This window comes from Lutjanus erythropterus, chromosome 20, assembly GCF_056507025.1.
Source record: "Lutjanus erythropterus isolate fLutEry1 chromosome 20, fLutEry1.hap2, whole genome shotgun sequence".
NCBI classification, from domain to species: Eukaryota; Metazoa; Chordata; class Actinopteri; order Lutjaniformes; family Lutjanidae; genus Lutjanus; species Lutjanus erythropterus.
This window is the reverse complement of record NC_139336.1, coordinates 24196174-24337500: the sequence shown is the minus strand read 5'-3', so window position 1 is coordinate 24337500 and position 141327 is coordinate 24196174. Positions and strand designations below refer to the sequence as shown.

Genomic DNA, 141327 nt, shown 5'->3' with positions numbered 1-141327 from the left:
CTGAAATCATACATACATACATACATACATACATACAGTCAAGCCTGAAATCATACATACATACATACATACAGTCAAGCCTGAAATCATACATACATACATACATACATATAGTCAAGACTGAAATCATACATACATACATACATACATACATACAGACATACATACATACAGTCAAGCCTGAAATCATACATTCATACATACATACATACGTACATACAGTCAAGCCTGAAATCATGCATACATACATACATACATACATACATACATACATACAGTCAAGCCTGAAATCATACATACATACATACATACAGTCAAGCCTGAAATCATACATACATACATACATACATACATATAGTCAAGCCTGAAATCATACATACATACATACATACATACATACATACATACAGTCAAGGCTGAAATCATACATTCATACATACATACAGTCAAACCTGAAATCATGCATACATACATACATACAGTCAAGCCTGAAATCAATCATACATACATACATACAGTCAAGCCTGAAATCATACATACATACATACATACATACAGTCAAGCCTGAAATCAAACATACATACATACATACATACATACATACATACATACATATAGTGAAGCCTGAAATCATACATACATACATACATACATACATACATACATACATACAGTCAAGCCTGAAATCATACATTCATACATACATACAGTCAAGCCTGAAATCATACATACATACATACATACATACATACATACATACATACATACATACAGTCAAGCCTGAAATCATACATTCATACATACATACATACATACAGTCAAGCCTGAAATCAATCATACATACATACATACAGTCAAGCCTGAAATCATACATACATACATACATACATACCTACATACATACATACATACATACATACATACAGTCAAGCCTGAAATCATACATACATACATACATACATACATACATACATACATACATATAGTCAAGCCTGAAATCATACATACATACATACATACAGTCAAGCCTGAAATCATACATTCATACATACATACATACATAGTCAAGCCTGAAATCATGCATACATACATACATACATACATACATATAGTCAAGACTGAAATCATACATACATACATACATACATACATACATATAGTCAAGCCTGAAATCATACATACATACATACATACATACATACATACATACATACATATAGTCAAGCCTGAAATCATACATACATACATACATACATACATACATACATACAGTCAAGCCTGAAATCATACATTCATACATACATACATACATACATACATACATACATACAGTCAAGCCTGAAATCATGCATACATACATAAATACAGTCAAGCCTGAAATCATACATACATACATACATACATACATACAGTCAAGCTTGAAATCAAACATACATACATACATACATACATACAGTCAAGCCTGAAATCATACATACATACATACATACAGTCAAGCCTGAAATCATACATACATACATACAAACAGTCAAGCCTGAAATCATACATACATACATACATACAGTCAAGCCTGAAATCATACATACATACATACATACATACATACATACATACAGTCAAGCCTGAAATCATACATACATACATACAGTCAAGCCTGAAATCAAACATACATACATACACACATACATACATACATACATACAGTCAGGCCTGAAATCATACATACATACATACAAACATACATATAGTCAAGCCTGAAATCATACATACGTACAGTCATTCTGTTGTTTCAAATCCAGTGTAGGCTATATAACAGTCTTGGATTCTCAAAACACAAAATGTAGAACTGTATATTACATTATCTGTCAAGTTTTACATTATTTTTTTTTAAAAAATGACCCACCTGAAAATGTAATAAATCTCCAATAATGTAATAAGGTATTACATTATCGGTAAAAATTTTATTACAATATCAGTCAGAATATTTAATTACATTATTAGTCAAGTTATTGCATTATTGAGTTTTATTACATTTTCGATTGAGTTAAGTGCAAATTTTATTACATTTTCAGGCATTATTACATTTTCAGTAAATTATTACATTATTGGGTGCTACAATCCCTCCCTTTTCACCCCCGCTTTGTCCTTATCCATCCTAAACTTCATTTCTTCCTTTCCTTTTCTCTGTGTTTTTGCCAGTTTAACCTCTCAACAGGCTACTGGTTTCAGAGCCAAAACCCCAGAGGCCTGACTGAGGAAAACAGCTGAATTTGACACCATTTTTTATTTTGTTTTTGCAAGGACAGCTCTGCTAAGCTTCTCCATGTTTGATTGGAAAGACAAATGACAGTTTGTTGAAAATGCAAAAAGATTTGTGAGGACAGTTTTACAGGGCAGCTACACAGGTGTAGTATGAAAGTGCAGTAATGAAAATGGTTTGTAAATGAAGCGCGTGATTCCCAGAGAGAGGCTGTCTCTCTTTTTCCAGACAGAAATTATACTCAGGAACAACAGGACATAATCTGAGGCCTGATTGAGTGATTTCTTTCTTGTTTGTGTCATTTATGAAAATGAATAAGGGGATCCTGCTGATAGGGTGGATGATGACGACGACGACGATGATTATCATGGTGATAATGAGAACAGTGATGACGAGAGCAGTCTCTTCATCTCTTTCTGCTTCTTTGTTCAGTACCAGCAGGAGATCGCAGTGCTGCAGGAGAAGCTGCGGGCATCAGTGCAGAAGCTTGAGGAGTATGAGGCCCGTCTGAAGGGTCAGGACGAACAGGCCCAGAAAGTGCTGATGGAGTACCAGGCCCGGCTGGAGGAGTCGGAGGAGCGCCTGCGCAGACAGCAGGACGACAAGGACCTCCAGATGAAGGGCATCATCAGCAGGTAGGGAGGACAAGAAGAAAAGGCACCAGAGTGAAGCTTTGTGCATGTGTTATGTTTGTAAAGGGATGACATCAAGGCTAACTGTCACATCTGTGAATGCACCATTAATGCTGAAAGACACGTACAGGTTTTACAGCAACATATGCTGCCATCCATACGTCTTTTTAAGGGGTGTCCCTACTTATTTCAGCAAAATGATACAAAGACATTCTGCAAGTTACAACAGTGTGGCTTCACAGTAAAAGAGTTCATGTACTAGACTAGGGGTGTGCGATATGACGATATTAGATCGTGAAGGATTAGAACGTGTAGACACACTGATCACTGACCTGCTGTGATGAAAAAAATACTCAGATTCTTTACTTAAGAATTTTTACATTGTGGTATTAGTGTTTTTACTTAATTACAATTTAAAAACCTTGCATGTTATTTTTTCCTTTTTTGAAAAATCAACATTTTTATTGCTGTTGTTGTACTTTAATGGTGTTCTTGTTGGTATTTTTTGATTACTAAATACAGACCTGCAAACTCATAAGAGGAGAAAAAGGTGGCATGTTGGTAAACCTGTCCCCTGGGGGACAGGGGACTGGTTTACCAGAAGAAAAATGTTGTGATTTTAACATGTTAACAAAACATTCTGGTGACTGTTTCAGTTAAAAGAGTTAGTTCACTCTTCTGTTTGTGGTTTTTGCAGACATTACTACCTTTACTTTTACATTTGTGCTTGAAAAAAAGTAGAAAGTAAAGTAAAAACAGTAAATGTAAATCTAAATACATAGCATAATACATAATATAAATACATGTAAGATTGTGATAAAATCAAAATCGGGATTTTCTAATAAAAAAAATCGTGATATGATATTTTTGCCATATCGCCCACCCCTATACTAGACTGACCTGCCTGCACTCCAGACCTGTATGAAAATGTGTGATGCTTTATGAAGCACAAAATACAACAGAAACCCCAGAAGCTGAATATCAAGCAAGAATGACAAAGAATTTCAAAACTTTAACAAATGATGTAACAGTGGTAAATATGCTCCTGTTCAAAAGGTTTGGAACATGCTGCAAGCTTCAAATTTAGACTGATTGTAAAAACAATTAAGTTGATTAGTCTGAACATTGAATATCATGTCTTTATACTGTATTGATTGATTATAGGTCGAAAAGGATTTGCAAATCATTGTATTATGTTCTTTACACAACATCCCAACTTTTTTTTGGAGATTTGTGCACCAACTGTGGATAAGTACCTTATACAACACCATTTCAAATAACAAGAACCATGCCTTTAAAGCTATTATCCAATCCAACTTTATTTGTAAAGCACTTTAAAATAACCACAATGGACCAAAGTGCTGTACAGAAATAAAAATACAAGAATAGATTAAAAGACATAAAACAGCTATACAATTTAAAACAATAACATTGCCACATTAAACTGTCTGTGTATATTTTGTTGAGTTGTATCAGGCTTCTTGTTTTGTTATTGTTTTTATGTGAGAGAGACCCCTAGAGGCAGAACTTACACATTTTGTCTTTAAGAGTCACATTTGTCCTTTTTCCAGGTTAATGTCGGTGGAAGAGGAGCTGAAGAAGGATCACTCAGACATGCAGGCGGTGGTCGACTCCAAACAGAAGATCATCGACGCACAGGTCAGTTTACAACACGATGACTGACAGAAAATATCCACCGCCCACTCTGCAGGTTGCATATGGTTTCCTGTCGGTGTGTTTTCAAATTTGTATGTGCCGTCACTTGTGTCCTCAGCCCGAGGAAACAAAGGGTCACTGAAATACAAAGAGATGTTTAATTCATGGCCGTCTCAGCTCTGGCATTGACAAGCTTGAATGGCTGAGCAGAATTTCCCAGCTCCCTCCCACTCCCTGTCTTATAAAACATACATTTACAAACGTCTTATCTAGTTTTCTGTCAACATGGAGCTTCTCTATAATCCATGTGGTTCTTATTCATATAAAACTGTGGTTAAAATCCGTCTTAGAAAACAAAAAAGTGTTGCTTTTGAGCGTTTGCCTGCAAGGAATTCTGAATGTTGATTGGAACATAATTATAAAGAATGATTGTGTGGGCAGAACTGTTGCCAGAAAGGATTAAAGACCGCTGGATGTTTGTTAGTCATTTGAGGATACTATTTCTTTCTATATTCTGGATAAACGTGGACATTACATGCATAGAGACACACACAATACAAACTTTCATATTGGAAGATTAATGTCAAACTGATTTTTATAACAGGATGTAAGTGGAAAAAAACAACTACAGTGTGACATGACATTTACACAGACCCAGATGCAGACATGCACTGGTGATTAATCACACCTTCACGCCTGAAGTAATGAGACTTTCCATCCGCAAACAAACATGCCACAGTGCAGCAACAAGTCGCCTCCTTCAGTAAACAGGCAGACAGAGAAGGAAGTTTGATTCTGTGGCTCAAACCAGCCCACATTAGACAACTAACACAGTGAGCCTCGCGCATACCAAGATATTTCTAAAAGGTGTATAATTTGTGGCTTCAATTTTCTCTCAGGTGCAAACAAAATTATATGAGTGGCTGAGACAATAGTTACGATACCAGAATTTTAAACTTAACAATACAAGTGTAATAGAATTAAAATCGATACCTCGGCAAGGCAGAAAAAATTCCTTGGCACAAAAAATAAGCTTTTTTTTCTTAACAACTTGTACACAGAAAAAGTCAGTGAACACTGGTTTTGCTGCAGGACAAATAAAAGCTGAACTGAGGTCTTGAATGAGCACTTGATCTGATCTTTTGTAAGAACTTCTGAACTTTTTGTTACTATTATTAACATATATCGTATTGTTTTAAACGCGGTATTGAAAAAGTATTGACAATCTTAGCTAAAACCTGCTGTGGGAGTCATGTACAGATCTCTCCTGTAAAACACATTTGGCTTAAGAATTATAAGGTCTTAATGCAAGTCACTGTCCACAGAAACATCCTTTATTATAACACCTGACTAACGTCAATCCCGCTGACCACCTCCCACCTACTGTAAGTCATGCACTGCTTTGCTTTAGGTTACGGCTGCACCTAATGGTTATTTTCATTAATGATTAATCTTCACATTATTTTCAGTTTGAGCAATTTAAGAAAAAAAAAAGTTAAGATTTCAGTTTCTTAAATGTGAACATATTCTGGTTTCTTTACTCCTCTCTGACAGTAAACTGAGTATCTTTGGGTTGCGAGCAAAACAAGATATCTGAGGACGTCACCTTAGGCTTTGGTAAACACTGATTGACATCTTTCACCGTTTTCTGATATTTTATAGACCAAACACCTATTCACTGATTAATCAAGAAAATCAACCGATTAATTGACTATGAAAACAATCATTAGTTGCAGCTCTATTTTAGATGCTTCTTCGGCATTTAACTTAATGTCAAATTTTTCTCTCTTGGTTTCTGTCATGGCACAGCTATGATACAGAACTGACATCTATAATGTTTTTGTTAATTGTTTTCATGTCCCTTAATTCAAAACTGACACTGCTATGTTTGTTGCATTTTCGTCTGCTAATTTCTGACCACAATGTCCATATATCTGTGTACGACTGTAGGCAAGGGACAAGATTTGGTATTGGTAGTATTGACTGATCACATTTGAGTGGGCTTTAGCTGCATGTGGGTAACGAGTCTGTGGAGAGCAAAAGAAGCAGACTGCATCTGCCAAAATGCAATTTATTCTCATCAGATAGATTCTAACAATTTTTTTTAATTAGTATTTATCTGCATTCATATACAGATATCTGTTTGTAGAGATCTCAACTCTATTCTTGTCTCAATTTTATTAGTTGGACAATAAAACAATGACCGACGTGAAATCTGCCCTCAAATGGAGCTTAAATATCAAATTGGGGACATTGATGATGCTGTAATTTAGACTCAAGTATACACGCCTTTACCAGAACAGGGGAAGAGTTCAGGTTGAAACAAGCAACTTAAAACAAGTTTTTGTCTGTGAACATAGAGGAACATACCTGCATCTAACTGTTTTTCCCTGTGTGTGCAGGAGAAGCGCATAGCATCGCTGGATGCAGCCAACGCCCGTCTGATGAGCGCTCTGACCCAGCTGAAGGAGCGCTACAGCATGCAGACCCGCAACGGCATCTCCCCCACCAACCCCACCAAACTGCAGATTACTGAGAACGGGGAGTTCAGGAACAGCAGCAACTGTTAGACAGACAGACAGACTGGCTTCAGCCCAGAGCGAGTGTTTGAGTGCCTGCGTGTGTACAGATATTCAGTGAGAGGACGTCTACGTGCATGCACGGATGCATGCCTGTTTGAAAGACTGCAAGAGCGTGCGCGTTTTTAAAACTTCTGGAAGACAATTCCACTATTTTGGACGCCAGTGTCGTAGTAAGGTCATCGCTCAGCTGGAAGAGGCGGGACTTCGACCTGACGGAAAGAACACAAAGAGAACAGGATCACCAGACGGCCTTCGTTATGAGGGTGACGGCCAGAGGAGGCGGAGCTTGTACATATGAACCTCAAAGCTGTCCGTCAGTCAAACACTTTGCCAGTGGATGTACGCAGTCACTGGGACATTTCAAGACCCTGCCTACGCCTGGGATGAACCACTATCTAACCACACACAGTGACGACCGCCAGATACGGTCACCCTAGCAACCCTCCTCTCCTCCTCTCCCTCTTTTATCCTTCTCCCTCTTGACGACCAAGTGGACCCACTTAAAAACAATAACACGCATTGAGGATTATCACTTTAGTTGTCGAGAGGATTACTTTCTAGTGCTTTATTTTAAAGTCATTTATAAAGAACCAAATAGGAGCTTAAACTAAATTGCTATTTTTAGTCTAAAACAATCTTTATGTCCCCGGGTGTGTTCCTGAGCATCCCGCGGACCCCCGCCTCCCCCCTCCATCCCTGTGTAGTGCACTTTGTGAGAAGCTATTGGTACATGAAACGCCTTAAGTAAGGAACACACCTCGACTTTATCCCACAGCTCCCCCCTATTTCTGCAAAAAAAAAGGCACAACTTATACTGTGGATTTGTAAAGGATACAAAAATAAATTGTACACACTTAAATGTATTATGAACATTAAAGTAAAGGAATTCTATGTGATACTATATTAATGAAATTTAATATAGATGTATGCATTTCTTTTGTTTTTCTTCTATAGAGTATACACACATATCTATATCTATATTTGATAATCTCAAATATAAAAGCAGCCCTTTATTTAGGAGTGAGATCTAGTTTTATTTTTCTTCTCTAACGATGAAAGACTTTAGTGTGTAGCTTGCTTTTAGAGCCCTGGGGAAGGAGACCACATGGAGCAGTGATCAGCACCACAACGCTCCACCCTTTACATACCGTACACTAGGGCCAGGGTTGGGTCGGTTTCCGGTTTGAGCCGGTGTACAATCTTCAACCAGTCTGATTTTAACCTAAACAACCAAACTGACTTTCCTCACTCTTAAACTTTCAGTTCAGTAATGTAAATATAGTATTAAAGACTGTCTATGAAAAGTACAGCTGGGATGATTAAACGCAACAATTACTTCACTCATGGTTACAACTATACAGCAGCACAACAATAACAACAATTATCAACAAAAACCACAGACGTATTACAAACACTAAGGCTGAGTTGCACCGACAAGGATTCATTTTTAACCCTGAGTAATCATGGTTTAATTTTAAATTGTTTTGCACAAAAGTCTTAAATTGTAATCCAGTATTTACTTTAAACTGACACACGAGGAGGTTTAATTTTTAAAATAGCTGCCTGTTTGAGATGGATTGAGAAAAATGATTTTCTGCTCAGTCATTAGCTAACTAGTAAATAATGTAATGCTTTTACTTTTTAGCTAGTTAGCAAACAGTGACATTTTTTTTTCTTTTAATGAGCTAGCAAAAAAAAATATTAACAGTAACAGTGCTGCTGCAGAGTAGTGTTAAGGGGAAACTTGTTTTGGTGGAACATTTGCATGTCAGGAGGCGAGCCATGGCATTACAATGACTACATCACTGCTAATGGAAAAGTTAACAGCTGTTAGCTTGTTTACATTCATACTATCAGGCGCCAATTTGCTCAACAGCGCGATACTACAGTCAATGGCAGGACTTGTACCTGCAGTGTCGGACTACTAGCGAGGGAGCTAACATAACAATATTTAGTTTGTAAGTGCAGTCAGTAATCAAGCAGATGGAAATGGAAGTGCGAACCCTTGTTTTGGTTTCTTCCCGTTTGCCCTGTTTAAGTTACTGAGTGGCTGAATCATGTGCGAAGTCTAGTGATGACAGCCGGTATAACTAGTCTGGTATTTGGCTTAATATCAAACTGGTGGGAAAATCTTTCATCGACTCAACCCTACTATATGCACCACATTTGACAAAGAAATGTCTGTACAGTAGTTCTAACAGCTGCAGCGTAGCTTGCACAACCCTCAAAGTTACTAGTTCTTCTATTGGTGCTCATCATTGCTCTTAAAGACGCAGATCAGTTTAACCCAGATTTACGACTCTGGTTTGATCTCGAGTCACACGTGTGGTCTTTTCACTCTAGTAGCACAAGAGCTATTGAGAGACGTGTTTAGACGCACTCGCTCATACTATACACTGGACTGGTGAGCCATTGTGATAATGGCCTCCTTAGTTACAACATTTTCTCTCTTAACTGCTTTGTTTGTCAGTGGTAATGAAGTATGCTGCATCCAAACTGTGACTCTATTAATCCTAGTGGCATCATCTCTCTCCTCTTTTCTTACTCGCCTCCACCTGCCTTCATCCCCTGTTCTTCTGAATGTGAAGATGCTAACTGGCAGTCGGTCTTAACATGGGGTTTATTGGTCCTTCTACTCTCTCCTGGCATCACTCTCATCACTCCATACCACCTCCTCTGCATCTGTATTTTGTATATTTTTGTATTCATTTTGTAACAGACTGTAAACATCCAAGTGTGAGGCTCTGCATGTTTCATCCTTGCTCTAGAGCCAACGGTAGCGTCAGTATCACCATTTGTTTTCTTTTTGTTGCCAATTGGACGGTAATGATGATGATGATGATGATGACGATGAATGGCTTGCTACAGACATATACAGTGAATATATGATAACTGAGTGTATCAAGAGGCTGGACAGCCTGGGAAAGTGTAAATAAAATGCTCACAACTATTTTTACCTAATGTTAACAGAGCTTTTTGTAAATGTATCTTGTGCTCAAACTCTGCTGTATCATTATGGATATTGTAAATACAAAAATAGCTCAGTCGGTCATCTGTCCTCATTGGGTAGAACTATACGATTAAATTAACCTGTCAGTGTTCTCCCTGTTAAAAGCTATTGTTTTTTTTTGTATTTAGAGTGTAATATCACTAGCCAAAAAAACTGATTAAGTAGGAGTTTGACTCTTGGGAAGTCGCGGAGGATGCCTCCTTGGTTTCAGGCCAAGCTGAGTCCAGTCTCGATGAGATTCACAAGCACAATCCTGTATTTCTCATCAGTCTAGCTCTATGCACTTTTACGTTCAGTGGTTGGTGTTTATAATTAGCTTTCATTTAGCACAGCGCCTGTTTCAGGTGTTTAAAAACGTGGCAAACTTCAAAACCGAAGGAAGGGATTTTTGGTGTAACTCATCCACAAACCATGAATATCAGAGAAACAGAACTGTTAAGCTTTTTCTATTTGAATAAAAAGGACTGGAGAATCCTCTGGTAGCTAAAAAAAATTAAAAAATCTGTGACGTAGGACTTTCCTCTTCATAATCTTACCAGACATTCAATCCTAAAACAATATTCCACAACTGCAGATATTAAAGCGAGACTATGTTACTATAGACATTAAAATGCTACATTATTCCACTAACAAATGAATAGAATTCATAAGCAATAAAACGCACTGTTGCTCAAACTGTACATTTTACTGCTAACTTGCAGCTTTAATGCCACTTGGTCAGTTCTGACCTGAAGCTTTTGGTGGCTAATGTTAGCTGAAATTACAAACATTATCGGTACATTACTGACTGCCTTCACTGACTTTGACTCTTTTCCACTGGTGCTATTGTTAGCGTAGCATTTCAGTTAAATGGCAGGCTACAGTTTAGCATTCATACTAGCTAAAACAGACATTTGATGCTAAGTCTTTAATGGCAAATAACTTTTGGTGGCTAAGCAAAGCTAATGTTAGCCTATGTTTGATACACTTTAATGTGTATAGTTCATACTGATACTGTTCACTCTCCTCTATTACAAGAGCATAGCATTTTAGCTAAATGCTAAGCTACACTAGCTGAAAGAGTCAAAAATTGTGATGCTAATGTTACAGCCTAACTTGTTCTGTCATAAGTAGTTTTCGGTGGTTAAGGATAGCTAATTAGCCAATTAATATGATTTAGCCAATAGCTATCCTATTTTAGATATGTTTTAGCGTACAAGGCTCATATTAATTTGGTTCACTGAGTTAATGACTCTACTCCAATTGTGCCGTTACAATAGTTAAGCTAAATCGTAAACTAATGTTTAGTTTTTACACAAGCTAAAGGAATTGTGATGCTAATGTTACGACCATATTTGGTCTGTTGTGCCAAGTAGCTTCTGGTGGACAACGTTAGCAAATGTGAGATACATTTTGTCATCTAAGACTTCAAGCTACAGTTACAATAGCTTAGCATTTTAGCTATATGCTTACCTAAATGCTAAACTATTTCTTAGCTAAATTGTAAATTACAGTTTAGCATGTAGCTATAACAGTCATTTGGTATAACAATAGTTTAGCATTTAGCAGTCACAGTTGTTCAGAAAAGTTACATAGTCTCGCTTTAAACTTTAGTGCACAAAAATAAAAGTTAAGTGATTAAAAGCTATGCCGGATCACAATTTCTAAAAAAAAAAGTAAAGTAGAAGACGCACTCTAATGTTTGGTTTCTAATCTGACTTCTGAGCTATCGATTAATTTATCCTCATCCATGTTCCCACTTCAGTTCTGATTTTATGAGTCAGAAAAACCATGAGTTCACTCTTCACACAGTTCAGCCAGTCTGGCAAAAGATCAATCAAAATATAAAGCTATAAATAAAGTAAAAGATGTTGTATGTTTTCTATTATCTTGTAGAAAATACTTTTGTAAGTATGTTGAAAGTATAAAGTATTTGCTGGATTCTGCTTCCTTTGACGACAGTGACAAAACAATAATGTACAGAGGAATTTGTGTTGACAAAATGTGGCTGTGCAATTTATGTACATTTGCAACTAGACCTATTAAAGTTTTATTTAGCTATTTTAAAAATCTCATCCTGTGGTGTCTGTTTCTCACAGCCTTGCCTGCATTGTTCTCTGTGACGCTTTGTTATTATGAAATGTAAATGAAGCTTAATTTGAGCGCCTGCGAGATGAATCACATGTTCGTTAAGTACTCAAGCAGGCCTAGATAGATGACAAGCAGCTAGAGAGAACATATGCTCCGACTCGAGGTCCAAAGGCAGAGCGGAGGGTATGATGGAGGGATGTGACAGACTGGTTTGAGCAGTGCCTACTCCGCAGCGAGTCTGACCTACATACTGCCTGATTGTTATTCCCCACAGTGGGTAGAAGAAACCTGAAATGGCCTTAACAGCAAAAATGGAGGGGGGGGCTTTGTTGCAAAAATATCTCCCTAAAAAAGCTGTAGCTGTAAACTGAGCTGATCGTTTTATAAAAATAAAGTATAGCTCAAAGGCAGGAGAGAAGCAGCATGAAGTCTTCAATATTATTACTACTGGATTATTATTATACAATATGGGATCGAATGGAGCGAGTGGACCTCGTTATCGCGCATTTTAAAGGAAAGCTCCTGAGTTGTTAATTGCTCCCTGTGAGGCACGCTTATTTCTTTGGCCAAGTGGAGCGGGCTCCCCGGGGCAAAGGCACGCATTTAGGACATCAGACTAATAAAAAACAAGCCACCGGTCTCAACACTCTCTCCAGCGCTCCCACTCTTGATTTAAAAGTATCAAAGGCTAGCATATTAAGGCCCTTGTTGACAGCCAGATGGAGTGCATACTTAAATTCCACTCCAAACATTTCCAAATGGAAAGGCCAAAGGAATGTGCGTTCGCTTTAGATATGTATTTTATACGTAACGGTAGGCGAGTTCATGCACATGGACAAATGATAAACACATACTTTTACAGTTGTGTAATGTAGCTAAACACTAATACTGTACACGAAGAGACTTCACTGAGTACTTTTATTTGATGTTACTTTAAACTGTGCAACAAATATTGTACTTTTCACGACCTTTATTTAATAGTAGGGCTGCAACTTATGGTTATTATCATTGTCGATTCATCTGTTAATCATTTTTTTGACTGATAAGGCCTGGGCGGTATCAAGGTATTAACAGTGTACCAGAATATTTAGAAATCACAAGGATATAATTTTCTATACTGTCATCGTAAACAAAGTTATTTGAAATACTGCTTATATAATTTATTAATAATGAAAATATTGAATGCAATAAATTTATTACAATATAGATCTTTGCAAATACAAGCATTACTTGAAGGTAGAAAATAAATAATTGGCTGCTCCTTTCTGCTGTATATCCTACGTCTCCTTGCTAATTAATTATGACTTGATATAAAATCACAAAAATATTAAGAATGCCTTTTTTTTTCAACTATAAATGAGGTTTATCAGCCACATGATGCATCTAAAAATTATCTCTGTTCAGACAAATGATGAGTTGGTATCTGCAGCAACAATTAATATACTGAATCTATGAGGTATAAGTATTTAAACCCAGCAAGACTTGCCTAAGAAAGCTAATTATACATTAGACACAAAGCACTGTAAGCTAGACAATATCATATATTCTACAATGACTTTTATCACCAGCTTTTAAAGATTTGTTTTTTGCACAAATACAGTCATATACTGTACACTCCAGTGAAATGTCAGGAAGGTATGAAAAAATAGAAACCGCCCAAGTCTGGTTGTTTGGTCCATTAAAAGACAGAAAATGGTGAAAACTTCATGGATTCGAAAGACCAATGTAACGTCATTGAAGGTTCATGCTTTTTCCAGGTCACTGACTTCATGACTCTCCACCACTTGTGCTGTTACAGTAACAGTTTTGCTAAATGCTAAACTACTGTTTTGCATTTGCACTCGCTAAATCTGTTTGATACTAATGACACTGCCTTACTTGGTGTTTTATGATGCGTAGCTTTTGGTAAAGATGGCTAACGTTAAAGTAGCTGTCTTTCAAGCTTCAGAAATAACATTGGTGTCTATGAGCAGCCGGCTGTGAGACGAGTAGATAGGGACCGTCTGCAAATGGTAAAACCGCTACAGCAGCGAAAAGAAACACTACACAGATATTCAATAACTTCACTCTCAATGTAGTGTCACCAAAATCACTGCAGCCATCAACTGGATGCTGCTGATCATACTACAACACTTGGTTTGATATTATTATTTTTTTCATAATTTTAAGGAATTTTTATTAGAAATAAAATGTAATAACTTCTCTTTTATGCACTGTAGTGTCACCAAAATCACTACAGCCATCAACTGGATGCTGCTGATCATACTACAACACTTGGTTTGATATTATTATTTTTTTCATAATTTTAAGGAATTTTTATTAGAAATAAAATGTAATAACTTCTCTTTTATGTACTGTAGTGTCACCAAAATCACTGTTGCCATCAACTGGATCCTGCTGATCATACTACAACACTTGGTTTGATATTTTTTTTAAAAAATCATAATTTTATGGAATTTTTATTAATAATAAAATGTAATAACTTCTCTTTTATGCACTGTAGTGTCACCAAAAATTATGAAAAAAATGTTTTTAATATCAAACCAAGAGTTGTAGTATGATCAGCAGCATCCAGTTGATGGCTGCAGTAAATTTGGTGACACTACAGTGCATAAAAGTGAAGTTATTACATTTTATTATTAATAAAAATTCCATAAAATTATGATTTAAAAAAAAAAAATCAAACCAAGTGTTGTAGTATGATCAGCAGGATTCAGTTGATGGCAACAGTGATTTTGGTGACACTACAGTACATAAAAGTGAAGTTATTACATTTTATTACAAATAAAAATTCCTTAAAATTATGAAAAAAAAAAAAAAAATCAATCCAAGTGTTGTAGTATGATCAGCAGGAACCAGATGATGGTTGGACAGAGTTTAATTCTTCTACAGTGCATAAAAGTGAAGTTATTGCATTTTATTATAAAGTTTCTTAAAATTATATATATATATATATATATATATACATACACACACATACATATATACATATACATATACATATATATATATATATATATTATAAAACAAGTGTTGTAGTATGATCAGCAGGAACCAGATGATGGTTGGACAGAGTTTAATTCTTCTACAGTGCATAAAAGTGAAGTTATTGCATTTTATTATAAAGTTTCTTAAAATTGTGTATGTTTATATATACATACACACACACATACATATATACATATACATATATTATAAAACAAGTGTTGTAGTATGATCAACAGGAGCCAGTTGAAGGCTGCAGTGATTTTGGTGACACTACATTGTCTAAGAGTGAAGTTATTGAATATCTGTGTAGTGTTTCTCTTCGCTGCTGTAGCGGTTTTGCAATTTACAGACGGTCCCTATCTACTCGTCTCACAGCCTCATAGACACCAATGTTATTTCTGCAGCTTGAAAGACAGCTACTTTTGATAAAACTGGGCTTGTAGCACATTGTCTACCTTACAACGATGGGAAAGAGGCCTCGTTTATGTTTTGACAACGTACCACTAATGAGTTATTGATGCCGGAAGTCCGAATCTTTGAATATCTCTCCAACTTTACCGAACTAGGGTTTCTACTGATTTAGTTCACTGACATGACATGCTTCTCCTCCATTTGTGCTCTTAAAAATAGCCTGGCATTTTAGCTAAATGCTACCATTTACTATTTACACTAGCTAAAGGAGTTCGCAATTTTAACGCTAATGTTACAATTTTACTCGATGTTTTATGATGATTAACTTTTGGTGGCTAAGATAAGCTACTGTTAGACAATTTTATTTTACTGCACAAGGCTCATATTGATTGTTTGCTGACTTGACGCTGTTGACTTTAAATATTCACTTTTAAGAAGCTGAAATCGGAGAATTTATTTCTTAGAAAAAGACTTAAACTGAATAATCAATTATCAAAATAGTTGGTAAATAATTTAATAGTTGACAACTAATCAACTAGTTAGGTAATTGGTGCAGCTCTAACTGACAAGCAAAGATACAAGTTATTTTCGTCATGGCAACACAACCCTGAGAAAACTTGACCCACTCCAATGGCTACCTGTGACTTTGGCAAGAAACTGTAAGGAATGAATAACGGTTCTTTAACCCTTTAGTTAGTAGTAAGTAAGTCAGTCTTACCTCCAGCTGTAGTCCAGACACCCACACAGCTCAGCGCCTTTCCCTCTGAATTTCGATGGCGGCTACCGACTCCATGAGCTAGCTAGCTCATAGTAGCTAGCAAGCTAGCAGCTAGCTAGCTACTACGAGCTAGCTAGCTACTGGTGCCAAAACAAAAAAAGTCCCTAGGGAAAAGACAGAAATCAGTGACATCGCTCTCGAAAGATTTTTATTTTTCTTTTTTTTTGGCAGACACCTGTTCTAGAGCTCACAGGTCGCCAGAGCGTCCAAACTGCCAGCCTGTTTTCTGCTCACCGTTTCCGTTTCTACTCCGAGTCCGAGTCCGACGCTCGTCAGTCGGCCTCCTGACTCTCGTCGGTCCGTCGGTTCTCCACTCACAGGTCATTTTGAAGACATTAAAAAGGCGGACAATAACTCGAAAACTAAACTTAGATGGAGCGGGAGACACTTGACCGTCCTCTTGGGGCAGCAAACAAACAAACATTTCTCTTCACTTCCGGTACTCTGTCACGTGCTCGTTCTCCGCCTCACCTGCTCACATGTACACGCCCCTTCTCAAACCAACACGCCCTGACCTGACAGCCAATAGGAAGACAGTGTGCGTCACACTTTACAGATTAAGATTTTACAAACAAAGAACAAGATTATTTTATAAATATGATATGTATTTGTATTCAGGGTTGTGAGAGTTACTTCAAAAATATATTCTGTTACCGATTACCTATTAAAAACTGTAACAAGTAAAAGTTACCTTTATAATTGTTGTATAAAATTGTTTTGGGTGCGTGTGTGGAGAGAGGAGGAGCTGCAGTTCAGTATGCGTCACTCACAGTTTTAGCCTTTATCACCTGTTGTCTGTACCTGACGATTGTTGCCTTGTTCTTCCTGTGTAATCCAGCGCCTTATGTTTCCAGTATTGAGTTAATGACCAAAAGTAAATGCCCGCTAATGCATGATAATTAGTCTGTTATAATGAGCGATAACCCCGATGTAGTCACTTTGCTCATGCTCTAGCTTACTGGCGAGAGTTCAAGCTAACGGCGGTGCTAAGTGTTAGCCTTCATGCACTCGAGTAGAAACGGCACCGTCTATGTTGTTATAAAGTGAAGAGCTGGCAGCGCCTCCATGTGGAGGAAATGTCGGGCATGTGGACACTATTATTGTATTAATGCATCTAGCCACAGTGTGGCGCCATTGTCATCTGTAACTTGGGTGATATGTGAAGTTGAGTCATTTTGGTTTAGTATAGTGAGGGTTTCATTAATATGTAACTTTAAGCAACTGTTTAGTCAGAAACAACTATTCCAACGTATATTTGTTTATGTTGGAATTGCATTTGGTGGGTGTAATAAGATAATGTTCATAAAGGCATTTATATTCATGTTAAAGAAGTTATTTGCTGTACTTTCAGTATCTCACAGTGATTTATTTGTTATTCTAGACTGATGACAATACTATATGGAATAAATCTGGCTGGACTACACTTCAGTTCTAAGAAGGCATTACATCTCTTCATCATCATTCCTGTGTCCTGGCCGATACACCATCCTGTTTACTGTTAGACCCCATACGAGCTAGCCCTGCTTAATCACCTCTATAACAATTGTAATGATTGCTTGGCCTAAAAATAGCTTTGTGTCCATTGCTGGGTTTATTAATTGTCTGTGCAGTTATTCCTTCCTCTGTTTTGAATGAATCTGCATTTAGATTAATAGCTGTAAATATGGACATTTAAATGTTCTAAGTATGATATTCAAAGTAAACTGTATATAACTGTTATAACTGTACATCTCATATTTATAGCCTGCACTTTCATCAGCACCGCAGACCAAAATCAAGAACAAAACAAGGTGTTCTGACTTGTATCATTATATTATATGTTATTTTTGTATCTAGTACAAAATGTCAGTGGCTGACAGGTAAAGATAAATCTTTTTGACTGGTGACTGACACCTCAGCTGTTGAACAACTGGGCAGCAACACACACAGAGGAAGAACTACGAAGACTGAAGACAAAAAAGCTGCAGCATGAAGTGGCATCGCCAGCCTCTGCGACAGAAGGTCGAGGAAACATTGGCAGATGGTTGTACTGTGAAACATATCTAAGGTCATAAAACATACACAAAAAAAAGAGCTATTTCAGGCTCATCTGTCAGCCTCGTTCAAGACAGAGATGTAAATAGCACAAACTGCCAACAGTGCTGCTATTTTGTGACATATCATCCTCTAATGATGTGACATAATGGTGCCCCTTAAATGAGGCCATAGGGGAAATCGCTCCGAGGTAGGACAAGAGGTAGGTACAGAGTATTTGTAGCAACGTGCAATTTAACCTTTGCACAATTTGCTCAAACATATCTGCATATTTGGTGATGAAGAACACAAAAGAAGACATAATTTGTTTTAAATATCTGGTCAGTATCACAGCAGCGGTAGTGGCCACATCATCACACACACATCTTCAGTTCAAAGAGAAAAATTGACTTTATTTTTTTTGCAGTGCTATCAGTTCATTTCATTCATATGATCAATCACTTAATAATCTCGTTAATCTACTTCATTTTATCAGATACATACTGCAGTTAAAATGTTAGTCTTACAGTCGCAGAAATCTTTAACATGTTTACTTCACTGTAGTGTTAAACAGCTGCCCACATTACAGGTGTTTAAGTAGTAAGTTTCAGTGTTCTTTTGTGCAACACAAAACACATTTAGTTCTTGATCTGCATGTCACAAGTCAACGTAAAGCAACTTCAAGGAGCTCCAAGTTTCTGTTGATTTTGGTGGCCCCTGTGGACAAAAGGGGTAGTGTTTCCCAGAATAAAGACTGCATTTTCCCATAAGCAGCACCATCATCGTGTTGTAAAGATCTTAATGCGGCTGGCATGTCATGGCTTAAAGAAAAAAACCCTGCTGTAAATGGTTTGATTTTGTGAGGAATCGGACAGAGACCACAACCCTATTTTTTCCATGTTTTTGTATCTAAGGGATTAATGTTGGTCTAGTACTGAGCGAGCGGCCGTCAGCCGTGAAACAGACTGCAATATAATCCTTATGGAACTACAAACTGTCCACTAGTAGGTCTGGTTTTGCCACTGAAAGACTCAGATTGTTATTCTAAGAATCGCCACAGAGATAGACCTTTTTGTTTAAGTGGAAGAACCAGAAACTTGCTTAACACTAATTTGTACGATACACTGAATTCAAACTCGACAGAAATGAAATAAAACTCACCAAAACTATCTGGGTTCATCCTTCCACTGCTCCAACAATCACCAACTCTGTCTGGTTAGGTTGAAATAACCTGTTTAAGGTCCAGTGTGTAAGCTTTACAGGGATCTATCGGCAGAATGTGAAAGAAATAGAATATAATATACATCAGCATGTTTTCATTGGTGTATAATCACCTGAAGATAAGAATTGTTGTGCTTTTGTTACGTTCGCATTGATGTTTACATCTACAGAGGGTTCTGTAGATGTTGAACCGCCCTGTTTCTGCAGCAGTTCAGAATGGACAGACCAAACACTGACTCAAAAAAAAAAAAAAAAGGCCTTTCATGTTTTTCACGACCTCAGTAGCTTCTCCTACACGTTAGGAAGTCGAGGGTGAGATGATGCGTTTGCAATCTGCAAGCTCACCGCTGGACAGTGCTGTGCAAGTTTACACCTAGCTCAAAGTTCAGTTCAGTTTAAAAATGAACTAGTTCATCATTTCTTCCTTTTTAAAAAAAAAAAAAAAGAAACAGAACCACCTCCTACCATGGACTCTGGAGTCTAAATAGTGATGAAAATCATACTAAATGTTTTTGGTATTCATTTGAATGGCAAGAGTAACTTGGCGAGGATACAACAATTTGAGAACTTTTTACACTACAGCCAACAACAACCTTAAACACCAACATACTGCGGAAATTTCTAACTGGAAGCTCGGAAATTCTGACTTTCCTGTTCAAACTGAATGCAACATAATTTATGAGAACTGCAAGGAGATAAAGAGGGAGAAGAGCAGATCTATCAGTCTGTTTGTCACTGAGACTCCAGTCCAGAAAGTAGCGCAGGTCATTAACTGAACACTGCATGTTTGATGAAAGTCACATATTCTTAAACACATTTATATTTGATCGCATGTCTCTCTGCTGTGAGCCCTTTCCTTTCCTTAGTCAGTTTACAATGTGAGCGCTGTTATGTCACTCAGGACTGTACAATGCTCACATTTACGTTTATTAGCTGCAAACTGATCTGCTCAGGTCACTGTTGACTAAAACATGAGCATGTTCAATGATTAACGCTCTTGTAATGTGTTCATGAGCAAAACTGCCACTAGATGGCACTAAATCCTACACACTGGTCCTTGAATTCACAGCTGATAGCTGCAGCTGCAACTTTTTTCCCTCTCTTAGACACAAAAACATGGCAAACTGGTTCAAGGCTGAAAAAAAAAAGTCAAAGTTACCCTTTAAGAATAACTCTATAGAAATATCCGATGTCCTCACACAGTCTTGTTTTCTTATGTAAATCATATAGAAACATCAGTATTAAAGTGAAACTGTTTCATAACCAGTTAAAACCTCCTTGTAGCTGCTTTAGTAATCTCAGTGTAATAGAAAAAACATACAATTCAAACATTAATGTTTAGTGAGTAACTAATGTAAATAATCTCACCTCTGGTTGGCGTTCACCAGCGGCAGTCGTGTGTGATCACACACTGGATAAGGTTTGATTACAAAATCCATCTGAATCACACATCTAAACTGTGAATTTTTGTGCCATGCAATTATATCTGAAATGATTAATTCCCAGTGGCAGTTGTGTGGCTACAAAGTAATCATCCTAAAAACATGTTCACTGGAGGTCTGAGGCTGCCTGACTGGAAATAGCTGCTGAACTGAAAGAGGATAAGTGGCGGCGTGGCCTTTTCCCTTTGAATACTTATTCACTTAACTCGTCACTAATGGGCTCGTGGGTCTGGGACGCCACTGGCTGTAAATAGGCTTTCACAATCAAGCTAAACACAAATAAATACAGTACAGTACACACACACATACTCAGACATACACAATAGGCCCACACGATTGCTCAGTCGCCCTCACATCCATTTCTGTGCAAATGTTATGGTTCAAAGAGTTATTGTGCAAATTTGAGAATATAATACACATACTAAGGACACTCCCTCACACCCATTTATTTATGGATAACGTGTGTAAAAGTGTTGAACGTAAAGCCGGAGCATCTAATTTCATCCCTGAAAAGAGAGTTTGTTTCAGTGTTGTCAGATAAAGGTGAAGGGGAGCAAATAGCTGCCCTGTAGAATCAGTAAGTATATTTAAAAGGGACAGGTCACCCCAAAATAAAAAATACATTTTTTCCTCAAACATATAGTGCTGATTATCCATCTAGATTCGTTTAGTTTTGGAGATATCAGCCATAGAGATGTCTGCCATCTCTCCAGTATAATGGGACTGAACAGCACTATTTTATTACCTAACTCAATTTTTATTTAAATCTCTTCATTGTAATCTTATTTTATCTTTACTTAGTGCTCTTACTGCTGTTCTTATCCCACACATCATCATACCGAGTGTTCACCTGCATATGACCAATAAACTGTAAAGTAAACCATTTGAACTAGAACTTGCTTAATTTGTAATTTTTCTTCTCAGACTCTGGTTAAGACTTTCTTTCTATGGTAGAATCTACTGGTACTACTTTCTTCTTTCGACTAGAAAGAAATGAGTTCCCACATGAAACAGCTCATAACAAAGTCTGTGGATTACTCTGAGTAACAGGGTCATGATTTTTGGAGACACTGGTTTAGAATTTCTTAAATTTATTTTTGTGGCACTTTGAGCACCACATGCAGAGGCAAAACATCGCTACAGCGGATATCTTCAAAAGTCTGCAACTCACACTAAAATTATCCAGATGTATAAACAGGACTTCAGGCCAGAGACAAAATATGTATTTTTGATTTGGGGGTGAATGGTCCCTTTAAAAGCAGCCTGATCCTCCTCCTGACTGGACCACAGTGTTCCTATATGATCACATCAGGAGGGGATGAAGAAATGCACCAACCTCTTTGTATCGCTCATTTTATTTCCACTCTTGCCCCCCCCCGTGGACATCCTCCTCTTCTGAAAAAGAAAAGCAATCAGGCTGAGAACAGTCCTCCTGCAAGTCAGCCAGCAGGGGTCAAGCTAGTCCTTCTCTCAGCTCCCATCACCCCCCCTTGCGGCAGCTGCAGAAGAAAGGTGGATACCTAATTTTCCCGCTCCTGTGGAGAAGGCCAAAGGCAGTGTTTGGGAGTTGGATGACTAGCTGAAGCCCCCCTCTCGTCAGTTCTCCACGTTGGCCCTGAGTGTGCGGGGTTTGAGTCTTTGATGCAGCCGGTAGTCCTGGCTGGCCGCCCGTCGCAGGGGGGCCGGGGAGTTGAGCTGAGGGTTGGTGAGGCCCGGCATCTGAGTCTTGTTGGCTCGTGGCAGCGCCCTGCTGCAGCTAACGGAGCGCCTGTCCTCACTGCCCGACTGGGTCTCCAGCTGAGCTTCACACAGCTCCAGCAGCGACGCTACCTGCTGCCTCAGCGCCAGGGATTTGAACCTGCGACCCGCCAGGAAGAAAAAGGCTTCCACAAAGGCTTGTAATCCCATACCTGAAAAACAGAAAGAGTGGTTATATAAATAGTATAATATAGGGGATATAAAAATGAAATCAAAAGTTTTTTTCAAAGGAGGAAATTATTCTTGCCAAAAATGAGGAATTAAACAAACTCACAGTGATACCACTACCTGCTTCCTGGATTTTCATGCTGCTGCTAGTTTAACATTCACCATCAATCCAAACAGTGTTCATCCCAGATAAAAAGGAATAAATGGACATTTTGGGACAATTTGAGAGTTTGATTGATACCACTCGTACGTCTGTACATTAAAAATGAAGCTACCATAAGCAGACCGTATCCTGGCTAGACTCTAACCCTCTCTGAGGAAATGGAAAGCAAAACGGTTTGTTGTGTGTGTTCCCTTGACAGATAGATTTTCCCGTAGCTGCGCCTCCCATTTGCAGGGTAGACTGTGGTTATACGTAGCAGAGTAAGGTAAGGGGGAACACACATAAACAGGGAAACCGTTTTTGACACAACACCTGTTGTTTTTACCAGAGCGGCACAAAAATAATATCACTTGGAAATGCTAGAGGGCTGGAAAGTTGTGAACAGACAGTAACAATACAAAGACATTTTAGATACTGTCCTAATTGTTTTCTAAAATAACTTTGCATGAATGCGCATATACAGAGTGAGAGTCTCAGTCTCCTGAAATGTAAATTTAACATCATATTCCCTTGAAAGCATATTTGTGATGCTATATGGACCAATATTTAAATTTGAAGTTCAGCAAAATAACAATTCAGATATTAATATGCTGCTAATCTTTTGCCTCCAGGAGAGAAAAAGTTGCCTTCAGAAAAGCTGCTTGTACTCACGTCTTGGCTCATTAAACCACAGAACTCCTGCTGCTTTTAAAGGGTAAAGACGATGAGAAGAGCCAGTGTAATCATTTTATTATTTTACTTTTACAATTTTCAGACCTTACCAAGGTCAGAGCAACTGGAAGTCAAAGAATGATTGATAAAGCAATGAACTGTACAGAAAACAAGAGCAGGAGCTGAACTTTTACCCAGTCGTCTCCCCTAACATTTTCTACTGCAGCCTCCATTATTCCCCAGAATAATCTTGTCTTCCTCCTCCTAGCAGACGAAGACAAATGAGCAGAAAACCATGGACTCGATGGCGAGACAAAAATGAATGAGGTGCCAATTCACACTGGACTAACATAGTGAGAGCTGGTAGGTCATTTGCTGTGGAATTATTAAAATTGTTAGAGATCACAAGAAGAGTCTGGTGCAAGACTGAATTTACATGAATTCCTTCATGTGTCCTTTGAAAACTTTGCCACCTATCCCAAACAAACTTCGTAAATACAAGTGTTATGCCTCTTCTTGGTTCCCCGCAAATCCTCCAGTGCACACACAGAGAAATAACAGACTCTGACTTCAGTCTCCCTGAATGCGTATGAGCTCATTCTAAATTCAGCCCACAATCTCCTCTGTACAGGCCCTTCCATCCTGGTCCATGTGATCTCCATCCATCCGCTTCGCCTCGCAAACATTCCTCGCAAGGTGCAATGTCTGAATAATTCATGTTGGATGCTCTCCTCGCTGTCACATTGTGATCTCAGCTCATTTCAATTATGGCAGCACAGTGTCAGAGGGAATCTGACAAAGAATGACACGCAATTATCTCTGAGCACATTATTTGCTCTGAGCTTCAAGGATACCCGTCTCTCTGTCCTCTACATGTTGTTTCTTTGTGGGGATTTTGTTTTTGCGTGTGTGTGTGTCTGTGTATGTGTGCATTACCTGCTTCTCTAGAGTCGGGCATTGCTCCTGACCAACGGCGTGTGATGTCTATGTAGAGGATGTCCACTGAAGCCATAGTGAAATTACTGTTGCTCAGTTTACAGGTCCTAAAAACAATCAGAAAATCTTAGGTCAGTCCACATGTTAAAAGTCCAACTGAACATTTAGTCAATCCTTTTTACAGTCAACACTTTTTTTAAGGCATTGTGAATCGTTTTTTATTACTCAAAGGAAGGAAAGGGTCTTTTGGGGAAATGTCTGAAATGTTCCTTTTTGTCTCAGCTGGCTGGAGGGGCATGTGTGTGTTTGATTGACAGTAGTTGGCATGCTGAGCCTCGGCAGGGGAACATCAGACAAAATAAACAAAGTTGTGCTGCAGTTCAAAAGTCGATGGCAAACATTGTGTTATTTGTGAAGAATAAGGACAACAGCAGAATCTAAATGGAACATTTGCAGACAAGCTTATATACTGTTTAACAGATGTGTGGATTCGAGTCACATGACTTGGACTCATGTGACTTGAAAATACTTGATACCTTGCCCCAAGTCCAAAGACTAAGCTAAGTTACTTAAAAAGTGTGAATCCATGAATCAATTCATTTCCCTTCATTCCTCCACCATTTGTATTAATGTTCTATTCGGACTGCTAACTGCTATGACATAAGCTAAAAGGGATTCCATAAAATAAATTAAATTAATGAAATTAGTTTGTACCTGATGAAGGTTCGGAAGGCAGTGGGGCCCAGACGCATGTTGCCCTTGACCCCGAGGAAGCGTATGAACAGAGTGGTGATTCGCTCCACCAGCCGCAGGAAGTTGAACTGTTTGGTGTACTTGGGGTAGACCTGCTTCAGACACAGCGAGGGCAGAGCTCCTTCATCTGAGCTCCTCTCATGGGCCTCCGTGGGAATCTCCTCCCCGTGTTCAAACCCACCAGCCCTTGGTTGTGAACTATGACCATAAAACAACAGGACACAAACAAAAATAACAGATTAATATAAATGTAACTGCATTATAATTTCAATTATATAATTTTGATATGATTTTAATTTATTAGGAAGCAACTCTGGAGATTTAAAGACTAGTAATAAAGGTTCATTTGCAAAGCACTTATCAAAACCAGCATTGGAAAGTCCTTATGTTTACTGCTTTTTGTACTGTCCAGCATGAAGCCCGTGTAATGTCCTTCAAACCCTACATGAGGCCAAACCAGAGAGCTTTAGTCAGCTGAGAAACAGATACCCAGCCACCTGAAGGAGATAACTGCACCAAGCCTTTCATTCAAGTCTGCACTTACAATTTGGCTTGACAGGGGAAATAAAAAGAGTAATATTGGAAAACCTTCTGTTTATGTTTTTGCATCTCTGCCTGTTGGCACTTTTGGTCTAGAAAAGCGCTTAACAAATATAAATAAATAATGTTGCATGAAGGATAAATAACTCTTTTCAGGCGCTCATCTCACAGCCCCTGTATAGCCTTTTTACTATCTGCGCTTACATCAACAAAATTTAACTGCATCAGTAGCAAGATGCGTCCATGTGCTACAGGTTTTTCATTTACACTTTGAAAATCAGCTTTGAATTCTTATGAAGAGAAAGCTGATACTAAGTTTGGATACTTAAGTGAAGCAAAGTCCAGAGAGGAAGGAGACTTTTGATGGGAGCAGCACAGTGACTCATAAACACTGTATGCCCACGTGATGCCGCTTGAAAAGGCAAAGAACAAAGACCCATATTGCAAGGTTCATAGCAACTACTAATGGAGGACAAATTGTGCTTTTAGAGGTAAATTACTAACATCCTGTTTGATGCTTTGAATGCTGATGAGGCAGACATATAACAGCACTTATGTCAGTTACTTAAGTTGGCCAAAAGAAGTCCATCGACCAGTGATACAGCCTGTCACTCTCTTGTAGCACAAAGGTGCTCAAGAAACATTGAGAGATGGGGCTTTCGTGCGAGTAAGGAAGTATAACTCAAAAGTCAAAATACTGAAAGAAAGGCTTTGCAAAGGAAGTAGGGTATATTTAACATGTCTGGTAAGCTACGCACAACAAGTTTTGCTGATAAAGTTGACAGCAAGTAAAAGTGAGTATTTTTGTTTGTTACAGTAAATTTTCAACATGGTACCTTCAGGGGCCACTTACTGTACGTACGCCCGCTGCCCCAAAATTACTTTTTTCCCTATTCATAATCATTACAAATTTGAATAGATGTAAAAAAAAGATGGATACATTTTTCTGAGTGTCACAAATACTCTGAAGGGAGCTTTAGTAATATCAGAATTTGATCTATTGGATCCAATAAAAATCTAAAGTACCCTGAGGAGTTTCCCTCTGAACAGAGTCCTGCTTCGATTCAGTGATTCTAACCAAAAAATACTGAGTGTATCATCAAGGTCTTATAAATGTGTTGAATATGTGCTTCCTTGTAAATATTTGCAAAGCCATTAAAAAATTCACATTGTTTATGTCCATGTTTGTTCGCTGGCAGTCTTTTTCTTGCCTGCAATTTTCTGGCATATTGCTACATTTCTTGGCGCATTACCACTACCTGTTGATGAGAACCGTAGCGTAAAAGCACTGGAACAAATGTGTATCGCTTCACCAGGATGATCATGAGCACATGTCCGTGTACAAAAGATACAAACAAAACAGTAATCCACTCATCAAAAAATTCCTTCAGTGCATTACTAGTGTTTCCTACCATTTCTACTGTTGTAGCCATTTTGACTCACAATGACATGGATGTGTGCAACGCTCATGATTTAAGTGTTATTTTAGGAATAATATAATAATGTGCAAATTACATTTATTTACAATTAGGGTTGGGCCCCATCGCAGATGACTGACAGTCATCGACTACTGAGCCCTATATCAATAGCAATATTGTGATTTCAATTGTGTGATTGTTTTTTTTTTCTTTATTTGAGGTAGTGTGTCCACTCAGGGATGATTTTTGACACATGGGAGAGAAAATAAAAAGCTGTTGTGTCTGGCTATTGCATGATGTAACGTTACGTCACATCTCCACGTCACATTTATCATTTTCCTTTTTAAACCTGCCCAGGTTGGCAAACCCAAGATGTTTGGTTGCATTGGTGGCAGCAATGTTTCTTTTCTATGGGCCTCTGTTAGTGTGTTTCTTTCAACTGTGTCTTTATTTGCACTAGCTGGCTAACTTTGTTTCAGCCTTCAAAGGCTGAACACAACACTGCACAGACTTGGTGTGAAGACGAGAACCCTTTGAAAACCTGCCAGAGGGTGAAAGAGTGCTGCAGAGATGACATACTTTTGCAGGCCAACCCAGAATTTAGCATTGTTCTGGTTCCCTCCACAAAAATCCAATGGGATTTTTTCATTGGAGTTTTGGCTTATTGCAGAAAATAAAATTCTATTTACACAATTTGTTCAGCATGATAATATTCACAAATTTTACTTTTGAAGCATAAACACAATCAGCATCATAACAAGCTAACATTATACAAACTATATCACTATCACGATACTCCTCATCACCTCCACTAAATGATGAGTAATTTAACCATTTGTTAGCAAGTGCCTATTTTTAAGATGCATAAAAGCTTCAAAATTTGAGTGGAGAATTAACTGACATATTTTGTCGTAGAAGAAAACATTACAATCCCTTAAGCTTATGTTAACCACAGACCTTCTTTGAGGCATCAAATTTCATCTAACCTTTTATTATATTGTTATTCTGCTACTTTTCTCTTATGTAACTTTACATATGGACAAATATTTATTTATTTCCTCTTTACATTTGATATTTGCACAGTTATCACAGTTGTTGCGATCTCATTTCAGATGAGGGAGCTGAAGGTGCTAATATGCTAACTCGTTTTCTTGTTTTTGTTTCATTCCCGCAGCGCACGTCAGGGATGCATGTTGGACGCTTGCCTGGCGGGAACATGAGAGACGATCTGTCTGCTCCCTTAACTGGTGACAGTGTACACACAGTACACGCCCAAGGTATTGATGTATCCTTCCCTCCTCTGTTAGCTATGCTGCACCTGTTGTTGTAACACTGAACCAATTCTACCTTTATTATATTTATTAGTTCATGGTGTCCTCAAATAACTCCCATCATCACAACCTGAGCAGAGGACTCATCAAATCCAGGGACTGTAGATGGAAAATTAGCTAGTAAGCTAAATTTGGTACAAAGCACATTTTCTCTTCTTTAAGACTAATGTATTTTGTAAACAATCCCTGATATAAATAAATTTCATAATGCAGGGATGGTGCAGGGCTTTTAAGGACAACTCCTATGGTCAACACGTGTCAATGCAAACACACACAACAGCAGATTCCCATCTGGGGACTGTATCTGGGATACAGTACTGCTGACTTTTATGAGGCAGTTTCTTTCTCCATGAATTAGTAAGCAGTGTGAATGGCACTGAGAGAGCGCTGCTGAATGTTTAATAGAATCAATCATCCCTCAGCAGCCAGAGGGACACCACCCACATCTATTTAGACAGGACAGGCTCTGCTAAAAACGGACACGTCTTGGACGGAAGCTGACAGGCCAGACAGACAGTGAAGGGAGCGTCTCCAAACATTCCCAGCAGAGGGAGAGAAGAAAATGATGGAGGCGAAGCGAGAGGGTAAAAGGTGAAGAATGGCAGGTTATTAAAAAGACATACAGAGGCCCAGTGCCAAATGTTAGTTGAGTGTGTGCGAGGAGGGCTAGGCGTGATTCAACTGTCATTACCCAGCATAAATGCTAATTCTGGCCTCCTGGGGAATAAATCTACAAAGCTTTTTTTCTCACCGTCAAAAGTCTTAAAAGGTGCCAGATGTGTCAATGAAAAAAAAAAAATCAAAAGTGTCCAAGCACATATCTCCATTTCAGAAATCTGAATTCCTTGCCTGAGCTTATCTCAGAACATGACTCATACCAAAACACACACTGAAGAAATGGTCTCCCACAGGTAACAATAAACCTTTTGTGTGTGTAAAATGATTTAACACCCACCCACTTCCTTCTTACTTGTTTCTAACCACACAACCGCAAGAATCAGACAACTTAAAGCTGTTATAATCAATATTTTTTATAAACCACAGCATATCATATGGCAATGTGAAAACGGTCACTCGTAATGATGAAAATACAGAGACTTATCACCTGAATCTAGCGGGGTTTTATAGCCAATTTCAGCTCATTACTGCAACTTGACTGTTTTGGTTTACTCTTGTTGCAGCAGTTTTCAGCAAAAATGATACATGCCTGTTAAAGTAAACAGGAAATATAAAACAGCTGATTAACAACATTTTGATGAGTAATGTTATGTTGGCAGCAGTGGTGCAGAAATTTCAATTAACATGGGGGCAATGAAAAAACATTTAGGAAATCAATCTTCCTAATTGTGACTACTTCTAACAGAAACATGTTTCACCTGTTGATGATATCAATATATCATGCTTAGAGTAGTAAACTGTGTGCTGTCTCGCTGCTGCTTGACACAGTGCTCTGGTGCTTTCACTTCATGTGCTCGTGCAGAGCAGTTGTACTGCTATAATAAGCCATTTCCAGTTTGTGGAGCTTACAGCAAAACATGTTATTGCACCTCTGTCTAAAATACTCCCACACTCCAGATGATCAAGTTGCAGTTTGTTCGCTACAGCTTGTTCTATGGGTGAATCCATGTTTTGACCAGACACAGCTGTTCATTGTGATGTGTCGACGCACGTTATGCAAATAGATGGATTTACGTTGATGAATCACCCCAGCATTGATGTCAGTGTCGCATTCACAACTTGTTTTTGCTGCCCTTGAGTGGTCAAAATAAAACATTTATTGCAGGTAAAAAATGGGGGCTATGAACATTTTATTCAAAGCTTCCACAGTGACAGAGTGAGAGACTGCATTTTGGACACATGATTTAACCTGAAGTTCCTTTGGACTGCTGTCAAATCCTCCTCTGCACATATTATTTCTATTTATGTAGACAACACATCTGAAACCATGTCCCTTGCACCCTATTTTAAGGTATGCGTGCCATAAATTTAGGATTTTTGTTCTCACCCACACTCACACACACCTCTCACAATGGCTCATAAATCACCCTCTGAGACATCATACACAGGACTAATGAGCTGGGTGCGAGAAGAACATGTCTGAGAGTCACTGATACGATCATATTCTCCTCCTCATAATTCCCCATTTATCTCTTCCCCTTTTTCTCCAAAATGTCATTTCCTCCGTTTGTCTGCCATTTTTAATATTTACTCCTCTCTCTTATATAAGCTTTCACTCAGTCTTCTTTAAATAGCGACACCAGTTTGTTTTACTCAGCTGTACCTTTGTTTTGTGCGCCTGGTCAGTTCTCACCTCTCTTTCACTTAATCTTGACGAGTCAAATTCATACAGGGGTGACTTCAGTCTAAACTCTCTGAATGACTGAATCCCATCAATCCCACTGCTGAACAGCTGTCAGCAACCACAACACAAGTATATTTACTTGCTGGTACACCATCTGTGCAGTAAACAAATTACTTAACCTCCTGTAACGATGTTGGGAACATTTTGTTCTCGCTGCCAAAGACTGCTTGTTAATGATTTTGAAAGTTTGCAGAAGAAGAAGACATCAAATCAATCTCTCCCCATTAAAATACAATTTCACTGGATCTAAATCTTTGCATGTGAATGTCAGTTTCAATCATATCTTCTTATTAAAAGCTTCAGTGTGCTGAGATTTATTTCATCTTGTGATAATGTAGCATCAATACTGCAACACTGCCAATCAAAAGACTGTCTGGTTCTAATACAAAATGTTTATTTTCCATAATCACCTAGCGGAGTTAGTTTCTCTCATTAATAAAACATCAAACTTATAGAAAAACTTGCAATAATTATTATCTCCTTCAGGTTTTAGCCTAGCAGGGATTGTGAATGTGACATCTGAAGAAAATGCCTTGAGGGAATTGGTTCAAACTTGATACAAATGTTCACATGACTAAAGTATCATTAAGTGCATTACATAAAATAATTAAAATTAGCTCCAGCTCAACCAGCTACTACAGTATAATGTTTTGTACACAGAGATGCATCAGTATTAACTATCTAATATTTCTATGTACTATAATAAGTGAGATCAATTTAATCAATCATTCTGTTTGTTGATGATACTTAGTATCTACTTTTACTTCTGTAGGATTTTGAATGCAGTACTTTACTTATAATAAAGTATTTTTAAGAGATGCACCGACTGCAATTTTCTTGCCCAATTATGATTTCCAATGACTGTCTGACCTGCCAATCTGAATTTGGCCAACTCTGATATTTTTTAAAACAATGACTATTTTCTCCAGTAGTGCTACAGGTTACTGCCAGGTCATGTCCTCATTTCATCTTTTCTCTCTTTCTCTCTACCTTTTCCTTTTTTTCAACCTTTATTTATCCTTCTTCTCTCCTCCTATGTCTTCTCTCATATTTTTCTGCCCTCTCTACTCATGTCCTCTCCTCCATTTCTTTCTCTCTTCATTCCCAATGCGCAAGATTTGAAAACAATGACACATCACTCACTTATAAGATATTATTAAGATTATAGTGCCAAAGGAAGTGGGAACATTATCTTATGTGATCTCATGGGAAAGCAGATGTAAACAAAATGTCGTGGTTGACTGACACGGTACAAAAACTTACTGTAGTAATGCTCTGCAGTAAAATAAACAAAATAATTTAAAAATGTTTGTGGAGCCGCAGTCAACACAGGTTGTTTGTTTTTGGGGTTTTTTTGCTTTTGACTGAAAACTGCCAACTTCTGGCCACAAGCCAGGTGATCGCTGCATTCCTAGTATTTTAACAACGTTGGTCCCATACTTTTTCCACTGTTGGTTATTGCTATGTCTTCACACACAATGCACAATGCATTTGCCTTTGTGCTCGTGTAAACACACAAAGAACACACCGTGGAACTGAATGATTAATGAATTCCTATTTTGCACCCACATCTTTGGCTGCAGTGATGATTACATTTTTCGGAGCATATCCAATCTAATGGCTAATTTAATAAATATTAACACTAGCTAGTTGTGACATAATTAGCATATCTTCCGCCTGAACCACAAAACTCAGTCACTATCTGCAAAGCTGACACACTTCCCTGCAATCCCCACCTGACACGAATACTAAATCTTGTTTGGAATACACACATTTTCAATTGTGATGCACCACAACAGAATTATTACCGCAGTTTGATTTTATCATGATATTGTTGCCATCTAGAGATGTTTTGGCCTCGGGTTTTTCAATAAAACGGTCCTAATTTTTGATAAGATATGTGCTCCAGGAGGTTCAGCTAAAAGCCATCGATTTAGTTTCACCTTTAGTATGGCTCCACTCTCTATCTGCAATGATTAGCAGTAACATTATAACCAATGATTTTTATTATTCAATAGTTGAGTACTGACTATGTAATTATCAGAATCCCAAATCTTTATAATCACACACCTCATACACCCACACCCGGTCACCTGACAGACTGCTGTTAAGTACTGTTTTACATCATTATTGCTCTTTAGCTAGTTACCAGTGCACTCAAAAATTATAACTGCTCAGGAATGGTATGTTCCTCTCTCTCTCCATAAAGGTAATACTTTTATTAACACTTTCACCCTGTTTATTGCCATGGTATATTCCTGCAAATGTAAATATAGATAAGACTTAAACTTCAGACTTCACTGTTTCACTGCTCACTATAAGCAGTGCTGCATTTTTTGTAGACACACTGAATTACACCATATTTATGATCAGTAAAGTCATTTCCTTCCTGATGGACTTTGCTCCAGTCTGGACTCAAACATCTTTTCCCCACATTACTGCATTTTCACACTGAGGTGTTTTATGAAGATATTCTTAAACTACTTAATTATCTTAAAATATAGAGATCAAGTGTCTGTGTATGTCCAGAACAATCAAATAAATTGAGGTTATCTCCACACAGTGAAGTGAGCCACATGTTAGAACACAGTCAGTTGTGATCTTATGAATCACAGAAAGAGTGTTGTGCAGAGCCACACAGACAGTACAGACATCATAGCCATATTGAACGGCTGGTCACAGCCACACACACGCTAGTATGTTGTTGATGTTAAGAGGAGTGATAGACTCCAAGAACAGGATAAAGAAAAGACAGACAAGTCTACAAGGATATGGAGCAGTGGAGCAGCTGACATTGCTGCCAAACTTTCTATCCCTTCAGGCTAACATTAGCTAGCAGCATACTACTGTTCAAACTGGCAGTTAAAATCTCACCTCCTGTTCTGGCTGAAGAACAGACAACCTGTGTGCACTGCATCTCCCCAAACATTTTCTCATCCAGACTCGTTTAGCCTTCTGCTTTTGTTTTTTCCTCACTGCAAAGCATTACTACGACAAACTTTTGCACAACGTGAGCCTCTGTTTTGTTATGAACATACAATTTAATTTTAATTTAACCAAGTTTTATACTGAAAACCTCTCAACAATTTGACATGGCATCATGTCTTCTGGGATGTCAATATTTTCATTGATAAACCCATGTAGCTGCCGCACCTGTGGCTGGAAGACTGTTGCTAAATTTGGTTGATGACTTTTTCAAACCGTGGTAATCACACACATTTCAATGACAATTAAAATTTGATATGGTACTACCGTGAAAATTGTTTCATAGCTACAATCAGCTTATTGAGTAATCAAGTAATTGTTCAATCTCAGTGACTGTGCAATGTAAAGGTATAAAGATATAAAGGTTTTGAGTAACCCCTACTAACTTGGGGCCTGAGGTCTAAGCCAACATAAAAGGTAAAAGGAAACATTAAAGGAGGGGCAAGAGATTAAAGGATTAGGTGCCTCTAAAACTACATAGACTGGAAGGATGTGAAAGGAGTAAAATTCTAAATGTGTGTTCTGCATTGAGCTGTAGTGTGGTTCTGCTGATTTTAGCTGGACAAAAATACAACAACGCAGGAGGAAAAAGGATTAAACATATTATAGGCGCATTATATCAGCGTGTTACTGGTCATGATTATAATAGCTAAGTGGGTATTATCCCTGAGAAGATATCCCTTTCACTAGCAGAACAAAGCAGATCAAATATCTGATACAGAAGATAATCTGTGGAGAAGGAAAGAAAGAAGTGAGGGAAGGAAAGAAAAAAGCAAGAAATAGAGATGGTGGTGGAATAGAAACAGTAAATCTTCTTGTCATAGAAGAAAAACAGATTGAGAGGGGGGAAAACAGAAACCCTAATGGTAGAGGAGATTTATTGCCAGGCACCACACAGGACCAGTCAGCCAGAGAGACTGAGCCACCAGACTCGTACAGTAATGTGTGAATTTCCACCACAGCTCAGCTGAATTTAATTTTTCCACTTAACAGGCTTATGGGGAGCTGTTGAGTGGTGCAGAGCTCTGAGGAGGGACGGGCGGAGTACGATATCATGCCCTTAAAAGTGGACTCAGCAGACAAAGAAAGGAGGATGTAAGGACACCAACTTCAAACTGTGTCTTCACTTACATCGACGGTTTCTTGTGGCCAGGATCCATAAGGCGCAGTGTGTCCCTGATCACGCCCACTTTGACCTCTTCATCGACTGGGCTGGGCACATATTCAAAAACCCCTGGTGCCACCTGAAACACACATAAATATTTATTACAGCAAAGTGAATAATAAGATAATTGGAGATGGAATGTTACCAAAAGCTGACGTATGATATTCACTGCAATGTAAAAAAAAACAAAGACAAATTACAATTTGAAAACCTTTCTGCTATTAATTAATAGCAAATATCATGTGTACAGCATTTTTGTCCGTATAAAATTAGTTTTTCCTGTTAACTAGGGATGTTAATAATTAATCATTAATGGACTGAACTGTATTAAGAATTTCACTGAATAAAAATGTACTAATCGACAGTATAGACATGGTAGTAATTGTGCCTCATTTGAAATTGTTTTGTCTGGCAGGGCAATTTGTTGAATAAGGAAACTTAAACTTAAATTTTAAAGGAAAAAAATGAGGAAGAAATAACAATAAAAATGAAAATGGAAAAAAACAAAAACAAAAAACTTTTTAATTATGAATGAGTAATTCATTAATCGATTGTTTTGCAAGAAGGAAAGGGAAAGGCACAAAATTCATCACCCTACTTTTAACTTAAAGCACTTCTACTTTCTGTCTTTAATAAATAATAATAAAAAAAAACAAACAAAAGTAGTCAATGAATACTTAAATTATGTATGTACAAACTGCAAAACAAAACCAATACAGTAGTCACCAGCTTTCCTTTTATAAAATAAAAATAATAAAATAAAATAATTAACCATGTAATATCACAGTTTGTATTGTCACAGTCCAGTACAGTATTACTTTATTGTGATATCAAGATATTCAATACACTGTTACATTCCTAATGATAATAACACAATGATGATAGTGAACGACATTCACTCCTACCTCTTGTTCATGTTCTATTCTCATACTGGGGTTGGAGTTGACCTCCAGTAACACTGGCTTCAGGTTCTTCATCAGGAGGATGTCAAAACCTAAAATCTGAGACACAAACACATCCTTCATAACATACTTTGTATTTCTATTTCAGAATAAATTTTATAAAAGGAGTGGAACAAAAGGCTCCTATCTATATCTAATGTCACAAAATGATATGTACTCATGATGATTCACACCAGAAGTTATTGGTTTAGCTGCCAACAAAATAACCTAGACCTATTTAAAGGATGTCAGTGTTTCCCACAGGATCATGTGAGACTGTGATGGGTGAATCACAGACCCTCTGAGAACATGCAGGAGCGTGCTCCAGCCGGAAGAAAATTTTGTACAGTTTAAAGTTAAATACATCAATCTAGTGCACTTTGTGAGAAAATTTAAAAGGCTTAATCTAAGAGGAAAAGCGCTTGTGTAAACAGTTTTGTGCTCTTGTAAACAACAACAAATCATTTACACATCGTTTCCATAGCTTTGAATGGTGATGACATGGTAAATGATAAAATTGTTTGGACTAGGGGATAATTGCAGTGGATGCTGTGATAGTTAGGCCCATCCTACTTAACCTCAAACAATGTGGTGTCCTCAAATGCCTTGGTGTCTCAGATACAGCCAAGATGTTCTCTTTTTATGTTTTAATGAGAAATGTAAAAATATTTGTGGTTCGTTATAAAGGTCTCAATAATTAATGGGAGACACTGCATGTACAGAAACTGAATTGATCAAATAATAAAACACAATTTGTATTTAAACTAGGTCTTGGCAAATGGGTGAAAATTTGATAGCTTCTCGATATCATATACTCGATAGATACTTATTGGTTTTAGTGATAACATAATTAATAATTAGCTCTGGAAACAGGAGTTTCTTTCCTATCTGTCATTAAACTGCCTTACCACTGTTTCCACTTTTCTTTCTTTGATATTTTGCTTGGATACTTTCTTTAACATGACTAGATAGATAGATAGAAGATAGATAGAAAGATAGAAACTCCTGCTTCCAGAGCAATTTACAAATTATTATTAATTATTAAGTTTTTACTAAAACCAATAATAATCAAAATGCAGAGGAAATAATGTAACATGATAACAAATAGATACGTGTAAATGGTCTGACATTTACAACCATAATGCTGTTGTGGCTTAGGATGGAATTGAGTTTGACGCCCTTCTTGACAGTCTTCACATTAAGGTAATACATTTTAACATCAGTAGATGGTGCTCTGGTGCTGCTGTGAATCCATCAAGGAGCCTGTAACTATAAGCTCAGCTCCTATGCAGCTCAGAAATAAACAAGCTCTGGCCTGAGCGGGACAGTAACTTCAATCCTCTCTCTGTCTATAACAAATAAACTGTTTATATGTTGGTAACACAGTCCTTCCTAGCCTGTGTAATCCAGTCCAGATTTCTCCTGGATCTGAGGGGTGCACTACAAAGACAGATTTATGCGGAAAATATTTAATCAGTAACTTTCACTTTACTTTTATTTGGCTGAAAACTTAATGGATTTCCATGTCTCCTTTATAATAAGACAGCGTGGGATTAACAGCATCATGTTTAAATCTGCTCTATGAAGTTAAATTCCCTTATGTGCAGTTGTCACATTAAGTCAACCAATACATTTCTGCCTGCATTCATCGTCTTTTTCATCGTTTGTCAAGTCATTTCATGCAAAGAAAGCCTGGTTGTGTTAAGCTTCCATCATAGTACAGCCCTTTGGTGCTAGTACCACACTCATTTTCTCACTCCACAATGTTTCTATTGTTGTGTCGTGTCGATGGTGCAATAGAACAACACACCTGTTAAATGATTGGCTGTTTGTGTGTCACTTGTAGCATGCTCCATTATCAAGGGATATGATTTACTGTTTATGAGTCAGGATGTACTTGTTACGTGCTTTCATGGCAGCTTGCATTTAATGCAGTTAAGTTAAACTACCGAACATTTTATTGAACAATTTTCTTACTGCTATTGATGAAGTGTCTGTTGCCGGTACATTATTTCTATTGTTCTATTACCCTGGCCTACTTTGAACTTTCAAAAACTGTCAAGGAAAGAAAAAAGTGAGTCTAAAACGACTCTAAATAAAAGCTGCTGGGTAGAAATCAATCTTGAAAATAGAACAAAAGGCGAGTGGAGGAGGAGAAAGTCTAGATAAAAATAAATTTAGTCAGAAGTGTCTACGTTATAGAAAAAAAAGAAGAAGGAACTTTTGAAACTGTTCCCAACTTCTTGTAAGTTTCCAGTCTACTGTCAAGTCACGTACTGTGCCAGACTTCAATATAACAATATAATACAGAGAAGTTCAGGATGGATCTCTCAAAATGTCTGAATACTGAAGTTTAAAATCACCTCCATCACCTATATTACTGTTGTAGAAGGGGCTTCCAGTATGGCGCAGCAGCAAGCAGCAACATACATCAAAGGCTCCCAAACGGTCTTACTTCCCCTCTTCAAAAATACCAGCTATCTAGGGAAAAAGTTGTTTTGTGACATGAAAGGGGGGGAAATAAGAAGGATGAGAGGAAAGCCGCAACAAAACCCAATGATAAACAACAAATCACCGAGTGAAAGCGAAGACACTAGCGACAGCGCTAGCAACCAAGCTGAGCACGAGGCTGTTCAAGCTAATATCATTGCCGAGATACAAGCGGCTCGCCCGGACATGAAAAAAGAATTTGCCGACACAATGGCGCTACTGAAGGGGGAACTGGTGGATTTCAGAGGAGAAACTAATCAAAAGCTAAGTGCTATCTCTGCTGATTTAAAAGACCTAACAGATAGAGTCGAAGAAATGGAGCAGAGAGTGGCGGACGTAGAGGAGTGGAGCGCGGAATCCAGGGAAATACTCTCCCACACACTGGAGCTTCAGGAGAGCATCCGAGGCCAGCTAAACCCGAGGTCCATTATTATCTGTTTCCTGGAGTATAAAACCAAGGAGCTCGTCCTTTGCTCCGCTTGGAAAAGTAAAGAGATCCACCATGAGGTAAAATCTTTTGAATGATCCTCAATGTCAGAAATACATAAAGGGAGAATTTCAAGAATACGACCCATAATCACAATGGCACAGTCTCCCACTACACTGTGGGATGCTGCAAAAGCTTTTATCAGAGGTAAACTTAGCATGTGGTGAGCTCAGAAGAAGAAGGAAAAAAAGAAACAAATCAAGGATTTGACTGAAAACTGGAGAGTAAACATGGAATATAATGACATTGATGTTCTAAATAAAATAGACTTTAAACAAACTATACGAAAATCAAATAGAGAAGAGAGCTAAATTAATTAAACAAAATTTTTATGAGAATGGCTCTAAATAAAAAAAACTACTTGCTTGGAGAATACGTAAACAGCAGGCCGAGAGATTTATACATAAACTAAGAGACCCACAAACCAATAAGATGTATCATACATTGGATGACATACAAACTTCCTTTGGAAAATACTACAAAATTATACGCTCAGCCTCAGGTAGCTGAGTCAGCAGCCATATCAAATTTTCTAATGTCTAGATTTATATTACTTTTGTAGTATAAAATGTCTGAATATGATGATTGAGACAAAATCTTAAGTTATAAGGAGCACCCTTTGATATGATGATGCAAACAGATTTATGAACGTTTATTTGGAGATTGGAGATCCTGACAAACTGTGAGGAGATGAATTCCGCTGATTGTTTACAGGTCCTGATGTCTCTGTGTTTAGGTCTAACTGAGTTATGACTCTGAGAAGAATAATGTTCCACACTACCCACCTGGAAGCAAGTAGGTCCTGGCTTGCCAGGCGGTATTTCAGCTTGATAGTACACTCTAAGTTCAGGCACCACGGCAATGACAGTCTTGATAACGAGAGCGATGATGTCCGACCACACCTTCTTGATGTCTACGCCTTTAGCTGCCAGCCTGTACAGCACGCTGGAGAGAGTGCGCTTGCTGCCTGTGCTCTGGCTGTCTGAGTGGACAAAGTTGCCGCTGTGGACGTTGAGGGAGTAGTTTGTCAGGTGCATGAAGACATGGCTCAGATTTTTCTGGCTTGGTTCCTGCACAATCACAACAAGAGTGACCTTAAGTATTTAAGTATATATTTCATGGCATCAAAGCAAATTAACAGCATCATCATGGCTACCTGGTAGGGCTCGGTGCAAAAACGCGTCAGGCCTTCCTTGGCAATGTAGATCTCCAGTGGCTCCAGAGACTTAATCAGCACATAAAGGCGGATATCAAACTTCAGCTTGTCAATGAGTAATGGTTTATTGATGTACTCCTGCACTACAGCCTGTTTGGCCTGTGAACCCGTCATGTGTTTTAGGTCACTGGGGTCCCGGATGAGGTAGATGCCGTCCCCCTGAGAGCCCCCATCTGGCTTGACGATGAAGGTGGGATTCAGTGTGGCATCGTTCTCCTTCACCATGCGAATCTACAGCAGAGGTGGGAGTGAGAAAGGATGGATTAAGAAATTCTGATTAGGATTTTAAAAAAATTCTGGTTATTCTGTAAGGATCACGCTAGCAAGCTCAGTAAACCCAGACTTCAGTAGCCTGGACATACCAGTAGCTAGCTGGCAACGAGTACCATTTACTGTTTTCAAGGAATGTTGAACTTAAAATCACAAATCTAAAGGTGGGATATTTGTGGAACTGTAACATGTTGGTAATCTGTGGGCCCCTTACTGAGGCTGAAAGTCCTCTGCAGCAGCCACGGGTTCAATTCCAGCCTGTGGCCACTTGCTGCTGTCATCCCCTGTCTCTCCACACCCCTGTCCTGTCATATCTTCAGCTGTCCTATCGATTAAAGGCACAAAAAACCTCAAAAAATATTTAAAAGAACTGTACTTTCGATGGGTTCGCTTCTGTGCAACAGGATAAAAAATATAATTATTTAACTTCTAGCTGTACTATATCCATTTAAACCAGACACAATCAAAGCTTTACCTAATTTTGCACAAGTCTCATAATACATTTCATACTTTAACTCTGCTTCATCTCTACTACAAGCTGAAACAACATCCACCTTTCAACTTTCCTTGAAGTAATTTTTTTGTCTTCAGAGTTCTTTACAAAAGTTACCTAATCAACACACCAAAATCATATACAATACATGCAAAGTCAAAGCCAGGGATGAAACGAAAAATTGTGATCAAACTCCTGACAATCAGTAATACCATTTCAAATTTCAATAATTATTAAAACCACGTTTGATTGCCACACTTTGAAAAATACTGTCCAGCATCAAATAAAGTTATTGTGATATGAAATTTGCATAACGTTTCATCTCTAGTCAAAGACAAGCCTTATACAGTCAACACATACAGACACTGACATACAGAAAATTGTGGGGTTAAAAAAACTGTATTTTTTTATTCTACTATTTTCATATGCTTTATTTAGCCACAGTGGTCCCAGTGAGATACCAGATCTCTTCAAGGGAGTCCTGGTCAAGACAGTAGCACAAATTCACATAAAACACAATTTCATGTGTTAGAATATTTACAAGACATAAGAATAACACAAGACAAGAAGAGTAAAAGAAGAGAAGCATACAGGCCACATCTATATCACATTCCACCTTAAATTAAAATTATATAACAGTGTTTCCATGAGGGTTTGTAAAAAACCTTTAAAGCTATTTTAAGACAGTGCATCTAAGGTAATGGGTATTTTGCAGCTCATTCCATGTCTAGGTTGCATATAAAGAAAAACTAATTTTCTAAGCTCTGAGTACACCCTGGAGACATTTAAAAAAATCTGGATAGAAGTTCTAGTGTTATAGTTGCTGGTATGATAGGATAAAAGGCTGGGAATATAAGGCGGTTTGTTTAAAACTCTTTCTAGAGAGAAGCAGTTTTGTCAGCTATAAACTAATGTAGAATCAAAATAGTGATATTACGTTGCCCCCTGCTGGACAAAAAGTACTGTTGCCACATATGATTTTCTTAGATCACAACTTCTGATCAAGCAATTACATCACCAATTCGGATCAAAACTTAAACCCCCTCATTGATATTACTCCTGATAACAGGAAGAGAGATTTAATTAGTATGAAAACTGTTTGCTGTTGTGGAGACTTTGAATGTCTGGATTATATTATTCGATTACAAATCTTAATGTTGCAAGACAAGTTCATGCCATTGACTGCTAGACATCTCTATCTACCTGCCAAAATGTCACAAAGAACGAGAACAACAAAATATGTTGTTGTTAACGGTCATTTCCTTGTCTCATTAACTTACCTCCCTAAACTGATGAATATAAGAGCACAAATCTGAATAAAAGCTTTCAGTTAATTTAAGGCTGGTTGGTGAATGGCACACTTGATAACTTGTTAACTGGTCATGACATATTTGAACACTGCAGCCACACAGAAAAGACAGTTCATTTGCTTTTCTCTTAACTACATCCCTGTTAACTACTCATAAATGTTCAGACAAGCTTAATATTTGGTCATTTGTGATGCTATGTATATATGCAATTCAAAGATATTGCTGTACTTTCTGTCAAACTGATTTGTTGCAGTTTTAAGGCACTTGGGACAGAGCTGTTTTGCAGGTTATGACATACAGGTGTAGATGCATCCAGTTGCAAACTATACCTCTGGCCTTTTTTTTCAATAACATCGAGCTCACTCTTGCCTGTGCTGCTTATATAATGAATTTATTTTTAGAAATTCAGATTTTATATATTTTGAAAACAGAATAGATCCAATAGTCTGGAAATATAAATAGTTTTCAAATCTCTTTTCTTTTTCCATACATATCAAGACCTGTAAATTACTAAAACCAAGTACCATAGTTTTCCAAACTGCATAGGAACCCTGTTCACAGGTCTTTCTCTTTCTGTCATATGTGTCTAAACTCTCTCAGTACTGTACGTCCTTTACAAGATGGATTCAGCCATGTGTTAAGGAGTGCCAGATGACCATAAAGGGTAATATTCACGAATGTATTACAGTCTGTCTTCTCCCCTCAAGGAAATTGAGCAATGAAGCGAGCACATGACAAGAATGAAACAGGTCATATTATTTAAAGCACTACTGTTGCAATGTAGCATGGTGAGCAGTTATAATGGTGGACAGACACTAGTATTGTAAAGCCAACAGTGAACTCCATAACCTCAGCATCTGAGTTTGAAATACATCTCAAAGCAGCATGATAAAGTCTGTCAAGTGAGGCCAAAGTAGAGGGACAGGCAAATTTGTAAAGCCTAGCTGAGACAGGAAGGCCTGTGGCGAGACATTGAGTCACTGGTATATTTTTATTTATAAAGCCATTGAGGGAATTCAAAGGAATCTTTGTCTTAGATCACAAGACATAATCTGCTGTCAGTCCCAACAATCAGAGGAGAGAGAGGAAAGGAGGACTTTATGTTTTCAGCTCCAGCTATTTAGGCTTTGCTCAGACTACAAATTGGATCCAAACTACATTTGGAGGTCAAACAATGTCTGGGCAAGAGCACTTCCTGGACTGAAAACTAGTTTGTTTGACAAGGGTATACAAAAATCACAAAAACTCTCAAGGCATTTTCTTTTACAACATTTAAAATACCGTTATTGTCACTGCTTGGTCGTGTGTGCTAAAAGAGATCCAAATAAAATCAATCAATTTTGCACCACTCATAATGCGACACACAGCTGCAATGTCAAAACCTGGTGGGAGTTTATCAGCACAGCCTGAGCAGGAATCATGGCACTACTGGCAGAGCAGTAAGGACAACAGAGAACAGCAGTCAGACGTTGAAGTAAATTGTCTGCTGGCACTTTGGGAGGAGGCTTCTGTAGAGGCTCTCCCCATTTCTCATGTTTCCAAGTTGGAAAGCACAGAAAATCCATGCAAATAGGTTGGTGATATCTGCACACACAAATCCGATCTGCTCACTTGCAAATAACAGTGTGGCAGTCTGTCTTACAGATCTGATCTGACAAACAAATCTGATCTGCCTGCAGTCTGAACAAAGCCTTTGAATGATTTGCAAAGGGAAAATACCTCTTTTGACTTGTGATTGCAGAAAAAGCACAGGTGTAATTTATGACATGAAAAATGGTTACATTACATTTAAGTGTTCCATGTACAGGGTCATGTGGTTATGCATGTTGATTTGCTGGCATGGCCTAGTGGGGCATTTAAATGGAATGTAGCCATTGTTATTACTATTATTAGTAACACCTGTGTTATGTTGTTGACCAAGTCAAAATGTCTGCTGTGAAAAAGGTCCAGTTAAATTAAGGAATTTAATATTTAAATAGCTCTTTAATTATTAGTTAATTGTGTCCGTTTTAGTTTATTTAAGGCTTCTGAATATTGCTATTTATTTTGTAGTATCATTGTATCCGTTGCATGACTTTTGCATTTGTATTTTGTATGTTTTAAGCTGCCCTCTTGTCCCCCCTATTTCTGTCCTTCTTTGACCTGTTTTAATATAGGGTAATTTTAAAAAAACAGAACACTTGATGATATTTTTCAGTGTCCTTTTTACACATACACTCACCTCTTATCTTTTGTCAACTTATGCTTGTGATCTACAGTCAATACAACATTTTCTGAAACAGCTTGAATTCTACTCCGACAACAGGTATCCATGTTTCACTGCACAAAAATACAGAAGCGCAATAATTTACTTCACTTCACCAAAGAAAACCTCCATGCATCATGTCCAGTATCAGAGCACTTTTGTTATGAAGTTAAGCAACTATACCTGTGTGGAAAACTGCTGGTGCTCCTCAGGCAGGATCCAGGAACGGGGATAGAAGTCGTACTCTTCTGGGAACAGCTCCTGCATAGTCCGCATTGCCCGACTCAGGTTAATCTTCCTTAGCATTTCAATCATTCCTGCAATGCACAAAGCACTGTTTCAGAGATACAAGAGACTGACAGGTAATATATCAATAAAAAACAGTCTTTGAAGGATATTTTATTGCTTTGGGAAAAATCTATCTAGTATCTATCAAAGGTTCTCAATATCAAGAAGTTTCCACATGATTACATTCACCACTGAAGTATCATATGGTGTCAGATAAATGCAGGTAAGGAGACTCCAGTGATGTAAATGTGGATGTAAATTTCTTAGCAATACAATAAACTTTAGAATCGCTGAAGTAATAAAGATTATTGCCACGACATGAAAACATTAATCTGTAAAAACATTAAAATTTAATAAAGTGACATATTAATCACTGGCTCATTCGATCATTCATCATCATTCACTGTCACTCACGTGGGTGGAATGTTTTGACGTGTGCCAGGAAACCTGTCCAGCTAAACATATGACTCAACTCTGAATATTCACCCACCAAAGCGCCTGTGTAACATATAAATTAACATCATATGATATAGAAATATAATGTGAGTTACTCATTAATGCTGCATATGTATATGTTTACATTTGTAGTGACTTTCTGAAAAAGACATTGTGTTACGTTCCATTGCATGTTTGTGCTGTTTTTAGCTCAGAGAACATGTATCCATCAAAAAACAGCATGTTTGCAGTAGCATCAACTACTGCAATACATTTGTACTTTTACATTTCATCTAATATGTCTACGTAATAATTCTACTGTTAGATTTATGTAACTGTGTCCAACCTATTGTCTTAGGGAGTCGTTTAATGAGTAGCATTAAGAACAAAAAACAACCTCAGTTTGAGATAGTGGTTGTAGAGTCTGGAACAAAAGTAGAATTTGGGACAGTTGTGGGACACTGAGGAGAAAATTTAATTTCAAACACTGATTATAGGAAAGGAACAAGGCTGAATGGGTGAAGTACCTGGGAACTTGTTGACCTGCCCTGAGACGATATTTTCATTGTCATGGAAGGAAACGCCGTGCCAGTAGATATCACAGGCTGCTCGTCTTCCCAAGGGAAACTACAGGAAGGGAGAGAAAACAGCAAGCAAACACAAATAATGATAAGAACGTTAAAAAAAACATCTGTAAATTTGAGTTAAGGCTTAATCTGTTAGTATGACTCAGGACACTGGTAAGGTGTGTGTCCTTGGTAATCCAAGCGCACGGATAATCTTGCCTTAAGTTGGTAGGTAGTGCGTGTTGTGATGTGATGAGCTGGGAAACGAGTGGGGTGATACTATAAAAGGATTTAGAGAGCGAGGCAATCCTACTGGCACCAAGCACAGCTTTTGTCCTCTACACCTCTACTCAACAGTGTGTGTGCTATGACATACTGGAGGTGTACGTGTGTGTGTGTGTGTGTGTGTAGTGCAAGAACTGGAAGGAAAAGCAAGGAAAGCAGATTAAAATAGTTTGTGAGTTAACACTAAAATAATGTGAAGAATTAAACTTGTAAAATAAGAAATGGTCTACTAGAAATAATGTAATGTATTCCTTCCAATATCTTAAGAATGTTGCATTCAAACAACAAACATATTCCCAGATTTGTTTGAGTAAATCACTAATCAGAGAACAAAACCCCTTTACAAATTTATTTTGTATGATCAATATTAATTTAATATAAACACGTCTGTTAAAGTGATGAACTGCTCGACTTGTGGTTTATAGAGATGGTAACATATGTTTTATGCTCCTGCTATAGTTTTTATGGCTTGTGCTACAATTTTTTTTCACATTTTCAATCTCTGTAGCACCAGTGCTATGAGCAAAAAAGTTCATGTAGAGCCCTGATGTAACCTTGAAACAGGACATTGCTACTTCCCAGCAGCGTCCCGTACGCCAATATTTTTCCTGGAATGATTAAGTCATGTTCTATAGCATCCATGCTCTGTATGTACTTGTTCATGTTTTAAAAATGGTTTAACTTGAGCCAGGTTATACAGCAATGATAACAATATCACATCCATACAGTGTGAGTAGTATAATGCTGTTAAAAATAAGTTTGGACACACTTCTCATTACATGTTTTTTCTTTATTTTTAGAGGAAATGGTTAAGATTATACCAACAGCGTGCAAAGCCGTCACCGAAGCAAAAGGTGGCTGCTTTGAAGAATCTAAAATATAAAAGACCAAAAAACTCTTGCACACTTGTAGGTCAATAGGTGCGTAGCAGAAGGCCATGGGTTGACAAAAAAAGCAAAATGAGTCTAAACACTTGATTGCAAATGCAGAGGGCAGTTTGCAAGTCTTTTGATTTTTAAGAATCTAAAATATAAAACATATTTTGCCTTGTTTTCACATTTTTGCTTGCTACATAATTCCATATAGTTCCATATTTCACAGTTTTGATGGCTTCAGTATTAATCTACAATGTAGACAAATAAAGAAAAAACACTGAATGAGAAGATATGTCCAATACATCCATACAGCATTTTTTCCTCTGATTATATGTGCTTAAGAAAAACAACCATTAACACAACATAACACATTTGTGTTCATCCCAAAAATCATCTATGTACACTATGGTCTGTGCAGGTACTCTGCATCCTCATAACCTGCTGAAACTGACCTGAATAATTTAAAGATGCACTTGCTGATTTCCACCCAGCTCATGGTTAATATATAATGACATGACACAGCTCATATCTGAGTTTCAAAACATAAACATTGAGTTGAAAAGAATGTTGACATGGTGTCTATCTTTAAATTTATTATACCAAGACTCCACATTGAGCTGTACTGGAAGGTTAGCAGTATGTCGTCACCACTCCTAAATTCTACTCTCATATGACCCCACCCTGCTGCCAAGCTACAGGACAGATCTCTGACAGAGCTGCATCTCATTAATGAGTTAGCATGAGAGCGTGTGAAACAGGGAAACCCTGTTGGACAGCCAAGACCTGCTATAAATACTGCCACAGAGATGCCAGTGTATAACTGTCTAATCGCATGAGGGAAGGGTGTTAAATTAATTTAAGCAGTTTCTCAGGATCAGGCCCCAACATAGCCTTCTTGTGTATGTTTAGAGGGGTAAAGATAGGACCACATACAACCTTTTTTTTTCTCCTTTCTTCTTTTTTGTTACTTTGGCATCTGAGAAATTGTGATGAGTATTTTGTATAATTACAGTAGAGATTGACTGACCATGAAAATAATCGTCAGGTTAATCGATAATGAAAATAATTGTTAGTTGCACCCCTACATTCAACCCATTGTTCCGGACTTCAGCACGTTTTTTGAGCCACTTTGTGAATGAAAATGCTTTGCTCACTGACGCCAGGCAAGAGACACTGTAATCAATTTTAGCTACAAAATGTAGCCACATACACAATATTTCAACTTGCTGGTTATCTGTCAGGCATTCAGTAAATAGCATTTATACTGTATTTCCAGCTATAAAGTCCAAGGCTCAACAAGAAGGATAGCCCATTAAAGTAATTTTTCATCCAAAAATGGCAGAAAATGCTATTTTAAGTTGCATAAATGTGGCTATTTCTCTTCTTTTTAAAAGACTAAAGAAACCAGAAAATATTCATATTTGAGTAAAAACTAATTTGGGCAAGTAGATTTCTGATTGAAAAAACATTGAGGTTGAATCCTGCCCAGGTTATCATTTTTTTTGATGCTGTAAGTCTGCCTCTGGGTGGCAGAGCTTTCAGAAAATAATGTGCTTTAATTCAAACTGTCAGCTTAGTCTATAGGATCCAAATCAAAATACCAAACCCATGATTAAATGCACGGTTATTAGTCTCATTTTCTGCAGCTGTCAGTCAGACCCCCAGGCTTCAGCCGTTCTCTCTCTGCCTCAAAGAGGACTAGCAGTTTATTGGATTAGAGGAGCTTAAGGCTAATCATTTCACACTGTTTAGTAGAATGCCATATGCTGAAAGTCAGTTGACAAATGCCTCTCAGGCCCAAAAATACTGCAGATGTAGAGACATACTCGATAAAGGGATTTTCACCAATCAATTTTAATTTCATGATTGACAAACAAATACAGTAAAGGCTAGTGGAGTTTCAACTTCTTCGATGATGCTGACAGGTACTATCAGAATGGCACATGGTCTATAGCACCCTTGACTTTGTTGGGGGTGGACAAAGAGAGGACAAAGCGTGGTAATGTATAGGCCTCCAAACGGTCTGCCGTTTCCGATGGCAGGCCTGGAAGGGTTTAAGTGTCACTGCGTGGTCACTGGTGATAAGTAGTCTTTACTTCACCTGACTCCTCTCATTGCCCTTCTTTACTGTTCATGCATAATGGAGGCCACGTTAATAATGGCTGATTGCAGGTATTAATTGCATCCAATTCAAACTGACCAGATGGTGTTTGTGGCTCACAGTAAGAAGGACTAGATCAATTAGCTCTCTCATAAATCTTTTAAAGTTTGCTGCCTTGCATTTAGAACAACTTTCAATCCACATCAATCTTCTGCAATTTTATACACTGAGTTAAAGGTGATATTGTCATATATGGAATAATGAGCCAAGTTTTCAATCAATTAATTCTTCGAACTATGACAGGGGTATGTTGTAAATCAAGTAAGTCAAATCATCATATTCTAAATTAAAACTGCAACTAATAATTATTTTCATTATCAATTAATCTGCAAATTATTTTCTCAATTAGCCTAATTGATTAATGGTTTGCTTTATAAAACATCTGAAAACAGTGACAATACTACAACGGCAGTCCCTAAAATCCTCAATTTAATATTATGTACGAAAAGGAAAGGTGGCCAACTCTCCTGTATGTGAAGCTGTAACCATCAAACTTTTATATCAACATTTTTACTTGCTTGAAACAATGATTAACTGATTAACAAAATAGTTGGGAATTGATTATCTGTAGGGATGAGAATTGAGAGACGATTTCAAATAATCTGAGCGCTGGGAATTGTATGCCTCCAAGTTTATAAATTCCTTTTATCGATGGTGGGATGTCTGATAGTTGCACATTTCAAAACAATGACGTCAAACTTATTGGTGTCTATGCTGTTGGAAACTTTCAACAAGAACAACTAATGTCAGATAGGAAGAAACAGTAGAAAGAGTGGCTTCATTTTATGAAAAAAGATGACAAAAGTGTTAGTTGTAATATCTGTAAAATAAATATTTCAGTAAAGATGGAAACACCAGCAATATACTGAAACACCTCTCTATACAACATGGACTTAAATTAGATTTCAGATGGCTACAGCCAGCTCAGGAATCAATAAAGGAATCAATAAAGAATCAGATCAATGAGCAGAATTGATAATGGCATTGGTGTCAATAAAGTCTTATCAAAACCCATACCTAATTATTTGTCCATTAATTAATCGACTTATTGTTGCAGATCTACTCTAAATATCTAGTCATGGAAAACACTGAAGACAGTACTTGAAGTAAGATGGTTGACTCCATTCACAACTCATCTTATACCACATGTTATGAAATACAAAGTTTTGCATATTATGCAGGTTATATAGCTTGCATGATGGACTCACAAGACTATTATAGCATGGAAGCCTTACGGTGCTTGACTTTTAGCTTACCACATGCCACATTTAATGGATGGTAATATTTAACAATTGATGCTTAGACAAGTAGAAACAATCCCACGTCTTTGTGAATTCACAACCACCACTTCCCACTATCAAATCTTCTGTCCCCTTTCTGAATGATCAATTTGGCCACCTTCAGTACTGCATTATACATAAATCAATTTAAATGGCTGTCTAACTGCTAGAAAGGTGCTGCAGCCCTTAATATAAAAAGCTTGTGTTTTTATAACAGTTTCCATAGATTATATTAATATAAATATTAGCTCAACCACATCTTCACAAGATCATTTAAATTCAAAAGGCGCACAACACATAAGACTGCTAACCATCTAAAAATATAGCTTTGTGACTGACACTGTGCCAGAGATACTGCCTCTCATAAAATTCCAGCTCTTGGATAATAAATAAAAGAAACACACAGGCAAACTATTACATAATCTACTTTAAAGCCCTATTCAGAGAAAATAGATTGTCAAGGGAGAGGCTGACTGATGTCATCATTGCCAAATCGATTTTAACCCTGTCTTAATTGTCCATTACAGTAATCTTTATAGGATGTTGCAGTTAAGGTTCTATTATATGTTACTGGCTGTTAAATGCTTAGTAAAAGTTATCTCAGATTGTAGTAATGCAATACAGATTAATATCCTTGAAAACTGTAGAAAATGTGCAGCCTTGGCCTTTTCTTCGAGTCTCTTTTTATGCACAGAGACACTTGAGGCAGTCTTTGCTTATCTTTGACCTCTCCAACCCAAATGCAGCTCATCACACCCACAGGCCTGTCTCAAGATGATATAGTAAGAGAAAAACAGAAAATTTAAATCAATCAAAAAAAAGACACTGAGTGAAGAGCAATCATTTCTATAGACGCAACAATTAACCAATTAGTTGTCAACTATTAACTTAATTGCCATCTATAGTGAAAACTGATTAGCTGCTTTGAGTAATTTTTAAGTCAAAATACTCTGATTCCAACTTCTTAAATGTAAGTATTTCTTGGTTTCTTTACTCCTCTATGAAAATAAACTGACACTCTTTGTGTTGTGGACAAAACAAGACATTTGAGGACGTCAGGTTGGAGTGGCTCGGCAGCGGCATTCGATCACCCAGGAATGAGATTTAACAATCAACTATGTTTTTCCAGAATTGCTTACCCTATCATTAAAGGGACAGTTTGGATTTGTTGACATGGGGTTGTATGAGGTACTTATCTGTAGTCAGTGTATTACCTACAGTAGTACTTTGGTGGGCAGGGTTGGCAGAAAAACATAGTTTAGCCTCATTAAAAAAGGGCCACCTAAAAAGTGTAATCAGTGTTAGTGTTTGCTATGTTTAGATTATTTTCAGCGTTTTAACTTGCTATCAGACAATCTTTTCTGACGAGAAAGTGCAATTATATAAGCCAAATATCACTGTCTACAAAGCAACCAAACTCCCTAAAGAAAACCAGCAGAAAATGGAAATTGATGGTCTCCCACTACCTTGATTTATTAGTTTGTTTGGGCTATTGTATGACTTCTGTTAATCTAAACTAACCTTTTAAAACACCAAAGTCATAATAACAAAAATGAAGTGATCAATCAAGGCAGCAGTAGAATATTGCATACAAAATGTGATGGTGATTTTTTTTTTTTGGATGGGCTCTTTTTTGACCTTGTCCACAGCAGGGGGGCTAGGCTAGGCCTAAGACAGATATTTTCTGTCTAGGCACAGTTATGGTCAATGCCTTAGCTGACGCCAGGGATCCTCTCTGAATCAAGCTGTTCACTCCAAAATATTTCCTAGGAACGAAATCTGCACAGAACATGGATGAACAGCAGTTCTCAAAGACAAACAGCAAAAGCACAAGACAGAAACTCATGCAGCGCACCTCTTTCCACTTCAGCTGCTTGATGCTCAACTTCAGCGCCTCCAACGACGTTTTGGCTTTTGCAGTATCCACCGTCACTGGTCTCCTCTTCCTTGCAAGTTTGAATCCCTCCTCACGGCGTGTTTCTTGCATGTTTTTGGATGGATGGATGGTCACATAATTCCCATTATTCTCCGATTTGCCCTGCAGGATCTTTCCGGTCCCTTTGATGTGAAGTGTCCGCTCATGCCCTAATCTATTTAAGTTTCTCCCAGACCCGTGCAGTGACAGATCTGATATGTTTATGCCACAAGAGTTCTTGTCATCTTTCACCAGCTTACTACGACCTCTACCCCTGTGTTTGGCAGTGATGTTGGATGCATCTCTGCCGGGTATGGTGATGCTGGAGGGGTCCGGTGAGACGGTAGCAGGTGGAGAGGACACCGGGACCTGCTCCTCTGCGTCCACGCCCTCCTTCTCTGCATCCTCGCCGAGTGATTTCATTTGCCCGAGTTGAACCTTAACTTTTACATAATGATCGCTCATTATGTGAAATGCTATGAGTGACGCTGCTGGGCAGGGCACCACACAGTGCGATAATCCGACACCGGCGAGCTAACGTGAGGCTGAAATAATGTAGTACGCATTGCTAGCTTAAATGGCTAATTAAAGAGTAAAAGCCATTATATTTCTGTCAGGTTATTTAGCGTAGAAATATGCTCACAGCCTCAAACGTTATATAGCTATAGCTATTTAACTTAACGGCTGGCAAGTCAGGCTAACGGTGGCTAACGCCGTCTACTTCAAAGGGCTATCGGCTCTCACAACCTGCCCGTTGACTTATGCTAGCTGCTAGTGGCAGCACTTGTAGCCAACACTGGAGCTAGCTAAACCTGACGTTAGCCTGTCAAACTTCATTTAGCTAACATATGCTTCTAGAACGGTTATCCTTTAGTTGACTCGTTACAGACTTTACCTTACGTGTACCGTTATCTAGCTACTTCTCTAGCAACTGTCACCGGCGCTGTACTGATGTCAACGGTCTTCTGCTGTCTCTCTTTGTGTATTATCCTCCTTGTGTTGTTAAGAAGCACAGCAGTAGCTCAGCAACGGCAGAAGGCAGAGCAGCCCGGTGCCCAGCCTCCATCTGGTTTGAGCAGGGCTGTTCATAGCTGTTTAGGGGCTCTGGGCAAACTGTTGTTGAGGGGCCCCTATTTTGTGAAACTGTGTTGGGGGAATTCCAACTGCTCAGAGCTGCTCCACAGGCATGAATACAACATTTAAAGTCGAGACAAAATGAAAAATACCCATTTAATTCTTTTAGATCATACCTTCAGTCATACTCTCCACTTGCACAATGTAGTGATGTATGCAAGGGAAAATGTTTATTTCACAATAACAACCTGCTCACTGTACATTATCTTGCTTGTTACATGTTTATGTACAGAAAATACAAATAATTTGACACAAAATATGAATTTGATGGCGGGTCACGCTTGCCAATCGGTCAGTGGGGAAAACCCGGTGAACCGGGGTGGACCGGCCGGGAGAGCCCGGCGACTGCGCCCTGGCGGAGCCCCCCCAAGTATGGCTTTGGTCGCTGATGCGGCCATGCACCACCACCCACAGAATCGAGAAAGAGCCATCAATCTGTCAATCCTTTCCCTGTCCAGGCCAGGTGAGGTTCCCCGTGTTGAGTCGACTTAAACCGCAGGCTCCACTCCTGGTGGTGCCCTTCAGTCAATTCCTTTAAGTTTCAGCTTTGCAACCATACTCCCACCGGAACCCAAAGACTTCAGTTTCGGCTTTGGCGGGTCATGGCGAATAACGCCACCGGATCGCTAGTCGGCATCGTTGTGGCGGACCGTCCAGCCCCTTCCCAAGATCCAACTACGAGCTTTTTAACTGCGGCAACTTTAAGATATGCTATTGGAGTTGTTGGAATTACCACGGCTGCTGGCATCAGACTTGCCCACCAATGGATCCTCGTTAAAGGATATAATCAGGGAAAATATTCTGATCAAATCATTGTTTTTTGTCATTAAAACTGTCCTGTTTGTTTTTTGTGTGTGAATATCATTGATGTGCTTTCACTTGTTTATTGTACTAACCAGACTTTCATAAATAATTGCTGTAATTTGACCTATTTAAAACAGGGGCTGGTTTCACAAAGATAGACTTTGTTGTTTGGTGCCACAGTTGGTGGCGTTTGTTACCATGGTAACATGGGTCTTAACCATGATTCAGCATGGGGGTAAGGTGTCAGGCTTTTTTTGGCTTACAGTTAGTCAGTCTTTATTTCTGTGAAATGGTCTAACATGCAATAGACTGATCTATAAGTAAAATTAAGGCTAGTCTAACACTGTAGACTTTTTTTGACATTGTTTTTAACACCAGTTTCTCTGGCAGTGGCTCCTGCACACTCTGTCATCTCAGACTGATTTCACAAAAATATTTTTGACTAACGTGTTTGTAGGCCCCTACAGCTTCACGACAATCTTAGCTGCTGAAAAGACATGAAAAATGACAGTAACTCACCTGTGTGTTCATGAGTCTTGTAAACACAGCAAGTGCTCACTTGACAATACTTCAAGAAATCATAATAATATCTCAATATTTCACTATATTGATATGAAATCTTCTGCCTTCACATTTTCTCAATTTGTCTCCACAGCAGTTTAAAAGAGCACTGAAATCACTTCTTCTCTCCAAGCAGTATTTTCCATATGGACTGCCTATATAAGCTGGATCTAAGTAATATTAACCAATGTTTCCTTTGTCATACAAATCTAAAGGCCTTCTATGAACACTGTTTGTTTCTTTCTGTTAGTCATTGCTTGTGTTTATTCTTTCCTTTATCTGCCTTGTCTTATGAAAATTCTAAATCATATCACATGAGTGTATGCTCTAATGTGTGTGTGTGTGTGTGTGTGTGTGTGTGTGTGTGTCTCATGACTATGAATGAATCACCATTTTTGTTTATTTCACGGCTTTGTTAAATAATCAATTCTGATTGGTCAATTACAGCATTCTAAGCTCTTATTCTGTTATTTCTGTATAAACAGACCATTTCTATGAGGAACAGACTGTTGCTATGGACACAGTTCTGATCATAATTTCTGGAGGAGAAATAAAATCATTTTTCTAATAAATAAAATCGTTCGATCAAAATTAGTATTTTGTGTCTGGTTTTCCCCACATAAGTAGCTGTGTGATGTAAGGGATAGTGTACAGTGATCACATCATTACTGCAAAATAAACGCGAACAGGGTGGTGCAGGATTCAAGATTATCCTGCTCATTACACAGCTATACTTAAAAGAACAATAATTTGACATAATATTAATCTAAAAAATGTCTACAATGCTCCCCCAGAGTCTATGATAAGAACTGTGTCCATGGTAACATTCTGGTACTCATAGCAGCGGTCTGTTATATAAAAATAACAGACCTTAGAAAGCTGTAATTGACCAGTCAGCATCTAGTATTTAACAAATGGTTTAAACAGTTTTTTTTAATAGTTCAGTTTTATTGATAGGTACATATAAATTGTGGATAATTACAATACTGTAATTATTATATGTAATATGATGTGTGGAAAATTCCACTGGATGGTTTTATGGTAACTCTCCTTCATATTCCCTTGTAATTATTGCACCGATATATTTTAAAAATGTCTATATGAGTAAATAAACAGAAAAAAACAAAGCTGATTGAGGTATTATGGGAACATCTGAACACCAGCTACCCAGTTGAGACAAATGCAATTTTTATCACAATGTGTTGAAAATCAATTGTCTGACCAAACTTATTCATGGATTAGAAGTTCATTCAAGTTTAATCACGTCTGATTGTCCTTTACAACTCCAGTCTGTTCAGTTCGAGTCGAATACATCAATATCAGATCAACACCAGGAGGAACACTTCAGTGCTACTGTATATACGGTATGTATTATTCCATCTTATCTCTGCTTCAGATTCATTTATACACAGGAAACAACAACGTTCCACTAATATTTACAGTTGTACAAAAACTATCACACTGTGTCACAATTTGACTCTCCGTCTCTACTAGGGACAGACAAAAGAGTATTCTGTGAAACCCTTTCAAAAACTAATTATTTACTTAGAGGTTATATTACAAATAAAGTCATAGGCAGTGCCCTGAGAATATGTCTAACCAGATGAGTGTGCTTCTCAAAATAATGCATTAGAAAACAAAAGCAGGATGGGGCTTGTATGAGAGTCTGTCTCATCTGCTGTTTTAAATTCATTATTTCACAGTTTCCTGTTATTCACAGTCAGTGTAGAGTGAAAATACATTAATAACCATCCTTTAAACCATTTGGGGTCGCACTTTATTTTACAGTACACTAGAAAGATGTAGAAAGTTGTCCTTTGTATCAAGTTTGACAAAAACTAGAGATGATATGTTCTTTATTTGATACCTATATTAAAGTCTAATAAAGCGTCTAATACTGGCTAACAAAAAATATATTATTTCTAGTTAATGTCTAATATGATAGAAAGTACAGCTTGTTGTGTAGTGTATTGTAACATAAACTGCAACCACATTTGGAAAATCTTCTTACACAAAAACTTCTCATGTTTATGTAATAATTCGCTCTTTATGCAGAGGTACAGGTTGGATAATCTCAACCTGTTTTCAGGAGTACTGAGTGTTAGAAATTTTCTTCCACAGTAATGTCTTCAGGTTGTTGAGGACTAGCGAGTGATGCACCTCCATCTGGCTTGCCAGACCGCTGAGTGTCACACAGGTGCGAAGCTGCTTCTCCAGATCCCCACGGAGGTCTGAGGGCGCCCCGAAAAGCAGAAAATCCTGCAAGAGCACACACACCTTGGCAAGATTGGGCTGTACAACCTCAGTATTACACTGCTTCACTAGTCGATCGCAGGTGGCCGTGCAGTCTCGGCCGTAAGTACAGTCTGCGTTCGTCTCACATCGCCGCCCCCTCAAAAATCCCCGCACAACTGCCTCAGATGCCACACTGCGCAGGTTGGCCATCTTGCAGTCATACTTTGCATTGTAGCCCACATGGCGAGGGCTGGCGTCACATATTAGGAAGCTCCCGTAGGACCCGTGAAAGACCTCCTCCACAAACTCCAGCAGGCCGATGGTGATGCGAGCCCTGCGTGGCCAGGCCGGTGCGAGCCAGTGGTTCAGGCTGGAGCTCAAGGCCTCTGGGACCAGAGCCTGCAGGTAATGGGGCACCTCCAGCCTGTAGAGGGAGCTGTGGCCCACACGTTCCGTCACGTACAAGTCACCACAGAAGCCGAGCAGCTTGGGGGTGTGCTCCTTCTCCTGCAGCGCCACCATCAGGAGGAACTCATTGATCTGGAGAAGAGCCCAGATAGACTTTGCCTCCGCCAGAGACACTTTGCCGTCCTGGTTGACATCAGCCAGGGTGATGACCCGGTCCACCAACGTGCTCAAAGATGACTGCTCACCAAGGTTAGCCTGCAAGAAGGAAGTTGACAAAATTTGATTATTATGCTGTAATCAAGAAATATTCAAGTTTTTGATTAGATAAGTCCTACTATCATTGGTGGCAGTTCTTCCATTTGATAACTTATATAGTGTAATTGCTGAGAGAGAGAACCTTGAGGAAACTGTGCAGCATCTCTTTAAATTCATCCATAGAGGTTCCACGAGTGGGTTTGTCAAATAAGCCCATCTCCTGTCGCAGCACAGAGTCTGGAGCCCCATCAACCTTCACTGGATCCTCAATACCACACTTGATCACAACAGGTCTCTCCTTCCACAGTCCACTGTACACCTGCAAGTACAAGAACATTTGAACGAAGAGAGATGAGAGAATATGTAAGAATGTTTGTATGTACGACACAATGACGGGCAGTGGCTGGGATTTTATTTCAAACACAGGCATCGATGTAATACAGGCTCTGAAAGTGCACACCCTGGAGATGGAGCTTCCGGACCACCAGGTTACATTAACATATTGCTCAATTTAACTGTTATAAACATCTAAAATATTGTTCATGATTTCATACGACTCATAAACAGACAGTCAGCAAACTTTCAGCATTCATTTTAATTCTAATTAATGTGAAACAGACAAACAAAAACAGACGTTCTAGACCAGAATGTAAATTTCAAAGGAGAACTTTCTGGCTGTTGCATTGCTGTCAGAGAAGCTGCTATTTCAACTTAGCATGTTTTCTTAAACTCTACTAACATATCATGGTCATTTTATGATTTAATACAATACATATATGACATATTTCTCCTTTCAAACTGCCCTTTTCAAACAGAAGAAAAACATTTTATTCATTTTTATTATTTTATTACATTTTATGTATTTTTAAACATGTTATGAATCATGGAGAATAAGCCATACACTCAAGTTTTGTTTTTTTTCTCCAGAAAATCAATGAGCAGAAAAATTTATGTTTCAGGTTAAACTGTAAACTGTTGATGAGCCACTAATTTTATTAGTTCAATCGGCAGGGTCTGGGCAAAATCTGACCCCAATCTGGCCATTTTATCATTTATAAATTGTTATATCATTGTTATTTTATTTAAATAATTTGTTAACTTTCAAACTTTCAGTTCACATTCACATTGATTATACAGAGACAACTATTATTTTAAAAAGCTGCTTAAGTGGAAACTACTTCTAGGATATAAAGGTGCATTGTTTTTTCTTCTACTTTTGTACATAATGTTTCTTTTCCAATTGTGAAAACTAACAAAGAGGAGCAAAAAAGGTTCATTGTTTTACATATTTAAATTAATAACTTTACAGATCAGACAGAGGAAATGTAAACATCAGGCGCTTGGCACTTAACTTTCAAATCTGGCCGTTCTAAAAAAAAGTTATTCAATAGGCCTGGTGGAGGAGAAGCTATGCTGGCTGCAAAAAATGTGAAAGGCAAAATTTAGAGCTAATGTTTGGTTTGTCCGTGCTTGGCAACATGACATCCTCCCTAGAAGCCGACCCGCCCCCTCTGTGGATATAAACGGCTCATTATAACATAATGAAAACACAATAATTCTTATTATCATGTGATTATACACCAATGAAAGCATACTCATAAATATTATATTCCATGTCTGTCATATTCTGTCAATAATCCCCTGTAAATCTCACACACTTGACCTTTAAAAAAGAATATCGCATTAATGGCATCATATTTTGTGTATTTGTAAAAAGTGTGTGAGGATAATGCCACATGAAATATACTGAAAGGCCTCAGGGGTTATGTAAAAAAAAAAGTTTGTGTTTCTGATTAGTATATAAGAAACTATTTTTAGAAAGCATTTTTTTAGCCAGAGGTGTGTGAGTGTTTCTGTTACCTGATGTGTGGAGGAGGTGGACATGCAGTGCTGCAAGGTGAGAGTCCTCTGATCACACAACGCCTTGCATGATGAGCCTGATATAATGCCCCTCCTATAGTGATCACACTGCAAAAGTAAACAGGAAATGCACTACATTAACAACAGGGAACAGATCCTCGTGCAAACGTAATAATTATACATCAAGCATTTCAAGACCCCTGATTATTTACACCTTCAACCAAACCTTTCTTTATGCTCCATCCAGTGCATTTCTAAAATCACATCAGACATTCTGCACGCATTTCCACAAACTGTTAGTTAACTGTTACTACTGGTAATTTAATACTATACCGGGTACAAATTTGAATCACACATTCATATTAACAACAGGTGTGTTATATTTATAGCTGTTTTACTGCCCCCAAGTGGGAAAAAATATGAATTCTTCCTGTTTTAAAGGATAGTTTGGATTATCTGAAATGGAGTTGTAATGAGTCATTTATCCAGAGTCGGTGTATTACCTACAGTAGATGATAGCCTGAGTTTGGAGAAGCAGCAGGAGCACCAGCACAGAATCTAAGCAATGAACGGCTATGGGAAGGGCCAGCATCAAAATACATTTTAGCCACCTAAAAAATATTTATCAGCATAAATGCACGCTATATTTTGAGTATTTCCTTGCTATCAGACAGCCTTTTTAGATGAGAAACCACCATTATGTAAGCCAAACATAATTTCATCTGTCATCATTTTACCCCACAGAACACGGTCTTTGCTGGACTACCGCTGCCTTGATTAGCTCATGTGTTTGTGTGACGTAAGTGTTTAAAGGGTTAGTTCAGATTCACCAAAGTCACATGATGACATAAACAAGTTAACCGATCAAGGTAGCGGTAGACCAGAAACTCCCATGTTCTGCAAGGTAAAGTGACTGATTTTTGCAGATAGTCTGGTTGCTTTGGAAAGAGATATTTGGCTCATATAATGGTGCTTTCCTGTGAGAAATGGCTGTCTGACAGCAAGGAAACACGGTTGAAATATTTTCAATATTGCATACGCACTGACTATCAATAAGTACCTCATACAACCCCCTTAAAATAATCCAAACTATCCCTTTAAGTCTAAGTGAGTTGCCCCATAAACGAAAGTGTAAATGTGTGTGGGTTCAAGTTCAAGTGAGAAACCGTCAGGCCAACAGAGGAGGCTGTGCATCATGTACAAAAAAAAGGATACAGCATACACAGGAACTCCTGCACACATCTAAGTTATACACAGAGTGGCAGAAGGTCATGTGATTTGTTGCCCTTTACACACACATCAATGGACTGAAAGGAAGAAGAGACAAGCAGGTTTAAAACTGCTTTATCAAAGCCTCAAGTAATCTTTTTCACCTCCAACTTTTACCCAGTATAAACTTTCGTTCTCAGAGTATCAGTACTGTAAACAGGTGGAAACAGTTACCCTGTCTCTGTCCAAGTTTAACAAAATCTGCCTACCAGCACCTCAAAAGCTCACGATTTAACAAGTAAAAACAAATGTTGGTTCACAGTGGGTTATGTGCCAGACCATTTCTTAGCCAAACCCACTGACTTCATGAAGTCTTGTCATCACTGTGAGGTTGCCAGGAGACGCCAGAATTTCAGCTAATTTAAGCTAACCCGCTGCTGGGTTTAGCATCAGGGAGTATCGATCTTTTAATCTAACCATCTTCCAAAAATGTCCAACTATGGCCCTTTTCCACACCAGCCATTCTGACATGAAATAGTAGAGGAAACACAGGTGTTATCAATTATACAAATTAAGTGTTTGTTGCATTCAGGCCAAACAGAGTCAGGATGCTACTATTGTGCATGTTGGCTCATTAGAAAGGCTCTGCTACACTAAATGGAATGGGACTTTAAAGGGATACTTTGGATTATTAATGTGGGATTATACGAGGTACTTATTGATGGTCAGTGTATTAGCTATAGTAGACAGCAGCCGGCACGTCCCCAGGTGGGAAAAGCACAGTAGCTATGTACTTCTGTGGACAGAATCAGCAACAAAAGGCATTTTAGCCACTTAAAAAGGAACAACCTGAAACAAAAATCAATACAGTTTAAGTGTATGCTATATTTAAAATATTTTCACCACTTAACCTTACTGTGAAACAGCCTTTCCTGCCATTATATAAGCCAAATATTGCTTCCTCCAAGCAACCGAACTCCAATTTTCCTAGCAGACCATGGGAGTTTTTGGTCTATCACTGCTTCGTTGTGACTTTGGTGTTTTAGAAGGATAGTTCACCTTTTGTCACACAACAACACAAATAAACTAACAGGTCAAAGCAGCCACAGCCAAGCAAGTCCTGTGTTCTGCAAGGTAGAATTACCGATTTCACCCATGGACTTTGGTTGGTTTGGAGAGGGCGATATTTGGCTTATATAATGACCGACAGCAAAGTAAAGTGAAATACCTTTTCTTGCTGACCCAGTCCACAGCAGTACATTGCTTAGCTTTGCTGGTGCCCCTCTCCGCTTTTCAAAAATGGGCGTGAGCCGACCCTTCGATTCAAAGTATCATCGGTAAGACCTGTGTCTACCCTGCTGTTTCATATCAACATGGCTGCCATGAAAAAGGTGTATTCCTTTCAGCTATTTCATATATGTATGGCCAGCTTTAACAATGCATTCCCATGATACCACTGTTCATACCCATGTAGGTCATTCATTGTGGTTTGCACTATATAAACTTTGAAACAGTATGAAGTAGCCTACTGACTTACATCCGATGAGCATGCCTCTCTGCCACCTATAGCAACAGGACTTTGTCTTCTACTATGCACAGTTAACCTGCCAGATTTCTAAGGTTTTCTAAACAAAATACAAAACAGCAACCAGCCAAAAACCTTCGTGTACCCAACAAAAATCAGACCCAATCAGCACTAATTCCAGTGGCATCAAATGTTACCTTGTAATCATGCTGTCTTTTACTTATCATTGTCTAAAACTGAGGCACACAAACTGTACATCCACATGCATGCAGGCACACGCACTGTTATTTGTCATAATGAGGTTACATCATTGATCTTCCATTATGCGTCAATAATTCTGTGTGGTTACCCGCTGAATCACCATTGTGCTCCTCAGTGTCTCATTAAATGTCAGTGCCTGTTCTGTTGTCAAGAGCCGAAAAGCCCTGGCGGCAGCTGGGCACAGCAGGAGAGGAGTTAAGCTATAGGCCGTGTCTTTAGTCAGGGTCAGGCCATGCATGAAGGAACCCCCAACTGTCCCTCCTCTTCCTCAAAAGACAGTCCTGCTGTCCAGTTGTCCTGCCATGTTTCCCTTTGTTTTGAAATCTTGCGCATTATTTAATAGGGGTGATTTCAATTTCAAATTAAAGATCAATCAAAATGAGGTAAATCAAAAATGAAAACCAGAATCCTCACATAATTATTATATTTCAAATAAATAGCTATCAGAACAAATAGCGATCAAAACTTACATTGAATAATGTGTTTGGTGAATGATTACACTCATGATATTTAGGTGTTTAAGCACTTGACTGCATCAGCTGGAATATTATCATCATTTATTCTATGCAGACCCCAAACATGGTCAAAATATTATAAAACATGCCAGGATGTAGACACATGTAGACAGGATGTAGAGCTTATTTTTAGCAAGTAACTCATGATACGTACAGCATTGCCTCTTCTTCTTGGTTCAAAACCAATCCATTCTGTATTGATTAGCATGTGTGCTATTGAAGCTTTTCACCCAGCTTGAATTTGTTGCAAAAACTACATTTTCTTTTACCCTTTAGAGCACTGGTTCCTAACCCAGGGGTCCTGACTCCCACTACAGGGTCATCAAAGCTTGACGAGGGGTTGCAAGGCCTTCTTGATTTTAAGTGGTGTTAGACAACTTATATATAATATATATAGCCGTACGTATCTCAGCATTTCACTCGCTTCCGTGAAGGAAACTGAATGACATTGCTATTTTTAAAGTTTAGATTATTATTTAAGATATAAAGTTTAAAAAAAATCTCACAGAAAAAAAGCCACAGTGAAGACCTGAACAATACAAACAACCAAAGAGCTTATGACCATCACCAGTCATCACAGAGAAGAAACCGCTGATTTGTTTTTAAAAGAAAACTACCTAGAAAAGAAAATACCTAATACAGATAATTGTAATAATAATACAAAGTTCCTAAAAATATCAGGAAATCTCATCTCATCCAAATGGCTAATTTCACACAAACTTCCTGCAGTTATTGTGTCATTATTTGGATTACTTGAACAATTTATGAGTTGTTCTGTACTGTTTTTGTTATGCATCCAATATATCATGAAATATCCATAAAATATGTCACTCAGTCAGGGATTGTGAGTTTATTCGATGATAGAAAAAGGTTGGGAATCACTGCTTTAGAGCAGTTATGGAGAAATTTAGAAGAATCTTTCATCTTTGGTCGAGACTAGTGCTACAACCAAATGAGATTTTTTTTTTTGCCCATTCTGGCCTGTAATGCACATGTTATATGGGTCTTATATTTAAGCACATCAGAGTTAGACGTCCCACATAATGTGAAATCTGATCATAATATTAATTTACTTCCCACAAATTAACCATTTAACTCAATAATATAATTTTGAATGAAGGATGAGGCATGACATCTGTCAGAGATTGTTGTACAGGAGAAATGTGAAGACACAGTAATGCAGTAATCTAAATTTCTGATCTTTCTGTAGCATCCTGATCACTGTCACACTGATGAAGTTATGAAACTGGCTGTCATAGCATTCAGAGGCTATACTTACAATGACCATATGGCACACATGCCCGCGGCAGAGTTCAGAGTAGGAGGCGTACTGCATGTAGATGACCCAGCTGGCGATGAGGATGCCCAGCCATGCCAAGAGGAGGTACTTCACCTTGATGGCTGGGATACGACTCTTGAGGAAGGCGGGAGAAAAGAGGTGGATGGAGGAGAGAAAGGTGAAGAGAAAACACAGTAAAATATTTAATTTAAAAAACTCAACATCAGCGTCTCTTTCCATAAATCATGACCTGGTTACTCAAAATAATCAACAGACCTTGTTGTGAGCAGTTTCATACCGAAACTATTTTCTTTCTGCTGTGCTTCAACTGTTTCACTGCATGGAAAGAAGCATGCACCTACTCATGGAGGAGAAGCTGTGGAGAGAAAATAGTTCCCACATGAACCTGCTAACAACACGGTCTGTAGATTATCTTCAGGTGCGGGGTCATGATTCCTGCAAAGAGACATTGCTGTTGGGTTTTTAAAATTTATTTTTTGGCACTTTGAACACCACAAGCTGAGTGTCATCTAGTTCCATTATATTCAAGAGAAGGCAGATATTTCTACGGCCAATATCTCTAAAACTCTGCAACTCACACCACGACCATCTAGGTGAATAAACTGCACTTTACAGGCACGAGAAAAACCATGTAATTTTGATTTGGGGTGAACTGTCCCTTTGAGTAAAAGTACAGCAAGTATTAACACAAAAATCTTTTTTTTTTTTTATTGTTGTATTACAGATAACATTAATCGATTGTTAATACTGATGTATCAATGTGTAGCCACATTTTATTACACAGCTTTGTTAAATACTTGTACTTGTTTGCTTCAGTAAGATCAACTTCAACTGTTCAACTGAGTTCAACTGATACAAACCCAAACAAAATACTTTTTGTTAGGCATTACAAAAAGGCTGGTAACCACTAATTAAAATGTCAACTATGCATTACATTTACAAGGTTATCATTTGGTTGTTTGTTTTTATGAAAAATATTAGTCTGAAGTGTAGGCATAACTAGTAACCACAGCTGTAAATAAATGCAGTGGAAGTGAATGGTAACCACAATATATCCCTCTGAAATACAATGGTTGAAAGTAAATGGGTACATTTACTCAAATACTGTACTTTAGTACTTTACTTGAGTATTTAATTTCGTGCTTCTTTATAATTTTACTCGGCTACATTTGGAAGTCAGTATTGTACGTTTTGCTCCACAACATTTATTTAATAACTTCATTTGCTAGTTACTTTGCAGATAAGGATTATTAATACAAAACTAGCCTACTAAAACATGATTTACATCCCAGCAGTATATAAAGTGGCTGAAATCAGCTCCACCTTTTCTAACTGCAACATGAAAGAGATTAACAGTTGAATGCATCAATAATTCAGTAGTATAATACACAGTATTCTAAAATAGGCAATCCTGCATGATGAGGACATTTACTTTTGGTGATTTAAGTAGATGCTAATACGTTTGTATTTTTACTTAGGTAAGATTTTGAATGCATGAGTATTTCCACACTGAGGCACTACTACTATTACCTTTATGTCAGTAAAAGATCTTCTCCCACTGTTCTTATTTAATTCTAAAAAACTCATAACGCAAGGAGTCATAAGCAAAAAGGACTGGAACCACTAATTTAAACAGTGCATTTTATTTTACAGGCTTATCTTTTTTTAATTAATGAAAAACTCTTAATCAGAAAATTAACTAGTGCCTACAGCTGAAAATAATAAATACATGCAGTGGAGTGAGTATCAGTAGAATAGAAGGTAGCATAAAATGGAAATACTCAAGTACAGTAAGAGAATAAATGTATTGAGTAACTTTCCATCACACAGGTCCTGACACAACAATAAATGAATGAACAGCTTGTCACTTAGCATGAAGACAAAACAAAGATAGCAAATACTGGCCTGCATCCTGCAATTCACGAGATGTTGTGATGCATGTGGACAGATACACCCTGACAGTTTGACATGCATGCAGACAATTAACCGTGTGGACCCTGTCCTAGCAACAAAGGACGGCAGCCTGACATCATGCATACCTGCAGACCTTTGGACAGAGGGCAGAAGAGCACCAAATGGACCAGTCTCCGCAGAGCCCTGGGCATCATGAGCGACTCTGATAGAGGAGGCAGCAGCGGAGCGAAGAACCAGTCTGATCACATCCTTACAGCAAACCTACGCCATGCGTCGCAAATAACCCAAACCAGCGTCTAATCATCAAACGCAGCATTTGCCATTCAGCCTGTCTTTCACTGCAACAACACCGGATCTTTACAATTTGGGTTCCTAATCAAATCTTTCAACATAAATCATTCGCCGGAGGAGGAAAAAAATGATCAAGAGCGCGTCCTTGAAATTGAGCGTTTTCAGATTTCAGCTCCATATGGGCCAGAAAGTCTCCGATACGGCCCGGAATGATTAAAGATCAGCCGAGATCAGCAGCAAATCCGATCAATGTAAAAAACATTATCTCATCAGATGAAATTAGACAAGATTGTGACATAGAAACAGCCAGTGGATCAACCGATGAGCACACAACCTCTGTTACCCAGCAGCGACTCATCACTGCGCTGCTTTAAAGGGGAAGATGCGGGATCTCTGTCAGCTGTGAGGAGTTTTTATACCGCCGACAGAAATCTGCCTGTGCTTCCTGTATTTGTTTAACCTGCCAGGAAAAATCAGCAGAGCTGCAGTAATTGGTCAGTTTTTATATAATATATTTTTTGTAAATAATGGTTAATCAATTTATTTATTTGTTTGAAAGAAAAATGTCTAAATTCTCAGATTTCAGCTTCTCAAATGTGAATATTTTCTGGTTTCTGTGGACAAAACGATATTTGAAAATTTTGGGGGCTTTGGGGAACAGTGATCAAAATTTTCATTTTCTGGCATTTTTTGGACCAAAATAAAACTAATGAATGACTGGAGAAAATGTCTGATGAATAAAATGATGATAAAAATAATTGGTTTTTTTTGCAGACCTCAAAACATAACAACACACACCCTGCTACACAAAAGACCATGTAGATGTAAGCAAAACTGGTGAGAGAATAAATGTTATGTGTGCTCTTAACAGTTAAGTTATAGACTACTTCTTTAACATTATTAACATCTTAGGAATTTCTATTTTATTGTAACATTTGTGTATTGTCCTACTTTAATTTGTTAATTTTTTTTGAACTTGCAGATTGCAAACAACTTGTCTCTCCTTCCTCGTCCATGCATACAGGCATTGTCAAAGGGTGGCCTGCAAGCCAATGGCAGCCATCATTAAAATCATTAAAAGATGATTAATGATTAGAGAAGCAGCATTCAGTTTTGTTTCCATATGCGTAGTAATGTCACTGCAGCAAATATTATTAATATTCAAGCAGCAAAACTAAAAACTGTAGTTATAAACCTCTCAGGAGAGAGGAAGCTCTCGTGAGGAAACAGAGGAAATATTTTTTAGACTGTTTTGATTGAAGTCCCGATTTAGATGGCTGCTTTACTTCAAACAAGTTCACTGTATGAACTGTAACTGTACATGTCCTTTTGGATGTGTCAAAGAACACAGGACATTGATTAACAGATCCTGATGATAGTGTCAGATTTAAACAATCAATGACGTTACAGCTGCTGCGTGAAAATGCCCAGAGCTTTATTTCACCCACCTGCTGCAATGATCCACTATTAATCAGAATGTTAATTTTTATGACCAGTGGATTGCAAAAGTTTCAAAATTGAAGCAGCAGTACAGTGCATAAAGGATCCCTTTATCATCCTGTTGATACTTTTGTTTTTTATATTCAGGATTTGGCAACATTGAAATCTGTAATGAGTAATTACATGTGTAATGTGGACTACAGCCAAAATGTTTACTCTAAAGGAATTATGGAATCATCTAATTGCCAGTCAAGAGGCAATAAATTACAAATATTGTCAATAAATCCTGATAAATCTTATACATGGGACCTTTAAGAGAAAATAGGCTTACAGCAGTGTGTCTGTTACCGCTCAAGTCATTTCAGAATAAAAGACCTCTGTTTGTCGATTGTGTTATTTGATCAAATCTCAAGTAAAACTCTGTAATAGTTTAACCCTCCCGCTGCCCCAGGGCCTTTCTGACCCAAGGTCCGAGTTTGTAAAAAACGATCTCTCCTGCAGCCTCCCCAGGGCCTCTCTGACCCGCGTTCCGAGTTTCCCAGTGGTGTGTGTGTGTGTGTGTGTGTGTGTGTGTGTGTGTGTGTGTATGTGTGTGTGTGTGCGTGCGTCTGACCCGGGGTCCGAGTTTCCCAGTGGGGGTCTCTCCGACCCGCGGTCCGAGTTTCCCAGTGGGGGTCTCTCCGACCCGAGGTCCGACTTTCCCAGTGGGGGTCTCTCCGACCCGGGGTCTCTTCGACTCGAGGTCCGGGTTTCCCAGTGGGGGTCTCTCCGACCCGGGGTCTCTTCGACTCGAGGTCCGGGTTTCCCAGTGGGGGTCTCTCCGACCCGGGGTCTCTTCGACCCGAGCTCTGAGTTTCCCAGTGGGGGTCTCTCCGACCCCGGGTCTCTTCGACCCGAGGTCCCAGTTTCCCAGTGGGGGTCTCTCCGACCCGGGGTCCGAGTTTGTCTAACGCTTGCTTCGATTGACTGACACATCTGAATTTGCCTGTATATACAGCTGCAATTTTTTTTTTGATTGTATGTACACTTATTCTCTTCCTTAACCTAGCAGACTGAGGCTGAAGTTCATTGCAGTGTACAAGCGTACGCCTGTATCTAATGATATGGACAGAATGAGCTAAATGAGGCAAAGTGTGGATAGCACACTCAAGAGACTGTTCTTTGTGCCCCCTGATACGGTGCCTTATCTACTGGAGGCGGTGTTTTGTCTGCTATGAAGCAAGGTGCTTTCTGCACCAATTCTCCTGTTTGTCATGGTTCCTGCCCTGGTTCTCTTTGGCATTAGTTCTGGTTCTAAAATATGCCCTCCCTTGGGTCTGTATGGAATATGTACCTCACTTATTCTACGTCCTGCCGGTGACTTTTCAAATTTTGCTGTCGGTAAGGTGCTGCTCCTAACTGGCTCCAGTTACTTCTCAGCTTCAGGCCCTTCTTTGGGTTTGTTATGGTAAGGAGAATCATTCAGGCGGCAAGTGTATTTACGATTGCAATGCCCCTTGGTTGATTTTTGTCCCTGAGCCTGTTTTGAAACCTGTGACGGAGCTTTCTGTGGGATTGGTGGGAGTACAGGAAATGCAGATGGAAGAGACGGGTTTGTCTTCTTTTGATGGGGAATCTTAACTGATGATTCCCGCTGTGTCTTAACCCTTTCTCCACGTAGTGGTGGTGGTTGTAGCGCTGGTCTTGGTTCACTAGAGGGTGATATCTCCTTAGTAGTTAGACCCACGCTGTCCTCTTGGCTGGGAATTCTGACTGATGATACCTGACATGTCTTAACTATCTCTACGTGGTGGTGGTGGTACTGGTCGTACATGAGTAGAGGGAGATATCTCTTCACCCACGCTGTCCTCTTGAATGGGAATCCTGACTGAGGATACCCGACGTGTCTTCACTCTCTCTTTAAGTGGAGACAGTGTTGGCGGTGGTAGTGGTCTTAGATCAGTAGAGGGAGATATCTCTTTATGTGGTGGTGGTGATACTGGTCTTGGTTCACTAGAGGGAGCTATCTCTTCAGTAGGTAAACCCACACTGTCCTCTTGACTGGAAATTCTGACTGATGATACCCGATGTGTCTTCACTCTCTCTCTACGTGGAGACAGTGTTGGTGGTGGTACTGGTCTTACTTCAGTAGAGGGACATATTTCTTTAAGTGGAGACAGTGTTGGTGGTGGTACTGGTCTTACTTCAGTAGAGGGACATATTACTGTGAGTGGAGACAGACTGAGGCTGAAGTTCATTGCAGTGTACAAGCGCACGCCTGTATCTAATGATATGGACAGAATGTGCTAAATGAGGCAAAGTGTGGATAGCACACTCAAGAGACTGTTGTGATGGATCCAGGTTCTTTGTGCCCCCTGATACAGTGCCTTGCCTACTGGAGGCGGTGTTTTGTCTGCTATGAAGCAAGGTGCTTTCTGCACCAATTCTTCTGTTTGTCATGGTTCCTGCCCTGGTTCTCTTTGGCACTAGTTCTGGTTCTAAAATATGCCCTCCCTTGGGTCTGTATGGAATATGTACCTCACTTATTCTACGTCCTGCCGGTGACTTTTCAAATTTTGCTGTCGGTAAGGTGCTGCTCCTAACTGGCTCCAGTTCCTTCTCAGTCTCAGGCCCTTCTTTGGGTTTGTTATGGTAAGGAGAATCATTCAGGCGGCAAGTGTATTTACGATTGCGATGCCCCTTGGTTGATTTTTGTCCCTGAGCTTGTTTTGAAACCTGTGACGGAGCTTTCTGTGGGATTGGTGGGAGTACAAGAAATGCAGATGGCAGAGACGGGTTTGTCTTCTTTTGATGGGGAATCTTAACTGATGATTCCCGCCGTGTCTTAACCCTTTCTCCACGTAGTGGTGGTGGTCGTAGCGCTGGTCTTGGTTCACTAGAGGGTGATATCTCCTTAGTAGTTAGACCCACGCTGTCCTCTTGGCTGGGAATTCTGACTGATGATACCTGACATGTCTTAACTGTCTCTTTACGTGGTGGTGGTGGTACTGGTCTTAGATCAGTAGAGGGAGATATCTCTTCACCAATGCTATCCTCTTGAATGGGAATCCTGACTGAGGATACCCGATGTGTCTTCACTCTCTCTCTACAGGGAGACGGTGTTGGCGGTAGTACTGGTCTTAGATCAGTAGAGGGAGATATCTCTTTATGTGGTGGTGGTGATACTGGTCTTGGTTCACTAGAGGGAGCTATCTCTTCAGTAGGTAAACCCACACTGTCCTCTTGACTGGGAATTCTGACTGATGATACCCGATGTGTCTTCACTCTCTCTCTACGTGGAGACAGTGTTGGTGGTGGTACTGGTCTTACTTCAGTAGAGGGACATATTTCTTTAAGTGGAGACAGTGTTGGTGGTGGTACTGGTCTTACTTCAGTAGAGGGACATATTACTGTGAGTGGAGACAGACTGAGGCTGAAGTTCATTGCAGTGTACAAGCGTACGCCTGTATCTAATGATATGGACAGAATGTGCTAAATGAGGCAAAGTGTGGATAGCACACTCAAGAAACTGTTGTGATGGATCCAGGTTCTTTGTGCCCCCTGATACGGTGCCTTGTCTACTGGAGGCGGTGTTTTGTCTGCTATGAAGCAAGGTGCTTTCTGCACCAATTCTTCTGTTTGTCATGGTTCCTGCCCTGGTTCTCTTTGGCACTAGTTCTGGTTCTAAAATATGCCCTCCCTTGGGTCTGTATGGAATATGTACCTCACTTATTCTACGTCCTGCCGGTGACTTTTCAAATTTTGCTGTCGGTAAGGTGCTGCTCCTAACTGGCTCCAGTTCCTTCTCAGCTTCAGGCCCTTCTTTGGGTTTGTTATGGTAAGGAGAATCATTCAGGCGGCAAGTGTATTTACGATTGCAATGCCCCTTGGTTGATTTTTGACCCTGAGCCTGTTTTGAAACCTGTGACGGAGCTTTCTGTGGGATTGGTGGGAGTACAGGAAATGCAGATGGCAGAGACGGGTTTGTCTTCTTTTGATGGGGAATCTTAACTGATGATTCCCGCCGTGTCTTAACCCTTTCTCCACGTAGTGGTGGTGGTCGTAGCGCTGGTCTTGGTTCACTAGAGGGTGATATCTCCTTAGTAATTAGACCCACGCTGTCCTCTTGGCTGGGAATTCTGACTGATGATACCTGACATGTCTTAACTGTCTCTTTACGTGGTGGTGGTGGTACTGGTCTTAGATCAGTAGAGGGAGATATCTCTTCACCCATGCTATCCTGTTGAATGGGAATCCTGACTGAGGATACCTGATGTGTCTTCACTCTCTCTCTACGGGGAGACGGTCTTGGTGGTGGTACTGGTCTTACTTCAGTAGAGGGAGATATCTCTTCACCCACGCTGTCCTCTTGAATGGGAATCCTGACTGAGGATACCCAACGTGTCTTCACTCTCTCTTTAAGTGGAGACAGTGTTGGCGGTGGTAGTGGTCTTAGATCAGTAGAGGGAGATATCTCTTTACGTGGTGGTGGTGATACTGGTCTTGGTTCACTAGAGGGAGCTAGCTCTTCAGTAGGTAAACCCACAGTGTACTCTTGACTGGGAATTCTGACTGATGATACCCGATGTGTCTTCACTCTCTCTCTACGTGGAGACAGTGTTGGTGGTGGTACTGGTCTTACTTCAGTAGAGGGACATATTTCTTTAAGTGGAGACAGTGTTGGTGGTGGTACTGGTCTTACTTCAGTAGAGGGACATATTACTGTGAGTGGAGACAGACTGAGGCTGAAGTTCATTGCAGTGTACAAGCGTACGCCTGTATCTAATGATATGGACAGAATGTGCTAAATGAGGCAAAGTGTGGATAGCACACTCAAGAAACTGTTGTGATGGATCCAGGTTCTTTGTGCCCCCTGATACGGTGCCTTGTCTACTGGAGGCGGTGTTTTCTCTGCTATGACGCAAGGTGCTTTCTGCACCAATTCTTCTGTTTGTCATGGTTCCTGCCCTGGTTCTCTTTGGCGCTAGTTCTGGTTCTAAAATATGCCCTCCCTTGGGTCTGTATGGAATATGTACCTCACTTATTCTACGTCCTGCCGGTGACTTTTCAAATTTTGCTGTCGGTAAGGTGCTGCTCCTAACTGGCTCCAGTTCCTTCTCAGCTTCAGGCCCTTCTTTGGGTTTGTTATGGTAAGGAGAATCATTCAGGCGGCAAGTGTATTTTACGATTGCAATGCCCCTTGGTTGATTTTTGACCCTGAGCCTGTTTTGAAACCTGTGACGGAGCTTTCTGTGGGATTGGTGGGAGTACAGGAAATGCAGATGGCAGAGACGGGTTTGTCTTCTTTTTTTCTTTTAAGTTATTTTTTTTGGCATTTTTGCCTTTTATTGACAGTGACAGCTGAAGGTATGACAGGAAAGGGGGGTGAAGAGACAGGGGATGACATGCAGCTAATGAGCCGCAGGCGGGATTCGAACCAGCGGCCGCTGCAGAAGACTAACAGCCTCAATACATGGTGCGCACGCCCTACCAACTGAGCTATAGGGGCGCCCCCGGTTTGTCTTCTTTTGATGGGGAATCTTAACTGATGATTCCCGCCGTGTCTTAACCCTTTCTCCACGTAGTGGTGGTGGTCGTAGCACTGGTCTTGGTTCACTAGAGGGTGATATCTCCTTAGTAGTTAGACCCACGCTGTCCTCTTGGCTGGGAATTCTGACTGATGATACCTGACATGTCTTAACTGTCTCTTTACGTGGTGGTGGTGGTACTGGTCTTAGATCAGTAGAGGGGGATATCTCTTCACCCATGCTATCCTCTTGAATGGGAATCCTGACTTAGGATACCTGATGTGTCTTCACTCTCTCTCTACAGGGAGACGGTCTTGGTGGTGGTACTGGTCTTACTTCAGCAGAGGGAGATATCTCTTCACCCATGCTGTCCTCTTGAATGGGAATCCTGACTGAGGATACCCGACGTGTCTTCACTCTCTCTTTAAGTGGAGACAGTGTTGGCGGTGGTAGTGGTCTTAGATCAGTAGAGGGAGATATCTCTTTACGTGGTGGTGGTGATACTGGTCTTGGTTCACTAGAGGGAGCTATCTCTTCAGTAGGTAAACCCACACTGTCCTCTTGACTGGGAATTCTGACTGATGATACCCGATGTGTCTTCACTCTCTCTCTATGTGGAGACAGTGTTGGGGGTGGTACTGGTCTTACTTCAGTAGAGGGACATATTTCTTTAAGTGGAGACGGTGTTGGTGGTGGTACCGGTCTTACTTCAGTAGAGGGAGATATCTCTTCACCCACGCTGTCCTCTTGAATGGGAATCCTGACTGAGGATACCCGACGTGTCTTCACTCTCTCTTTAAGTGGAGACAGTGTTGGCGGTGGTAGTGGTCTTAGATCAGTAGAGGGAGATATCTCTTTACGTGGTGGTGGTGATACTGGTCTTGGTTCACTAGAGGGAGCTATCTCTTCAGTAGGTAAACCCACACTGTCCTCTTGACTGGGAATTCTGACTGATGATACCCGATGTGTCTTTACTCTCTCTCTACGTGGAGACAGTGTTGGTGGTGGTACTGGTCTTACTTCAGTAGAGGGACATATTACTGTGAGTGGAGCCAGACTGAGGCTGAAGTTCATTGCAGTGTACAAGCGTACGCCTGTATCTAATGATATGGACAGAATGTGCTAAATGAGGCAAAGTGTGGATAGCACACTCAAGAGACTGTTGTGATGGATCCAGGTTCTTTGTGCCCCCTGATACGGTGCCTTGTCTACTGGAGGCGGTGTTTTTTCTGCTATGAAGCAAGGTGCTTTCTGCACCAATTCTTCTGTTTGTCATGGTTCCTGCCCTGGTTCTCTTTGGCACTAGTTCTGGTTCTAAAACATGCCCTCCCTTGGGTCTGTATGGAATATGTACCTCACTTATTCTATGTCCTGCTGATGACTTTTCAAATTTTGCTGTCGGTAAGGTGCTGCTCCTAACTGGCTCCAGTTCCTTCTCAGCTACAGGCCCTTCTTTGGGTTTGTTATGGTAAGGAGAATCATTCAGGCGGCAAGTGTATTTACGATTGCGATGCCCCTTGGTTGATTTTTGTCCCTGAGCCTGTTTTGAAACCTGTGACAGAGCTTTCTGTGGGATTGGTGGGAGTACAGGAAATGCAGATGGCAGAGACGGGTTTGTCTTCTTTTGATGGGGAATCTTAACTGATGATTCCCGCCGTGTCTTAACCCTTTCTCCACGTAGTGGTGGTGGTCGTAGCGCTGGTCTTGGTTCACTAGAGGGTGATACCTCGTTAGTAGTTAGACCCATGCTGTCCTCTTGGCTGGGAATTCTGACTGATGATACCTGACATGTCTTAACTGTCTCTTTACGTGGTGGTGGTGGTACTGGTTTTAGATCAGTAGAGGGAGATATCTCTTCACCCATGCTATCCTCTTGAATGGGAATCCTGACTGAGGATGCCTGATGTGTCTTCAATCTCTCTCTACGGGGAGACGGTGTTGGTGGTGGTACTGGTCTTACGTCAGTAGAGGGAGATATCTCTTCACCCACGCTGTCCTCTTGAATGGGAATCCTGACTGAGGATACCCGACGTGTCTTCACTCTCTCTTTAAGTGGAGACAGTGTTGGCGGTGGTAGTGGTCTTAGATCAGTAGAGGGAGATATCTCTTTACGTGGTGGTGGTGATACTGGTCTTGGTTCACTAGAGGGAGCTATCTCTTCAGTAGGTAAACCCACACTGTCCTCCTGACTGGGAATTCTGACTGATGATACCCGATGTGTCTTCACTCTCTCTCTGCGTGGAGACAGTGTTGGTGGTGGTACTGGTCTTACTTCAGTAGAGGGAGATATTTCTTTAAGTGGAGACAGTGTTGGTGGTGGTACTGGTCTTACTTCAGTAGAGGGAGATATTACTGTGAGTGGAGACAGACTGAGGCTGAAGTTCATTGCAGTGTACAAGCGCACGCCTGTATCTAATGATATGGACAGAATGTGCTAAATGAGGCAAAGTGTGGATAGCACACTCAAGAGACTGTTGTGATGGATCCAGGTTCTTTGTGCCCCCTGATACGGTGCCTTGTCTACTGGAGGCAGTGTTTTGTCTGCTATGAAGCAAGGTGCTTTCTGCACCAATTCTTCTGTTTGTCATGGTTCCTGCCCTGGTTCTCTTTGGCACTAGTTCTGGTTCTAAAATATGCCCTCCCTTGGGTCTGTATGGAATATGTACCTCACTCATGTACCTCAAATTTTGCTGTCGGTAAGGTGCTGCTCCTAACTGGCTCCAGTTCCTTCTCAGCTTCAGGCCCTTCTTTGGGTTTGTTATGGTAAGGAGAATCATTCAGGCGGCGAGTGTATTTACGATTGCGATGCCCCTTGGTTGATTTTTGTCCCTGAGCCTTTTTTGAAACCTGTGACGGAGCTTTCTGTGGGATTGGTGGGAGTACAGGAAATGCAGATGGCAGAGACGGGTTTGTCTTCTTTTGATGGGGAATCTTAACTGATGATTCCCGCCGTGTCTTAACCCTTTCTCCACGTAGTGGTGGTGGTCGTAGCACTGGTCTTGGTTCACTAGAGGGTGATATCTCCTTAGTAGTTAGACCCACGCTGTCCTCTTGGCTGGGAATTCTGACTGATGATACCTGACATGTCTTAACTGTCTCTTTACGTGGTGGTGGTGGTACTGGTCTTAGATCAGTAGAGGGAGATATCTCTTCACCCATGCTATCCTCTTGAATGGGAATCCTGACTGAGGATACCTGATGTGTCTTCACTCTCTCTCTACGGGGAGACGGTGTTGGTGGTGGTACTGGTCTTACTTCAGTAGAGGGAGATATCTCTTCACCCACGCTGTCCTCTTGAATGGGAATCCTGACTGAGGATACCCAACGTGTCTTCACTCTCTCTGTAAGTGGAGACAGTGTTGGCGGTGGTAGTGGTCTTAGATCAGTAGAGGGAGATATCTCTTTACATGGTGGTGGTGATACTGGTCTTGGTTCACTAGAGGGAGCTATCTCTTCAGTAGGTAAACCCACACTGTCCTCTTGACTGGGAATTCTGACTGATGATACCCGATGTGTCTTTACTCTCTCTCTACGTGGAGACAGTGTTGGTGGTGGTACTGGTCTTACTTCAGTAGAGGGACATATTACTGTGAGTGGAGACAGACTGAGGCTGAAGTTCATTGCAGTGTACAAGCGTACGTCTGTATCTAATGATATGGACAGAATGTGCTAAAGGAGGCAAAGTGTGGATAGCACACTCAAGAGACTGTTGTGATGGATCCAGGTTCTTTGTGCCCCCTGATACGGTGCCTTGTCTACTGGAGGCGGTGTTTTGTCTGCTATGAAGCAAGGTGCTTTCTGCACCAATTCTTCTGTTTGTCATGGTTCCTGCCCTGGTTCTCTTTGGCACTAGTTCTGGTTCTAAAATATGCCCTCCCTTGGGTCTGTATGGAATATGTACCTCACTTATTCTACGTCCTGCCGGTGACTTTTCAAATTTTGCTGTCGGTAAGGTGCTGCTCCTAACTGGCTCCAGTTCCTTCTCAGCTTCAGGCCCTTCTTTGGGTTTGTTATCGTAAGGAGAATCATTCAGGCGGCGAGTGTATTTACGATTGCGATGCCCCTTGGTTGATTTTTGTCCCTGAGCCTGTTTTGAAAACTGTGATGGAGCTTTCTGTGGGATTGGTGGGAGTACAGGAAATGCAGATGGCAGAGACGGGTTTGTCTTCTTTTGATGGGGAATCTTAACTGATGATTCCCGCCGTGTCTTAACCCTTTCTCCACATAGTGGTGGTGGTCGTAGCACTGGTCTTGGTTCACTAGAGGGTGATATCTCCTTAGTAGTTAGATCCACGCTGTCCTCTTGGCTGGGAATTCTGACTGATGATACCTGACATGTCTTAACTGTCTCTTTACGTGGTGGTGGTGGTACTGGTCTTAGATCAGTAGAGGGAGATATCTCTTCACCCATGCTATCCTGTTGAATGGGAATCCTGACTGAGGATACCTGATGTGTCTTCACTCTCTCTCTACGGGGAGACGGTGTTGGTGGTGGTACTGGTCTTACTTCAGTAGAGGGAGATATCTCTTCACCCACGCTGTCCTCTTGAATGGGAATCCTGACTGAGGATACCCAACGTGTCTTCACTCTCTCTTTAAGTGGAGACAGTGTTGGCGGTGGTAGTGGTCTTAGATCAGTAGAGGGAGATATCTCTTTACATGGTGGTGGTGATACTGGTCTTGGTTCACTAGAGGGAGCTATCTCTTCAGTAGGTAAACCCACACTGTCCTCTTGACTGGGAATTCTGACTGATGATACCCGATGTGTCTTTACTCTCTCTCTACGTGGAGACAGTGTTGGTGGTGGTACTAGTCTTACTTCAGTAGAGGGACATATTACTATTACTTACTCAATGTGCTTGAGGGAGATATCTCTTTACGTGGTGGTGGTGATACTGGTCTTGGTTCACGAGAGGGAGCTATCTCTTCAGTAGGTAAACCCACACTGTACTTTTGATTGGGAATTCTGACTGATGATACCCGATGTGTCTTCACTCTCTCTCTACGTGGAGACAGTGTTGGTGGTGGTACTGGTCTTCAGTAGAGGGACATATTACTGTGAGTGGAGACAGACTGAGGCTGAAGTTCATTGCAGTGTACAAGCGTATGCCTGTATCTAATGATATGGACAGAATGTGCTAAATGAGGCAAAGTGTGGATAGCACACTCAAGAGACTGTTGTGATGGATCCAGGTTCTTTGTGCCCCCTGATACGGTGCCTTGTCTACTGGAGGCGGTGTTTTGTCTGCTATGAAGCAAGGTGCTTTCTGCACCAATTCTTCTGTTTGTCATGGTTCCTGCCCTGGTTCTCTTTGGCACTAGTTCTGGTTCTAAAATATGCCCTCCCTTGGGTCTGTATGGAATATGTACCTCACTTATTCTACGTCCTGCCGGTGACTTTTCAAATTTTGCTGTCGGTAAGGTGCTGCTCCTAACTGGCTCCAGTTCCTTCTCAGCTTCAGGCCCTTCTTTGGGTTTTGTTATGGTAAGGAGAATCATTCAGGCGGCAAGTGTATTTACGATCGCGATGCCCCTTGGTTGATTTTTGTCCCTGAGCCTGTTTTGAAACCTGTGACGGAGCTTTCTGTGGGATTGGTGGGAGTACAGGAAATGCAGATGGCAGAGATGGGTTTGTCTTCTTTTGATGGGGAATCTTAACTGATGATACCTGACATGTCTTAACTGTCTCTTTACGTGGTGGTGGTGGTACTGGTCTTAGATCAGTAGAGGGACATATTTCTTTAAGTGGAGACGGTGTTGTTGGTGGTACTGGTCTTACTTCAGTAGAGGGAGATATTACTGTGAGTGGAGACAGACTGAGGCTGAATTTCATTGCAGTGTACAAGCGCACGCCTGTATCTAATGATATGGACAGAATGTGGTAATTGAGGCAAAGTGTGGATAGCACACCCATGAGACTGTTGTGATGGATCCAGGTTCTTTGTGCCCCCTGATACGGTGCCTTGTCTACTGAAGGCGGTGTTTTGTCTGCTATGAAGCAAGGTGCTTTCTGCACCAATTCTCCTGTTTGTCATGGTTCCTGCCCTGGTTCTCTTTGGCACTAGTTCTGGTTCTAAAATATGACCTCCCTTGGGTCTGTATGGAATATGTACCTCACTTATTCTACGTCCTGCCGGTGACTTTTCAAATTTTGCTGTCGGTAAGGTGCTGCTCCTAACTGGCTCCAGTTCCTTCTCAGCTTCAGGCCTTTCTTTGGGTTTGTTATGGTAAGGAGAATCATTCAGGCGGGAAGTGTATTTACGATTGCGATGCCCCTTGGTTGATTTTTGTCCCTGAGCCTGTTTTGAAACCTGTGACGGAGCTTTCTGTGGGATTGGTGGGAGTACAGGAAATGCAGATGGCAGAGACGGGTTTGTCTTCTTTTGATGGGGAATCTTAACTGATGATTCCCGCCGTGTCTTAACCCTTTCTCCACGTAGTGGTGGTGGTCGTAGTGCTGGTCTTGGTTCACTATAGGGTGATATCTCCTTAGTAGTTAGACCCATGCTGTCCTCTTGGTTGGGAATTCTGACTGATGATACCTGACATGTCTTAACTGTCTCTTTACGTGGTGGTGGTGGTACTGGTCTTAGATCAGTAGAGGGAGATATCTCTTCACCCACGCTATCCTCTTGAATGGGAATCCTGACTGAGGATACCTGATGTGTCTTCACGCTCTCTCTACGCTTAGACAGTGTTGGTGGTGGTACTGGTCTTACTGCAGTAGAGGGAGATATCTCTTTACCCACGCTGTCCTCTTGAATGGGAATCCTGACTGAGGATACCTGATGTGTCTTCACTCTCTCTCTACGGGGAGACGGTGTTGGTGGTGGTACTGGTCTCACTTCAGTAGAGGGAGATATCTCTTCACCCACGCTGTCCTCTTGAATGGGAATCCTGACTGAGGATACCTGATGTGTCTTCACTCTCTCTCTACGCTTAGACAGTGTTGGTGGTGGTACTGGTCTTACTGCAGTAGTGGGAGATATCTCTTTACCCACGCTGTCCTCTTGAATGGGAATCCTGACTGAGGATACCTGATGTGTCTTCACTCTCTCTCTACGGGGAGACGGTGTTGGTGGTGGTACTGGTCTTACTTCAGTAGAGGGAGATATCTCTTCACCCACGCTGTCCTCTTGAATGGGAATCCTGACTGAGGATACCTGATGTGCCTTCACTCTCTCTCTACGCTTAGACAGTGTAGGTGGTGGTACTGGTCTTACTTCAGTAGAGGGAGATATCTCTTTACCCACGCTGTCCTCTTGAATGGGAATCCTGACTGAGGATACCTGATGTGTCTTCACTCTCTCTCTACGCTTAGACAGTGTTGGTGTTGGTACTGGTCTTACTGTAGTAGAGGGAGATATCTCTTTACCCACGCTGTCCTCTTGAATGGGAATCCTGACTGAGGATACCTGATGTGTCTTCACTCTCTCTCTACGCTTAGACAGTGTTGGTGGTGGTACTGGTCTTACTTCAGTAGAGGGAGATATCTCTTCACCCACGCTGTTCTCTTGAATGGGAATCCTGACTGAGGATACCTGATGTGTCTTCACTTTCTCTCTACACTTAGACAGTGTTGGTGGTGGTACTGGTCTTACTGCAGTAGAGGGAGATATCTCTTTACCTACGCTGTCCTCTTGAATGGGAATCCTGACTGAGGATACCTGATGTGTCTTCACTCCCTCTCTACGCTTAGACAGTGTTGGTGGTGGTACTGGTCTTACTTCAGTAGAGGGAGATATCTCTTCACCCACGCTGTCCTCTTGAATGGGAATCCTGACTGAGGATACCTGATGTTTCTTCACTCTCTCTCTACGCTTAGACAGTGTTGGTGGTGGTACTGGTCTTACTGCAGTAGAGGGAGATATCTCTTTACCTACGCTGTCCTCTTGAATGGGAATCCTGACTGAGGATACCTGTTGTGTCTTCACTCTCTCTCTACGCTTAGACAGTGTTGGTGGTGGTACTGGTCTTACTTCAGTAGAGGGAGATATCGCTTTACGTGGTGGTGGTGATACTGGTCTTGGTTCACTAGAGGGAGCTATCTCTTCAGTAGGTAAACCCACACTGTCCTCTTGACTGGGAATTCTGACTGATGATACCCGATGTGTCTTCACTCTCTCTCTACGTGGAGACAGTGTTGGTGGTGGTACTGGTCGTATTTCAGTAGAGGGACATATTTCTTTAAGTGTAGACAGTGTTGGTGGTGGTACTGGTCTTAGATCAGTAGAGGGAGATATCTCTTCACCCAAGCTATCCTCTTGAATGGGAATTGTGACTGAGGATACCTGATGTGTCTTCACTCTCTCTCTACGGGGAGACGGTGTTGGTGGTGGTACTGGTCTTACTTCAGTAGAGGGAGATATCTCTTTACCCACGCTGTCCTCTTGAATGGGAATCCTGACTGAGGATACCCGACGTGTCTTCACTCTCTCTTTAAGTGGAGACAGTGTTGGCGGTGGTACTGGTCTTAGATCAGTAGGGGGAGATATCTCTTTACGTGGTGGTGGTGATACTGGTCTTGGTTCACTAGAGGGAGCTATCTCTTCAGTAGGTAAACCCACACTGTCCTCTTGACTGGGAATTCTGACTGATGATACCCGATGTGTCTTCACTCTCTCTCTACGTGGAGACAGTGTTGGTGGTGGTACTGGTCTTAGATCAGTAGAGGGAGATATTTCTTCACTCACGCTGTCCTCTTGAATGGAAATCGTTACTGAGGATACCCGATGTGTCTTCACCCTCTCTTTATGTGGAGACAGTGTTGGTGGTGGTACTGGTCTTACTTCAGTAGAGGGAGATATCTTTTCACCCACGCTGTCCTCTTGAATTGGAATCCTGACTGGAGACACTCTGTATGTCGTCTGTTTCACTTCACAGGGAGGTGAGATGATGAAGGACGCAGAGGCTGCACTGGACGCACTGGATGTAGGTGAACAAGGTTCCTCTGGGGCTTGTCCTTGGCTCTCTTTCCTTTTGCTCTCTTTTGCCAAGACAGTATTCTCTGCAAAGATTAATAAAAAAAAATTTAAAACTGGATGTTACACATGGTTTAAAAAACACATTGATATGGATACAAAATACACTGCTCTCGAGTCTGGTATTAGGGGGCTGTCATCTTTTTTTTTTTTTTTGCAACCAGAGCATGCATAGTACTGGCGAGAGTGTGGAGCTGCTGAGTGAACTACTGTGACTTGGGTGGGGTTTGGTTTTGACTTGTCCATTCAGAAGGAAATAATAACATCCTGCATGTTCACAGTCGTTTTCATATTACAACTAAAATGAATCCAAAAACATTTTAAGTGAAAGTGAAGTGGAGTTGTTGAATCTTGATCCATATTTGATCAGCATTACCTAGTTTTACAGTTTGATATGAGTTTGGGTTTTATGAGTTTTCTGGCCATGATATTCCATGGATGTATTAAGGATCTTTCTCGTATTCCAACCAAAAAATGTACTAAACTATGTTTCCAACAACATTTTAAGAGGAAATAGGCAATGTAGCAACATACTCTTGATCGATGTTTGATCAATACTGTGTAGTTTGTAAGTTTTGATCTGAGTTTTGGGAGACTACCTCGGAAATCAGATTTTGTCATATTACATCTAAACAGTATGCTAACTTGTATTTCAGAAAGCATTTTAAGTGAGACAAAGGCAATGTAGTAACAGAATCTCGATTGACATTTGATCTTAGTTTCAGGAGGCTCCATTGGAAACCGAAAAGACATTGGAAGTCACCAGGTCGCAATCTTTCTCATATTTCAACTAAAGAAAACTAAAATTCATTTCTGAAAACATTTTAAGCAAGAATCATCCATATTTGATCATTACCGTCTAGTTTGATGGTGAGCCCTGTGTTTTGTACTGGAGGGGCTCACTGAGAATGACTTGTCAATCACATGGTAGCTATGATAGCCTAAAGCATGCCCTATTTTATCATCTATTCTACTCTAAATGGGACCATAATTTACAAAACTGATATGATCCTGTAAACAATAAGACTTGAGACCATAAACTCATTAGGGAAATGTTTACTGAGGTCATAAATCAAGTGAGAAGCAGTGTCATTTTCTCACAAGCCTCCACCTTGTTTGCTACTGGTGACATTGCCCCCTGCTGGGCGTTAGAAAGAATGCAGGTTTAAAGCTTTTTCCACACTGGCTTCACTTTTCAGACCAGGAAACGATGTCCACTTATTCTACTGTCTATGCTATCATCTCATAATAAAACCTCAAAGCTAAGACAACCACAAACAGACTGAGAAAAGACATTAATGACTGAACACAGAGACCGCAGTCATCCTCTCAAATTCAAACTAAATTTACATTTATGACCTGAAAGTTCTGACTATTGTTAATTTAAATCTAGTGTTTGGTTAAAGATAAATGAATCACTCTTCATATATCTATACATATTAATTAGCTACAAATGTGGACCATGATTCGCTTTGAACATCCTAAACTAAATATTATATCTAAGTATAGATGAAAACATAAAACTCTGACTTACCCCACTGCTCTTGATACTGAAAGGCGACCTCCTTGATATCTCTCGATTCGTGGTCCCTGGACTGTGCTATTTCAGCCACATGGGTAGAGAGAAATTCTGGGATGTCATCTGGCTGTGCTAAGAGTGTTGCTCTGATCACACACTCCAGCAAAGTTTTTACACCGTATGGTATGGAGTTATTAGCGCTCATCTTTTATGTTATCCTAGAAAAACGTCCTTTCCTGAAGATTTCTTGTGGAAATGTGATCTGGAGATGTATGCAGAAAGTATTAGAATTCCATCAGAATTCTATCAGAATCAGAATTCCATTCTGATGTCATAAAGGAAAGATTCTAAAGTTCTATTCCTTTGATCTGATATCACACACACGCACACACACGCACACACATGCACACACACACACACACACACACACACACACACACACACACGCACACACGCACACACACACACACACACGCACACACAGACAAAAGGGCTAAACGGCTAAAAGTTTTCAGATTTATTTATTTAGACGATCATGATATTTTTTTTCCTTCCTTTTTCCCAAAGACTGGGTCGGGATCCACAGATGAGTCACTGGAGATTTTATTTGGGTCACCAAATAAATAAAAGATTATTGAAGAAATTCAGCAAATTAAGATTTTAAATGTGTATCTTGTTTTATATTTGTTTTGCCATTTATGAAGTAGGCTAAAATGTACTATATCATTTTATTACTCAATATCTTATTTATTATTCTTATTATTTTTTCTACATTATTTTACTGATGAGAGAAGAAAAAAAAAATTGATGACCTGTTAACTCAGCCTATATGCATTTATTTCTCATTTATAGTATTTCACATGTGTGCATGTTTTTGTAAGCATCAAGATAACACATTTAACTCTGAAAATCTTTCAGAATATGTCAGGATGTACATTACGTGGCTTTGTGGTCTGTTACCTCAGTTTTATTCAAAGATAAAAGATGTTTCATGACCACGATATCTCAGCTATAGCAGTGAATTTATATGCAAGCTTACATGATTACTAGAATGGTCACAAAACGGGTAACACACAAAAACTGTGTTGAAGTGAGAAGCTGTTTATATACACTGTTACTATATATTATGGTATACACAGTCTTTTATTTTCAATTTTTTTCCTGTCTGTATATTGTTGTTATATAATGTAGTACAATGCAAATACTTTTACATACTTATTTCCATTCATCCATCCATTTACATTCTTCTTATAATTACATAAGCAAATATGTTTGGTTGGAAAAATAAGGTCCTGGTTTCATAACCCAACTGGTGCAGAGTTTGCATGTTCTCCCCTATTTTGCATTAATTTCAAAAACATGCACATTAGGTTAATTCTCCTGGTTTACAGCTGGAGTTGGTCTCTGGACAATGCAAATGGCTTTCGACCGCTCCTTAAGATGGACTAAATGCAGAGATCAAATTTAATTGTACACTGTATTGTGTAGGATTGTGTAAGATGCCGATAAAAGTTGGTTCCTCTATCTATTCTTGATGGAGAGCAACTGTGACGTACCATAATCTCTACCTGTGAGTCAGTTAAGTATTCCTGATTCAGAAAAAAAAAACATTAATAGCTGTGCAACACAAGTATTTTTAATGTTTCTTGTGACACCTGAAAAGAGCAGTCATGGGACTTAAACTGCTGTTGCCATGACAGCAAAAATCCTGATTTTCTCAATGTGTTAATGTAATTAAATAAAAGTTACATCTGACTTTTTACTGAATATCTTTTCAATTTCAATTTAATGAGCTTTATTGGCATGAAAAGACAATGCTTATATTGTCAAAACAAACAAATATTAACAATAATAATAAAAACAAATAATCACATTAGTTATAAACAACTAATAGTGTTATAATAACAACAATAAATGTTTACTTAGTTCAGCAATCACAAACCCTAACAAATAGGGCTTTGCACTCAAAAATGACAATCAATTAGCAAACAAACAAAAACAACAGTAAATTTGAACACAAGAAAAAAAAAATCTATTTAATATTAGTATTTAATCTGGTGATGTCCCTCAGGTTGTGGCAGCAGGACACATATTCAGCTCTCAGTCTGCAGGACTTTTGCAGCACTTCTTGATATTTCTGTGTGTTTCTGGAAATATTAATGCTCCAATTCCTGGTCAACAAAATATCACAATCCGTCATAGTTTTAGGCATGTCTTAAGCCATTTGTTTCAAGATGTCCAGATGTGAAATGCTCACTTTCCTCCATGTCTTTGAGGCATACATATGTGCAGGTGGCTTCAAATGTCTTGCCCCAGGCCTGGGATATTTCACTGTGAAGACAAATCAGAATCAAGGCGTTATGTTAGTCTTCGAATTCAACAATCGCCGAATCATTGAACAGCTTTCAATAAAGTTGATCTGTTGGTAAACTCCATCACTCCAAATCCTCACTGTTGGAGGTACTGAATGCAGATGATGATGTAGACCTTTTATTCTCTGCCACCTCATGACACAGGCTCAACACAAAGTCGGACTGCAACGCCTCAAGGGGCACGTCGGACGAGAGCAACGGAAACACAGAAGAGTCTTCAAGTGTCAGATCAAGTGAATTCTCACCTTCCAAAGCAACTCTGGTGCTGCTCCGCAGGTTCATCTGTTCCATCAAAGGTGGACCCTCGGCCTCTATATGATGATGACCTTCACCAGCAGGAGAAAATCAGGGCAGAATATTTAATCCCAGTTAACTACATACTCGTTCTACTTCTTGTGCCTCTTAAAGGTTAACTTCTGTATTTTTTTTTAACGCTGACCAACTGCGAACTGTCAGAGTGCATCCAATAAAAATGTGGGGTTTTTTTTTGTCACTAACATTCAGATTATCTGATAACATTATAGAGAGGATCTCTACAGATTTTTACTTTCTTTTTAAAGAGTAAGATCATTTTTCTTTGATCAGAAACAGCAGACTTACTGCCCTGTCAGTGGCAAAAACAACACTTTTAGTGGATGTAATCTGCTGGTGCAGGGAAGTAGAACACTTGCCTCAAAACTTGAGGGGACTAATAGGGTTGATTTTTGTGCTACAAAAAAACAACAATGTGGAGTACCACTGACTGTTTGTGGAGGACACTGAACTTGCTATAAACTAAGTCTAAGTATCTGGCCCGGTTCCATACCCAAAGCCCACCAAACAGTGGCAATTGAGCCATCGTGAGCCAGTTACTTACTGTCTGCCCGCTTATTGCACAACAGAGACATTGCAGTCAGAGTTGAGTCTCAAGGGGCAATATTAACCCTGATGAGTGAACACTTTCAACAAGGCCAGTTACCATACTGTGTAACGCAGTCGTCTCTCAACATCTGAGATCAGCTGTCTGCTCTCATGAAGGCAAAGCCGTGAATCTTCTCCTTCTGCATGGGCCTGCGTGAACAAGAGCAAGACATGAGAAGACAGAGGAGACATGTTTTCCAAAAGAAAATCGTAACCGTTAAAATAGTTTTGCATACCAAACATTATCATCCACTGGTCCGTTAATATTTGGTGTCCATGAGACAGAGCTGAAGGCCACATCTGCAATGAGAGATTCATTTATCCATATTATTCTACAGTCTGCTCAGGCTGACTAAAATAAAGAATTAATTGATCATTTTAGTCCTATCTTCTACCAATAATAATAATGATGATAATAATAATGATAATCGGTTTAAACTTCACATCACACTGTGGCTATGAAAATTGTTTTTGTAAATATTTACAGTAAGTATCCAACCATTTCTTGACTGACTGACTATTTAGGGCCCGAGGAAGAAATGAGAAGAGGAAGATTTTTAACTAGGTTTTACATTTCAAGAATAAAGTCAAAGTTTCAGTATAACTGCAAGGCTTCCCAATAAATGTCAAAATGTTGAAATTGCATTTTGACTTAATTCCTGACATTTTGGATTTATTCTCAAAAACAATATAAAAAAATCTTCCTCCAAATATTATATTTTATGTCTCACACTAATATTGACCTCATTGTTAACAGCTTAATTTTATTCTTGAAATTCAAAATGAAAAAAAAAAAAACGACTCCCCCTTTATAATCAGCCCTTATACATTTCCATAATTCCATTCAGAGAACTTTAGAAATTTCTGCAAGATTTCATACAAGAGCCTCAGAAGCTACCCTAGTTGAGTGAGGAAAAAAAAAATCAACTACAATTTAAAGGATTATTAAATATTTCTTAAGCAAGAATATAAAACAATAGCTGGTTTCAGCAGCTTCTTAATTTATTTTTCTATGCTTCTATGATATGGAAGCCCATTTCTGCCAATGTGATGAAAAAAAATCTGATCCTATAAGCTAAGTCATTACAACGAGGAACTTACTCAAAATAATAACTTATAATACTAAATAATCTGGAGCTACTACGTCATTTACTTAAGATATGACTGAATATATTTGGGCTTTGGACCATTGGACAAGGACGTCTGTCATTGATGGGTCACAGAACTTGTGATGGACATTTTGGCAGTTTGCTTTTTAGACAAAGTGATTAATTATTTAATCAAGAAATTAATCACTAGATGAGTCAAACAGTTAGCTGCAGACACACTGTCTCTATTGCCAAACCATTTGACCCTCTCTGTTGTCACCAACTGCTACAGATTAGAGGAGAAGTGCCTGCCATCAGGGGGCGACATCAGGAGGTGAACTAAAATTAGGGTTCCAGTAGGTTCTATGACTGTACTCTAGGTTGTACTTTTAGGTTTCTTATTTTTTTTTTAACCAACTGGAACATTTCCAGAAACATTTGTTCCCACCAAAAGTTGGCTAGAGTTATTTAGACTAAAACCTAGGACGTATTTGAGCTACTTCCTCAACTGTACATAAAGAGTGACATGCCTTTGACAGGAGTGTTTTTGTCAGGCTGTGCTCTGCAAGCTGCCCCACCCTTTCTCACACACCACCACCAAGCTGCCTAAAAATCCACCAATTTGTATAGAATTAAGCAACAACAAGTAAATAAAGTTAAAGTGAAAAGTGTGACTCCATCATGAACATGAACTTGGGATGGTCTAAAACTTAAAATAGCCTGTTGCTGAGCACGTGAGAGACAGACTGTTCAAAAGTAGAAAACTATGAACTAAACACAATACAGAACATTTGGTAAGAGCTTTTATCCTTTAGGAAACCTAAACTGTCATAAACATCATATAAATATGGTTAGTGTTATACATCCTTGTGCAAAACTGTCAAGAAGTCGAGTTCAGTTTTAAACTTTATGCAAATATTTAAAGTATGAAACACGTTAAATTGATGTTTAATCCCTAATATGTGATACACCACGGTAAAATACAACATTTCTGAACTTTTGTAGGGACGTACAGCACGTCCACTCACCATTTCGTCCTCGTAGCAGTTTTCCATCCCTGCTGGTTTGAACAGGTCGGTACAGGAGAATTTGGGTCGTCTAGATGGGAAACTCAGACCTGCGAAAGATCTCGCGAGAGTGAATATTCTAACCCAAACCCTTATCTTTCCCTGATCTTAACTGCTTGTTTTTTGTCCGTAAGCCTACGCAGAGCTTGACCACAGTTTGGCCACGTTATTAAACATAATTAGTTTGTACAACGTACAAAATGAAGAAACGACACGTGGAAATCTCGCGAGAGTATCGCAAAACAAAAGTTCCCGATTTTTTTTGAACAATTACGGAACCTGAGAGCGGCCAAACTTAATCTACTTAGTAAACAGCACGTCACAGGCTTTATTTAGCGCACCAGATGACACCGTCTTCTGCTGTTGTAATGCAGTGACTACCTTAAATATTTAAAATTGATCCCATGACTGCATTTCTACAACATTTCAGTCATTAGGCTTAGATGTTTTAGTTTCTGTCTAAATACTAAGACATGCCCCAAGGTGAAAAAGAGCTAAGCTGCTTCATATGATATTAAAATAAGACACTACTATGTATTTGTATAGTATCAGGAGCAAAAATGATAATGCTCAGAATCCAAAGAATTCATGAACTTGATTTCTAAGACAATCAGAAACAGCAGCTTGAATTAAACTTTTACCAGAGACGACTACACTGCAGCCACAATGCGTAATATCCTTACCGACAACATTTAAATACATTTGAATGTTTGGGGTTACTGTGCACATCTTATCTTAAAGACAATTTAGCTGACCTTCAGCAAAGGTGCTACTTATTCTTGCATATGGTTAGAAAGTTTAGATCTCAACACTACACTTACACAGACAAAAGAAAGACAGAAAATCAATCTGCAACAATTTTTAAAGTCAATTGTTTCGATTATTTTTTTTAACATTGTCTCATTCCATTTTCTCAAATATAAGAATTACCTGTTTGTTGTTGGTTTATACTTATATACCGAATATCTTTGGATTTTAGACTGAAAATCAGGTAAACAAAGCAAAATGTTGATTTAGACTCTGGGACATTATTACAAACCTTTTATATAATTTTGTCATTTGCAAAAGATCACTTTCCAGTGGATGTTTAAAATACTTTTTTCACAACAGATACCGGGCATCGGCCGACTCCTGTGCACACAAGGCCGATTAGACAGTTGCACATCTGCAGACAGCCCTTATCAGCTTGGCTGCTGTGGAACGATGTTAGTGCTCCCCCATGTGAGTTGTGGGAAGGTGGTGAAAAAGTTTGTTTCAAGCCCTGTACTGTAACTCTCTTGCTCTAAATGTTTGCCTAAATCTCCTCAGTCACCATCTTTTCTCAATGTTAACATGATTCTCCATCCTAAATCACAGCAAATCTAATCTATTAAACTTGGTAGCATTTAATATGTACTTTGTTATAATGTATTTGCCAGCTGCTGTGCTCTCTAAACAATCAACATCAGCCTTTTAAAAATCTGTATCAGTTGACCACCATTCTAAAAGAGCCTTTATGACATTTTGTGACATGCTGCAGCACATTTAGTAATCAAACTACTTGAAAACTACTGTTTGAATCTACTCCCACTTTCTGCTGTAGATCTGTTGAGTATAAGCAGCGTTTAAGGTTTAAGCATGGCCTCACGGGTAGACAACTTTGGCAGCAAGACAGAAAAATCTAGAGTTGAAAACATGACACTGATGTAATTTGAAGGTGTTTAGTTATTATGTTCTACAACCTGTGAGCACAAATATGAATGTGACAGTAAAACAAAGTGCTGTCTGATCCAGAATGTCAATAACAAAGAGTATAGCAGTGCATGTAGACTTAAGAAAAATGTTAAATTAGGACCAGAAGACGATGTGTGACAAAAACAAGATTCATTAATGAGTAATATACACACACAACTTGCACTGTGACGTATTTAACTCAGTCCCGAACAAGCATCAGATCTTTTCCAAATGCAGATGCACGATGAAGTGGAGCAGCAGACCATCTTAAAACTTTTATAAATGCATTTTTAACGTCTCTTATTTAAAATTAAGACGTCATGAGGCTGGTGTGGAGGGTGTTGACAGACTGTGCAGCAGCTCCATCTGTCGTCTTTTGTCCTTGGCTCGGTTGATGGTCATCCTGAATAAGCGACAGTACAGCTCCATGGCGGCTGGAGTGTCGTCGTTCCCGGGAATGGGGTATGTCACCAGGCTGGGATTGCAGTTCGAGTCCACCACGCCCACGGTGGGAATGTTCATCTTTGCCGCGTCTCTGATTCCAACATGCTGCTGGAACACGTTGTTGAGGGTGGAGAGGAAGACGATGAGGTCTGGTAAGCGAACTCCGGGACCGTACTGGATGGGGGCGTTGGTGAGGAGGCCGCCCTGCCAATACCGCGTATGGGCGTACTCTCCGCAATCCTTAGCAGTGCACTCCACCAGGTGGCCAAATTGACGCCGGCGGCTGACAAACAGGATGATGCCGCCACGATACGCTATGTGGGCGGTGAAGTTCAGGGCCTGCTGAAGATGCTCCACAGTCTGATCCAGATCGATTATATCCTGGTCCAAACGGCAGCCGTAGAGGTACGGCTCCATAAGTCTGAGAAAAACAGAATTACAGTCAAGTTTAAAAAAGGTCAAACTGAAATGAGAAATTGATGCCTTCCATCTCAAGGAACATAGTTGTGAGTGGAATGATAATTATTTCTTTACATTTTCAGTCACAATTGCCAACTGCAACTCAGTTTTTTAAGGCCATTGCACTCTCATGTTCATAATTATTACTTTTTGATTTGTCAGCAGGCACTGAAATGACAGCTCACAACATTTCCTGTTCTGCTTTGATTCTTTGCTGCGTGTAGCCAATATAAATGCATAAAGCTGGAGTTGATACTATTAAATAGAGAAGCTCAGAAAACAAAGGAGGCTGATTTTAAATTATAAATAGCAAGTCATTTTTAGCAACCAGAGAGAGTAACTGGAGTTTAGCAGTGATATTTTGGCAAGAAGAAGAAAGAAGAAGAAGAAAAAAAGATAACCCTTGTTATTCCATGACACAGCACAGCTGTCATAAAAATCCTGTAATGGGAATTTCAAAGGGATAGTAACAGTGTCTACAAGGCAAAATAACACGTATATACAGGGCAGTCTGTAATGGTACCGTGAATATTAGTTCAGTAATTCTAGCTTCACTGCTCTGCATTGGATATGAAATGAAAGGATAATCATGAGTTTAAAGTGCTGACTCTCAGCTTTTGAAGTGCTCTCAGTGCTTTAAGACTTACAGCTGTTTTTATGTGTAGATTTTGGGCTCAAACAACGCAGCAGGAGACAGGTCCCGAATACACACCTACTAATGAGCAGGTGGCTTCCAACAGGCAACTTAAGAAAAGTTTTGCAGTTACGAGGGTGTGCTAAATATGATTTGGAACATTTTAGAGAAGATTAGGATAAGGGTGTCACAATATACCGGTACAGACAATAACCATGATATCTAAAACATTTTTCACAAAGATTTCACACCATAATTGATGACAACCGTGGATTTGCAAACTTATTTTTAATATGATGAATCTAAATGTCTGTCTAAACGTCTAAATGCTTGAATTTAATACTAATCAAATATCAAGACCCTAAAAATTAAGTCATGCCCAAACAGGCCAGACTGCACTGCACATTATGTGGCAGACCTCCATTTCCTATAATAGGCCTGAAACAACAAGCTGACTAATTGATAACTTGACAAACTTGAGGATTCCCTGTTTTGTTGTCTTTTGTAAAAGTGAACTGGGTGTCTTTGGGTTGACATTTTATAAATAACTGATGATCTGATTGTTTGCATTTGCAACTATCAGTTGCGGGAACAAAAGGCACAAAATTTGCAACTGTGGTTTGGAGAGTGCAACCACCGTGACCACTGAGCAGAACAGAGAAAGAGTTTGAAAATTTGGAGAAACAGAAACCACTGGCATGCCCACCTTTGAGAAGCTGGAAAAAGTTTGTACCCCCTAACCCCACAGTTTTTTGTTTTTTTTTTAATTATTAACAATAATTAGAGATGGAGCTGAACTGAATTTTAGTGAAATAAAGGTTAGCAGGATAGAATCGCCAAACTCTTGTTTATTGCTCCTTCATAGATCATACTCATTTAACTTTATTTCATTGTTTGTGTCTCCCCTGGTCTTCTTCGCCCACCCAGTGGTTAACAACTGGATTAAAAGGTAACTGATACTCCGAGTACTTTTTGGGATGAATACTTTGTATTTTCGCTTAAGTATTTTTCTAACACCAGTACTTTTACTTGTAATTGAGTAATACAGTATTTTAGTGATGTATCAGTACTTGTATTTGGGTGCAGATCCCACCTCTATGTCACTACTGAGTATAAATCCATCTGACAAGAACTTTGAGCAACAATTCATCACATTTCAGTCAAGAAGCTCTGGGATATTTTTTTTTTAACCAACCTGTGCCTGCAGCCTTTTTTGTGGCCAAGATGGACTCTGGCGTCGAACAGCTCCTTCAACGAGATGAGCTCTGACACACGGAAAAAGTCTGGCTTCTCCAGTGGCTGGTTAAGTATTTTCTCTGTGCGAAGGAGAAATTATATTATTGAATGTCTGGACAACAACACTATTGATGAACGCTGTGTCTTAGGACTCCTGCTGGGTTTCTCACCTGTAATGTCTTCAGTTTGTGGTGGAGGTGTTTGGACGGACGCTGCAGTAGCATAATGATGCCCACCGACTGTAACAGCCCGTGATTGTCGTAGCCCCAAAAGGCCTAAATATAAGACACAAATGTCGGTCAAAACATCAGACATTAACTGGAAACAAACGAGAACCGCTATATAGCTAGGTTACACAGCTAGCTAATAACGTTAGATGTAAGCTAAATTGCTAAAGTGGTTCGTGTCTTGAAGGGAACCCTTGATTTACGGAATTCTCGCGAGATTTGTTTGCGTTGTTTCTTCATTGTGCACTTTGCACAAACTAGTTATGTTGTATAATGTGCCAACGTTGTAGTTAAATTCTGATCATGTTCAGGGACCAGAAAAAATTTGGTTAGCATTATGGAAAAGTCTGGGATAAAACGTTCACTCTCGCGAGATCTTTCGCAGGTCTGGTGTTCCCTTCTAGACATGACCGCTAATTTGACGATTAGGTCGGAAGTAGCTACAAGCAGAAAACAAATCAATGCGACAGCTGTTATGCGGGTTTGAAAATGTGAGACAAACCCTCAGAACATTTCGACTATAATGTTACTTTGTCAGAAAAATAAAAATACATGCCGTTACCTCTCATCAGTGCCCGAGCTGCCATGCTTGCTTGAGTACCACGGAAGGTCAGCCAACTGCGGCTGCGCGTATGTAGTTCACAGTCTGCCGTAAACTTGTGTTGTGTCGTAAGGTTTCTATAATACACTACAACACCCATAGTACCAAATATTTTTTCACAACTTTATTGAGAAACAATATATAACGCTACTGACATAACTGCCCTCATGTTATTTGACAATAAAGCAATAAGACAATAAACCTTTTATGTTAATAAATAACTCCTTATATAGAAAAACATGTTTAACAACAAATATAATACTAATAATAATTCCATCTATCTGGTCCAGGACAAAATATAACAACTAGCTAAAACCCTGATACCTGTAAACTCTAATTATTCAGTAGCAACATGAAAAGAAATAGGATAGATAGGAAAATGTGGAGACTACAAATGCTCTTAACTGGCTTTATAAACATGGGCACTTAAACTTCTTCCATATATTGTTATATACTTTAGTACAGAAAAGTATGGGTATTTTAATTTACAATTGTCAAGAATAAAGTTTAGCATTAGTCCCAGGGATGAGAAACAATAAATCAGAGATTTTTTTTTGTAGAAACATCAAGAATAAAATTTAAGCATTTTGAGTTCATTCTCAATGTGTTATTCCAACTTTGCTTTCAACATTTTGACTTCATTCTCTACACATTGATTTTATTCTCCACATTTTGACTAAACTCACATTTCAGGTTTTTTCTCAAAATGCAAAATTAGAATAAAAAAAAAAAATCCTTAATGTGGCCCTAATACTCCATTGCATTTTGGAGAATCCCCTTAATATATAATTTACAACATTAGAAAATAGAACAAACTTGTTTTTTCATAATCCAACTTAAAAAAAAAAAAAAAAAACATTCAAAACTGCCACTAACTTGCAACATGGAAACTAAAGCTTACATTAACAAACACTGAATAAAGTACAAAATAATAACTCAACAACCCACATAATACTACATCAATTCATCTGAATGCATGTTTCATATGCAGGATGACACTTTAGTCAGCTTCATTTCTCCTGAAAAAGAAAACCATCTAAGATCAACAAGTTTTTATTTGACTGTGGAGACAAAACCATGTGGGTCCAGTCACATACCTGCTGACTGTAATGAACTGAAGCCTTCTTTTGACACGCTGCACAGGAACACTGCTGAGAGAAGATAACCCCTGCAAAGCATCGTGCAATACACAATTTACACTCTCTGGAGCTGGACAATTTCTTACGAACGGCCAACAGTAAAATTAATATTCTCAGGTTTTCCCTGCCATTGATTATTGAATTAATTTTTAAGCAAAACAAACTGCATCAAAAACTGCCATGTTTCTACATAATTGTACCTTTGTGCATTTTTTAGTCAGGTACCTCCCGCTGAACATCTTGCCTCTCTCCTCTGTGGTAAGAGCTATGCAAGGTCTGAAGGTGATGCCAGGGTCAATGGCTCTGGACAAAGACCTGAGCGAGGCAGAGCAGGACACACGTCAGACCAATTTCCAGTAATTACTTAATCTAATAACTCTAATAATAATTCATCCCAAAGTCCATCTCCAAGCCAGTGAACCTGTAAATTAAGACGGCAGGTGTTCTCTCATCCGTGAGGAGTGTTAACGTGACACATTATTAATGAGAAAGACCCATTTGTTGCTCTGATTCCACGCTTTATTACACAGATGCACTTAAAAGACACAGCAAAAGTTCTTTTTTTTCTGAAAGAGTAAAAGAAAAAAGAAACACTTCTTACAAAATATTTACAAATCCTGGCAATGCACAGCATGTTCAGTAACTTTTTTTTTTGATAAACCAAAATAAATAGCCTTTTTTTCACATATGAAATTCAAGAAAACTTTAACATGACAAAGAAATGAACACACTAAATATCAAGTTTAGCAAGACAGAGATGAGTAATTATGTGGCTTCTGTGGAATCTGGGACAACACTTGAGTCATAGAGGTAAAAATTCTGAGACTGTTATAGTGGCTTTCATCAATAAATGAGCTTTAAATTCCCATTGATGAATTTAAACCATACAATAAACTAAGGGTACTGTGTCTGAAAAGCCAAAGTGTGATATCTCCATTGTACTTGAGAAAGGATATAACATTGTTCCAGTACCCACTGGTTATAAAATTGCTGTAAAAAAAGGTGCCTATTAAGGGTCAAGGGTATAATCAATCAAAAATGTACCCTGACTTTTTCCTCTTTATGTGCAAAAGTTAGAAAGCTCAATCTGTGGCTGAGGTGAGAAGGTAATTTTCTGGAATTATGATCATTAGAAGCGCCCAGATTTAGAGCCTTAGCAGTCTGAGGTAATGACATAAAGCGGCAAGGTAGGGAGGGATATGGGCGAGGGAGAAAAGAAATGTTTGACATTTTTCTACAGTAAAGCCAACCTGGGGATCGTTTAAAATTGAAATTAAAAAAACGTATGACACCAGCACCAAAAGAGTGCTTAATTTGAAACATTTTTTTTCCATACTTCATTCGATCCCCATCATGTGAATGGAAGTACGCCAACATAACTTATATCACGCTCGACTTCACCACACTGCAGACTGTGTGGGATGTAGCTGCAATGGTAGTGGGCCAATCACACGTTGTGTTAAATCGGAGAATGCTTGTGGCTACTCGCTGAAGCAAAACCATACAAATAGTCTTTTTTATTTAGATCTGTGTACAAAAATGATAAAATGCAGGCATCATTTGACAAGAGAAGTTTCAAGACTATGCTATTCTGATCGATACATAGGTCTGCAACTTATTATTTTCACTGTTGATTAATCTGTCGATTATTTTCTCAATTATTTCATTAGTTGTTTGGTCTATAAAATGTCAAAATGGTGCAAAATGTTGGCAAGTGTTTTCCAAAGTGTCCTAAAATGTATTGTTTTGTCTATAACCCAAAGATATTAAGTTTACTGTAATAAAGGGGTATGAAGCGACCAGAAAATATTCGCATTTAATGAGCTGGAATCAGAGAATTTTGACTTTTTCTTCTTAAAAACATTGATTATCATAATAGTTGGCAATTTAATGATTAATTGTTGCAGCTCTATAACTATACCCAGCTCTACCTGAATGGGAAGGTACTACAATGGGGAGAAGAGCGGTACAGAAATGGTTGACATGGTGTACTTTTAGTAGATAGACTCATGGTAAACTGTATCATGCTGGATATAGTACCTGTAATGTAATCACGTTGTAGAAAATGTTAATATATATTTTAGTCACATCGGCCCGCTGTGCATGAGATTTTCCCAATAACAGTATTTAGGGCTGCATCTCATGCATACTTTAATTTTTGATTAATCTGCCAATCCAATTAATATTTACACTATGAGGAGTAAATAAAAGTGAAAAATGCCCATCAGAACTTCTCAGAGCCCCAGGAGAGGTCTTAAAATGTCTTATTTTGTTAACAAAACTCAAAAACACAAACAAATTCAACCATCAGGGATGTTCCTATACCAATTTCAGTACTTGAACTTTGTGTATCGGTTGATATTGTGTACCAATCTGTTAAAAGTGTGTAAAAAAATAAAAAAAAATGGCGTATGGGACGCTGCTGTGAAGTAGCTGAGTATCATTTCAGGGGTATTAAATTATGTGATATCGGACTGACTCATTTAGGTTACTCACTGATATCAATTCCAGCATTTTAGCTATAAAGGAATGACCCTGCAATTTACTGTATGACAAAGAAAAGCTCTCCATTCGAAACTGGAACCAGTAGAAGTTTGGCGTTTTTGCTTGAAACATCAATGAAAAATTAATCAATTCTGATTATTAACTTTGTCAACTGTACTACAAGTATCTTTTCTGTTTCACTCCAGTAATGGTACAAAGCTGTGTAAAATGTGCCGTAATTACTGTACACAAAACTTAGAAATGTTTCGTTACCCATATGGGAAAGTCCTCTGATACAGCGTAAAATGCTCATCTATGCATCACTCCAAAAATCACATTAGCTCCGAAACAGGACCTGTCTACTTCCCAGGAAATTTTTGCCATACAGGATGCTTTTGCTTTTTTAAAACTTATATATTTATTTAGTACTCTGCATTGGCCAATATGCAAAGTTCAGGTATCAGAATCGGTACCAGGAAAGAAAAAATGTTATCGGAACTTCTCTGTCCAGAATGTAAATGAATCTAATCATGTAGTATGTGTTGTCTTTCAGCTTTAATTGAGATGCCCATGTATAAATGAAGTGATGGAAACATTGCAAAGACATAAACAAAAATGACTTTTTTTTAACTTTTGCACATAAAAGGTCTTTGATCTCTTCTTAAACTAAACCTACATATCACAGGTAAACTGTGTAAGATAATGTAATAACAGCATGTATATATATTCTGATTAACAATGCTAATTTGTGTTCTCCCACTGGTTTATTAAAGATGCAACCAAATTTCAAGCATTTGGACTTAACCTAAAAATCTTTACTCTGTCATATTGACTGGTTATTTCTCTTGGTCACTTCTTTTTTTACAAAAAATATGAAAAATATAGTTAGGACGACGTATTTAATGCAGCCTGCCTTTTGTACCAATATGTCACTGTATTGCTTTTCAAAGGTTTGATGATATGAATTAATCTCAGAGCACAACAAAAGTTTCCATGATGGTGCCATTGTGTTACACAGCCGTATAAATGTACAAACACATTAAAAAAAAATGCTTGTTTTTGTTTTATCGTATTAACAAACATTCCCTTAGAGCCTATAAATGAATGAGCTTGATCATAACCTACATTATATTTATTAGCAGGGCAGAATCAAGAAATGAACTCACATAAATTGGATTATGATGCTATGGGACAGAGTGACCAAAGAAAATACTTACAATGTGGAAAAGCCCTGCTTCTTCTCTGGATTTCTCCTGTTGTCTGACTCACTCTCTGCCTCATCAATAAATTCTTCCTTTGTTCTTTCTACATGTACTTCTTTATCGTCTATCTTCATGCTCTCGCCTTCTCTTTTCCTCTCACTTAGTATGTCCACTCTCTCCTTTCCCTCGCTCCTTTCCCTGCTTCGAACCTGTACATGGTTGGTCCTATTAGATTCCAGCTCGACAAATACGCTCTTGTCCTTAGGTATATGCACCATACTCTTTGTCTCTCCTTCCATAGGGCACTGTGACCTGTGGTCAGATGCAAGGGTCCGTGTAAAGGACATCCTTGGATGCTGCCTGGCAGTAGACAAAAGACTTAAAACAGGGGATCTGAATGTGGCATTTACGGTTGTCTCTGCAGAGCAGGGGAAAGATGCCCTGCTGGTCCGTGCAGAGGACCAAACAGAGACTGGAGTCTGTGATTTGGGGGTGATGCTCCCACTTGAATAAGGTGGAGTTGCTGATGCAGTCTCGCTAATTTTAGATGAGGTGATATGGAATGGAGTTCGACTGAGAGTCCTACAGTCAGTGGTGGGGAGTCCAAAGCTCTGGCGCCACTTGATTGACTCAGAGCGGGAATGAGCAATGTTAGGACTCAGAACTTGCCGAACCCGTTCCACCTTGGGGGTGACATCTTGGATGTCGTCTCTCCCAGTGCCGGGTCTCCGTTGCTCGATTCTAGCAGCCCCGGCCCCGTCCGCCGGCTCCAAAAGACTGGGACTGCAGGACTGGACAGAGGACAGACGTGCATCGACATTAGAGACGTCTGGTGAATTCTGCGGCAGCAGTGATCTCTGTGGCGTTGGAGGAGGTTGACTACTCCGAGGAGATTGTCCAGAGAGAGGACCGATACTTTTTCTTGGAATCTCAGCCAGCTGATTTTCCTGTTTGATGTCTTCATCTGTACAGACCACGACAGTGCCGTTCCTCGATACGTCTCCGTCTTTACTTTTCTCTGCAGTGGAAACTTTGGCCTTTTCAGCCAGAAACCTTCGGATCTCCTGTTCAATGCTGTCATCGCTGTCAACTGAACTGCTATCATCCTTTATCTGAAGAGCTGTCTGTGTGTGCTGAGTGTTGTGCAACAGCAGGGCGTCTTGACCCTCAATTGCTTTCAACTTTTCTGTATCACCTTCAGGCATTTCATGCTCTTCACTCTTGTTAGTTTGTTTATGTTGTGAAACACACCCTTTACTCAGCCCAGCCTTATCTTTCATGTCATCCTTGCTCCTCTTTTGTACTTTTTTCAAAGCACCGCGCTTGGATAAAAGATCAGATTTGAACTTTTTGGTCTGTATTTGTTCTTCCTCCTTGAGGCACTTCCTTGATTTCCGCTTTAGGTCTCTTGTTTTTTTCTTTGACTTCTTTTTTGTCTTGAGCAGGTCTTTTATAGCGGTGTCTAGATCCTCATCACTGTCAAGCGAGCTGCTTTTGTCACCACTTTGCTCCGCATCATGTAATCCAGCTATGGGGGGTGTTTGACTTTTCTGAGAAGATACCAATGGGCTTGATTCTCTTCGATGCTCAGGTAAATGTTTAGGGGCTGTTTCTTTGACATTGTTATCTGTCCCCGACATGTTGGAAATGCTACAGTTTTCCTCTTTGTATTTTCTTCTTTGTGTCAAAGACAGTCTTGCGGGTTTCTTTTGGGTTACAACTTGTTTTGCTTTCACTTCCTCTGTTTTATTTACACTATGCGGCTCTTCATTCATGGGCTGTTTGTGCAGTTGGGCCTTCTGTTCAAGAAATTTCCTGATTTCTTGCTCTATCCCATCTTCACTGTCAATGGAGCTGCCATCACTTTCTTCATCTGGGCAGTTGTCAGGAAGTGAAGATTGCAAGGACGATTCGGTGGGAGCACAATTGCTAAGGTCAATGCTATGATGGAAGGCCCCAGGCATGACAGTTTTTGAAATGTCCAGTATTGCTTCAGCACACATGAGCTCTGCTGTTGTATTCACCTTCGGCGGGGCAGGTGTAGGGGTAGGGGCAGGGGCAGGTTGTTCTTTAAAACCCTCCACCTTAAACAAAAGCAGTCCATTTCCTTTACTCTTCGAGCTCTCTGAAAGTGTATTCTTGGGTATAAAAGATGACGGAGGAGGTTGAATAGATTTCACTTCTTTCTCTGGTCTCTTTTTCTTTCTCAGTTTGTGTTTCTTCATGTTTTCCGAGCTTGTACTTCCAACAGTGTGTATTAATGACTTACTAAAGGGTTTTTGCTTGTGCAAGAATGGTTTCAAGCCACTCTTCTCTTTGAGCTGCTCAAGCTGGTAGCAGCGAATAGCTTCTTCAATCCCATCATCGCTTGTGGAGTCAGACTCCTCTTTGAATACATGGGGATTAAAAGCTTCCCTTTTGTTCTGCTGCTCTTTTTTCTCCAGCTGGTATCTCTGAATGGCCTCCTCAATGCCATCATCGCTACTGGAATCATTTGAGTCTTCCTCCACCTTAATGGTGACCGGGTACTTTACTTTGCTGAGGAGGCTGAGTGTTTTAGGGGGGCTCTTTGTCTGCTCTTTAGGTAAGACTAAACTCTTGGTTGTTATACTTTTATTTGAGTCCAATTTCTTAACTGTGTTGTCATTTAGGGAGGCCTTGTGTTTGATATACTTTTTTATTGGTACGGCAGCTGGTACTGTGGGAGTCTCAGCTTTGACACCTTTTGGAAACTGGTTACTGGCCATCGAAAATGTATTGCTGTCAGAGTTCTGCTTTGAAACCTCAGGAACAGGCGGGTTTTTTCTGGGAACTTTGGATGACTGAAGAAAGGTGAAGCATGGTTCCGCCTTGCGTTTGTGATCATCCTTTTCCTTCAAGTATTCTAGTATTGCCTCCTCTATTCCTCTGTCCACTGAGTCATCACTGTCAGAGTCACTGCTCTCGTGGTTGACTGGGGAGGAAACATCTGCCTGCGGGTTTTCAGTAGGACCTTTAGTTTTGGACTTGGCTCCCACATAAGAACCCACTGCGACCTTGCAGACTTGGGGATGACCCTCCTGTCCTGATAGCACATTTCCCTCGATCTCGTCGCCCATCTCGAGTGAGGACTGGGTGCTCCTAAGGCTCTCTATGATCATCTGGACCTTGTCAGAGATAGGGGTGCCTCTGGTGGACAACTCTGTGTCAGAGTCATTGAAGCAGATTGGAAGGCTATAGCCTCCAGGTGGGCCACATGTTCTCCATTCTGTTTGCGTCGCTGCAACAGGAGGTACATTCATCAAGTACATTCTAGTGAAGTAAGGTGAGGTCGTCGACCATTGGAGTGCGGCTGCCTCCGATCACAATCACATTGTTGAATCTGAGAAAAGAACAGAAATGGAGAAAAGAGTTACAGGCAAGTCAAACTAGACAGATAATTAAACCTCCTAGTTGTGGAATTTCTGTGTGATTCATCTATCAATTATCCTGATGGCATTCATTATTATTCTGTCCCCACATGTCGGATCCTTTTGTAGGAGCTGTGAATGAATTCTATGTCACTATGATATTGCAAACTGATCCATCCAATGAAATTTACATTTTGTCCAACTGTGGACAAAAATCCCCGGACAATTTATGTCAGGGAGATTTTAAGGATGTTTCAAAGGACGTTCAGGTAGCCAACTAGTACTACTGATGACTACCTACATAGTTAACCATTTCTTTTATTATCAATTAATCTGTTCATTATTTTTTTTTTTTACAATAACAGATTACTTGCTTCTTCCACAAAATGATTTTCAGGACAATCCTGATATCAATATCTGAGAGTTTAGTTTAGTTTTATCAACATGTAAAATCAACTTTTTTCCAGCGAGATTTTACAGCTGAAAAATAAACTTGTCAGATCTCTCTGGTGGACAAACTATGTAATTAAAGTACAGTTTCTGAATTTCATCAACAGCAGAGCAATTTATTCTTTTTTTTTTTGGATTACACACGGATATATTTCTAAAAGGCTAACATTTCTTTCAAATGACTTATCAATGAAGAAACTAATGTCATCATTACTGCAGAAAATGCTGAAAAAAATATATTACTGTTGTGTCTGAACCCTCAGAGTCATAATTTATTTTTTCTTTAAGTTTTTCTTTAAGTTGTTGTCTTACCCTGACAAAAGAAGAAAACATGATACTATCTCATAAAAAGTTCCTCTGCACTAGCAGTTATTACTTAACATTTTATTTTGTCAGTTGCCTGCTTTATTTAGCCATTAGAATCAGGAAGATTATATTTCCCCTAAATGCACATCAACTTAAATATGGACAGCTTCCATAAAATCTATGACTGTCTGCTTTTCTTCACTTATCCTTCAGTCTATCTGGATGGTCAGTACTGACAGAGATTTTCAATCAGAATACATTTCCTTGCAAACAGCTACACATCCTGAATATGCTGCAGAATAGTCAGAGCTCTGCTACCATCCTGTGGAGGACCTCCGTGTGACCACTCTGCAGTAGTCAATGGTGGCTGTATGTTATCATGTAAAATGAAATGGTGCTGCATGGTCATGGGAGATTTTCTTTGCACCCCAGGGGTACAGGAGTTACTGCCTATTTATGAGCGAATTTGTGAGTTTCTGGGAGACTTGAGATGACTGCGTGAACATCATGTCTGATGCCTGCAGCTTCTTCTCAATAAAAACCTTCTAGTGGCTGGCTTTCATCGGTTTTCTACCTGTATTTTGGTCCCATTTACCATAAACTATTCCATATAATTGGTGAGTAATGAATTGTAAGTCAGGTGCATGAAAGTGACACCAAAACTCCACAGGACTAGGGCTAAATGATTAATCGCATTTGCGATAATATCGTGATATGATAGAACGTGATTTTCTGATCGCAATGTGTGCGATTACAATCTGGCCAAAAAAAAGTGAAAAAAGTGGTCACGTGATATGAGAGAGAGAGAGAGAGAGAGAGAGAGAGAGAGAGAGAGAGAGAGAGAGAGAGAGAGAGAGAGAGAGAGAGAGAGAGAGAACCACTCGACTGCATCAATTTTTATGCTGCACCTTAACCTGTTGCGCAATGGCCTCTGGCTTCACGGAACAGTCAGAAACTGACTCAACTGTGACTTTAATCTTGAAGAGGAACAGCACATCAGCGGTGTGAAAGTATTTTGGTTTTAAAAAGTAGGCTGCTGCGCAGCATCAGGTGTTGTGCAGAACATGCCGTGCTACTGTTGCAACTTTACGGGGCAACGCTACAAACCTAAATGCCGAGCACCAGTGCGCCACACACGCTACACCCAAGAGAGGCATCATTGCCCGACATGTTTGAAAGTGTCACTCCGTATGAGCGTAGTTCTAAATGGCACGGGGAAATCACTCGGGCAATAACCGAGTTCATTGCTAAAGATATGGTGCCTCTCAGCCCGGTGACCAAGCCTGGGTTCACAGCATTGTTAAATACGCTTGATAAACGGTACAGTATACCCTTCCGTACATACTTTAGTCAGTCTGCCATACCAGAGATGTGCAAAAAGTGCCAAGAGCAAGTCGCCACTGAGCATTTAAAATTATCTTTATTTTGCAGAATGTTTAAAAAGTGCATGCTATTAAACGGTACCTTTTTTTTCTTTCAATGACTTTGTAAGTTAAATACATACAGGTAAAGCCAAAGATTTGTTGCTCTGGGAAATAACATTTTATACTAAATGTATCTAATATTGTGTTGGCCATATTAAAATATTTCATGACGTTTTATTGGGGGAAAAAAATCGCAGATTAAATCGCAATTAGATTATTTTCACATATCGTTCAGCCCTACACGGACCACAACACAGCTGGGGGTAGGCATTACTCAGTACAGTGCCTATAAAGTAGGCACAGACACAGAAACGCTTTAGTGTGAAACCGAGGAAGGAAGTGTTCAGATAGATGCTGTTGCACTGAGGGGAAGAATTATCATTATTGTTACAGCTCTGACAAATTATGACAAACAACCTCAGGTCTGTCAGCTAGAGTCAAACCTTTCGAGCATGCCAGAAGACACAAGGCCAGATTAAGCTGCTGCCGGACCCTTGGGAAAAAATAACCTGGGCCCTCCTCTATAGTTAGTGCGAGTTGATTTGAAATTAAATTTATTTTGTTTTAATCAGGTTAAAAGAATAAAATGACTCCTCTATGAGACAAGGGTTTAGATGAGATAAAGTGCCACAAGTCTCCTCACCATTTATAGTGAATGCATTTGGAATTAATCTAATTACAGCAAAGTAATTGCCACACAGTTAACCTGAAGCAGTCAGGGCCCCTGAGGGTCTGGGGCCTCTAGCACTTGTCCAATTTGCCTGGTTACTAATCCAGCCTTGGGGCTGCCCTGAAGCTGTGGTTGAGTGATACATTTATCCCAGTGCAAATAATAAAAAAATATCCATTCCATTTAGAGATATGATGACTTTGCACAGAATATATTATTTAAATTTATTCTTAGACCTGTTTCTTGTTGACCTCTGTAATGATCTGATTCTGAAATACATGTTTAAAAATGCTCTGAAAAAATATAAGCAATGAGTCCAGTGATTGAGACTCACTTTCAAACACAATTCATACTCAAATGGCTCAAACTCAAACAAACATTTTCTATTCAAGATGAAAGAGACTGGTCAATCTCCGTAGACATTTTAATACAAGCTCTCCTAATCTTAACTTCTGGGTGGCTAAATAAACCATTTTCCCCTTGGCGGGGCCCTATGGAACCCATTAAAATGCCCCTACATGTCCCAAGACCCCATTGTATTAATTTCAGAACTGTAGATATGAATTTGCAGACACATAAAGGGAAATGCTTTGGATTACTCATATGCACAAATTAGTATGTTACACCCTTGAGTTACTTGATTTAGTCCTTCCAATTATTACTGTGAAGATATTTTGGGAGCAGGAACTGAAGTCACAGGTTGTTGTGGTTAGTTCATCCCTCTAGTGTCAGTGCCACTGGCAGGCTGTGTGCCCTGTAATTAATGTATCAATTACTTCAAATTAATGGTGTTAAATGATTATGTTTATCCAATTAGTCCCTGTCCCCTCAACGCTCTTTGTGTCAGGTTTAATGCTCACTGGGGGTTGTTTAAACTCTCCTTGATGGACAACTTGTAAAGCAATACAGAATAAATAGAGAAAGTTGACACGACATGAGCATGCTGGTTTGCTGGAGTTCAGTCACTGGTGGAAAAATCATTCTGATCTTTTATGCAAGAAGAGGTGTATTATCAGAACTTCAAAATAATATGGTACAAGTAAAAGTCCTGCATTATAATTTTTCTCAAATCAAAGTAAGTATTCTAAGTAAATGTATTTAAATGATCTAACTTAAAAATAGTCTTCATGCAGGATGAATGGTACCTGTCTGTAATATCATTATAGATATATTAGTGGATCATTATTATTATTACTGATGCATCAATGTATGAATAGAATTTTAAAGGACCAGTGCATAGGATTCAGTGGCATCTAGCAGTCAGCTTGCAGATTACAAACACCTTGCATCACCCTTTGTCTTTTAAGCATGTAAGAGAAACTATGGTGGCATCAAACTCATGAAAAATGGCCATATCTCAAGCCAGTGTTTGGTCTGTCCATTCTGGGCTACTGCAGAACAGCATGGTGGTACATCATAGCAGCCATGGAAGAGAACCTGTACCTTCTGTAGATATAAACTGCTCATTCTACAGTAACAAAAACGCGATTCTTATTTTCAGGTGAAATGTTACACAAATCGTACACACTGGACCTTGAACAATATTGTATTACAAAAAAGTCCTGCATTTAAGTTTTTACAAGACAAAACACTTAAGTATTACATTTCAGCAAAATGTACTTAAACTTACAAAATTTAAAGTACTCCTCATGCAGGAAGAATAACATCTGTCTGATACATATTATATTATTGGATTATTGTTACTGATAGATCAATGTATAACCTGAATTTTAATGTTGTAGATGGTGAAGGTGGAGCTAATTTTATACACTTTTTTGGGAAAAAAGCAGTATATTTCATATATCATATATATAATTTTTAAAATCTTTAAACTGAGAAATACTTAAAGTGTAAGTAACTTATACTGTACTCCTGGTGCTTGACTAAGTGTAATTTCTTACTCCACCACTCCACATCTTGGTTTTGGATTGATAAGTGATATTGCAGGGGTATGCAGCTAAATGCAATCTCTGAGGAAACACTTTAACTAAAGAAAAACTAAAATAAAAGAATACACCTTGAATTGTTTCATGTCTTTTTGTCTCATGTAGTTAATTTTTTGCACAATATTAAGAGTAGTATCAGCAGGGGTATTGATAAGTATCGGTGTAGATCAGCAGACTCAGTATCAATATCGGTACCAATATTTTTAAACAAGTTCTGCATTTTTGGTGCAAATACAATTTTGCACCACTATGTAAAATGTCACTCCTGCCACCTGCCATACTGTGTATATATTGGATGATAACGTGTCACCTGAATCCTGTACCCCTATGAGACTGTCCAGAGTTGAACCCTGCAGCAGCCATGCAGAGCTGTTCCTCCATGAACATGCATGCTTTCGGACATTACCATACCATTAACCCTGCCGAGGAGTCGCTATGCAGGAGGCTCTGCTAGCCTCCCTACCACCAAATGTAAATCTTCCAGTCCAGCTCAGTATGCAGCCTGCAGGGGGAATGAGCGACCCGGCTACAGCCTGACACCACCAGACTAACTTAACCATTCAACTCAATGATTAAAGCCTACAGAACCTGGTAGAAAAGCACGAATAAACAAACAGGAAACCGGGATGGGTCACCGAAGACGCCCCGCTGTAAAACGCCGAGAAGAGGCTCATAAACCGAGCAAAACCCGTAGCATAACCTAGTCATATGCCAACTTTGTTTGACATATCATGTGTACAAAGAAAGTTTCACCAGGCATGCCAACATTACAGGGTACCATTTTCTGTATTACATAACCACTCACGTTGTTGCGTGTATTTTCCCTCCCAGACGCTCCCCTGGTCGCAACCGAGCAACCCCGGCTGTCCCCGTGAGCCTCTAGCGGCACGGACTGCACTGATGCCCGGCGTGCAGCGGTAGGAGACTCCGCAGAGCAACCATGTTTCTTGGTACCGGCCACGGATGTCAAAACCCACCGTATTCGGCCATAACACCGCTAAACGTTCGGTAATATCGGTTAACGCTTCTACTTGAAACAGTATGGTTACATTTATTGGATGAACGGACAAAACTGGATGAAACATCGGAGGGATAACCGTTGCTGGTCGGCGACTTGAAAGACACAGGCGGGCCTCCCGGCTGCTGCAGCCCCGGCATTTTCTCCGGCAAAGAAAGCCTTTGTATTGAGCCACGGCTTACCCTCCTAGCCTCGGCTATTTTCACTCACATACAGACACAAGTGCACAAGTTTAACTCACCTGGATGTGCCACAAAACGACCGCTACAATACGAGTGTGCTCATAGCAGCGCTGATTTGAAATATTAGGAGAAGAAGCCGTCGTGGAGAAATTTCGGTGACCGTCACCAGCTCACACACCGCCGCCTGAAGCTCTCACCGTTGAGTCCCCCTCCGCTCCGACTGCCGGCCGGGCGGACAAGCTTCCTTAAACCACCCAGAGTCCAGCCAGCCAAGCATGCACCCTTTCAAATATGGCATTTTCACCGGAAAATATCTATGCATAAAATTTAAATGATTATATTTTACATTATTACACTGCAAAACAAAGTAATATTTACAATCTACGACTGTAAAGTCCATTATTAAATAAAAATAAGTATTTTCTGGAACATGAAAGTATGTAAAATAAGCCTTAAAATACTTAAGATATATATATTATAGCATCCCAGTGGACTTGTGTGATAGTGTAACTGTCACACGCCTTTTTTGAGAAAGTTTTATCTCATTGCAGAGTATTTTGGTAATAGACAACTCCCAGTATGTTTAACACTGATATCAACTACTTTTTAATTTGAATGAAATCAACCACATTGGTAGTTTTAGATCAGGTTCAACTTCAATATTTGCTTTTATTTTAAAGTTTTCTGTAATATCTGCACAGCCAGATATAGAGCCAAACAACTCATTATCACCTCATCCATTTTTTAAAAAAAGTTTTTTGATTTGATTCCAGGCAATTGAGTCATTAAATTCCATTAAAGAGCAGTAGATCATTTTATACAATCTTATTAGTAGAGATGTTCCAATACCATTTTTCATTTCATAGTCCTGAACTTTGCATATATGTGTATATATTTTATATACATGACTGTATATATGATATTATGACTCAAGATGCAAATTTGAGGACTTGAGACTTGCTTGACTAACAATGATAAAAGACTTGACTTTGACTTTGTGTTCATGACCTGAGACTTCACTTAGACAGATGACTTGAAACTGCTTGACTTTTTAAAAATTAAATATTTGCATTTCTCTAGATATTGAGAAACACACAACCACCACAACATCCTACTCTGTCACTACAAAACCCACAAAAAAGATCTAAGACTGTCTCTTTTTAGCTAACTAATGGCTAATCAAATGTTAGCTAGAAAGCTAATTCATTTTAGGCTGTTAAAATTGGCTTCTAATCGTTTATGTATTTTATTGAAAATATATTGTAAATGTAGACAGCCATGGGATTGATTCAGGGTTTTATTAAGCTATGCAGATGCATTACTTGCAATTCGCTTGACCTGAGCAATGACTTGACTTATAGCAAGGACTCAACATGCTTGATTATCACCACAGTAACTTGGGACTTGGTTGTAGACTTGAGGGTTAAGATTTGAGACTAACATTGATAAAAAAAAAACTTGCATTTGACTTTGGTATTCATGACTTGAGATGGATGACTCAAAAGGACTTGATGTTTTTAAAATTAAATATTTGCATTTTTTTAGATGTTGATGTTACAAAAACCTGCAATCTACTAGGGTGTGGGAGACCAATGGTCAATGCAAGAGGCAGCTAGGAGGAGGAGGAGCTGGAGGAGGCTGGTCGAAAAATAAAATTTCGATTCAAGGATTATGTTATGGATATTACGTTATGAAGGTAGTAAGAACAGATCAGTCATCTGCAACAATCAGCATATCGTCCAGCTTCATTCTTCACTACAAAACCCATAAAAAAACATATAGCTTTTTAAATAACTTATTGGCTGGTCAGATGCTAGCTAGAAAGCTAATGTTAAGTTTAAACAATGTAAGATGTGAGTTCTAACTGTTTATGAATTTTTATTAAATTCACAAGTCCAAGTGAATTCGCAAGACATTGGTGTTACAGTCAACGTTGAGTTGCAAGTCTTTGATTTTGTCAAGCCAAGTCTTAAGTCATCCAATGTGTGACTTGAGTCTGACTCAAGTCCACATCATGTGACTCAAGTCACAGAAACCTCTAGTTCTTCAAGTTTCTCTGCTTCCAAAGGATATTCCCTCATTTGGTGTTTTGATGATGGTGGTGGAGAGCATTGTCTAACAGATTATAATCTCCCATAGGTGTTCAACTGGGTTGAGATCTGGTGACTGCTCAGTCCATAGCATTATGAATCACAACATTTTCATGCTCATCAAACCATTCAGTGACCCCTCGTGTCCTGTGGACAGGGCATGGTCATCCCGCAACAGACCAGTCCCATCATGATAGAAATGTTTCATCATAACATAAAGGTGATCGCTCAGAACACCTTTGTATTGATTTGCAGTGACCCTTCGCTCTAAGGGGGCAAGTGAACCCCAGCAAAATGCTCCCAACAGCATTACAGAACGACGGGATCCCCTCAGTGTCAGGGTCAAGCTTTCAGGGCTGTACCGTTCTCTAAGTGTATGCCACACATGTACTCTCCCACTTGTTGAGAATATGGTGAAGGATGACTCATCCGACCATGTCTGACATCTCTCAAATGTGCATTCATCTTTGTAATGAGGTTTATATGCACTTACACTCTACTATAATATATCTCTCTGTGTAATTGTCGATGATCTGTTCTTGCTGACACAGTCTGATCACGTCCTGTTTTGTCATTCTGTTTTTCCTTAGGTATGGCACTAATGAGCATCACGGTCATCAAATGTACGCTGTTATACCCAGTCTCCAACCCTATTTACAGATGTCTTTCCCAGTTCTGAATGCAAATGTCATATTAGTCACTGTTGCTATTGAAACACGAGAAAGATGAGAAGTTTTTGTGACTTGAGCTCCTTCCCTCCATGGCCCAACAATGAAGCCTTTTTCATCATCGCTTAGATCTTTTCCTCTTAACACCCGGATACAAAATCAGAACAACTTGGCCTGCTCGATGTTTTTATACATGCGAGTATGATTGGATCTGAATTGCTTAATTGTACCATACAGTGCACCTGTTCTCCACACATTTGTTCAGGTTTTGCCTTTAATTTGTCACCATCTGTATTTGTCCATATCTGTCACTCCAGTTAATGCATTTTTTAAACAGCATTTAAAAGTTCTCATTGTCTGTCAGGGTTGATAGATTCACAGCTTTCATTTTATGGAATATCTATCTTTTGTTTGGAGCTAGTAGCCAGTTTATCTTGTCTTGTCTTGTTGTACTGCACCATTGCCTCTCACAACAAGAGCATGCTCATTGCTCAGACATAATAGGAGTATCTCTTCTGACTCCTTGCACATTTAGCAGAAAATATCAACTTCTGTCCTTCAATTGGTGAGTCAGAGTCTTTTAAATGCAACAGGCAAGAGCTTTATTTATACATCAGTCTATCCTGTTGCTAAACCAAAATCAATGTGCTGCTAACTGAATCCAGAGGACATGTGATGTATTTGTCTTGACCGTCAGATATGTTTTGTGCATCTGGAGAAAGCGTCATATGTGTAACTGTACGGTTAATTTGACAAGAGCTGCACAATAATACAAAATTAATCTTAATGTTCACTGACTTGTATCGTTTTGTATTGTATCATATCATAACATATTGTAACGCAATCCAACACAAATAAAGGAAGTTCTCTGATAAGATGCATGGCTGTCCAGTCCGTATAACTCTATTTGGAAGGTTGCTCTACATATAGAGATCAGCACCTTATTGTAAATAGGTATTTTGGCAGATTGTGCGCTGTTAGAAATGTCAACATATGTAAAATGGTTCTGCATTAGAGATCATCCTAGCCCTTAGCCTCAACCTCCACAAAGCCAATACAAAAAAACAACATATCCAAAACAAATTGGATTTACTTATAGGGCTTTCAAACTGTGTTAAAAGCCAAAATGTTGGTGAGGGATAAAAGGCACATCACCTGGAAGAACAATACACTGTGGGTTCTTGGCCACTGTACTACTGTGCTGGTGCCTCAAATCTCTTACTATTTAAAGAACTATATATATTTAATACTGTAAGATTCAAGCAAGTAACAGCACAACCTGGGCTATTTGAAAATGCTATTATAATGCCACATGGTATTATAAATAATTATAAGACCAGATCGTGTGAAGACTGTAGCTATTTGTAATTGTAGTGTCTACAAAGTAATAATAATAACTGTGTGTGGTACCACCTTAGGGTCTAGTAATGGACAGTGTAGTACTGGATCAGCTGATCTGATAGCTCTTCTCCTGCCACGTGTTTGTTATATGCTAGTTAAGGTGTGGAGTACAGAACAGCTACAGTGGACCAGCTGGTCTCTGTCTGCGTGCACAGTGGAACAGACAGCGACCTCTGGTGTGTCCATCTACCTCTACAAACACCAGTGAGCTGTCATGCATGGACGCCCCTGGGGTCTGTTTTTTCAGCGCAATGGACAAGGAACATGGGCACATTTTTCAGTTTGCCCTGTATCTCCCACAGTGCCCCAATGTTCATGTCAAGAGGTCCTTGAAAAGTCTTGAGCGCATGCTAAACTTATAAGTGGTACCCCATTCCAAGGTAACCAGGTCACCAAGGACAACACTGAGTCATAGTCCGACTCCTGAAGTAAAAGCAGATTTGTTGTCCACTGTGGGCCCATTTCCACCATATAAACTCTGGTTCCTCGCCTCAGTGCTGTAGAGTAAACTGACCCACATTTCCTCCAGTTTTGAGCAGAACCATTATAAGATGTCATCAACAGAGGGCGCAATGCACAATGTACAACAACCTGCAGAATATGACACGCCAACTTTGGCTTCTCAGGAAAACTATATTATCCAATCTGTGCCCCTAATTTTGAATTGTTCAGAACATTCCCATCAAAAATGCACTGGGTAACCACTGCTGCTATCAGCCAAGACAAAAAGCTTGAATTCTGAATTTTAACCTTGGTTGCTACCATCTAATCAATGCTGTTGTTTTGTGTTGTTTTGCCCTGGATGATAGTGGGTCTTTGATACTGTCAAGCAGTGGCCTCAGGCAGAGAAGATGGTTGTTGTCTTATTTAGTATTGATTCATTTATTTGCTCTAGAGACATATTTTTCTATTTTTCAAGAATGAATGACAGAGAAAAAAATTAGATGATAATTTTATCATCATATCATTTTCATTTGGTAAACATCAGGAGCCGCATATGTATTCATCAATTTACCTAAAGATAAAGCATGGTTGGTTGGCTGGTTCAAATTGAGATAGCTGCTGTGACATTTAAAGTTGTTTTAGTCAACATAAACAACAGTACAAACATTGGTAGGTCAATAATTGAATATATGTGATTCTGTGGACATGGCATGTGTGATAAAATAAAAAAAAATTAGCCATTTACATGGTGAATTTATATAATTTGAATATACTGTATTACAGTGAGCAAAGATAACATCCCAGTTTTGTCAATATTGTGTCATGTTGTATTTATTATAATTACTGTAATACCTCATAACCACATTACTAATAATAACAATAATAATTCAGATTTATTTATTAGGATAGGTACTGTTTGTGCATGTTTGTTTTTACAATCACAGGCGTGAAATACAAAGAGTAAAAATCTGTAATTTCCCCCAGGGATAAGTAAAGCATGTCTTCTTCCTCTGCAATTGGTGTTTAATTCTGCTCTTCTTGCACCTTATTATTTACTACCATTAGAGATATTGATGAATGGGATGTCTTACAGAAGATTAACATTTTAATTTAGTCATGTTTCAGTGAGCAAAGTAATCAAATTATAACGTTTACTCCATAAACAAATGAATTACCTTCTCTGCAAAAAGGAAAATATCAGAGGCTTTTAAGGCATGGATGCTGCAGAGATACTCTACTCTTAAACATGTTTTTTGAGCTGTAAACTGAATGATATAACTGTTTTGTGATGAAACACATCATTACAGGTACTAATATGGACTTTTATTACTAAATTCATCAGCATATCAACCCACAGTCGCTACAGAGGGCTCTCAGCCTCAGTATATGGGGCACATAGTCTACCAGCTGAGCTACCTGGCCACTGATGCTGATCTTGACTTGACTGGTTGGGATCTATGTCAGGAAATTCATACTTTAAAGGAATGTTAACACGCTCATTGATGTGGACCACCTACCTCTGATCAGAGGAACTCGCATACACTCCCTCCCCTCCCTTCCCCGCCTCCCCTCTCAGCCGCCTTTTTTTTTTTTTTTTTTTGTTCAACATTATGCAGTGGGTATTGTTATGTTCAGACCTGCGGGTGAAATTACACTTTAATATCCTGCTCACATTGTATTTTGATTGGGGAACAACATCAGTCTGTCTCCTCAGACACTTTTGTAGAACCATGAAAAAGTATTAGAGCACAATGAGCCAATATACTGTAACTACACTATTCTGAATATATAATAGAACAGAGGGAAAAAGACATTCTCCTGTCCCTATTAAAAATGCAGCTCCTTTTCCACCAATATTCGCTACAATGATGTGACTGAACCAAATGTCCTTATTTTCATGGCGGCACAAAGACGGGCACAAGCAGCACTACAACATATTAGTATGTGCCTGACCTTGAAGTGCACTCTGGTCATTTATTGTTTTAATTTGCATGCAAATGAGAGAGTGGTGGGCTGGTGCTTGGTACTTGGGGATAACTGAGTCTGACGGTGCCTCAAGAAAAGACGTCAGAGGACGGCGTAATTCATTTCATCATAAAACAAAAGATGTAATGATGGAAATTCAAAGCAGTCTCTTTGTCTCTCCTTTTCTAAAAATATGCTGTCTGGTGTGGAAGCTCAGCCATGCAGGCAGAATAAAAATTACTCAAATGAAAAAAAAGAGCATCAGCACCATGGACAGCAGCCCTGCTCACTGCAGACTCGAAGGGAAAGAAACTTTTTTTTTTCCCACCAAAACACGTCATGTTTATCCTTAAGGCTTTACAAACATGTTGAATGTGTTTCCACAACCTAATGACACATTTTCCAAGCCTATAATGTCCTTTACATTTGCTTGCAGCCTTTTCCCCTCCTTTATAAATGCACTGCAGAGCTTTAGAAATTATAATCAATTGTATACCCTGTCAACCCCTCTACTCATAGCACAAATATGTATTCCTGCACACATAATAGATATGTTGCTCTAAAGCAGTGGTTCCAAGCCTTTAAAGGACCCTTTTCTATTATTCAGTAAAATTTCGGTCTGAAGCGACATATTATATGGATATTTCATATAATATTCAAAAGCAATAGCGGTGCAGAATGAGTGATAAACTGTACAACCCAAATAGTGAACGCAATAACTGCTTGAAGTTTGTGTAGATGAAGAGATTTTGATGGATTTTGAGCAGATTATTTCTAGGAACTTTTTATACAGTCGACCCCTCCTATGCCCCGCCTCTTTTCACTCTGTGCTCCAATGACAGATGAGAAAGCTTGGTACCTCAGTCAACCTTCTCCCGTGTTGTTTCCTGTACTTACATTTAAGTGTGCTCAGCTCGTTTATGTTGAGAAGAAATTCAGTTTTTGAGGATAGTTAAAAACATTGCTGAGTGACCTGTAAAAGCAATCTATATATAGTCACACCACATATTAGCTAATATTAGCAGAACAGTAGCTAATTTGCTTGCTAATCTACATCAATTATTAGTTACATGTGATAGCTAATTTTCGCAAAACGACAGGTAACTACCGAGCTAATCCACATTAATCATTGCTAAAATTAGCTAACTAGTAAGTTAGTGTTTTGCTAACATTAGCTAACTTAACATGTGTTCTTATATATCACTTTTACGGGAAAAGGAGACAGTTGACCGAGGTACCAAGTTTGCTCAACTCTTATTGGAGCAAAGTGGGGCAAAAAAGAGCGGGACATAGGGGGAGCAATTCCCTGACTGTATTATTTATTTATTTTTTTAAAGTCACACATACTGAATAGACTTCTTTTTTGACAAATTTAGTACTTTTTTCTGCTGGATGCTTGGCTTAGCTCTTTGGTTGTTTAAACTGTAATTTTCGAATGCAGGATGAGCGAGTATTAGCCAGTGTGTGGGTCCTCTTTCCTTCATTTTCTTTACAGAAAGGTTTTCCATAAAATCAAGAAGGCTTTGCGACCCTCCCATGAAGCTTTGATGACCCCCACAAGGGGCTGTGACCCAAAGGTTGGGAACCAATTCTCTAAAGCACTACCAATCATGTAAAATTCCACAGGATGCTTTTAATTTCACTATATCCTGTTCTGGAAGATATAGAGTTAACACTGCTGTCACCAGTCAGTAAAATATTGCTTCTGAATACATAAACAAGTCTAGATTATGTGGTACTTTTAAAGGAAAATGGTGAAGAAAGGTGATCAAACAGATTCCCTGAGGCAGCTCTCAACCTGATGCTGCTGATTCTTTGTGCTGACTTGGATTTCTGCGTCTGGATTATAACACTTAGCTTCCCCTTTTTGGATGCTAAAAAGAAACTTTTTGTCTTGATTACAGAACAAAAGATGATCTATAATAGATGAACAGTCATGAAAAAAAAAAAAAAGGTCATACCTGAAGGCAGGCTGTGACAATGTGTACTATAAAAGAATAATCAGTTGTCCATTAATCTGAAGAAGTGCTGACAATCTTTTAACTGAATCCCTTTTCAAAGTGGCAGTTTTAATGCTACTGAAAATAGAAAAAAAAAATCTGGGACCATTTTCCTGGACAGGCCATGATTAAAAACTCATTTTTGAATTAATCTAGGATGGTTAAAACTGCTCTAACAAACGGCTGCCTGACATTATATTTGGATTAGTTAGTTCTTTTAGGGATTCCTGGCAATAGTTAAACTACATTAACTTCATCCACCTCTCTGTGTGCTCATTCGTGACTGAGCCTGGCAGCGCTCATAAAAGTTGGAATGGATCACATGAACTCCATCATTTGGTGGAATTGGAGGTGTAAAAAGCAAGAGCTGACAAGCCACTAAAATGACTCGAAATAAAATGAATATTTTTACTGTTGAAGCAAATTTGCTCTGACTGCACCGGACTTGGAAAACTGCCTTTAAAGATGCTGTGGTTCAAAGGGATGATTGTGAGACTGATGTGGAAGCCAGAACAGAGCAAATAAAGGACCAGTGTGTGTGGGAATTAGTGGCATGTAGTGGTGAGCTTGCAGATTACAAACACTTTCTTCTCCCTCCCGTTTTAAACTTGGCTCAGAAATTAGTGAAAAATGCAAGAGGTCAGTGTTTGGTTTGTCCCTCCAGGGCTACTGCAGAAAGCTGGCGTTGCACCATGGCATCCTTATGATCTCAGCTTCCAAACCCACATCAGTAAAGTTGTCCGGTCCCGTTTTCTCCATCTACGGACCATTTCAAAAATCAAACCACTGCTTCCACACTCTGACCAGGAAAAAAAATCATCCACTCATTTTATATTCTCCAGACTCGATTACTGTAATTCACTCCTTTCTGGCATCAACCAAAAATCACTCTCCCGCCTCCAACTGGCCCAAAACGCAGCAGCTAGGCTTCTTACTGGTTTTAACAGATGACATCCCATCACCGCAATCCCGACTTCCCTCCATTGGCTCCCTGTGCATTTTAGAATTGATTTTAAGATTTTACTGATCACTTTTAAAGCCTGTCTGGGTCTGGCCCCTAGCTACATAGCTGAAATGTTAACCCCTTATGAGCCAGTACGCAGCCTTAGATCCTTGGGCTTTTCCCAGTGTTATTTAGACAAACAAAAATTAAAACAGGGATTAACCTTGACAAAACACTTCATCATGTCACATATGATGATCTGCATTAACAAACGAGTTCGATTAGGAAGGACGCCGTCGCCCTGTCAAATCCGAGCCTGCCTAAAGACAGCCCATGGCCAGCAGAACAAAATGCCTCAGGCAGAGCCACAAACAAGACACTGCTGCTTATAAGACACTGATAGCATATTATGATTTATTACCACATAGATTTGGAAGCCGGAATGCTTTTGCATGAAAAATGTGTTAAGCTGCGTTGCTTTTAATGGATCCAAAAGCAGGACTCAGACAAGGCCTTTCAACAGTTTAAAACTGATTACTTCTCAAAAGAGGGATGAGGTTTAAAGGGCTGCAAGACAACATGGTATTATAAACAGCAGTTGTAACTCTATAATGGAGACCCAAACTGTGCTTATACATGCACCACACAGCATTTAGTAACCATTTACATCAACTGCAACTTTCAGATAAAGTTTTCAGACATGTCTTCACTCCCAACTGGAAAAATACAGCAGTTTAGCCAGTGGTCCTACGCTGTCCTACGCTAAGATGCTGTAGACATGCCTCTGGTGTCAGTTTTGTATGTAAAAGTCTAAATTTGTAAAGTAAATAGTAAAAAAAAAATATTCATTCAAGTCAACGTCCGTAATAGAGCTACAGTTTGTTCAAGTCGATTTTTCTGCTGTGTACCACCAGATGGCAGCACAGACATTCATAAAACAGACACACTGTACTTCCTCTGTCATTTGTTTTTTACTAACAGCCATACAGAAAAAGCACACTCTTAGATGTGCACAAAGTGAGGACTGATTAAATAAAATTAAACAGACATAAAAGTGTAATATAAGTAACTTTATATTACTTACAAAACCATTTTAATAGAACCATCCTTTGAGTACATGAGCTGGTGAATATACACGTATGAAATGTGAAACAATGTTTTTGTTATTTTCTTTTCCCCCTTGCTTCACATTTCATTTTTATATTCCGTGTGGAGGAAGATTTCACGTCTTCTTGGATGCTTTATTTGCAACTAGATGTGAGCCAGCCATAATGCACTGGGTTGAACTGCAGGAGATTGACTCATTTTCTGTTATATATACATATAATATATGCTGTAGCGTCATTTGAGACCTAGGAGCATGATACCCTGAATTATACTCTAAAAACACGCTATATGCTGTGTTACACAGAGTTAATTACAGCTCTAAGATGCACTATCAGCATCTGCAGTCATCGAAACTTCATTTGTACACAGAAACTTTAACATCTTCAGTATATTTTTTCGTAAAAACTCCAATAAGAAGTTGGATTTCTCAGAGGAGACATTTATTGTTATAGCAGTCATAACTCATGTTCTGTTGCTGCTGCAGGTGGCAGCAGAGACCCACTGTGCAGCTACACTGTTTTTCCCTTTTGCAGTATTTATAGTATTCAAATGAGAAAAAGTCAGTATGTTAACAGTCTTAATTACAACACAAAGTCCAGTCTCAATTTGTCTGGTCTCATCCTGCATCATCTCCTTAGAAGTGTTTGACAGCCTGATATGTTGGCTGATGTTTATTAACCAAAATGAAACTGATCCAGAGCCTGAAATGCCAACTGGCAGGGCCATTATTTTTCTTAATGCGTCTGTCAGATACCAAAAGTGCACATGTCTTGCTGGCATGGAAGGCGATGCTATGGGTTCAAATGGAGGCAGATAGACACTTTTAGCCAGGTTGACTGTACAGAAGAGGGTGCAGGAGTTCACTGGTACTTATTAGTAGGCCTGTCAGTTTCTGCTGTTTCCTTCCTGGGGTTCAGCTGAGCCAATACCACAAGCAATAATCATGAAGAAGGCGATCCATACATGTGGGATGAGCAACATATGGTAAACAATGGTGAGAGGATTCAGGAGAAAAGGACCGATCATGAAGCAGGAAGTGTGCTTGAGCCTGATACAGAGATACTGTAGAGCGGAAGTTTTACAACGAGATGTAAAAAGGCTTGAAGATGGTGTTCAGAGAGAAAGCCAAGACCCCAGCTGTGCCCTGCTCCCACTCAGCACACATGTATGCACATATGCAAGTCCACCCACACACAAACACAGTGGGCCTGTGCAGATTTGTATTAAAAAACAATAACAGCATATTTACTAGCCAGCCAGTAATACTTCTTACAATAGAGAGTGTATGGTTATAACTACTAATACATTTTCATAATACTTTGTTACAATAATCATAACTCATTAATGACACCCATGTCTATAAAGCATTAAAATTTGTTCTAAATATACTTAAAGAATGCATTATACTGTGCTTATAGCAATGTATGAAGTTATGAACACTAATAGATATTAATAATGCTTTATAACAATAATCATAAGATGTTATGACTCTAATGTGTATAATGCGTTATAATAGGTTATAAAAACACTTATTTGTTACACTGCTACATAATAAAATAATAATCATAATATATTATAATACCCATTACTATAACGCATTATAAACACACTTAAAATGCATAATACTGTTCTTATAGCAATGTAAAATTATAGTTATAAGAAATCAGAAACATTCATAAAACTTTATAACAATAATCATAACACATTAGAAAGCATTTTATAATGATTTATAAGATCAAGCATCATAATACTTCATGATTGCTGAAACAATATATATTAATTATATTTATGTGTGCTTAATGTGCCATTATAAAAGGCATTATAATATGTTATGATTATTGTTATAAATCATTATGAATATTTATGTTTAATGAATGTTTATTCATTATAATATAAAACAATAAGTCATTGATATAAGTGCAGTATAACACATTATAAGTATGTATATAAAGCATCATAATGCATATGATAGGTGTCATAGTGTGGGCATAATATCTATAATAACTTGAGACTGTTCAATAATCTACAAACCAAGTCAAGCCAAATGATTAAAGTTAGTTAGGTTAGAAGTGTGACACCCTGTGAGTGTCTGTTGCTTTTCAACAGTCATCATAAGACATGTTTAAGTACTAAATGTCTTAATCACATACATATGCTGGTAGCTGAATATGGAATTTATGTAGGCACATTAATTCATGATAAAGGAACCTAAAGACCATGTCGACTCTGTTTTGACCATAACACATAACATTCTTCCTTGATTGATTTACATCCTGGCAACTTATTCTCCTCTGAGTGCAAATATTCATAGATTGAATAAAGGTCTCCAAAAGAAAACAATATTTTTGGCTGTCAAGTTTGACATGTGGGATGATTCGGTGACTCACCGATCTCTGACATCCTATTTGTGTAAAGGCTTCCAAACATGCGCAGCACGACTGAAGCCAGAGCTCTGCCATCATGTTTGGCATGAAAAGGCAAAGTGTCACCTCCTGGAATTAAACTTGTCCTTTTCAATTTACAGTCGATACTTCGGGGCTTGCACTGCCACAACAACTGCAAATGCATTTGTCCAAATTCCAACGTAATCAGGGAGAGAAATCTGCTTAATTCAGCTCTGAGTTGGTGTCGTGTTTAATTTGTTCTCGTATTCCACTCAGGAGAAAGTAGTGTTTGTCAGCATGTTTGCTGTTGACCAACAAGTGAACATGAGCAGTTGTCCTATTGCATTTGGCTCTCTTGCTAGTGCAGCATTCTCAGGCTGTATTGCTTATTTGGTTTTACAAGTTTATGTCCTTGCCTTTTCACAGTCAGGGCAGTGTGGTGCTCTGCAATGTCGCAGAGAGGCCACGTTGCATAACCACTCAGAGACGACCTTTGGCTTGCGCAGCAAAACTGGTGTTTTTCTAACAGATATTGTTGCATTTTTTATATTTTCACAAGAAAGATGAGTCACTTTTACGTTTTTCCTTTGTCTCTTTCAATCTTCATTATATCTACCAGGCCTAAGGGAGATCATGGGATAGGTTGCGTGTGTGTGACCACCGGGGCTGGAGCTACTGTCTACAGCTAATGTTGCATACAACTGGACCCATCTGCCTAATCTGCTTACATTCATGACTGTATCCTCAAGGACCTGTCATGGTCGCAGAGATTCACAGTTTCTGAAAACCTTGAAAATCCTCTTTGATTGCTCTGTTTTTACGCTGACTTTTTTATTCCTCACTTTTCTTAACCTTCAAGTCATCAACAACTCCTCAGCTAAAAACAAGGCGCAGTCTGTTAAAGACACATTTTGGCTTCTATTGCCTCTCAAAGACTGACATCCATGTTTTGTTTCATTTTAAGCCAAAGCATCTGTGGATAATAATAATTATAACACACTATGATGACAATTGCATTATAAGCATACTTGAATAATGCATGATTCTATGCTTGTAGAATATATAATTCTAGCTATAAGCATAAATAAAGATATAATAATAATATAATATAATAATAAAATAATATAGTAATAGCATTGTAATTCTTCACAATCATAACACATTGTAGCTCCATTTCCAGGGGCCTGTGAAGTTATGGGACTGTGATTGTCAGGTGTACCATGGTTGAAACTGTGTGGGAGGAGACGGCTGCTGCTGTTTCTGTTTACCGTAGTATTTCCACTGTGGAGGCAGCTAAATGATCCAGAATAACCTGACATTTGAAATACATACACAGTCTGGATAAAGAGGAGTAGCATGAAAAGACAAATGATGATTGGGGCACCGAAGGAGAACTTTTCTTTCATTATTATATACTTGATTAAAATTAATTTTATCCCAGGACCATGTATGAATCTATTAGCTCATGAAAAATATATCTGTAATGAATTCATTTATTTCAGGTCACCTGGTGACAAACGAGATAGAGGCTGATTTAGTGAGTGTACAATGCTTTTTTAGGTAAAGTTTGAAGATGCAGAGTGCATGATGACCCTCAGAGCTTGGAGGACAATGTCATGTCAGATAAACACTCCATTTCTAACCCCAACAAACCCTCTATCATCTCCACACAGTGGGGTATTGATTGGAGAAGAAAGTACATTTAATTTCTCTCTCAGCAGGTCGGCTGGGCCCAGCTGTCCTTCAGACCCCCTTTTCTCTGCTTAATGGAATATTCCAGAGAGAGACACATACAGAGAGAGAAAGAGTGAGTGGATCTGTGCCTTCAACACCTACACTCCACAGGGAAGGCTGATTTGATGAGTTCCTGTCATGAAAATCACATGGCAGCAATGCACTTGGGAATTTATTTCACCGTTCATTCATTCTGTCATTTGAATATGATTAATCTTTTGTGCAGAACGGAGCTTCGAGTAGATCATCTGCATCTCTGCATGTAAGAAGAAGCGTTTTTTCCCCCTGCATAACAGGAATTATTTCAAATGCTCAACAAAACATGGCATTAAAGAAGAAGAAATACAAAAAGTAGTGGTATTTCTTTCCACAATATGTAATTTCTTTGAAATTTCAAGCTGTTTTATATGCAAAATAGGTGAAACGCATAATTTCAGATTTTGCCCATGAAATGAGACATATGGTGTTTACAGTAATATGAAGTGTGTTTATATTAAGCCAGTGTTGTGTTGCATCAATTACTGACTTATAGTACGAAAATAGACATATCTATTGGTGTGCATTTAAATATGGGACAAATTAAATGAAAAACCTGGAAAAAAAAAGATGTAGAAACAAGTAGTAACAAATGTAAATGCACAATGAGTCAGAGAGGTTTGATGAATATGAATGAGGCTATAACCCTCCTATTCCAGATATTAACCCAGATACACACTTGTGGGAGGTTTTTAGACCTGACTTGTAAGGCAGGGATTTTTGAGTCTTGAAGAGTTATTTCAATGAAATCTGAAATCACTCATCGCTAACAGCTCATTGAGTTGAGTCATCTGAGTTGTGACAACAAAATACTGCTTTTATTGCAAGGCTGGAGATATACTTGCTGTTTGACCAGGCGTTCGCGTAGACAACCGGCTGCGTAGTGAAGCGAACTGTTCACGACGTGGCCGCTTGTCAATGCGCGTTACTGCAAAACACCACTAGATGGCACAACAGAGAACTCAGACCATAAACCACTCGTAAAACCAAAAGAAAGAAGAAAAAGAGTTCAGTTTTTCCATTATCTTCCCCTGCGCATGCACATTTTTTTTTTAGCAACGTTCAAAACTGAACTTATCTGTCGCCAGCTGTTGTGACAGGCATGTTTGTCGCTGTGTAGCGGCAACGATATGTCGTAAAGATGAAGGTAGTTGCAGACTTGTTCAATGAGCCTGTCCTCAAAACTTTCCGCCATTGTTGTTGCTGGTGATGTATCTCCTGACCCCTGACCCTGTCACTGCATTCTGCCCCTACACTGCCCCTGTCGCTCATGTGTGTATTGCATGTTGTGGACACGTTGCGTTCATTTCTGAGGATGTGCACAGCCGACGCTCCAAATCGACACAGGATACGCGAGGCAGATGCAATGCGTATGCGAACATGTAGTTAAAAGCAAGTATGCCTCCACCCTAACGGGTCACAAGCCAGAGAGGATGGGAACCATTTGTTTAATCTGTAGTAAACTTCGTTACAGCAGTCATTTAAACATGAAAAAGGAGGATGAACACAGGTGTTATCAATGATATCAATTAAAGTGCTGTTCAGTTTAGGTCAAACAGAGTCAGGGTGCTGCTGTTGTGCATGCTGGCTCATTGGAAAGACAGAGAACGGGACCTTAGTACAATGACATTCATTTTAATAACTTGACATCAATGAATTATTTCTTTGATCTTGGTACATCTTGGACTTGTCATAAGGATGACATTGAGTGCTATTACACTGTTAAAGGCTTATATAAGGGTCATGAATAATTCTCTTGACCTCAACTAAAGTGGTGTATTTATTCAGGTGTCATGTCATGGTTACCACAGTGTTGTGACAGTCTTATGCACTTGCCTTCATATAAAGTTTGATCCTTGGAAAAAAAAAACCAACCAAACTGTCTATTGAGAATCAAACAGTGTTATTGCAATAACACAGATATTGCATTGCACCTCATGAAGTGCAGTCCAATATCTGTGCAGTCTTTTATGTTTCTAATTTAAAAAATATACTTTCATTGTAAACCATTCCAGGAGTCCACACCTCTGCCAAAGTGTAGAATTTGTCTAGTTTGCAACAAACATCTTCCAAGTAGTGCATTACGAGGACTTATGGGCTTGTTTGTGTTTTTGCTCCGGAGGCAAGGGACATTAATTTTCCATAATGTAACTGGTGTTATATGAGGCAAGAGAGGCAAACCATTCATTGTTAGGAAAAAAAAGTGGCATTCACCTTTATACTTTTGTCCCTGAAGTGAAAATTGAGTTTTACATTTTCTGAGCTTTTAGCAGTCGACACCTGGTGCCTTTGGGAGTGTTTGTGAATTTCAAAGTACAACCATATGTCTCCTAAAGGAATGGTATCCCCATGTGTCCTTTATTTTTTTCCCAGCATCCCCTGGGACTTTTACAACCACATCCAACCTCATTATAAGTAAGGATGACATCATGTGCAGTCATCCCTCACTCCCCGAAGACCCAGTGTGGAAAAGTGTTGCTAAGATCACTGAAAAAACACAGGAGGGTTGGTCCTACAGGGCAGCCACATGTGTGCATCTGTCTTGATGGAAAGACTCCAATGTGTACTCAAAGCTGGCAAATTAAATAGACAAATAAAAAATATGAGGACACCCAACAGTGTAAAAAATCATACAGCAATTCTGTGAGCCAGTGGAAAAAAAATTGTGGTGATCCATTTTCTTAGTCTGATATAAAAAAAAAGTTTTCTCTCCTGTGCATATGACTTCAGAACAGATGAAAAAAGTTTTGCCAGGATAATCTGTCAAAGTTCTTTTTCTTTTACTGCAGGTGAAAATTTCTCCATGCACTCTAAACACAAGGTACACACATTATGTGTTAGCAAGTTATGTAACATTACGGTCATGTCTTCCTTTGGGCTAAAAATGTATTTTGATTGATGTTAATTTGCCATATGTTTTCTCTCTAGCCAACAGCTATAACAAGGTTGATTGCATATTAGTTTACTGTATTGAAATGGGACCCTTAAGACATTTATGCAGTCATCTGCAAAATCATCTACAAAAAAATAAATAAACACCTTAATAAAAAAATACACAAGACCTCAAGGAGATTATTTTAGCAAAAGACGTCTAAGAGCTTCCCTATAAATGTGCAAGTTTTACTTAGTCAAGTAAATTAAATTTGAAATTTCTAGCACTAACACTTTAGACCTTATACACACACACTTATATACACTTTTGCAAATTTGTGTATACTTGTATGTTCCTGACCATTTTTTACTGCCCTTTGTGCATCACATTATATTATCTTGATGTTTACTATTAAAAACATACACACGTAAGATACTTTATAAATGAGAATTAAATGCATTTAGGCTGAGTTAACAGTCCATCTCATTGCTTTAATTTTCTCTCATTAGGAAAACAATATAAGACAACTTCATAAATTAAACAAAATGAGTGCATTTAGGGAGAATTAACAGGCTCCATTTTTTTCCTGTCATCAGTAAAACAATACACACATTATAAATATTAAATTTGCAGAATTTCTTTCGTTTATTTGGGGGCCCAAATAAAATCTCTTGTGAGTATGTTTGTCCCGACCCAGTCTCTGGGAATGACTGCTGTACAGAGCTCAAACAACTCATTAAGTTTCTGAAGAAACATGATCAACATATTAGCTTAGACTTCCCAGCATGCATTGTTTAAGAACTAAACTCAAGAGCTTTCTTTTTTTAATAGTTTGAAGAAAAAATAAATGATGAAGACTTGTTGTCTAATACACTTTGAGATAAGTCATGGTTGTTTGTTTTCCCAATGATTAAAATATTGTGAACCATGTTCGAAGTTATATTGAATTCAGTCCCTGCCACCTTACACTTAATCTCACTATCATTTAATAAATTCACTGGGAGCAGTTTTACATGTTGTCTTTGTGCCAGTGTTGGAACAAAGTAGCTCCAATGGGAGCAGCTGAAGCTGGAAGTTATTTGTGTGAAATGAAGAACTGACTCTTCTAACTGAAGAAATGTAAAAGGAAATCTAATTTGTTTGTAATGTTCATCGGTGTGACTGAACAGTTGTTGGCTCAACGGACTTTTAACTGGTTATGAAACAGCATCAATTTAATACTGATGCTTCTATATGACCTACACAAGAGACTATCCATGTGAAGATTGGTTATTTCTGTATAGTTAGTCTTCAAGTGTAACTTTCCCAGAGGGACTGCTTATGAAAAATACTTCAAAAGTAAAAAAAAGTCAAGGACCAGAGGAGGAGGAAAGAGAGGGGCTGCACATGACAACCGCTGTAGGGGGCGTGGCCTTGTGGCTGTATGTCAGGTCAGACAGCTGACCGTCAGAGCAAACCAGACATGAACAGCCGTTATTAAACTGTCTGTGTCCGCTGTGAAGTTAGATCTATATTGAATAGAGGACATCACTGGATCTGCTTGTCTCACTTATCTTAAAATTAACTACAGTGCAGTACCAAAGTCCCACTGTTTATTATGGGATCAACAATGAGAAAATGCAGTCTGGTGGAGCTTCTACGCCCGTCAAAAGCTAAGCTTCTAAGTAGATAATTAACAAATAACAGTTTAAAATCCTGTGAATGATTACTCTAACTCTAACTTTTTCTTTTCTTTTTTTTTTTTTTTTACAGTGAAGGATACTATTTTGTCAAGTTTGTTGACTCAGCAGTACACATTTGCCTAAAAATGACAATATTATATTTACACTGTCTTAAGCAATATAAAAGTTATATAGTTAGAAAGCTATAAATCAAAATATAACTTAACACCCAGTATTAAAACTCAGATTCTGGACCACTTCAGCGTCATCGTCATCATTTATCATATTTTGTCAATAATAAATATCAAATATGACTGAAAATATCAGCACTGTTTTTCTATTGGATTGCATGACACATTTCCCCATATGATCCAATAAAACAGCAAGATTAGCAGTGATTGAAGTTACCACAAATCCTGCTGAGTTCTTGGCAGACGGGAAGAAAATGTTTGCAGAGCCGATGTGACTTTTAACCAGAATGCCCCCTTGGGTTCAGGACTGGGATTGGAGTGAAAGGTTGTCTATAAAATATGCATGTCACACCAGGGGCTAGAGCTGGACTAAGTGTGAGAGTGTGTGTTTGCGTGTTTTTTTCTGTGTGTGTGTGTGTGTGTGTGTGTGTGTGTGTGTCTGCCTGATGGCTGTGCTGCTAATGGATTACTTGAGGTGCAGTTTAAAATACAGTCACATTCTGCGAGTAGATTTATGTATGGAATTAATACGCAGCCATAATTCAAATGACGACGCTAATTCACAGCTGCATTTTTGTGCACACACATAATGATGTAAAAGCCCTCTCGTGTTCAAATGTACACAGTCTGCCAATATTAAAATAGAAAAGTAAAGTCAGTTTCACATTTAATATTCTCATCCTCAATCAAACACCTCTGTCATAATTCATAAAGCAGACATGGACAGTCCAAACTGAATTACAAAATCCCTCTTTATGTCGATCATGCACACACAGAAACACACACAGGAGTGATGGAGTCTGTTTAATCGTGTAACTTTTAGTAATGTATAGCTTCTAAGGTTTACATAAGACATGTTGTGAATGCTGCTGTATTGATCTCATCATTTCAGTGTTTGCAGTTCAGCGCCAGTGGAGCGAGTCGCTCTTAACCACCCAGCAGCCTCCACAGCAGCTTTTTATTTTGCACTATTAAGAATGAGCACATGCACTTATATCCCTCCGTTTGGTTTTTAAATGATAAGAATGTCTCTGAGTAATGATCTTGAATTATAATTGCGTTTTCCAAGTGGCGTTATTATTTTTAGTGTTGCTGTTGCCAAGATAACTGGATCCTTTCAGTTTTCTCACCACAATTTTATATCAAGTTTGAACAGATAAAAGTATTGTAATGATATGCACAATGTAACAGAATTGCTTTGCACAAATAAGTAGAGAAGAAGTGTGAGTTTGTTCATTAGTTAAGTGGTTTTTTTCTGAGGATATATTGTGCCCTGTGGCAGACAGAATTGCTCAGAGAAATCTTAAAGCAGATGGCATCATTACTTTCACTTTAAATCTATATGAACTGTTATTTTGGTCACAGTGAAACAAGCTGTAAACACAATACTGACAAGTTTTTTGAATAGTATTCTGCTTACAATTGATTGGGCAGCTGTTTATGAACAACGTGTTTTGTTTCTGGCAACCTGGTGAACAGAAGACCAATATTCCCTATCCTTTTAGCTCTGATTTGGTCTCCACCAACCCCCGAGGGGAAAATCTGTGTCTTGAGCTGCTAACTGCTCCACAGTATTCACCAGCTAGTTGTTGTCTGGCTGCTGTTAGGTTCTATGCAGGCAGTATAAACTGGGTTTGTGCCCCCTTTGCCCCAGTGAATCTGCTTCTACAGCGTGTACTCATTACAGCTCGGCCCACTGAAACAACATGGGTCTACTTCCACATGGGCTCATGACCCGCAAGAAGGAGTTCAGTACGTTGGATGAAGGTGGAGGCTTTGGTGGATTGATCCCTGGATTAAAACTGACTGATAGAACATAGAACATCCTCTCTGAGCTGTAGTGCAGGATGCTGAGTGTTGCATTTTTGAGCTCACCTCTGCAAAGAACTCGTGCTTTGGAACCAAACTCTCAGATAAGGATGGACTCTCCAGGAAGAGAGGCACCTGGCGGGCGTAGTGATAGTCGTCAGAAGCCCCCAGCTGAGTTACACTGCCCTCAAATGTTTCCACATTTATCCGACTGCATAACAGCATCAAGCCAACTCAACCCTTACACAAGGCAGAAAGAAGGGCATTGCTACACTGTACTTGCCAGTACAGTGAAAACAGAAAATCTCCACTGCAAAGACTCCCTATACTAGCTCTACAGAAATGAAGCTGGCATGAAATATAAATTCAGCTGCTGTAGCAGGTAAAAATATTTGTTCCAGAGTGCTCCAACCTGCTGCTATGTCAGGCAAGGTATATATCTGGTGTGGCCCCAGGGTAAAAGCTTTCAAGAGTTTATCTACTTTTGTGCATTCTAGGTATTCAAGGAGAAAATAAAACCATGCTGAAAGGAGACAATCCATTTATAATCGTTATCTTCAGAGGACAGTAGCTTATCGCATGAGCTATAATGCCCATCCTGGTTCAGGTGACGCAAACATTCAATCTAGTTATTTATCAACTTTTCTGTTTTTAAAAGAGTAAAAGCCCTGCAGCAGTTTAGCAAAATGTTCCATTATTGAACCTTTTTTTTTTTTTTACCTGTTATAGCACCGACCCTGCGGCAGTTACACCAAGCTAACCGAGCCAGAAACAGAATAAAAACTGAGTCGCACTTTATTTTACAATACACTAATAAGACGTAACGAGCCAACCTTTGTACCAAATTGGCCAAAAACTAGAAATAATGTTATTTATTAGAAAGTATTAGACCCTTTATTAGACCCTTATTAGACAATCCTGGAGGATATTTAGGAACACATCACAACAGAACTGCACTGTAAACTAAAGTGTATTATCCTTTATTAGAGGGTTATTACAGACACATTACAACAGAGCTGTACTGCAACCTAAAGTGTATTATTTCCCACAGCTGGATTTCTTACTAGAGTTTATTAGAGGGTAATTTGGGACAGATTACAACAGAATTGCTTTGCAAACTAAAGCGCATTACTTCTCACTATTTGACACTTATTAGACTTTATTAGAGGATAATTAGGGACACACTGCAACAGAACTGTTACCCACTCTTAGATATGATAGATGTTGTCTGACTAGCATATAACCACTGTCTAATAAAGAACACATTATTTCCATTTTTTGCCTAATTTAATACAAAGTCTGGCCTTTTTTTTTTAGCTTGTCACATCTTATTATAGTTCTGTAAAATGAAGTGCAACCATTTTCTTCTTCAGCCACACACTCCTTCTTTTAATAAAGCATGGACATGCAAGTGCTGCACTATACAGATGGAATCACTGGATGATGGTTTGGGATAATGTCACCTCTTGCTGCACTGCCAACCCTTTTTGTTGGTTGCTAGGAGACAACACTGTAGTGCCTAAAGGTTTTCAGAGATAGTGTAATGTTCCAGAGCCCTACTTTTTCCAGCTAAAGTGTGAGAAAACATGTTTGCAAAGATGGAAGGATTTCGGATACGTGAGTCAAACTGAGCCCGCAGACGTGCGAAAATGTTAATCACAGGTATTTTCTGCTGAGGCATGTGGCAAAAAGGTTGCTCTGACATGTCGCCGTAGTGGAAACAGCGACCGTCTGTGATATGGCAGTGTTATAGATTATTACTCTAGAGAACATAATGATTACATAAGCTGTGTGATCATATCCAGGGATTAAAAAAAGGCTTGCAAGTTTATCTTCCTCTCTGTCAGTGTTTGATTGTAAAAAACTTGTGAAGCTCCACCAATAGGGGGCAGTAAAGGTCTATTACCAGTTTTACACTCATTCATTGGCAACTTTATTGTTCTTTTTCTCCCCTCATGCCTTTGCCTCTCATTATGTTTCAATTTTCTGTCTATCCACTCAAACTACGTTCCCACAACAGGAGCGTGGTAACACACCGGGCAGTCTATTGGAAACGACTCATTCCAAACACCAATTTGGATGAAAGGGGAATTTCCCAGGAGCCATTTTTGTGCTCATGAAATTCCCACCCCCTCCCAACCCCCACCCCCCAAAAAATCATATGTGCAAAACATACTGTTGGTTCGTGCAGCTCTGAAGATATTAAGACTGTTTATCAACCAGGAAAATCTTTCCACAAGTAGTTTTCTTGCTACTTTTTCCTATTTTTTCAAGGAAATTAAAACACTAATAATAATAATAATAAAAAAAAACATTTAAAGCTTGGTTGGGTTTTGGTTTTAGACCACAGATGTTACCACCATTACTTCTCCAAACATCTGTTCAGTGAAAGTATACAAGCAAAGAACCGTGACGAACATTTAGTTTGAAGAATATTGATATCTGCTTCAGATAGTTGGGTTCCAGGGTTATTAGCAGCTGTTGGGACATATGAGTTGAGGTTAAGGTTCCAGTCAAACCTTTTATTATGGGATAATTTGAACTGGTTTATCTGGCAAAAAGGAAAACAAAGAGTATTAATCAATATTATAATACCTAATTTAAATAATCCAACAAATGCAATTTAACCTCAAACACATTTAGAAATAATCTTTACCACTATGTAAACTTAATTAGTACATAAAATAAATCATAAACTACTAAATCTGCTATGACAGCATTTTAAGAGCGGCAGGGGATTTTTTACATTAACAATAGATAAAGATAGAATCAGCAGAATTTGTCCAAGCTGTTTGTTAATGCACCAGGAAGACAACTGATTGTAAAGTCTCATAGGATGTCCAGTTTTGTGTTGGTAAGGTGTCCCAAACACAGCAAAAATGACCAGATAATAAGATTTAATAGGAATGAAATTGAATTGATTTGCAAGCTAGCTTCTGTATTTTGGAATTTAAATTATTTAAATAACACTCTCAGGCAACCCTTAGAAGTGTGCAGGTTACAAATAAATCCTAATGTGCTAATGTGATTCACTGTTTCACTCTCCGTCGAAGCATCTCTGAGCTTAACATGAAACATTAAGCCTCTGCTATGAAACATTTTGTGACTTCAGACTTTAACGACAGTCGGTAATCATGGCTGCAGAGTAAAGGGAATGATTTAATGTACCTTGTGCAGGAGAAAAACATTATTTATATGCATGTTTTTCCCCACAACGCACACATCAAGCATTGCCATGCAGCTCTCACTCAGTGAATCTTCTTTCCAGTGGTTACACAGCCTCAGAAACTAAAAGATGCCTGGAAGAAAGATGCAGTGTGAACCATCAGAAGTGCAATTTAATATCAGCTCTGTAAACTGACAAACTTGCCTGCAAGGAGGACAGAGTGAACCAGCACTGTAAGCACTGTTGTCTCATATCAGCTTCTGAGACTGTCTGATAGACCGGACTGAGTGTACAAGCACAGCCAACGATTAGAAAGACCAATTATTCTGGTGCTCAGTATATTTTCACACAGTGACTGTAAGAACTACAGTTGTCAGGCTGTAGCTTCAGTGATCTGGCCTGCTTAAAAAAAAATACAAGTTTACCAGTAAGAGTTGTTGGTTGCACTTTACTTTAAGAGTTGTGCTTAAGACTGTTATTACACCGTCATAACCATGCAAGGTTAAAATTGTTTGAGATGTCTGTGTCATGACAACTTGACATTAGCAAACTTAAAGAAACTGTCTTGCTTAATGTTTCAACATTACATTACAGTATGGCTGGTTTACTGGCAATCATGAGACCATTATGGATGTGTCACATATATAGGAATATTTTCATCTTCAACTGAAGTGGAACCATTTGGAGTTGTCATAAAGGTGTCATTAAATGTTAAAAAAGAAGGAAGCTAGAGTGTGTCACTTGGAGCTACTTCCTTTATCAGACCCAGTGAACAGTATTTAATTTCTGTTTAATTCATAACGTTATTGATTAAGACTTGCAAGTAACATGTTTTAACACATTTTGGATGTAGTCTGTTAAAAAACAAAAAAAAAGACTTAATATTCTGAGATAATATGTGCTTTTCTTGCTGGGTTTGACTTCTGGTACACCAGGGCTGAGTCAGCTAATTATGTGGCTAGCTCCATGGCTAACAGAGCTAACTAGCTAACACCAAGTACAGATAACAGCAGGCAGTGGTTAGCTTAGTTTAGTAATAAGTAGACTGGCTAACCAAATCACCTTGGTACTGTTTTCTTTGGTCAAACTGGCCTTATAACATTTAATGACATCTTTATGTCAAGCGCAAATGGCAACACTTTAGTTGGAGACAAGGAGATAACTAATGATGTAGTTACAAAAGCATTTGACAATGCAAAAAAAACTTAATGACATCTTAATGATAAGTTGCTCTTTACTTAAAGTCAAGGAAAATATTCATGACATATTTATAACGGGCTCATGAATGCCAGTCTCAAAGCCAACCTCATATGACAGTTTAATGTAACGTTAAAATATAAAGCTACATAGTTTCTTTTGATTTGATCAAGTTGTCATGATAAAGATAGTGACAAGTTAAAGTGTCTCGGTTTATGTCAAGTAGTCATAGCAAAGACATTACTGACTTGATCAATGTCAAACTTTCATAACAAAGACATTTTTTGTCTTGGCTATTGCCAAGATGTCATAACACAGACATTAATGGCTTGATCAATGTGAAGTTAATAACAAATGCATCTCAAACTATGTCAGCTTTGCATTAAAAATGACATTATGTGCGTCCCTTCAAAGTACCGCGTTGTCTTAATAGTTTTTGGACAATAGAGGCATTAGCTATTTCAGACCAAACCATCCACAGCCTTGTCCTTTAATCACGCACATCCATCATCTCTGAACACGCTTTTGATTGATTTGTTATGTTTCCGTGGCATTTCCACATCTGATGGGTCAAGTCAACCCTCCTAAGTAGAAATACGGGTTTAACTTATCAGGTTGGTTCTATTTTTCCATCTCCATCAGTGGTAAAAATTGGTGTCAACATAAGAAAGCCAAGAAGGAAAAAAAAAATGTCAGGCTGCCATTCACCTCTAAAAATGTTACGAAAACCCACTACATTTGGAATCTGTTCTTGGCTGCCGGCTGTCATTCTGTTTGAAGAATAACTCCTCTCCTCTATCTCCTCCATCTTTCTCATCTAGCTCAGTTGAACAGAAAAAAAAAGACAGACGTGCCTGCAGCTACAACGAATGAGAAGACTGTGCTTGGTTCATTTTACTGAGACGAGCGCACATTTATAACTAACATGGGTATTTTATAACTCTTAAAGTTCAGATGTAAGGAATCCCAGTTACCTTCTTGTTCATTTACATGCAAAACATATCTGAATGCAAATTTTAACAAACAGTCTACAGCCACGCTAGCTGCTCTGTGAGGCACGGCACATCTTAGAAGTAAAAGAGATAAGTAGAACCATAAAGAGTTCATTGGCTTTTTCCCATTGGAGAACACTTTTTGGTTCCTAGTACAATCTTTAATAAAAGTTCCACTTGAAGCCCTTTCAGAAATTTCTACCTAGAATCCAACATAAAAGGTTACACCTAGAGCCATCTGTGCAAAGTTTCATAGGTTGAACCCCCTATGAGAACCCTTGTATAGTAATATTTCCACTGAGAACCCTCTCTTGAGGTTCTATCCACAACCATTCCACCTTCTCAGGTTGCGAACAAGAACTCACCTAGAGGGATCTACCAATAACCCTTTTCATATTCCAAAGGTTTTAGTTTGAGCAAGAGGATTTGATGAGGAACTTTTTATATTCCTAGAGTTTTATTTAACAACAAGGTCAGGGGATTCAAAGGTTTTATCTAGAACTCACCCAAGTTGTTCCACCAAGAACTCTTTTGTATTCAATGGTTTTTAACTAGAACACACTCAGGATATTCTACCAAGAACCTATTTATGTACAAAGTGTTTTATCTACAACCCACCATGGAGGTTCTACTGTGAACCTATTTGATTCCAGGGGTTTAATTTGAACACACTCAGCGGTTCTACCGCAAACTCTTTTATGGTATAAAGAACCTTTGACGAAAGGATTTCAACAATCCCTGAAGAACGCTCTTTTTTTTCCAAAAAGGGTGCAACCCATAGTCTTATCTTGACAAACCTCTTCTTCAAAGAAATGTTCTTCAGAAGCTGATGGTTCTGGGCAGAACCTGAGCCCTTCAGGAAGAACCCTTTTGGGTTTCTTTTGGCTTTGAGCTAAATGCTAAAATCAACATGCTAACCATGCTAAAATGCTGATGTTTGAAAGGTATAATGTTGTTTACTATCCTAATTCAGTGTGTTAGCATGCTGACCTTTGCTGAGGCTGTTGGGATGGTCGTTAATTTTGCAGGTATTTGGTTAAAAACCAAAGGATAATTCGACCTGATGATGGAGGGATGAGCAAAACTCATCATACTCAGAATGTCATTCAGTTCTCTTCTTCTTTCAGCTCAAAAGAATATTTGAAATCAGATCTTTGTCCAGTTTATAGAAGGTTATATACTTTTATTTTTCTCTCCTGGACTACTGTAATGCACATTTTGCTTTTATCAGGTGGTTAATTATGAACAAAACTCTTGTATTAGATGACTTACTCTGGCTGCCTGTCTTATTCTGTATTGATTTTAACATTCCATTGATCACTTTTAAAGCATTCATGGCCTTGCTCCAAATTATATACAGGATTTACTGACTCTCTATATGCCTAGGCGTTCTCTGAGATTAGAAACTGACAGACTACATAATTAGTATTGTTTAAATCATGTCTTAAAACTTTCTTTTATTAGAAAGCAGGTATGAATCATTTATATGGTGCTGGATTTTATGTACCTCTCCTGCCATGGTACAATTTTAACTTTATTTAATTCCCCAGTGTTTTAATGTTGTTTGATTTTTAATTTGTTTTTTATTGTTCTGTGGTTTTATCTGCTGTTTTTTTTTTAATCTGTAAAGCACTTTGCAACCTCGTTAAAAAGAGAGCTGTTCAAATAAAATGTCTTATCATTTTAGAGCCTTGAATGTCTGCAATTTTGTGACAATCAATCGACTAGATAATGAAAATATATTTCAATTTCAAGTAAAAACTTGACCAGCTAAAGGTGCTAAAACAAAATTCAGAGGATTACCAAATATCAGTAGGATCGGTCCTCTGGGGCCAGGATTTCAAAACCTTTAATCTAGAGCAGAATTATCAGGATGTGATTAAAACCTAAAAATAGGCATTTCAAAACCAGGATATATGATCCTGATCCTACAAAATTGGGATCTGGATTTGGTAATTCAGTCCTACCCAGAATCCAGATCACATGCTGTTTCTGGGTATTTCAATGCTCCAGAGTGTACTAGGATTAGGATGGTTCTGAACCTAAAAATCAGGATAATCTTGATCCCACTGGAAACGTGGATTCAACGTTACTCGATAGAAGTACAGATACTTGAGTAAAAAACGACTGGGAAAGGTAGAGCTGCTGATTCAACTTTACTCAAGTACTTTTTCTATGGTCAAACCTCCTCCTCTGTATGTTTCGTCTTGTCACATCTTCTGTGTTGTTTTTGTCTCATTACATCTTTTAAATCATTTTCATTTTGCTACATCTTTTACGCCTTTTTGTCCTGTGATTTTCATCTTGTAAAAGTAAAAGTAAAAGTACAAGTAAAAGTAACAGTAAAAAGTAGTCAGAAAGAGAAGTACAAACCTACTGAAGCAACAAAGTATTTCCATGTGGTTACTTCCCATTTCTGGACACATTGCACATATTTAATCACTCTCAAAATAACTAGGAGCACAATTAAAAGTTTAAATGGGATGTTGAAGGCACTTTGCATGTTGCAAACCCACCTGCTTCATGTTTCCTAGTATTGTTGAAGAACTCACTGCGACAGAAGAGATGATCATTCATAACCCGAAATGATCAATGACAGATGCTCCGGTGAACCAGAATTTTGTTTCACCTTTTGATCAATAACAATTGTAGTGTGCTGACAAAACAGTTATGTATTATTTGACTTTTTTTTTTTTTTTTTTATCTCGCTAGATGTTTAAATAATAATAAAACTTTACATTTATGGTAGCACTTAAACCAAAGTGCTGATAATAAATACAGTTATAGTTAAATCACAGAGATGTTCATACATGGTCCCAGCAAATTCTGGTATTCTGAAGTGAATATGAATAACATGCAAACTGATTTGCACTTACCAACATTTTCACATGTCAGCTGTAATGAAATGTTACTTTAACCAAGGCCTATTCAAAGCTGCAAATTATGTATCCTGATTTTATGGTATAAGAAAATTCTTTAGAGTCACGCCTCTATAGTGGCTTGAAAACTTTGTAGACACTTTCACAGTGCATCACGAAGAGAACAGAGAAACTGGTGAACTCTGACACAAATCCCTGTAATATGAAAGGGCCGGTTCTACCATCAGACCCGCTGTGAATCAACACCCTTAACTGTAATGCTCACTCAGTCTGACTGAACACTGCCTGCTCAGTGTGAACTGATGAAAAAGTCAAGTAAACAAGTGGCTGGTGAAGACAGCTGAACATCTACAAAACCAGTAAAAACCCAAATATTTATTCTCAGGAGTCAGTGGACCAAACCAGAACTACGGTATAAAATGAGTGGATATTGGCCTTGTGTTTGACAGGTAGTGAGAAGTGGACTCCAGTTGAATGCTCATAACATTCTCTGTTCCTGTTGAATGAGTAATTTTAGGGATGTGTTTGTCTATGTACTTGCCATAACGTAAGTTCAAGGCAGTCAGAAATCGTTTACAAAATCTTTTATATCACTTTCACTAAAAGATACAGAGAGAAGTTCAGTTGATCCATTGCTAATTATTCCCTTCCTCCGACAGCAACTGTTTAATCGTAGATTATCAACTGTAACTAGGGCACTGCAATCCTTTCAAGCATTGCATTTCTCAATATAATGTACATGAGGAAGAAGAGCGAAACTCAGTGTCTCGTTAGTTTGGAGGGTGGCGTCTTTTTTGTTGTCTTTCAAGAACATAAACCACGAGCAAATGATTTGACTTTGTCTTTATCTGCTCTATCATAAGCTGCGCACGTTAGCATGTCCAGCTAACCAGCTTACTACATTACCTCTAGCCAAACTTACATTTGACAAACTCATGAGATACATCTGGATTTGTTATGAGGGCTGGTGCATAATCAAAGTAGACCACTGCCGCCGCATCTCTGTCTGGCTCGCACGCTTAGGTCTACGCCGGGTTAGCTTAGCTTTTATCCTGGCTCTCTTCCTGAGGCAACTGTGGTGTGGCAGGTCTGGGTTGGTGACTTTCTCAATGTCCGCTGCACTTAATCTAATCATTGCGCTTCCTTCTCCAATGTTAATGAGTGTATTTCTGTCATCTATATGTATGCATCGTATGTCAACATCGGACCAGTATTTTCTGGGAAGTAAGCTAGCTTTAACCTCAGTCTTTTAGCATTAACCTTATGTACACAGCTGTTAATTAGCATTATATGTTTCAGACCCCTTTACAAGGTTCTCACTTTAAAATGTATCAAATGGAAACGTTTGAGCATTAGCATTAGCTACTGACACTTCTAAAACTTGCTAGTGAGAGTCATCATTTTAGCCAATAAAATCCACGGTTTTCAGCTAGAAATGAGAAGCTGCTTTTGTTTACTTCTCTACGGAATCGAAGACCTAGTGTTTTTTAAAATTACCCCCCCCAATTTCAATGTTAAAAATGCCATTGTTTTCACTGTAAACTGCATGAGCTTGACAGACGTAGCAACAGTAGCTAAGGAGGGTTAGCACAGGGTCAGTTTTTCCATTCCCTGCTATACGAGCTCAATTCACCACATAACACAACAGTAAATGTCGAAACTGTCTCTACCACAAACAAAACTAATTTCAAAATAAGACAACCAAATCAAACAAACCCAGAAAGTAATACCTTCGCACGGTGCAAAATTACAGCCGTCTGTTAGTGCAGATATGTTTGTGAATCCTTTTTTATGCCAAGGTTTAGTATTAGTTTTGACAGATAGTTGACAGATACAGACTGTTGATGACACCAGGTTTTTTTTAAAAGCTTTATTTATTGTTTATATTAAGCTGGTAGTGTAATGTGATTAAAATGATAATCCTGTCTGAAAATTTAGAGATGAGACTTAGTGAAATGGATTTTGGAAAGCAGAACTGACAGGTCTATTTGACCTGATTTGCGATATCATATCGACAAATATCAGAGAGGAAAGCAAACAGTTTTTCTTATTGGCATTTCTTTCGTATTCTCTGTGAGTACAGGGTATTTTTTTTCCCTCAGTTGTGCAACCCACTGTGCTCCCTCTGATGTGATCTTCATCTTCTGGGACTAGAAGAGGAGCACTACCTTCAGCTGAGAAAGGCTTAGAGTTTCTTGGCATGCCTGGAGGCCCATGTACCTGAGGTGATTTGGGATTTGTTGCAAGAGACTTTGCTGTAGTGGCAGCGTATGGGAGGTGAAGAAGTTGCACTGAGCTAATGGCCCATTCATTTTTGTTGACAGGATGCTACTGAATCTGGACCTCAGCCATATGCTGAGGTTTTGTGTGGTCGTCTGCAGCCACACTTCCAGGAAGCAGGCGTAGTTTTACCCCCGGTGGGCTGAAAACTGATTTGTTGAAAAAGTGCAATTTGTTTAGCGGTCTGCTAACTCGCTGGAGGACAGTCAACAACTGAAAAAAGTGTATTGGAAGTCTGCACTCTGAATGAAGGGGAGAGCAGGTGAACTGCGACAGGCGACCGGTATC

General features: G+C 39.1%; 6 protein-coding genes, 1 long non-coding RNA gene and 1 other non-coding gene across 18 annotated transcripts in view; 1 reads left to right on the top strand and 7 right to left on the bottom strand.

Annotated features, from left to right (window-relative positions):
- Window positions 1-8038, top strand: part of dab2ipb (DAB2 interacting protein b) — a 215355-nt gene extending 207317 nt beyond the window's left edge. For all 11 annotated transcript variants that reach the window (XM_084745330.1, XM_084745329.1, XM_084745333.1 and 8 more), the window contains 3 exons: window positions 2693-2895; window positions 4464-4551; window positions 6951-8038. In XM_084745330.1, coding sequence (XP_084601456.1) covers window positions 2693-2895; window positions 4464-4551; window positions 6951-7118 — 459 coding nt within the window. In that variant the 3' untranslated portion in view covers window positions 7119-8038. The remainder of the gene's footprint in view (window positions 1-2692; window positions 2896-4463; window positions 4552-6950) is intronic.
- A 13967-nt stretch (window positions 8039-22005) lies between these two features.
- Window positions 22006-53566, bottom strand: ttll11 (tubulin tyrosine ligase-like family, member 11). The gene is made up of 10 exons (XM_084746444.1): window positions 52491-53566; window positions 45996-46095; window positions 44929-45062; window positions 40368-40658; window positions 39997-40281; window positions 36199-36294; window positions 35260-35372; window positions 25454-25690; window positions 24740-24846; window positions 22006-22973 (listed from the first exon to the last, which is right to left on the bottom strand). The coding sequence occupies exons 1-10, from the start codon at window positions 53013-53015 to the stop codon at window positions 22660-22662; spliced, it is 2202 nt and encodes a 733-aa protein (XP_084602570.1). The 5' UTR covers window positions 53016-53566; the 3' UTR covers window positions 22006-22659.
- Window positions 53567-56918: 3352 nt separating this feature from the next.
- Window positions 56919-67171, bottom strand: dipk1b (divergent protein kinase domain 1B). The gene is made up of 5 exons (XM_084745864.1): window positions 66657-67171; window positions 64597-64731; window positions 59808-59915; window positions 58090-58266; window positions 56919-57947 (listed from the first exon to the last, which is right to left on the bottom strand). Exons 1-5 carry the CDS (start codon window positions 66723-66725, stop codon window positions 57135-57137), a joined length of 1302 nt encoding a protein of 433 aa, XP_084601990.1. The 5' UTR covers window positions 66726-67171; the 3' UTR covers window positions 56919-57134.
- Window positions 67137-84474, bottom strand: LOC146308546 (uncharacterized). Its single transcript, XM_084746653.1, has 5 exons — window positions 84285-84474; window positions 82625-82776; window positions 79680-80428; window positions 68876-69237; window positions 67137-67222 (listed from the first exon to the last, which is right to left on the bottom strand). The coding sequence occupies exons 1-5, from the start codon at window positions 84472-84474 to the stop codon at window positions 67137-67139; spliced, it is 1539 nt and encodes a 512-aa protein (XP_084602779.1).
- A 1950-nt stretch (window positions 84475-86424) lies between these two features.
- LOC146308544 (uncharacterized) lies at window positions 86425-89936 on the bottom strand. The gene is made up of 4 exons (XR_014772638.1): window positions 89658-89936; window positions 87778-87841; window positions 86887-87691; window positions 86425-86600 (listed from the first exon to the last, which is right to left on the bottom strand). It is a non-coding gene; the product is annotated as an uncharacterized LOC146308544 (long non-coding RNA).
- LOC146308545 (small nucleolar RNA SNORA17) lies at window positions 86688-86825 on the bottom strand. The gene has a single exon (XR_014772678.1). It is a non-coding gene; the product is annotated as a small nucleolar RNA SNORA17 (small nucleolar RNA).
- A 1446-nt stretch (window positions 89937-91382) lies between the features above and the next one.
- On the bottom strand, window positions 91383-95116 carry mrps2 (mitochondrial ribosomal protein S2). Its single transcript, XM_084746588.1, has 4 exons — window positions 94972-95116; window positions 94353-94457; window positions 94142-94262; window positions 91383-92274 (listed from the first exon to the last, which is right to left on the bottom strand). The coding sequence occupies exons 1-4, from the start codon at window positions 95108-95110 to the stop codon at window positions 91728-91730; spliced, it is 912 nt and encodes a 303-aa protein (XP_084602714.1). The 5' UTR covers window positions 95111-95116; the 3' UTR covers window positions 91383-91727.
- A 466-nt stretch (window positions 95117-95582) lies between these two features.
- Window positions 95583-109560, bottom strand: ppp1r26 (protein phosphatase 1, regulatory subunit 26). Its single transcript, XM_084746233.1, has 3 exons — window positions 109280-109560; window positions 99851-103196; window positions 95583-96464 (listed from the first exon to the last, which is right to left on the bottom strand). The coding sequence occupies exons 2-3, from the start codon at window positions 103123-103125 to the stop codon at window positions 96299-96301; spliced, it is 3441 nt and encodes a 1146-aa protein (XP_084602359.1). The 5' UTR covers window positions 103126-103196; window positions 109280-109560; the 3' UTR covers window positions 95583-96298.
- Window positions 109561-141327: the final 31767 nt, after the last annotated feature.

Bases quoted from the DNA above. Each gene is read 5' to 3' on its own strand.
- ttll11 (XM_084746444.1), bottom strand. From the start codon at position 53,015: ATGAGCGATCATTATGTAAAAGTTAAGGTTCAACTCGGGCAAATGAAA. The intron at 46,096-52,490 runs GTGCGCTGCATG...CCCTTCCTGTAG, and splicing joins AGCAGCTGAAGTGGAAAGAG to TTTCCCTTGGGAAGACGAGC. The intron at 25,691-35,259 runs GTAAGTGAAGAC...TTATGGTCATAG, and splicing joins GGCCACAAGAAACCGTCGAT to TTCACAACCAAGGGCTGGTG.
- LOC146308546 (XM_084746653.1), bottom strand. From the start codon at position 84,474: ATGAGCGCTAATAACTCCATACCATACGGTGTAAAAACTTTGCTGGAG. The intron at 80,429-82,624 runs GTGTCTCCAGTC...AAGACACATCAG, and splicing joins TGAAACAGACGACATACAGA to GTATCCTCAGTCAGGATTCC. The intron at 69,238-79,679 runs GTGTGCTATCCA...AGGCAAATTCAG, and splicing joins CCATCACAACAGTCTCATGG to ATGTGTCAGTCAATCGAAGC.
- mrps2 (XM_084746588.1), bottom strand. From the start codon at position 95,110: ATGGGTGTTGTAGTGTATTATAGAAACCTTACGACACAACACAAGTTT. The intron at 94,458-94,971 runs GTAACGGCATGT...TCTTATATTTAG, and splicing joins AGCTCGGGCACTGATGAGAG to GCCTTTTGGGGCTACGACAA. The intron at 92,275-94,141 runs GTTGGTTAAAAA...TGTTTTTCTCAG, and splicing joins AAAAAAGGCTGCAGGCACAG to ACTTATGGAGCCGTACCTCT.
- ppp1r26 (XM_084746233.1), bottom strand. From the start codon at position 103,125: ATGTACTTGATGAATGTACCTCCTGTTGCAGCGACGCAAACAGAATGG. The intron at 96,465-99,850 runs GTAAGTATTTTC...TGCCTCGCTCAG, and splicing joins AAGCAGGGCTTTTCCACATT to GTCTTTGTCCAGAGCCATTG.
- dipk1b (XM_084745864.1), bottom strand. From the start codon at position 66,725: ATGATGCCCAGGGCTCTGCGGAGACTGGTCCATTTGGTGCTCTTCTGC. The intron at 59,916-64,596 runs GTAAGTATAGCC...TTACTTTTGCAG, and splicing joins ATGTGTGCCATATGGTCATT to TGTGATCACTATAGGAGGGG. The intron at 58,267-59,807 runs GTAACAGAAACA...TTGTACTTGCAG, and splicing joins CCACCTCCTCCACACATCAG to GTGTACAGTGGACTGTGGAA.